Genomic DNA, 111,906 nt, shown 5'->3' with positions numbered 1-111,906 from the left:
GGTGTGTGGGGAGGGAGAGGGGGAACCCTCAGAAAGGTTCAGGAGCTGTGCTCCTGTGAGCTCCTGCTGAATCTGAGGCCTGCATACATATTTTCTAAATGCACCAAAAAACATTGCTGTAGCCTTCCTTGAGCACTTTTGGGTGAATATGTCTAGTCAGTGTCCCAAATAAACCAATAATGGTAATTAGGGCGTATATTTGCATGATTGTGTGCCTCCGTGTCGCCTTTTTGCCCAGGTTTGTGTGTTCAGCCACCATCTCCTGAAGTGTATTGAATCTGGCCAGGATCTCTAATGCTGGGCTCAGAGGGAAGATATGTTTGGACCCTGCTCTGGCTTTACAGCTGACCAGCTTCAAAAGGGCCCCCAGGTGCCTCGGAATGTGTCTGTGCCAGGGATTCTGGGTTGCCTGGCAACCATCACCAGTGGACAGGTCGGAGCAAGGGGCTCCGCTCTCACTGACGATCAGCTGGTATAGCTGAAGGTAGTCTTGGCTGAGTATGCTGGCATGTTTTCCTTCAAACCTGGGAGGACACCGCTTACTCAACACAAGACCAGTACAGGTGAGGTAGCCCCAACAACCATGGCCATATAAGTGATGGAGAACAATACCACCCGTATTGAAAAAGAAATCCAAGAAAAACTGGATCTAGGACTGATAACACCATTCAGGGGTGGAATTCTAGCAAAAGCTCCTTTGCATATTAGGCCAGACACCCCTGTTGTAGCCAGTCCTCCAAGAACATACAAAAAGGAGCCTCATAAGCTCTTGGAGAATTGTCTACATCAGGGGGTGTGTGGCCTAATATGCAAAGGAGCTCCTGCTAGAATTCCAAGCTCTTGGAAGATTGGCTACATCAGGGCTGTGTGGCCTAATATGCAAAGGAGCTCCTGATAGAATTCCAAGCTCTTGGAGGATTGGCTACATCAGGGGTGTGTGGCCTAATATGCAAAGGAGCCCCTGCTAGAATTCCAAGCTCTTGGAGGATTGGCTACATCAGGGGTGTGTGGCCTAATATGCAAAGGAGCCCCTGCTAGAATTCCAAGCTCTTGGAGGATTGGCTACATCAGGGGTGTGTGGCCTAATATGCAAAGGAGCTCCTGCTAGAATTCCAAGCTCTTGGAAGATTGGCTACATCAGGGGGGTGTGGCCTAACATGCAAAGGAGCTCCTGCTAGAATTCCACCCCTAGAAAAAGCCCACAGGCTACCCCACTAGTCCTGGTGCAGAAGCCTGATCAAACCATCAGATTCTGCAACAAACTACTCCAAGAATGAAATCAGAAGAGTGATTCAACCAAGGATTAAACAAACAATTGAAGAAAAACAGTCTCCCACAATAAAAAGGTGTTCTGCCATATATCACTGATCAGATGGGAAAACCTATGAAGAAACACAACCTACAAAGTGTTCAGACCCACCAGAAAAATACAGCAGATGCTACGGTCAGCAAAAAACCAGAAAAGACCCCCTCACTTCTGCAGGAGTATACTGCATACCCTGCAGTTGTGGACAGGTTTACATCGGGACCACACAACGTAACATCCAGACAAGAATAGAAGAACATGACAGACACGGCAGACTTGGCCAACCTGAAAAATCAAAAATGGCTGAACATAGCCTAACAGGGCTTTTTAAAATAGAAAAAGCCCAGCAGAAGCTCATTTGCATATCAGGCCACACACCCTTACACCAAATTACTTGTCACAACCTTGTTCCTGGCTCCACATCCAAAGTCCCCAGATATTTCTTTGAATCATAGAATCACAGAGTTGGAAGGGACCTCCAGGGTCATCTACTCCAACCCCCTGCACAATGCAGGAAACTCACAAACACCTCCCCCTAAATTCACAGGATCTTTATCACTGTCAGATGGCCATCTAGCCTCTGTTTAAAAACCTCCAAGGAAGGAGAGCCCACCACCTCCCAAGGAGGAAGCCTATTCCACTGAGGAACCGCTCGAACGGTCAGGAAGTTCTTTCTAATGTTGAGCCGGAAACTCTTTTGATTTAATTTCAATCCATTGGTTCTGGTCCTACCTTCCAGAGGCCACAGAAAACAATTCCACACCCTCCTCTCTAGGACAGCCCTTCAAGGACTTGAAGATGGTGATCCTATCACCTCTCAGCTGCCTCCTCTCCAGGTTAAACATCCCCAGCTCCTTCAACCTTTCCTCATAGGACTTGGTCTTCTTGAATTGGACCTTACAACCTTAACAGCAGGGGTTGAACAAAGAAAAAGAAAAGCCCATCGAGGTGTTTGGAAAGCCCAGGAGGGTGGGGTGGAGCTGGGCCTGAGGACCCAAACAGGACCGTTTGGCCACCAGAACCATTTCAATAACCTTAATCCGCCTGAACGTCTCTTCTCCTATTCACACTGCAGGAAGATTTTGACAGGAATGCCTCCTCCCTTATATTTTCTGCAGAATATTCTGCTTACTAACTGCCCTCTCATTCCAGGAAGCTAAATGTAGAAAATGTGTTCCCGACAATATCCTTTTGATGACCTTCCAGTGAGCTTTCCACAGAAAAAGCTGTTCACCAGACTGGCCTGGTACTCCTTTTACTTCCTTTAATCTGTTCTAAATGTATCGCTCATAGATTTCAGAATGACCGAGAGTTCCTGTATTGTGAAACAGGGAGTGAAGTACTTCCTTCTCTACCTCCCATGCATAATTTTGTAAACCTCTATCATGTCACCCCTCAATCATCATTTCTCCAAGCTAAAGGGCCTTAACCTCTAACTTTTCTTCATAGAGGAGATGTGCCATCCCCTTAATCGTTTTAGTTGCCCCTATCTGCACTTGACCCAATGCTGTAATATCTTTCTTTGAGTTACAGTGACCAGAACTGTACATAGTATTTAAACTGAGGCCGCATCACAGATTTATACGGGCTGGTTGGTTAGTTAGTTTGCTTTTTAAATCAAAGCTAATAGAGGAAGAAGAAGAAGACATTGGATTTATATTCTGCCCTCCACTCAGTCTCAGAGCGGCTCACAATCTCCTTTATCTCCCTCCCCCACAACAGACACCTTGTGAGGTGGGTGGGGCTGGAGAGGGCTCTCACAGCAGCTGCTCTTTCAAGGACAACCTCTGCCAGAGCTATGGATGACCCAAGGCCATTCCAGCAGGTGCAAGTGGAGGAGTGGGGAATCAAACCCGGTTCTCCCAGAGAAGAGTCCGCACACTTCACCACTACACCAAACTGGCTCTATTTATAGGAGCTAATCATAGAAAGAAAAAAACTTTCTCATTTGTCTGTATATCGATCAGCATGGTAGAACCCCAGGTCCAATCTTTTTGAAACTTGGGGGGGGGGGGGGTTAGGAGAGGCACCAGATTCTGTGCTGAACATTTGGTGCCTCTAGCTCAAAAAACAGCTCCTCTCAGAGCCCCAGATATGCGTGGATCAATGCTCCATTATACTCTATGGGGAACAGGTCTCCATAAGGGATAATAGAGCGTTCAGCGGACATTTCCCTCCCCCTCTTCGCTTTCTGATAACCCTGAAGTGCTGATAACCCTGAAGAAGCCTCCAAATCAGGGGATCCCCTGTCCCCACCTGGAGATTGGTAACCCTAAGCCTGAGCCATCCAGACCAGGGCATGAGAACCAAGTCAATAACCTTAATCCACATACCTACAACCCACACACACGCTGCAGGAAGATCTTGGCAGGAACACCTCTTGCCTGGTATTCCTCTTGGATGCCACCATCTTACATTTTTCTGCAGAATTCTCTGTTTACTTACTGCCCTCTCATTCCGGTAAGCGGTCTGCAAAAAGAAAACGTTTTCCTGATTGCATTCCATCAATGGCCCACCTGTGAACTTTCTGCAAATAAAGCTGCTTACCTCACATTTCTCGGACTTGCCGCTCCTTTTCCTCCCTTTGAGCTGGTCTAAGCTTATGGCTCATTATATTCAGGGAGTTATTTTATGTTATACCTCCTTCCCCCACCCCGTCCCGGAATCTCTCTCCTGACTCGTTACCACCAGTTTGGGCGCCATCAATGCATACGTCTAGTTAGAATTTTGTAGCTCCAGTGCGCATTCCTTTGCATTTGCCAGCGTTGAGCCTCATTTGCCAAGAAGCCCGTTTGCCCAGTCACAACAGATCCCTCTGGATGACCTCACAGTCCTCCCTGGTTCTCACTTAAGGTTGCCAAGTCCAATTCAAGAAATATCTGGGGACTTTGGGGGTGGAGCCAGGAGACTTTGGGAGTGGAGCCAGGAGACATTGGGGGCGGAGCCAGGAACAAGGGTGTGACAAGCATAAATGAACTCCAAGGGAGTTCCGGCCATTACATTTAAAGGGACAGCACACCTTTTTAAATGTCTTCCTTCCATAGAAAATAATGAAGGATAGGGGCACCTTCTTTTGGGGCTCATAGAATTGGACCCCCTGGTCCAATCATTTTGAAACTTGGGGGGTACTTTGCATGCACCAGGGGATTGGCCACCCTAGCCCAGCCACCCACAGCCAATGCTGCAGCCCGCAGACACCTTCTCAAAAGCCCCTTTTACTACACTGCAGGGGAGACGCAGAGAGAGGCAAACTTGGCAACAACACTAGCAGCAGCCGCACCAGGCAAGTCAGGTAAAGAGCAGCTCAGTTGCTGATTTTCACGATGGGTTATGTACCTTTGATATTTTTGGCCTTTTGCCGTGTTACTCTCTGTGTGTTGTATAATCCCCAGGTGGGGACAGGGGATCCCCTGGTTTGGAGGCCCTCCCCCCCGCTTCAGAGTCATCAGAAAGCAGGGGGAGGGGAGGGAAATGTCTGCTGGGAACTCTATTATTCTCTATGGAGTCTTATTCCCATAGGAAAGAATGGAGAATTGATCTGTGGGTATCTGGGGCTCTGGGGGGGGGGTTGTGTTTTGAGGTAGATACACCTAACTTTCAGTATAGCATGCAGTCCCTCTCCCCAAATCACCCCCCAAGTTTCAAAAAGATTGGACCAGGGGGTCCAATTCTATGAACCACAAAAGAAGGTGCCCCTGTCCATTATTTCCAGTGGAGGGAAGGCATTTAAAAGGTGTGCAGTCCTTTTAAATGCGATAGCCAGAACTGAACTCCCTTTGGAGTTCAATTATGGTTGTCACACCCTTACTCCTGGCTCCACTCCCAATGTCTCCTGGCTCCGCCCCCAAAGTCCCCTGGCTCCACCCCCAAAGTCCCCAGATATTTCTTGAATTGGACTTGGCAACCCTAGGCTGGGCAGGTGCTCTGATGCAGGAATTTGCAAGGGGCCCCCTGAGATTTTGACTTTCTAGGGGCCTCCGCAGGGTTTAATCCGGCACTGGACTCAGCCGTGACCATTCCACTTTGAGTGACTCTGTTTTATGTATATGTTGTGTATACATATACAGGGTTCCTGCCTGGCTCATTGGAGCCTTTAGGCCGGAGCTCGGGGCCTCAGGAACAATGCGTAGTAGGATCCAAATTCCTGCTGCCCTGATCCAATCACGGCCCCTCTGCTGGTTTGAATGATCCAATGGCATCCTAGCGCTGGGTATAGTTGGCCCCATTGATCAGTCTTAGAGTTCAGCTGTGACTATGTTGTACTCAATAACGGAGCTATGATCACTGCTACCTCAACTCCTCCTTGCTTTGAACCCACAATATTATAGTACATTTTGCTTTTAAGCAATCAAGCTCTGGGTTTTTTTTATGCTTATAATGCAACTGTTTTGCCTTCTCTACTCCATCGAATTTAATTTCATTTCATTTGCGATTTCTACCCCGCTCTTTCAGTTGCTGCAAGCAGCAGGCCTTCTAGAAGTGGGCCATATTGACAAAAGACTTAGTTCTCGTCTAATTTTCATAGAATCATAGAGCTGGAAGGGACCTCCAGGGCCGTCTAGTCCAACCTCCTGCACAATGCAGGAAACCCACAAACGCCTCCCCCTAAATTCATAGGATTTTCATTGCTGTCAGATGGCCATCTAGTCTCTGTTTAAAAACCTCCAAGGAAGGAGAGCCCACCACCTCCCGAGGAAGCCTATTCCACTGAGGAACCGCTCTCGCTGTCTGGAAGTTAATCATAGAATCAGAGTTGGAAGGGACCTCCAGGGTTATCTAGTCCAACCCCCTGCACCATGCAGGAAACTCACAAACACCTCCCCTTAAATTCACAGGATCTTCATTGCTGTCAGATGGCCATCTAGCCTCTGTTTAAAAACCTCCAAGGAAGGAGAGCCCACCACCTCCTGAGGAAGCCTGCTCCACTGAGGAACTGCTTGAATGGTCAGGAAGTTAATCATAGAATCAGAGATGGAAGGGACCTCCAGGGTCATCTAGACCAACCCCCTGCACCTTGCAGGAAACTCACAAAGACCTCCCCCTAAATTCATACGATCTTCATTGCTGTCAGATGGCCATCTAGCCTCTGTTTAAAAACCTCCAAGGAAGGAGAGCCCGCCACCTCCCAAGGAAGCCTGTTCCACTGTGGAATCGCTCTAACGGTCAGGAAGTTCTTCCTAATGTTGAGCCGGAAACATTTAATTTCAACCTACCTTCCGGGGCCACAGAAAACAATTTCACCTCATCCTCTATAGGACAGCCAAGTGCTTGAAGATTTTGCTTTTCAAAACAACCTCTTCCACCCTTGAATATGGAAAGGACACTATATTGTTGTGGGTGGCCCATTCGTGTGGCATCAGAGGTGGGAAGGGGGGGTCTCTCCTCCAGATGTGGTAAGGACAGGCCTGTATCCTTTTGCCCCAGCATCTACTTCCACTCCTCCTGCAGTCCCCAGTTCTTGGACTGCCCAAGGCTGAAATCTGACCTCTCCTCCCAAGAATGGAAGCCCACAATGCCAGCTGGAACTCTGCCCACTCTCCCTGCCAGGGATAAAGTTACCTCTGCAGAGGTGGGGCATTCTTGCTGGGAAAGGGTTATAAATCCTAACAGGAGGCAGGTTTCACAGTGTCTGGAAATCCCTCCAGTTACCTCTCCTGCTTCCAATCATTCAAGAGAAGAAATAGCCTTGGCCGCCATCTGACCTGCAGCATGGCTCCCTATATAGCTCGTGTCTCTACCGGCACCTACGTGGGCTCAGAGACGAAAGACTGGATTTCACTCACCTTGGTGGGCACCAAGGGCAGCAGCCCCCCAAACTTGCCTTGACAATTTTGGACCGGACTTCTACTATGGAGCGGTAAGTCATGAGCAATGTTCCCTCTAAGCTACAGAGTCTTGTGAGCAAAAATTCTACTTTGTGAGCGACTGGCATGAAAGTTGTGAGCTGCTGCATCAGTGAGTGTGCTCGGGGGCCGTCCTTCCTGAGCTAAGGCAAAAAGGTGTGAGCTGGAGGCTAAAAATCTGTGAGCTCGCTCACACTAACTCAGCTTAGAGGGAAAACTTGTCATGAGTGGTCAGGGATCACAGCGCAGCTGAAGCTCTTGAGTTTTATGGGATGAAGTGCATTTAGCAAAGAATTCATTATTGGCTGTATGAGCAGTCAAACGGAAAACTGCCAGCAGCTGCCCTTTTATTTCAGTTTGGAGTTGGGGTTCCAAAAGCAAAGTGGGCAACTGTTTTTCTGTGGCCTGAGAGAGTTTGGTCCTGTGTTTCCGCTTGCAGCTGCTGGAATGGCCTTGGGTCAGCCATAGCTCTTGCAGGAGTTGTCCTTGAAAGGGCAGCTTCTGGGAAAGCTCTCTCAGCCCCACCTCCCTCACAGGGTGTCTGTTGTAGGGGAGGAAGGTAAAGGGGATTGTGACCACTCTGAGATTCAGAGTGAAGGGCAGGATATAAATCCAATATCATCTTCTTCCTCTTCCTTTTCTCTTCTTCCTCTTCTTCTTCCTCCTCCTCCTCTTCTTCCTCCTCCTTTTCCTCCTCTCCTTCTCCTCCTCCTTCTCCTCCTCTTCTTCTTCTTCTTCTTCTTCTTCTTCTTCTTCTTCTTCTTCTTCTTCTTCTTCTTCTTCTTCTTCTTCTTCTTCTTCTTCTTCTCTTCTTCTTCTTCTTCTTCTTCTTCTTCTTCTTCTTCTTCTTCTTCTTCTTCTTCTTCTTCTTCTTCTCTTCTTCTTCTTCTTCTTCTTCTTCTTCTTCTTCTTCTCCTTCTTCTTCTTCTTCTCCTCCTCCTCCTCCTCCTCCTCCTCCTCCTCCTCCTCCTCCTCCTCCTCCTCCTCCTCCTCCTCCTCCTCCTCCTCCTCCTCCTCCTCCTCCTCCTCCTCCTCCTCCTCCTCCTCCTCCTCCTCCTCCTCCTCCTCCTCCTCCTCCTCCTCCTCCTCCTCCTCCTCCTCCTCCTCCTCCTCCTCCTCCTCCTCCTCCTCCTCCTCCTCCTCCATCTAGGCTTTATGTCAAACTATTTCTGCACCCACCAGGACTTTCAAAAGCAGTGTTTGAGGTGGGTAAGGGAACTCTTTGGTTCAAAGGAGAAAATGCAAAACCCAGTGAAGCTAGTGAAAGCCCTTCGATACACGAAAGAGGCAGCGTTATTAGCTTGCTTGTTTATTTATATACCATTTCCTCCCCAATGGGAACCCAAAGTGGTTTACAATATTTTAAAAAAACACCCAGAGACATGGGGGAGGCTTCTGAGTGAGAAGCAGGTCTCTCTTGCTCTCTCCTTGCAGGTCTTCCCCCCAACTCAAGGCTAAAAATCCCCTGGTACACAGCTCTGGGCACCTCTAGTTTAGTGTAGTGGTTAAGTGTGCAGACTCTTACCTGGCAGAACCGGGTACGATTCCCCACTCCTCCACTTGCACCTGCTGGAATGGCCTTGGGTCAGCCATAGCTCTCGCAGGAGTTGTCCTTGAAAGTTGTCCTCTCTCACTGATGTGAGAGCCCTCTCAGGCCCACCCACCTAACAGGGTGTCTGTTGTGGGGGGAGAAGATATAGGAGATTGTAAGCCGCTCTGAGTCTCTGTCCTTGAAAGGGCAGCTGCTGTGAGAGCCCTATCAGCCCCACCCACCTCACAGGGTGTCTGTTGTGAGGGGAGAAGATATAGGAGATTGTAAGCCGCTCTGAGCCTCCGATTCAAAGAGAAGGGTGGGGTATAAATCTGCAGTCTTCTTCTTCTTCTTTGCCTTAAGCACCTGTAAGCAGAAGAGAAACAATCTCAACCAGACCCCAGTCAGATGATGCTAGCCATAGTGTGCAGGGTAACAAACTTTGATGAGCTTCAGATAATCATCCCCAGAATGAGCGGCAGGAATCGGAGCTGAGCAATTCACGTTTTGAATTTCCTCTGCTTTGTTCTGATGCCACAGGAACATAACTTCTTACCATGCCCCTACCCCATCCCATTTCAGGACAGCAAGTACAAAATTGCCTGCCACCAAGACCTGGGAGATATTTTGCTCATCAAGATCACCAAAAAACCTTTGCTGTGCTTTCAAAACAGCTGGTACTGCAACTTTGTCAAGGTGAAATCCCCACAGGGTAAGACCTACAATTTCCCAGTCTACCAGTGGATCGAAGGCAGCAACACCGTGGAGTTCAGAGAGGGGAAAGGTAAGGAGATTTGCTCCAAGGTCATCCCCCCATCCTTAAAAAAGTTGGTCAGTGTGTCCCTCTTGTAGGATTTCACTGCTTTACGCAACCAGAAATGACACAAAGTGTAGCTAGTAGAGGCAAAATTTGGCCTTGAATTAAGGGTTCTTTTGTATCAGTCTAGGTCTCCCCAAAGAGTAGACCACATTACCCTTGGTTATTAGATGTATGCATAATGTAACTCTTAAGCTGAAAATATACACCAAAAATCACTGTTCATATTATTAGTTCGGGTTTCCAGAATTAAGACCCTGGGATTCTTATTAAAATGAAACTACCTTCCATTCAAACCTGCATTGTTTTGAGTTTGCATGATCACCAAGCCAGAAGAACCAAGCACATGCACTCTCTGTGTTGTTCTTTGATTCTGCTTGTTTTCCCAGGCAATGGCATTCTTCCTTCCGACTGTATCCTAGCAAAGGTCCACAGTTCCCAGTCAATCATTTTTGCAGACAAGCTGCACGGACAGAATGTGTAGCATGTAGGCGTGCCTGTTTTCCTGTGATTCTGTTCATTTCCCAAGCAATGGCAACATTCCTTCCAATTGGATCTTGGCATGGGAGGTGCAACGAGCCCTTCTGGCCAATCACCTTTGCAGACAAAGTGCCTAGAGGGAATTTTTAAAGCAGCTGCTGGCAATGACCATTTTCCATTTGCAGTGCACATGTGCAAATGAGTTACTTATGGATGACTCAGTAAAACAGAGTTGGCTCAGATTCAGGGGGTCTTGAGAAGCGGTAGGGGGACAGTGTTCCATGCAATTTTGGTGGTGTTATGTGTCATGTGTAGATGACTGGGGAAGGCAATGGCAAACCACCCTGTAAAGTCTGCCGTGAAAACGCTGTGAAAGCAATGTCACCCCAGCGTCGGAAACGACTGGTGCTTGCACAGGGGACCTTTCCTTTAAGACCCCCATGATACAGAGTGTTAAAGCTGCAGTACTGAAGTCCTAAGCTCTGCTCACGACCTGAGTTCAATCCCCGGCGGAACTGAGTTTTTAGGTAGCCGGCTCAAGGTTGACTCAGTCTTCCATTCTTCCGAGGTCGGTAAAATGAGTACCCAGCTTGCTGGGGGGAAAGCGTAGATGACTGGGGAAGGCAATGGCAAACCACCCCGTAAAAAGTCTGCTGTGAAAACGTTGTGAAAGCAACATCACCCCAGAGGCAGAAAGGAGTGGTGCTTGCACAGGGGACCTTTCCTTTCCTTTTCCCTATGTGTCATGACTGTTGAGCAGGAGACCCTCAAACTGGCTGTTCAATGACAAGAACAGTGTCTGCAGTTAGATCAAGATGGGTCACCGTGTGAATCTGTCTGTAGCTGCGGGAAAAGAGCAAGAGTCTGGAAGGACCTAAAAGACGACCTAAACCTTGCTCTTTTCTTCTGCTACAGACAGATTAATACAGTGACCCGCCTTGCTCTACCTCCGTGAAAGGCTCTAGGTTAGCTGTACAGAATGGAAATCCACCCACCTTATGAAGAAACTTGCATGGGTGTCTGTGGGTTACATGCAAAAAAAACCGGGCCCAAAAATCTAGAACATGGAAACGCGGCATCCATACATAAGAACATAAGAGAAGCCGTTCCTCAAGGGATGAAAGCTCTGGCAGAAAGTATAAAGTACAGCTTTTTTATCAGTAAAGGGGGTGAACTCAGAGGCCATTTTGATATTCCTGCTTCAGTCTCAGCTATCAGAACAAGGCGTACAAGAGGGACTAACGGCATTCTTTTCTGTCTGGGGCAGTTTCCCTCTGTGTTGCTGCCAAGGAACAGTCTCATTGCATTTGCAAGTAAGCCAGGGCTTTTTTGGTAGAAAAAGCCCAGCGGGAACTTGTTTGCATCTTAGGCCACCCACCCCTGATGTAGCCAATCCTCCAAGAGCTTGGAATTCTAGCAGGGGCTTCTTTGCATATTAGGCCACCCACCCCTGATGTAGCCAATCCTCCAAGAGCTTGGAATTCTAGCAGGGGCTTCTTTGCATATTAGGCCACACACCCCTGATGTAGCCAATCCTCCAAGAGCTTGGAATTCTAGCAGGGGCTCCTTTGCATATTAGGCCACACACCCCTTGATGTAGCCAATCCTCCAAGAGCTTGGAATTCTAGCAGGAGCTCCTTTGCATATTAGGCCACACGCCCCTGATGTAGCCAATCCTCCAAGAGCTTGGAATTCTAGCAGGGGCTCCTTTGCATATTAGGCCACACGCCCCTGATGTAGCCAATCCTCCAAGAGCTTGGAATTCTAGCAGGGGCTCCTTTGCATATTAGGCCACACGCCCCTGATGTAGCCAATCCTCCAAGAGCTTGGAATTCTAGCAGGGGCTCCTTTGCATATTAGGCCACACACCCCTGATGTAGCCAATCCTCCAAGAGCTTGGAATTCTAGCAGGGGCTCCTTTGCATATTAGGCCACACGCCCCTGATGTAGCCAATCCTCCAAGAGCTTGGAATTCTAGCAGGAGCTCCTTTGCATATTAGGCCACACACCCCTGATGTAGCCAATCCTCCAAGAGCTTGGAATTCTAGCAGGAGCTCCTTTGCATATTAGGCCACACACCCCTGATGTAGCCAATCCTCCAAGAGCTTGGAATTCTAGCAGGGGCTCCTTTGCATATTAGGCCACACGCCCCTGATGTAGCCAATCCTCCTAGAGCTTGGAATTCTAGCATGGGCTCCTTTGCATATTAGGCCACACACCCCTGATGTAGCCAATCCTCCAAGAGCTTACAAGGCATTTTTTGGAGAGAGTTTCCGGGGGGGGGGGAGGAGGTATAACAAATAAATGGTAGATAACTCCCTGAATATATGAGCAATAAGCTTTGACTGGATCAAAGGAAGTAAAAGGAGCAACAGGTCAGGGGAATGTCAGATAAGCAGCTTTTTTCTGCAGAAAGTTCACAGGTGAGCCAGAAACAGAATACAGTCAGAAACACATATTTTTTTTTTACAGACCATTTCCTGGAATGAGAGGTCAGTAAGTAAACAGAGGATTCTGCAGAAAAACGAAAGGGAAAGGCATCCAAGAGGAATAATAGGCATGAGATGTTCCTGCCAAAATCTTCCTGCAGTGTGTGTGTGGGTTGTAGGTGTGTGGATTAAGGTCATTGCAATGGTTCTCGTGAACATAAGAACATAAGAGAAGTCATGTTGGATCAACAATACGCTGTGGCTAATAGCCACTAATGGACCTCTGCCATTAACTCTACCAGTAATGCTTCACCCAAAATGAAGCAATCATGGTAAATCTGGGGCCTCTACCTCCAAAAGTAGGGCTCCTGTGAGCCCCAGATATCCACAGCTCGGTTCTCCATTATACTCTATGCAGACTGGTCTCCATAGAGTATAATGGAGAACCCAACAAACATCCCCCTCCCTGCTTTCCGATAGCCCTGAAGTAGAGGGAGGGGTTCCAAACTTGATGATCCCCCCACCCCCAACTGAGAACTGGCAACGCTAGTCCCATAGCACCTTAAAGACTAACTGGAGTCCTGCTCTTTTCTACTGCTACAGCCCAACTAACATGGCGACCTATCTTGATCTATCTCTGTGGAATTGACTGGATTTAGCCCTACAGAACAGAAATCCACCAACCTTGTGAAGAAACTTGCATAGGTGTCTGCTGATCACTTGCACAAAGAAGAGTCCCAAAAATCTAGAGCAGGGGTGGCCAATGGTAGCTGTCCAGATGTTTTTTGCCTACAACTCCCATCAGCCCCAGCCAGCATGGCTGATGGCTGGGGCTGATGTGAGTTGTAGGCAAAAAACAACTGGAGAGCTACCATTGGCCACCCCTGATCTAGAGCATGAAACCACAGCATGGGTTTTTATCCCGTACCAGTAATGTCCTTTTGAGCAGACTTCAGAGGATGGTAGAAGACAAGAGGGCCTGGCGTAACTTTGTCCTTGGGGTTGCAAAGAGTCGGACTCAACTGTGTGGCTGAACGACAACAAAGTAATGTCCTAGCTGAAATGAAGCCCAGATCCAAAACTGCAATACATTTCTATCAATTTACACCTCTGGTGGTCATGGCTGTAGCCCGGGTGGGGGAATGGGCTGCAGCTCCTGTCCTGGAATACTGACTCACTCCAGAGATTATTTTCATTCCAAAGCCCCTGATCTCCCCTGGCCCCTTCTCCCCCTGTAGGGCTAACTGCTCCTGAAGACCCCCTCTCACAACACCGGAAGAAAGAACTGGAAGAGAAGCAGGAATGCTACAAGTGAGTATTGCTGCTTGAGGGCTCCAAAGAGTTTCCCCTCACTCCATGCTTGCAAGGACAGACACGACTCCTGGATTCACCATCCAAAGAAAATGAAAGTATCTGAGTGCAGATTTCCTAACGGTACTTATTGGCCTCTTCTGTGCAGGTGGAAAGAGTACGCCCCCGGAATGCCTCACTGTCTGGATGTCGACTCGACTTGTGACCTGGACACCAACTCCAAATTTGCTTTCACCAAATGCACTCTTTTTTTCTCACGTGCCACAATAACGTAAGTCGCACAAAGAAAGTACAAATGTGGTGACAGCACGTAAAGGGGGTACTATCTTCAAACCCATTACTGGGGTTATGGCGGTGTCAAGCACTGTCCACAGTCTCTGTGGAGCAGAGTGGCTAACAGAGGGTCCAGGAGCACTTTCCAGACCAACAGGAATTTCAGGGATTGAGTTTTCAAGACTCAAAGAGACTGATGAAAGGCGCTTTGACTCAAAAGCTCACGCCCTGAAAATGTTGTTGGTTTCTGTGGCTCACCTGGACTCATATCTAGATGTTCTACGGCAGACCAAACTGCATTAAGCAGAGCAGGAGTTACCCCAGCCTAAAGGTTAGTTGGCTCCCTAAGTGCTTTCTTCACTGTAGAAGCAGAAATTATTATGTATAGCAGGGGTGGCCAACGGTAGCTCTCCAGATGTTTTCACCTACAACTCCCATCAGCCCCAGCCAACATGGCTGATGGCTGGGGCTGATGGGAGTTATTGGCAAAAAACATCTGGAGAGATACTGTTGGCCATCCCTAATGTATACAATCCCTCTTCCTCGGAGAAAAAGTCAGGGAGCATTCCTTTTCATTTTGACTGTTGACCTCCCTGAGAGCCAGTTTAGTGTAGTGGTTAAGTCTGCGGAATCTTTATCTGGGAGAACTGGGTTTGATTCCCCACTCCTCCACTTGCAGCTGCTGTTATGTCCTTGGGTCAGCCATAGCTTTCGCAGGAGTTGTCCTTGAAAGGTCAGCTTTTGTGAGAGCCCTCTCAGCCCCACCCATCTCACAGGGTGTCTGTTGTGGGGGGAGAAGATATAGGAGATTGTAAGCTGCTCTGAGTCTCTGTGATAGTTCCCAGACCCGACAGTGTTTTATTGGGATTTTTAAAATACTTGTCTTCCAAACTTTGTTCCTTCTTGTCTTCTTTAGGGTGGTGGAACAGAGACTGAGAGGATACTCTACCAGCAAAAAGTCTTGGGAATCCTTGGATGACATCAAGAAGGTCTTCTGTTTCCACAGGAATGACATGATAGGTAAGACTAGAGGGGGATTCTATTAGAATGTCATTGGTGGCAGCACCCAGTCATGGCTCAACTTCCAGATTCAATAACATCTGGAACATGCTAGAATAGGGAAACTGTCTTAGGGAGCCCTAACTGGTTCCCAGCTCATCTTTGCTCTCTAATAGGAAACCCAATGGGAATAAGAGGCCCTGAGCCTGCTTCAGTAGGGAGGGCGGGATATAAAGGCTGAGAAAAGACGGGCATTCTGGGGCGACTCGGAAGCATCCCAAATAGGGTCAGCTCAAAATGAGCTGTCTCAACGCCTCCACACACTCACCCACTTGCTGCCCCCATCCCGTCTGTGCAGCAGCTCAGCACCGCCACACGGGAAGGCGCCCCAGAAGCTGGATTACATTTGTTTCCCTCAGCGGGCAAGCGCTCATGCACACAAGCACTCCAGCGCTCTAAATGGATTCATTAAAAAAACATCCTGGGCAAAGCTTGGGGTGTCTTGGCAGTTCCACACCGCCAAGACGCCTTGCTTGCGCATTTCCCTGTCCAGATGGTGGGGAGGCGACTGACGGCCAGTCAAAGATTAGCTACCTGTAGTGTATCGTGCTCCAGTTAAGCACCGCGCACCATGCTGGCAGAGGCGACTTGGGGGAATCCCCTGGTCACTCGACACAGCGCGCAAATGTACCCCGCCAATCAAGACCTGTGGCGGGAAGTTTGACTGGTCAGGATTGGTCTAGGCCAGCGAAGGGGCCGTTCCGGGTAGTGTGTATATAAAGCGGGTCCCGGCCCACGTTGCCCCATCTTGTTGTAATGTACCAGTTAATAAAGCATGCTGTCTTCAACACATCTCATCTCCGAGTACATTACACTGGCAACGAAGGTGGGATCTAGCTAGGAAGGCATCCTCCAGGGAACCTGACCTAGCCGAAGACGGGGAAGATGCAGAACTGCAAGAACCGAGATGCCCGCTGCCACCATGGCAAACACTAGTGTAACGACGGGCCATCTTGCCGAGTTCAACCCAGACCACCCGAGAGGTGGGAGACGTACACCGAGCGAGTTGACTGCTACTTGCGGGCCAACTTAATTACGAATGACAACCGGATGAGGGACGTCCTGTTGAGCGTTTGCGGTGAGGCAACCTTCGAGATCGCCCAAGGTCTCTCTGCACCAGCGAAACTCACCGAGAGGACATACGGGGAGGTCGTCAGACTCCTCACAGGGCATTTCGCACCTCAACCATCCATCGTGGCCCGCAGATTCCTCTTCCATAAGAGGGATCAGAAGTCCAGAGAGACGGCGGTGGTCTACCTGGCCGCTCTCCGACAAATCGCAGGAAACTGCGAGTTCGAGAAACGGGAGGAAGCAACGGGAGGAAGCACCCGGTTCGTCTGGGGCCTCCGAGATGAAAGGCTGCAGCAGAAGCTTTTCGCCAAGGACGAGCTCACGCTTCAACAAGCCTTCAACGAGGCAACGGCCTTCGAGAGGGCCTCCAGAGCGTACAGCCACCCATGTGGAGAGGCAGTCCACCAAGAAGAAATGGCGCCGGGGGACCGAGATGAGGAAGAAGCTTTCCAACTCCGGCGGCCACAAAGAACGGACCCAAGAGCCCCCACGAGGCAACGAGTGACGGAGAGGGCCCCCACCACCAAGTGCGCCAGCTGCGGCGACCCCCATGAGAGAAGGGACTGTCCATACCGCAACATGGACTGTCGCAGCTGTGGAAAGACAGGCCACATCGCTCGGGCTTGCCGGGCCAAGAACAGTCGCCGGCAACCGTCAGCGCATCACGACTCTACAGAGGCTCACACGACGGCGTCCACCAGCCTGCAGGTATTAAACTTGCCCCTCTCAGCCCCTGACAAGGTCAAAATGTCAGTCCTCATCGAGGGCAACCCCTGCGTAATGGAAGTGGACTCGGGTTCCTCCATCTCCATTATCGCAGAGGAAACCCTAAAGAGACTGTGTCCCCGCCGCCGCCTCCAAATGAGGCCGGCGAACTTCGTACTGAGGGACTTTCAAAAGAACCCGGTACACATTGTGGGCTGGGCCCAGGTGCGAGTAGAAAGAGGGAACTTCAGGGGACCCCTAGATATTCTGGTGATCAAGCGTCAACTTACCACCCTATTGGGGCTGGCCTGGTTCCAACCACTGGGGATCCAGTTGGTGGGGGTGGAGCACGTGCAGGCCAGTGATTTCGAAGATGTCTGCCGGGAGTTCCCAGTGGTTTTTGACGGGTCCCTGGGAAGTTACAAAGATCCGCCCATCACCCTACCGATCGATCCCATGGTCCGGCCGATCCGGCTCAGGCGAGGCGCGTCCCGTTCACTTTAAAACCCAAGATAGAGGTGGAACTGGACCGCCTCACAGCCCAGGGCATCTTAGAACCAGTGGCGTATGCTGCATGGGAGACCCCCATAGTAACGCCGGTTAAACCCAACGGGGACGTGAGAATCTGCGCTGACTACAAGTGCACGATAAACAAAGCACTCCGGGACAACCCATACCCAGTCCCGGTGGTCAGCCACGTCCTAGCAGCCCTTGCAGGGTCCCGGGTGTTTGGGAAGCTGGACTTAGCTCAAGCATACCAGCAACTACCGGTCGACGCTAAGACAGCGGAGGTTCAGATGATTGTGACCCACAGGGGGGCATTTAGGGTCAAACGGTTGCAGTTCGGGGTTAGCGTAGCTCCGGGGATCTTCCAGAGCATAATGGACTCTGTTTTTAAAGGGATCCCCGGAGTACAGCCCTTCTTCGACGATGTTTTAATCGCCGCCCCCGATGCAGGAGAGTTCAGCTGCCGCCTGCGAGAGGTCCTCCGTCGCTTCCAAGCGGCAGGGCTGAAAGTTAAAAAGGAGAAATGCTTGATAGGAGTTCCGCGGGTGGAGTTCCTGGGCTTCGCCGTGGACACGGCGGGAATTCACCCGACAGCTGACAAGACCAGGGCCATTGTCCAGGCCCTGGTACCCACATGCAAGGCGGAGCTACAGAGTTTTTTGGGCTTGTTGAACTTTTATCATTCGTTCCTGCCCCACAAAGCTGCTGTAGCGGAACCGCTACACAGGTTGCTGGACAAACAAGCCCCGTGGGTTTGGGGCAAGTGCCAAGCCGCGGCGTTCCAAGCGGTAAAGGACCTCCTTGTCTCAAATGCGGTGCTCCACCACTTTGATGAAGCCCTGCCGCTGGTCCTGGCGTGCGACGCCTCCCCCTATGGGGTGGGTGCAGTCCTGGGGCACCAACTCCCAGACAGGAGGGAGGTGCCGGTCGCATACTACTCAAGGACTCTAACCCCGGTGGAGCGGAACTACGCTCAAATTGATAAGGAGGCCTTGGCAATCGTGGTGGGGGTACACAAATTCAATGATTACTTGTATGGCAGGCGCTTCACCATAGCAACGGGCCATAAGCCACTCCTGGGCCTCCTTGCCCCCGACCACCAGACCCCACAAATCTTGTCCCAGCGGGTGTTGAGGTGGAACCAATTCCTCAACTCTTACTCCTACACCCTGGTGCACCGCCCAGGCAAGGCCATGGGACACACTGATGCCCTCAGCCGCCTGCCGCTCCCCTCAATGGATCCGGATCCCGCCCCGGCACAGCAGGTGATGCTCATTGAGTCCCTACCCGAGCAACCGCTCCATGCTGCCGAGGTGGCTCGGGCCACAGGCAGGGACCGCATCCTCGCCAGGGTTCGGGACTGGGTGGGAAGGGGGTTGCCTGCAGGCAGGGTAGACACTGAGTTCAGGCCATTCGCGGCACGCAGGGACGAACTATCCATGCACAAGGGTTGCTTACTCTGGGGCAGCAGGGTGGTGGTCCCCCCCCCCCCCCATGCGCAAGCAAGTTTTAAACACCCTACACGAAACCCACCCCGGAATTGTGAGAATGAAAGCCCTGGCCCGCAGCTACGTATGGTGGCCAGGCATGGACGAGGAGATCGAGGGGTGGGTGAGAAGGTGCCAACCGTGCCAGGAGTCCCGGCCCGATCCGCCTAGCGCACCTGCCCACCGCTGGGAGTCCAACCGGCGGCCGTGGTCCCACCTACATTTAGATTTTGCCAGGCCATACCAGGGCCAAATATTCTTTGTCCTGGTTGATGCCTACACTAAATGGTTGGAGGTGATCCCCGTGGCATCTACATCCACTGCAGCGGCAGTCAGGGCTTTGCGGAGGGTTTTTTGTACACACGGGATCCCAGACACCTTAGTCACTGATAACGGGACAGCGTTCACGTCCCGGGAATTCCGGGAGTTTACCAGGTCACTCGACACAGCGCACAAATGTGCCCCGCCAATCAAGACCTGTGGCGGGAAGTTTGACTGGCCAGGATTGGTCTGGGACAGCAAAGGGGCTGTTCCGGGTAGTGTGTATATAAAGCGGGTGTCGGCCCGCATTGCCCCATCTTGTTGTAATGTACCAGTTAATAAAGCATGCTGTCTTCAACACATCTCGTCTCCGAGTACATTACACTACCACTTTGGAAGTGGTAGCTTTTTGAGCTGGTCTCAGGCACCTGGAGGACAGGGTGAGGACAGAAAGAGGACAGTCGGCAGATGTTGCTGTCTGTACAGATTTTTGGGGTAGACTTCAGAGGCGTCTCTGAGTCGACCCAAAGTGCCGGTTTGTAATCAGCCAAATAGAACTAGCTAACTAAATAAAAATAAAATAAATAAAGCTTAGGAATCCAGTTTGCTACTCTCCCTCTTATAACATACTAGAAATCACTTTGATCCCTGCCAAATCCAGAAGTCTTGATTCCCTGTCCTCTTAACACTGATCAAGAGAGTCCTTTGTGACTTCACATGATTCCTTTGTCCTGTACTCCCTAAAAGGATTCTGTCCAGTTGAATCCACCGTGGATCTTTTGTCTTCCAGATTATGTCACAGAACACTGGAAGGAAGACGCCTTCTTTGGCTACCAGTTCCTGAATGGACTGAATCCAAACGTCATCCGGAAATGCACAAAGATCCCACCTAATTTCCCCGTTACTCAAGAGATGGTGGTCAGGTCCCTGGGCAAGGGCACCACTTTAGCGGAAGAGCTGAAGGTAAGAAATTTGGAATTGTGGCCCATGTGGGTGGGTGTGTTTGTGTGCATTCTGGAAAGATACATTTGTGCACTGCACAATTTTCCCCAGTGGCTTTCCGGAAAATCCAATATGGCTGCTCCCCGGCAGCAACATAGAGGCAGCTGCCTCACTTGGGGGGAAATGCCTTCTTAGTCTCTCTTGCCTGCCTCGCTCTGCTGCCTGATGCTGAAACAGGATGCTGAATGGCTTACAAGCCACTCTCTCTTCCCAGGGAGTTCTTGTCTCCATGGTTTCCCGCAGGAGCCCTGAGCTTCCACTTGCGGGGGAGAGGGGGCCATCTGAACATTCAGCACTGATCCTTCCTCGGAGGGGACATTAGTGTGTAATTCAACAACCTGGCTTTGAGCCCCACCGGAAGTGCCTGGAGTTATAGAAAGAGGGATGAGAAGAAAGGAGCAGCCTCACAGGAGAACGCTCTAATTTGTCAGCAGAGTTCGGGTGCAGCAGAGCGACCAAGTTTTTGCAAGACTGTGGACCAGTCACAGGACTTTAAACATCTATCCTCTAATTAATTGTTGTATTCTTTTTGCTAAGAAACCTGAAAGGTTAATATGCAATTAAAGGGCCAAACATTAAAAACAAACTGTAAAATAAATCATATGCCAAAATGCATGTATTTATTGTAGAAAGCTAAAACCATTTAAGGGCCCATCATTTATTTATTTATTTATGTATTACATTTGATTTATATCCCGCCCTCTCCGCAAGCGGACTCAGGGCGGCTCACAGTATCTACACAATTAAACCAGTACAATATATAAAACCATAATTTAACATTTTCAGTTTAAAAAACATTACAATTAAAATTATTAAAACCATTTTAAAGTGCTGAATCCCTACATTATAGCGGCATTAGAATTCCAAACAGTGATCACCGGCGTTCTGTGTGATGTCCGGTGGAAGCCATCTTCGTCAAGCATTGAAGGCCTGCTTGAACAACTCGGTCTTACAGGCCCTGCGGAACGCAGACAGATCCCGCAGGGCCCGTATGGCTTCTGGAAGTGCATTCCAGAGTTCTGGTGCTGCCACCGAAAAAGCCCTAGATCTTGTCACGCATAGCCTGGCTTCTTTTGGTCCGGGGACCGAGAGTAGGTTTTTTGCCCCTGAACGCAGTGCTCTCTGGGGGATATGCGGAGAAAGGCGGTCCCGTAGATATGCAGGTCCCTGACCATAAAGGGCTTTAAAGGTCAATACCAACACCTTGAAGCGAACTCGGAACACAACAGGTAGCCAGTGCAGCTCTTTCAGCACTGGCTGAATGTGCTCCCATCGTGGCAGCCTCATCAGCAGCCATGCCGCAGCATTCTGCACTAGCTGTAGTCTCCGGGTTTGCGTCAAGGGTAGCCCCATGTAGAGAGCATTACAGTAATCTATTCTTGAGGTGACCGTAGCATGGATTACCATCGCTAAATCGTTGTGCTCCAGAAAAGGAGCCAGCTGCCGTGCCCGCCGAAGATGAAAAAAGGCAGATCTAACAGTGGCTGCTACCTGGGCCTCCATTGTAAGGGAGGACTCAAGGAGCACGCCTAAACTCCTGGCCTTAGGGACCGGTGTTAATGGCACCCCGTCAAGAGTCGGCAGATGGATCTCTCCCCTTGGACCTCTATCCTATGATAGGACCTCTATCCTATCATAAGCCTCTATCCTATGTACAATCATAAAACCACAATGAGAACCCACTCAACTTGACCTGATGTGTGTTGGCATGTAACTCTTGGCACATAGGCTCTGACCTTACACCTACCTTGATCAATTCTGGACCATGTGGCATACAATAAGACGCTGGATGCAATATGTATGCCCTTGATTAGGACATAAAGCTGTAGAATAAGAGGCCTCAAGAATATCTTTAAGCCTTTGTCACTTCATTAAATTTCCTTGAGTTCCAGCATTGTTCTATTGTTTTATAGTATTATTTATTATGAGCCAATATGTGTACTTACCTTTCTGACCTCTGAAGAAGACCAGTTTAGGTTGAAACGTATCAGATCAAGTTGAGTGGGTTCCCACTGTGGTTTTATGATTGTACAAAGGATAGAGGCTTATGACGGGCCCTTAAATGGTTTTAGCTTTCTACAATAAATACACGTATGTTGGTATATGATTTATTTTACAGTTTGTTTTTAATGTTTGGCCCTTTAATTGCATATTAACCTTTCCGGTTTCTTTCTCCAGTTTTTGGGTTAAGTTTCTTTCCCCTCTTTGTTTTTCCTTTATTCTTTATGCTGCCGTGGGAATTTGATGGGAAGGAGGGATACAAATGTTTCTGACAAATAACATCAGGATCGTATTGTGAGGAAGCCTATTCCCACCCCACGCAAGTTTCCCCTTCCACCCCTCTCCTCTGCAGAAAGGGACCATCTACATTGCCGACTACAAAATTCTGGATGGGATCACGGCTGGCCAGAATAACAAGCTCCAGCAGTACATCGCGGCTCCCCTCTGCCTGCTGCACCTCACACCGCAGGAGGAACTCCTTCCCCTGGCCATCCAGGTAAGGGGCCAGAACTGTATGAGACTCTCGGGGGCCCTGGTTTGAGAGCTCGTTCAGTCGGCAGTGATCTTTCCGAGTGTTTCCAGGGAAGGGGTCTGAAACCACATGGGAAAGGCAGACTGTATGAACCTCCACAGGAGGAAACTGCTTTGCAAGGGTCACCAAACTTTTAGAGTCCTTTGAGAAACTGAACAAGCATGTAGACAATGGTCACCCCAGTAGAAATTATTACATTGGACTTTCGAGAGACTTTTGACAAGGTACCTCACCAAAGTATCTTATTTATTTATTTATTTATTTATTTAATCGAATTTATATCCCGCCCTCCCCTAACAGGCTCAGGGTGGCTAACAACAGTTAAAAACTACATAGAATATTAAAAAGCAATATACAAAAAATCTATTCCACACATTTTTAACCATAAAATCCAAGATGCACGTCGATGTTTCTGAATATCTGTATTTGTCCAATGGGATTGTCAGTGCTGTTGGGCATTTGCTACCTCCCCGTTGAAGGCAAGCTTAAATAGTTTGGACTTGCAATCCCAGCGGAACTCTATAAGCTGGTTGTTATTTCACAGCACTTAAGTATTATTTATTTATTTATGTATCAGATTTATATCCCGCCTCCCCCGACAGGCTCAGAGCGGCTAACAACAGTTTAAAAACATTAGCAATTTACAAACATATTAAAATATAAAAAAACATTTCCATACATATTAAAAATCCAAGATGGCAGTCTTCTGATTTCCATTATATTAGTTCAGTGAGATTGTCGGTGCTGAAGGTAATAGCCACCTCCCCCTAACCATTAAAGGTGAGTTTAAATAGTTCGGTCTTACAGGCCCTGCGGAACTGTGGCAGGTCCCGCAAGGCCCTGATGTTTTCAGGGAGGGCTTTCCACAAAGTAGGGGCTATTGCAGAGAACGTTCTGGCTCTAGTGCTGGTCAATTGAGCTTCTTTCGGTCCAGGGATCTTAAGGAGATTTTGCGACCCTGGACATAGTGCCCTCTGGGGTACGTATGTGGTACGTATTATTATACTTTACCCACCTTGTCCAATATTAGCAGTCAAGGGATAAGAAGAAGGAAGCAAAGAGCAGGAATAAATGGACAGTTCTCACAATGGAAGGTTAGGTGTTTAATTTATCCATAAATGATCTGGAATGAGGGGTGGGGTGTATACCGGGGACTATGCTGACATGATGCAAACCTGCTTCAATTCTGCAAGAGCCTTCAGATCACCTTCCTTGATTAGCTAAGTCACCAGTTTTGTGCCATTAGTCTACTGGTGGCCTCCCAGAGTCCAATCAAACCCTGATAAACTGAAATGTTGGTTGCTGTCAGACCTCAGACTGCTGACACTCCGTTGATGTTTTTAATTGCAAAGGGGAGGGGGAACAGCACTCTCCCGCCTTTCACTGGGAAAAAAAAGATTCCATTCCAATGCCTATAAAGAAGATAACTCAGATAAGAGTTTTCACAACAGTCACAAGGAAGGGTGTCAGAAGCAGAGTTTTCAACACAAACATAAGACATTTTTATCCTTGGTTGGCACTCATTCACTGTAGCAGTAGGAGAAGAAAATAAATGAAAGAAGGATTTGTTTTAAATGTCAAACTGCCAACCATTGTCTGTCATTTCCCTGCCACAGCAGTCTATGCAGAGGTACACATATTCAGAAAAGAACTACTTTTTGGAGACCTGGTAAAAGAGAACCACTTTGCTACATGGGCTTGAGATTCAGAGGAGTTGGAGAGGAGAGGGAGGAGGAGGAATGTTTTCCACTTGATTTTGCTGGTGTCATGTTTAATGACTGCTGCCTGTAAAGCCCTTGAATTGGCTGTACATGGAAAAGAATGGTGCCTGCAATGCAGGTGTCCACAAAAGGGTCCTGAACCTCTAGAATTAGGGGTGGGCATGAGCTGAACCACAAAGCAAAATTCGTCACAAATTTGCCCTGCTCATGGTTCATGAACCAAAATCCATGACAGGTGTACCATCATGAACTTCCACGACTTTTAAAACTGTTCGTGGTGGTTCACAGACTGAGCAGAAAGCAGGTGTCAAGCCCCGATATTCCAAATAATGAGATCCTTTGTTATTTCAAATAGATGCATTTATTAGAAATCAGGTAGTGCTTCACTGACATGGTCAGTGAAAATACTAACAAAGTACCAGCTACACATTCACTTTATAGGATAACATAAACTGTTAGTAAATGGTGGCAACATTCAAATCTAAAGTTTACCAGGTTAACATAACAGAATAAGTCCACACTACAAAGCATTCTACCAGGGACCTGTGAATAGATAAGAACTCTGAGAACTATGGAGGGTGACCTCTCCCATTCCACAGCAGACACAATAGGAACCATCTTGGGAAATAAACAAGAGCATGTCAGGTTGCCAGGCCAGCTAAGCAGTAAATAACAAAAGGCCTTGAGCAGTAAATAAGAAGAAAAATGGAGGGGCTTGACAGCAGGGTTTAAAGGGACTCTGAGTCCCTTTAAACCCCTGCTTTCTGCTCCCTGCCACTCAGTTGTTGCTTACTTGTGTAGACTGCTCCCTGCCATTGAGCTCTATTCGGGCTTTCTACTGTATTTGGGGTTTCTACAAACCTTGTTGATTTATTTTTTAAAATTAAAAATTTATTGAATTTCATTTATATGGAAAGGGGAAGGGAAGGTTTTACAGGGGATTTGGGAAAAACAGGGTTGGAGTATGCGGACAGAAAACCTTTCTTAATTACATTTTCTTTCTCATTTCATCTGATTCAAACATCACTCAGTCTATATATCATTTACAATTGGTATTTTCTGTTTTGTCTCTTATAACATTTCTACTCTCTAGAATTCTTACTTTGACTTACAACTACGCATTTCCTGAAATTGCTTCATCTTATTCAGTACTCATTCCTTATTTTATGCATTCTTTATGTACAAACATGTTATTTCTTAGGGTCACAATTTCCACACATATACTGCACCCAACCAATCATACAATGGGTGCCAAATCTTATTGTTGTCTTGTATATTTCCTTCTTGTAATTTTGCAGAGAACAAGTCTATTTCAGCTGTTTCTAAGCGTTGTTTAGGTATTTTTTGTGTTTTCCACCGTTTTGCATATATTATTCTTGCTGCAGTTACAGCATGGATCAAGAATATAATTATCAGTTTGGGAAGCGAATCTTGGCAAATATTTAACAAGTACATCTCAGATTTATGCTGAATTAGACCATTGGTCCATCAAGGTTCAAGGGTTTGGAATATTTTCCTGTGAAGAAAGGCTGAAACGCTTGGGGCTCTTTAGCTTGGGTCTCATTTGGAATACTGTGTGCAATTCTGATCACTGCACCCCAAAAAGGATATTATAACATTGGAAAAAGTCCAGAAAAGGGCAACTAGAATGATTAAAGGTTTGGAACACTTTCCTATGAAGAAAGGTTAAAACGCTTGGGGCTCTTTAGCTTGGAGAAACGTCAACTGCGGGGTGACATGATAGAGATTTACAAGATTATGCATGGGATGGAGAAAGTAGAGAAAGAAGTACTTTTCTCTCTTTCTCACAATACAAGAACTCGTAGGCATTCAATGAAATTGCTGAGCAGTCGGGTTAGAAAGGATAAAAGGAGGTACTTCTTCACCCAAAGGGTGATTAACATGTGGAATTCACTGCCACAGGAGGTGGTGGCGGTTACAAGCATAGCCAGCTTCAAGAGGGGGTTAGATAAAAATTTGGAGCAGAGGTCCATCAGTGGCTATTAGCCACAATGTGTATATATATATATAAAATTTTTGGCCACTGTGTGACACAGAGTGTTGGACTGGATGGGCCATTGGCCTGATCCAACATGGCTTCTCTTATGTTCTTATGTTATGTAAATTAGCCTTTAAAAATTTTTGTAGACAACTTTGAATTTGTTTCCAATAACTTTTCGCTTACATGAATAGCGAAATTTCCAATAACTTTTTGCTAACTTTTAGCAAAAAGTTACAAAGCCTGTTTAAACGGACTGCAGTCCTTTTAAACAGATTTACTGGTGGCCATAAACCACAAGCCTGTTTGGTTCAAATGGAAGCCTCCTGTTATGTTCATGTTTTGGCCAGAAACCATTAATTGAAATATGCCCATTCCTATCCAGAACACAAAAACATGGCACATTTCTAACATGAACCACTAATGTATTATGTGGCATGAAGCAATCACAGTAACCCCCCCAAAACCAAGATTCAAAATTGTAACAAAATTTTATTGGTGCTCTATTCATCCAAATATATTTGTTTTTTGTTGCAATTATTTTACCAAGTTCTCATTTGGGTTGCCTCCTGTTCCCACAGCTCAGTCAGACCCCAGGCCCAGAGACCCCCATCTTCCTGCCCAGTGACTCTGAATGGGACTGGATCCTGGCCAAGACCTGGGTGCGCAACTCCCACTTCCATGTACACCAGGCTGTGGCCCACCTGCTCCGGACACACCTGTTGGCAGAAGTCTTTGCCCTGGCAACCCTCCGCCACTTGCCCGGGTGCCACCCGCTCTACAAGGTGAGACTGAGGCAAGGGAGGAGTTGTGCTTCTAACCTCAAAAAGGAAAAAATACAGAAGGCAAAATCAGCCAAGAATTTCCAGTGAATTGGTGAACACATGAAGCTGCCTTATACTGAATTAGACCATTGGTCCATCAAGGTCAATATATTGTCTACTACTACTGGTAGGAGCTCTACAGTGACTCCAGCAGATCTGGGGATTGAATTTGGGACCTTCTGCATGCACACAAGATGCTCTACCACTGAGCCATGGCCCTTTTCAAATTAATTTAGGTGGGGTAAAACCAGACAGATCCCATACTTCTCACATTTCATGGCACTTTAGACCTTGTTGCTTGCTGATTCTGTAGTAGAGCATCTGTTTAACACACAGATAGATAGCCCCAGGTTCAATCCCACCTCCACTTAAAGGGAAGGTTGTAGGCTTGCCAATCCCCAGGTCTCAGCGGGGGTTCTTCTGCTTTCCCAGGCTCCCTCCCGCCCCCAGTCAGCTGGCCGGCGGGGGGGAAGCCCTGCCCCCAAAGCCACCTTGTGACTTTCCCCCTCCAGAGGCTTCAGTCTCTGATTGAAAGGCTTCCTCTTGGGAAGGGGTCTCTGTGTTACTTGGAAGAAGTTGGCTGCAACTCGTGAATAGAGAGGCCAATCCCTCACTTCAGAGTCGCCAGAAAAGGCGGGGGGACGTCTGCTGAGCACTTCATTATTCCCTATGTGGAGATCGAGTCTCATGGGGTATAATGCGAAATTGATCTTGAGGTTTCGAGGGCTCTGGGGAAGCTGTTTTTTGAGGTAGAGGCACCTAATCTTCAATATAGTATCTAGTGCCTCTCCCCAAAGGACCCCCCCCAAGTTTCAAAACGATTGGACCAGGGGGTCCAATTCTATGAGCCCCAAAAGAAGGTGCCCCTATCCTTCATTATTTCCTATGGAAGGAAGACATTTAAAAAGGTGTGCTGTCCCTTTAAATGGGTTGGCCAGAACTCCCTTGGAGTTCAATTATGCTAGTCACACCCTTGTTCCTGGCTCCACCCCCAAAGTCCCCAGATATTTCCTGAATTGGACTTGGCAACCCTAGAAGGTTGGACTGATATTCTGATTCAGTGTCACGCAGTTTCATATATTCATGTTACCTCAGTAGATTCCAGCACCCAGAGGTTTATGTTGCAACAAAACCCAGTTAATCCGCTGGATGACACATGACTCCTGTTTAATTGATAGTACATTTTCCAGCTTTGCCCTCAATATTTGTCTTTGTTTTTCTATTCAACCCGCCCCCCCCTTATTTTTTGGTAGAGGTTCTAAATTCAATAATGGGGTACCTACCTGCTATACATTGCTTTAGGTATTGTGTATGTTATTTAATTGCATCTTGACACCCAGGCTTCTCTACTGACTTTGGAAAGTTGCACTGTCAAAAGCGTAACAATTGACACTGCATAACATTTGACATCTGACAAAGTGAAGCCCGCTATTTTAGTCAGAAAGATAACCCTGAACAGTTCTGGTTGCAGCAGGAAAGCCAAAGAGCATCAGAGGACTTCGACGGTGAGAAACCCTCTAAGCTCTAAGCTGAGGTAGCATGAGCTAGCTGACAGATTTTTAGCCTCCAGTTCACACATTTTGTCTTAGCTCAGGAAAAATGGCCCCAGAGCACAATAATTTATGCAGTAGCTCACAACCTTACTGCCAGTAGCTCACAAAGTAGAATTTTTACTCACAAGACTCTGCAGCTTAGAAGGAACAGTGGTGGGAAGTCTTCATTTTGCTCAGCTTTCGGCTCCTCGCCATCTTGGCAGAAAGAGAATCAATGCAGACTAATCAGACATGAAATGGTGAACTGGCCGTACCTTATTATCTTCATATACAGACTTGTATTTTGCATGACAGATATATAGGTTAGAATGGACAGTCCAAGCTGAGAACCTCCACACACACACAGAGACCAAACCCTTCACAGTATTTGTTTGGGCTGCTTTTTGCAGCAGTTTTCTGCTAACTGCTCTTGCTTGGAGCCATATCCTTGTCTCTACACTTCTCTGAGTGATCCCAGTCAACCAAGGGTCATATAATAAATATAATTATACCATATTGCCATATAGGCAATCAGTTCTGGCTACACTGCCTCATTATGAACCTGATTCAGAGTGAAGGCAGAATGTCAGCAAAGGGGTTCATTGAAGTTCCAAAATGATCAGACTTGTCTTTGTTGAAAAGAAAGTTTCATTTATTGATTACAACAATGTTGCTCTCTACAAGGACTAATTGAAACTGATAACGGCTAGCTGGGATCAGTTGGCATTTATGGGTATACATCAAAGAATAGGGGGTTTAAATCACTTCTCATAATAAAACCTACAAGTTGCTTTCTCTGTAACATTTTCACACGCCTGGCTTATCTCTCTTATAAACAGACTGCATCCTCCTCTCGATGGTGTCCTCGTCCTGCCAGCAGGCACCTGAGAAACGGGCCGTGCATTCCGCCCTTCAAAGACCTTGCTGGCCCTTTGGCGCTATAATCACCTCTCTCACCCCTTCCCTGGATTCTATGCATTTTATCATGACACTGGGGTTAGTAGAGCAGGAATTTACTAGGGTTAGTTAGCAGTAAATAAACATTTCAAAAACAGTGTTTACTTCAATGGAACACAATGCTGACATACTGCCCCCCCGCCCCCTAAGCTCTTGCTCTGGTTTTGTCTGGGTGCAGTAGGTAAAATTGCTTAAGGAATAGAGGAGCGTTTAGGTCCGAAGATTTCACCCATTCATCGCAGCTGGGTGGGAAGTGCCGCCAGCGGACCAGATAGTATAGCACTCCCCCTTGGAATGTAGCATCGAGGATCTCCTTCACCTCATGGTGTTTCTGACCCCTCACCAGAATAGGTTCCGGTTCGGGGCCCCGAGGATGCCACCTCGAACCACCCAGATCCCGACGGATAAGGCTGCAATGGAAAACAGGGTGTATTTTACTGAGCAGCTTGGGCAGTTCCAGTTCTACAGTCACTTTGTTAATCACTCTTTTAATTTTGAAAGGACCCAGGAACCGGTACGCCAATTTCCGGGACGTCTGTGGCAAAGGGAAATTCTTGGTAGACAAAAATACAGTATCTCCCTCCTTGAAGTCCCAGCCTGGGCTATGCTTTTTATCAAATTGTAATTTGTAGTCCTTTTTTGCTTCCTCTAGGTTTTCCTGGATGATCTTCCAGGATTTTTGTAATTTCCCCCACCACTGCGTGCAGTCGGGGGACAGGGAGCTGTCCCCGCCTCCAGGGAGGGAGGGGAACAGCTTCCCTTCGTAACCATGCACTGCCTGAAATGGGGACATTTTGGTAGAGCTGTGCAGGCTATTATTGTATCCATATTCGGCAAAAGGTAATAGTTCCACCCAATTAGACTGCTGAAAGTTTATATAGCACCTCAAGCACTGCTCCAAAAGTCCATTCACCCACTCACTTTGTCCGTCCATTTGCGGGTGATAGGCGGAGCTCAATCCCTGCTCCATGCCCGTCAGTTTACAGAACTCCTGCCAGAAGTTGGCAACGAACTGTGGGCCCCTGTCGCTAATGACCTTGTCAGGGAACGAGTGGGCCCGAACCACGTGCATGAAGAACAGATAGGCTAGTTCTTTTGCGGTGGGGAGCTTGCGGCAGGGGATGAAGTGGGCTTGTTTGGAAAACGTGTCTACTACCACCAGAATCACCGTCCGACCCTTAGATGGTGGTAGTTCTACTATAAAGTCCATCGTTACTACTGACCAGGGCCGTTCTGCCATAGGGAGGGGTTGTAAGAGGCCCAGCACCTTCCCCTTCGCTTGGCCATGAGGCAAGTCGGACACGTCTGCACAAATTCTGAAATGTCCCTTTTCATTTGGGGCCACCAAAACTGCCGGTGTACTAGATGGAGGGTTTTCACATAACCAAAGTGCCTGGCCAGTTTATTGGTGTGGCAGAGTTGTAGGACCTCCACCCTCAGGGACTTGGGGACATACAATTTTCCCTCGTGATACCAGAAGCCCCCTTCTCCCTTTTTCACACCCTCAGGGCGGGCCTCTCTTTCCGCCTCAGCTTCAGTTATCAATTTGTTCCCCCCCCCCACAGGGAGCCTTTTGCTGGGCAGCCGTTTTCGAACGGGTTTGGACTGCTCCAGCCACTGCTTCTGGGGGGATCAGGGAGTCTATTGTGTGCTCCCCCCACTGTATGTCCGGCTGGTGCCGAGCCAGCCACCCCACCCCTAGTACAATGTCAAAAGAGCAGGAAGGGGCGACCACAAACACCTCCACACAATGCTGACACAGGGAACATTGCCCACACTCTGAATAGACATTGGAGAGGGAGCCATCTTTACTATCTTCCTCACACCAAAACAGGTTGTTTGCAGGCTCTTTAGCAGTTTAGAAATGATAATATGGTTTTATAAATTAAGTGTAAATATAAATCAATAAATTAATGCAATTCTCTCATTTTGACATCTGCCCCTCTTTCAGCTCTTAATTCCTCACATGCGCTACACCTTTAACATCAACACTTTGGCCCGGCAACTCCTCATCAGTAAAGATGGTGTCTTTGACAAGGTGAGTTATACATAACCTCCTTTGGCAAAAACTGGTAACCTAGCTGTTCATGAACTTGCCGAAGAGTGATCTGAAGGCTCTTGCAGAATTGGAACAGGTTTGCTTCATGCTATGAGAGAGCCAGTTTGGTGTAGTGGTTAAGTGCACGGACTCTTATATGGGAGAACCAGGTTTGATTCTCCACTCCTCCACTTGCAGCTGCTGCAATGGCCTTGGGTCAGCCACAGCTCTTGCAGAAAGGGCAGCTTCCGGGAGAGCTCTCTCAGCCCCACCTACCTCACGGTGTGTCTGTTGTGGGAGAATAAAGTAAAGGAGATTGTGAGCTGTTCTGTGACTCTGAGATTCTGAGTGGACGGCAGGGTGTAAATCCAGCATCTTCTTCTCTTTACACCATCTTGGCTTGCTCTGGTGGAAGGAAGGCAAGATAGAAATGGATAAAGAAATAAAATGATTAAAAAATCCTTGCAAATTAATGATATGTGAAAAACCCCCTGACTTTTATCTGTCTGTTGCTCTGGGTTCTGCAATAACCAGGAGTAACAAGAGTCACTGGTGGATCTAGTGTGAAGTCATGGAAGAAATGGCTCTTGTGTCAGGTGCATCTCCCATTTCTCCCTTTTCTCCAGGCAACTGGTCTTGGGCGAGACGGCTTGGTCCAGCTATGCCAGAGGGGCCTGGAAGCCTTGACTTACTCCTCTCTCTGCCTCCCGGAAGATTTAGAGGACCGCGATGTGTCTTCCTTGCCCAATTACTACTACAGGGATGATGGTTTGGAGATCTGGGCAGCCGTAGAAAGGTCAGGAAGGCAATGAGGTGGACTCATTTGGGGGAGGGATAAAGGGACAGTGTGTCCTCCAGGGAGTTCTCCACCACTTTTCTGAGGTGCAGAGGATTTCAGAAGCACCCCTCCCTCCACTCCACTAGATCCAAGCACGTCTTTATCAGAAACCATGCCCAGAGAGGGGTCACAGTTAGAAAGCTACAAGCAAGGACAATAGAAACCATTCCAGTGCACTGTAAAACTAGAAAATTTTAGTACATTGAGCACTCACAGTGTTTCTATACAATGAAGTCTCTTCCTCAAATAATTAATCACCTAAGAACAAACTTTAGTTTTTATAACCATTTCGTACACTCATTAAATACGTTTTGTACAAACCTCAGATGTAATTAATACATTCCTGGGCTGTGCTGAAGCACCAGTCGAGATACAACAAAAGCAGATTCAAGTGGGTGTAATATTAATTATAATCCATTAAAATTATGCTCTTGTCTGTTGTCCAAATGAACAGTGTCGATGAAGACTCCATATTGCTGCTTTGTTTAGAGGGTCCTGTCAAGCATCGATATTTCTAAATAATCAAACTTTTGTTCTTTAATCAAAAGTTGCTTTATGGTAAAACTCAATAGCCTGCCCAAGGACGGACTCCTTGGAAGTAATGGCATACATAGCATTGGATAGTAACTTATAGGCACACTTCAAAAGGATAGGTTACAGATAACTTCAAAAGAATAACATGAAGATGCAAATTGAGTTGAGGGTTCAAAGGCTACTCACTAGTATCTCTTTTATGACGAAGGAATGTCAGCTAATAAAAACATCTCCCTTAGATGTTTCTCTAGAACATCTCCCTTAAATCACCATTAGAAACAGCATATAGAAATAGCATGCTTGAAAGGTCCTCTTCCACTTACGGAGTGCAATGAATTTATAAAGACTTAATCTGTTGGATGCCACATGCTGGTCTGTATTTAACTTCTTTTATCAACTGTACTGCAACTTATTATGATCCTTACATAGTTGATTACTTATTATTTTCTGTTTTAGTGGACTCAATCCTCCCTCTGTAGTAAATCAACTGAGCGTATCAACACTGGTGTTTCAGTACAGCTGAAGAATGTATTAATTGCATCTGAGGATTGTACAAAGTATATTTGATCCATATAGGAAATGGTTATAAATACTAAAGTTTATTCTTAGAAGATTAATTATTTAAGGAAGAGACTTCATTGCTTACCAGAAACCAGCCACCTCCTGGTTCACAGAAAGGTTAAAATGAAAACTAGCACAGGTGGAAGAATGCTGGGTAGAACTTTTATCCCTGATGCACTGATTTTCTGTTTTCAGGTGGGTTCCTTTTTTTAACATAGGGGAGCATTCCAAAATGGTATTCTGTACCTACAATCTGAAGCGGTACAGTACAGTCTAGACCCCTAGAACTCAATCATGTTATTCTGCTGTCTTTGTCTCTTTTTTCTTAATCTAGAGAGCCGTGCTTTCTTCCTAGATTAGGTTCAGAGATGTAAACTTCCAGTGGAAATTCAGGAAGAGAATTTTCCTCTCCTCAGACAGGCCTCCAAAGATCCGGACTGAATCCACATCAATAAGAACTCGATATTCCGGCTTGTACTGAATCCTTTGGACAAACCCACTCTTTGTTCCACCCTGGGTGTCAGAGGGATCTTTCTAGGATACAACAATAAGAGAACATAACAGATCAGGCCAATGGCCCATCCAGTCTAACACTCTGTGTCACACAGTGGCAAAAAAAACAACAACTAAATACCATCAGGAGGTTCACAAGTGGGGCTAGAAGCCCTTCCACTTTGCCTCCCCGCCAAGCACCAAGAATATAGAGCATCACTACCCCAGACAGTTCCAACAATATGCTGTGGCTAATAGCCACTGATGGACCTCTGCTCCTTATTTTTATCCAATCCCCTCTTGAAGCTGGCTATGCTTGTAGATCAGATGTGTCCCAGCTCTGCAAGCTGACTTGCTTTCTGCTTCTCTCTTTCCTCCTTCAGTTTTGTCTCCAACATTGTTGACTTCTACTATTCAAAGGATGAATCTGTGCAGGAAGATTATGAACTACAGAAATGGATAAAAGAGATCTTTACGGAAGGTTTCCTGAGTCTAAAGTCTTCTGGTAAATGTCTTCTTCCCTCCGTGGTTGGGATCCCCCATAGCAAAGCATGCAACCTTTGGTTACAGAAGGAACCACTTTGTGCCATTCAATTTGGCTTGCTGTTCAAGCTCCATAGCTTGGAAATTAGAAATACAGATCCCAAAGTAGTTGTGGGACGTGACTCGGAAACCTGCATTTCACTTTTGTGACTTCCATCTTTCTCCCCTATGTAACTTTTGTCGGATTTTAGATTGACAGCTCTTCAGTGCAAGGACTGGTGTGCTTGTTCTTTGTAACACACCACCCACCTCCAAAACACTGTATGAATCAAAACAACGCATGTCCTGCTCTCTCAAAAGTGATCAATGCCACTATGAGAACTGAGTTCATGTTAATTGAATATTTCTTAACTTCAGCTATTGAAAATGTGATGGGTGAGTTCTGTAGGCATGCAGCAAACCTGATTGTGTAGAATACATTATTATTACCTTCCCCAGACACATGTCTTTTGTTCACAGGGATCCCATCCTCATTTGATACAGTGGCAGAGCTCAAGAAGTTCCTGACAATGGTGATATTTACCGTCTCCGCTCAGCATGCTGCTGTCAATAATGGGCAGGTAGGAGCAAATCTTCTCTTGGCACTGCTGGCTAAATCTTTATAGTCTTTTCATGGACCCCGTTTTCTTTTACTACAGAGGGAAACTTCTAACTGCGGAATATCATGCATTGAACCAAAAATATAACTTTAGGACAACTGATCCCCTCCCCCCACAGCTCCCCTTAATACTGCAAATGTTTTCCTTTTTCATTCTTGTTTCATACGATCTACTCTCCCCGGCTGCCACCCATTTATGAGGCTGGGCGTTTTGCCCTTTTGTGGGAGATCTCAGCCAATCAGAGACCACATAGAGAATAAAAAGATTCGTACCTGACAAGATTTGGCTCTGTGATAATGTATCTTGAGACCGGCAGAGCCAGTTGAGAGTGAGGGCAATGCTTGTTTGGTCAGAACTGTTATCCATCAGAGTTGACTTCATTTTCCCTCAATGATGCCATCTTACAAGACAACCTTCATGGGTCAGCATTCTTTTCACTCTGAACAGGCTTACACTTTTACCCTTTATCACAGCCTCCCTTTCCCAACAAATCACAGAGATGCACGGCTACATTTTAACTGATTTTGATATTTCAAGGTAAATCACAACAGGCTGGCAAAGGCAAACCGTGCATTTGGCCGACTGCACAAAAGAGTATGGAGCAACAAGCATCTGAAAAAAGGCACAAAGATCAATGTTTACAAAGCGGTTGTGTTGACAACCCTCATCTACGGCTCCGAATCGTGGGTTTTATACCGTCATCACCTGCTACTCCTGGAGCGCTTTCATCAGCACTGCCTTCGCACCATCCTCAACATCCACTGGAGTGACTTTGTGACTAACACTGAAGTCCTCAAGAGGGCGGAGGTTACAAGCATCGAAGCACTGCTGTTGAAGACGCAGCTGCGCTGGGCAGGGCATATTTCTAGGATGGAAAACCACCGCCTTCCCAAGATTGCTCTGTATGGCGAACTTTCCACCGGCCATCGAAATAGAGGGGCACCAAAGAAGAGGTACAAGGACTCCTTGAAGAAATCCCTTGGCACCTGTCGCATCAACCATCACCAGTGGTCTGACCTAGCCTCAGATCGCAAAGCATGGAGGCACACCATCCACCAGGCTGTCTCTTCCTTTGAGAATGCACGCATAGCTGGTCTTGAGGACAAAAGGAGATTGAGGAAGAATCGCACTGCTACAGCACCAACCCCAAATCAGACTTTTCCCTGCAGCCACTGTGGCCGGATCTGCCTGTCCCGCATTGGTCTTGTCAGCCACCAGCGAGCCTGCAGCAGACGTGGACTACTGCACCCTTCTTAAATCTTCGTTCGCGAAGTCAAGCCGAGAGAGAGAGAGACCCCTCCCTTCTGTGTACCCCTATATTTAGGACTGAAAGGGAAGGCGGCATAGTATACCTTGGTCTCGTCAGTTCTCAGAAGCTAAGCAGAGTTTCTACTTGGATGGGAGACCACCAAGAAAGGTTTCCTCTGCTTCCCACTTGTCTTCAAAGCCTTCCGCTGGGGTGGCCATAAGTTTGTTCTAACTTGATGGCACTAATATTTGGGACCAATTAGATAGATCCAAGTGGGCAGCCGTGGTGTTCTGAAGCAATAGCACAAAGCAGTAGACAAGTTGCACTTAATATGCAATTAGGATATTAATAAGAGGTGGTAGGCCCCAATATATGAGATGTAGGTACCTACTAGGGCTGTATATATACAGTATAATTGCAGGATTCTGTAGGGGAAAATACTTGGAATTATGTGTTAAGGAAGAATAATTCCTTGTCACCATATACTAATATGGTTGGAGGGAGGGGTTACTATAGTCCTGGGAGAAGAGCTAATTTTGGTGTAGTGGTTAAGTGAGCAGACTATTATCTGGGAGAACGAGGTTTGATTCCCCACTCCTCCACTTGCACCTGCTAGCATGGCCTTGGGTCAGCCATAGTCTCTTGCAGGAGTTGTCCTTGAAAGGGCAGCTGCTGGGAGAGCCCTCTCCAGCCCCACCCACCTCACAGGGTGTCTGTTGTGGGGGAGGCAGGTAACGGAGATTGTGAGCCGCTCTAAGACTCTTCGGAGTGGACAGCGGGATATAAATCCAATATCTTCTTCTTCTAATATTTGTTTTTTGATCACAGTATGGAAATGGTGCCTGGATGCCCAACTTCCCCTCCTCCATGAGGAAGCCCCCACCTCGATCCAAAGGCATGACACACCTGGAAGACTACCTGGAGACTCTGCCCGCCATCAACACCACCTGCGAGATCATTAGCACCCTCTACCTGCTCAGCGCCCCATCAGGAGACTCGGTGAGTGCTTTGAACCCACAGAGGCCAAGTGAATGGGTGGCAAAGCTGGGGGTAGAAGGGCCCTGCAGACCTGTTTCCCCTGGGAGATTATAGCAGGTCTCACACTCACTGTGCTGTATCACCATCCAAACTAGGCTTGCCAATCCCCAGGTCCCAGCGGGAGTTCTTCCGTTTTCCCAGGCTCCTTCCCACCCCTAGTCAGCTGGCCAACAGGGGGGAGGGAAAGCCCCGCCCCCACAGCCACCATGTGCCTTTCCACCTCCGGAGGCTTCAGTCTCCGATTGAAAGGCTTCCTCTTTGGATGGTGTGTCTGTGTTACTTTGAAGAATTTGGCAGCAACTCATGAGTAGGGAGGCCAACCCCTCGCTTCAGACTTGCCAGAAATTGGGGGGGGGGGGGTCGTCTGCTGAGCACTTCATTATTCCCTATGTGGAGATCAATTCTCATAGGGTATATTGGGGAATTGATCTGGAGGTTTCGGGGGCTCTGAGGGACAGGTTTTTTGAGGTCGAGGCACCAAATTTTTAGTATAGTATTTAGTGCCTCTCCCCAAAGTACCCCCCAAGTTTCAAAAGGATTGGACCAGGGGGTCCAATTCTATGAGCCCCGAAAGAAGGTGCCCTTATCCTTCATTATTTCCAATGGAAGGAAGGCATTGAAAAGGTGTGCCGTCCCTTTAAATGTGATGGCCAGAACTCCCTTGGAGTTCAATGATGCTTGTCACACCCTTGTTCCTGGCTCCACCCCTAATGCCTCCCGGCTTCATCCCCAAAGTCTCCCGGCTCCACCCCCAAAGTCCCCAGATATTTCTTCAGTTGGACTTGGCAACCCTATGTCTTGTGGAGGCGATTAGTATTGGATTGTGGAACCAGTCAAAGCAATCCCTGGAGAGCAATGCTGCGCCTGACATATCTTCTGCTTGGAGGGGCTGCCACTGTCTCCATCCAGGCACTGGAGGACACAGGATCAGGTGGTCAACCAGGCATGAACACACAGGCGTAGGATCAGTGTCGTAGTGAAGATGAGTAGTTGAGACACCCAGCCAGAAAACAAGCCTTTTGTTTAGAAGCAGGGCTTTTTTTGTAGCAGGAACTCCTTTGCCTATTAGGCCACACACCTCTAATGTAGCCAATCCTGGGCCCTGTACTAAAAGCCCTGTAAAGCTCTTGGAGGATTGGATACATCAGGAGGGGGGTGGCCTAATAGGCAAAGAGTTCCTGCTACCAAAAAAAGAAGAAGCCCTGTTTAGAAGTAGTTTGAGCAGGGGTCGTTTTGTAGAAACGTAAGTGGTGAAGCTCATCCAGGGATTGTGATGCAGCTGCACCTACTATTCAATGGACAAGGAGGTGGAACTCTCAGAAGGAGGAGCTGGAACTCTCAGAAAGGTTCAGGAGCTGCGCTCCTGTGAGCTCCCACTGAATCCGAGGCCTGAGTTTGACCCCCTCACCCCTGGGGTTGCCATGCTTTCCATGATGTTTTGGAAAGAGAGTGGTATGTCAAGGGCTGATTTCTCTTCTTCTTGCTCTTGTGAACAGGTCACTCTCGGGAACTACCCCAATGAGCAGTTCACAGAGAAGGAGCCGCAGGAATTCATTCAAGACTTCCAGGACCGTTTGAACAAGATCTCCAAGAAAATTGAGGAGAGGAACGGCTCTCTTCCCATTGGCTACTGTTATCTGAACCCTCCTGAGACAGAGAACAGTGTCTCCATCTGAGTAGGCGCAATCTGGATGGTGGCCTTGCAAGTTTATGAATAACAATGCCAGTTTTTGATTGCCACATTTTTTACTCTTCCCATGGAATGCCTGTTGCAGCTTCTAGTTTCTTCTGTAAATATGCACAATTCTCTCCTTCCGCCTTAGCAGTGCCCACTTGCATCCTGATTGAAATGCTTCGCAAGCACAATCCTTTTTTTTAAATTTCATTTTTAACTTTTTATAGGGATACGGAATAAGCATATCAATAAGAGAAGAAAAATTAAGCCTTGGCAAACTATTAATGAAGTGGGGGTGCTTCTAACCACACTTGTGAACCTCCTTTTTTTTTTGCCCACTGTGTGACACAGAGTGGTGGACTGGATGGGCCTTTGGCCTGATCCAACATGGCTTCTCTTATGTTCTTATGTGACACAGATTGTTGGACTGGATGGGCCTTTGGCCTGATCCAACATGGCTTCTCTTATGTTCTTACGTGACACAGAGTGTTGGACTTGATGGGCCATTGGCCTAATCCAACATGGCTTCTCTTATGTTCTTATATGACACAGAGTGTTGAACTGGATGGGCCATTGGCCTGATCCAACATGGCGTCTCTTATGTTCTTATGTGACACAGATTGTTGGACGGGATGGGCCATTGGCCTGATCCAACCTGGCTTCTCTTATGTTCTTATGTGACACAGAGTGTTGAACTGGATGGGCCTTTGGCCTGGTCCAACATGACTTCTCTTATGTTCTTACATCTGGGGCAGCGATGCTCTGTATTGGTATCGTGCTTGGTGGGGGGGCAACCGTGGGAGGGCTTCTAGTGTCCTGGCCCCACTGGTGAACTTCCTGATGGCACCTGGATTTTTTTGGCTACTGTGTGACACAGAGTGTTGGACTGGATGGGCCATTGGCCTGGTCCAACATGGCTTCTCTTATGTTCTTATGACAATGTCTTCGACTTTCATTGAGACTTAAAGAAGTTATGCGTGTAGAAGGAGACAGATTAAGACATTTTGACTGAATTTGAAAAGTTAATATTGATCAACCTTTAGGACACTTTTACAAACTTTTATTACAACATGACATGAAAACAGAACAAGTTAAGACACGCATGGTGAAATGATCACAAGCATGATCCTGATTTGCCTCCTACTCTCTTGGGAGAGGCGGCATGCTGTATATCTTTTCTAAATGTGCAAATAAATGTTGAGAACATGGCTACCCAACATCCCAAATAAACCAATAATGGAAATCAGGGTGTACATTTGCATTATTGTGTGCCTGTGTGGCACCTTCCGCTTTTTGCTCAGCTTTGTGTGTTCAGCCACCATTTCCTGAAAGGTCATTTAATCTGGCTAAGATCTCTTATGCTGGACTCAGAGGGTAGAGATGTTTGGTCCCTGCTCCAGATTTATATCTGCCCAACTTCAACATGGCCACTGACCCACATTGGGCCAGAGGGAACCTGCAAGAGACGATGTTGCACACCGGCCACTCGAGGCGTTTCTGGGAAAACTCTATGGTTTTCCATGGACGCTCTAGTAATTTGTGTTTTAACAATTTATTAATAACACATGGTTACAATATTTAATTAACTTTTCTTATACTAAACCATATGCTATTTCACCCCCCCTCCCTCCAATATTGACTTCCCCGAAGTTATAAATTTCCAGTCAATTCTAAATGTACCATTAATCTATCAAAATATAATACTTTTGATTAATACTAAAAAATTGTCCAATGTTTTTTTACGTTCCACTCTTTCTCCATATATCCTAGTAATTTGTGAAGTAAAACTTTATGGTACAATAAGGAGCATTTTAAAGATTAACGCTATTTGCGGCAGAGGAAGCTCTCCTTTTTGGAGAGTTTTCTCCATTTGAAGAAGGATTGTGCTTGGCACAATTGTGCTTGGTCTGTTGTGGAGGGGGAAAGGAAAGGAGATTGTGAGCCGCTCTGAGAGTCTTCAGAGTGGAGGGCGGGATATAAATCCAGTATCTTCATCTACCTCACAGGGTGTCTGTTGTGGGGAAAGGTAAAGGAGATTGTGAGCCGCTCTGAGACTCTTCGGAGTGGAGGGTGGGATATAAATCCAGTATCTTCATCTACCTCACAGGGTGTCTGTTGTGGGGGAAGGTAAAGGAGATTGTGAGCCGCTCTGAGACTCTTCGGAGTGGAGGGTGGGATATAAATCCAGTATCTTCATCTACCTCACAGGGTGTCTGTTGTGGGGGAAGGTAAAGGAGATTGTGAGCCGCTCTGAGACTCTTCGGAGTGGAGGGCGGGATATAAATCCAATATCTTCATCTACCTCACAGGGTGTCTGTTGTGGGGGAGGAAGGTAAAGGAGATTGTGAGCCGCTCTGAGACTCTTTGGAGTGGAGGGCGGGATATAAATCCAATATCTTCATCTACCTCACAGGGTGTCTGTTGTGGGGGAGGAAGGTAAAGGAGATTGTGAGCCGCTCTGAGACTCTTCAGAGTGGAAGGCGGGATATAAATCCAATATCTTCTTCTTCTTCTTCTTCTGCTGGGCTCAGAGGGTACATCTGCCCAGCTTCAACATGGCCACTGACCCACATTGGACCAGCATAGGGAACGTGCAAGAGATGTCATTGCGCTGGCGATGTTGCACACCAGCATGCCAAAAACAAATATTAGAAGAAGAAGATATTGGATTCATATCCCGCCCTCCACTCCGAAGAGTCTCAGAGCGGCTCACAATCTCCTTTACCTTCCTCCCCCACAACAGACACCCTGTGAGGTGGGTGGGGCTGGAGAGGGCTCTCACAGCAGCTGCCCTTTCAAGGATAACCTCTGCCAGAGCTATGGCTGCCCAAGGCCATTCCAGCAGCTGCAAGTGGAGGAGTGGAGAATCAAACCCAGTTCTCCCAGATAAGAGTCTGTGCACTTAACCACTGCACCAACTGGCTCTCTGAGTTATGCTAATGAGCTTCACCACCTATTTTTTTTCTACAAAAAGACCCCTGCTTGTAGCCCAGTTAATTGGAGAAGGCCCTCTGGGAGGCTCATCCAATGGGATATTGACTGGTGGGCAGCTGTCTTAGAACGACATTTTTACTTGTATAGATCAAACTGCTTGGGTTCCTAGTGACTAAGACATGTCTGTTATCATCTGGAGCAGGACTTTTTCTCTGGAAAAAGGTGCCAGAACTCTCAAGAAGGAAATGAAGGAGAAGCACACGGGTGCCGCTCGTGAACCTCTAAACGTTTTCTGAGAATGATGTTTCTCCAGAAATTCCCCAAGCTGCAGCCGGTAGCATAACCTCTGCATTTCTATTCGGGGTACTGTGCAGTCTAGTGGTCTGAATGACCGACTGAACTTGTCATCTTTTATCTGACTTCTTTGTAACTCCTTGAAGAGGGTAGGATTGTTAAAGGAACATGAGTCAGCAGTCGTGTTACAGCAGCGACCTTGCGTTGATAGAGAAACCTGGTTTTTTGGGGGGAAAGATTCTTTAATAGATAGAGTTTATTACCTTATAACCAATTAGATTAATTAATAATATGGGACGCTTGTTTAAGAGGGTATGCACTGCCGGGGAGTGGGTGGGGTGGTGAAAAAGTTATATATGTGTACTAACATTTAATGATAAATGATATGTGGATACAATATATTACATTACAACAAATTGTTTAAAACACAAAAGAGAGAGAAACCTGCCTGCTCGAGAGAAACTGATTCATCATCTGATTGGTAATTATGTGACTTTCTAGCTTGATACTTGGGTTTTTTTGGTGAGTCTGGTCATGCTGAGTATAGCGTGGCTTAAATGGTATTTAAGTTCATTTGCAATTTAGTTTTAGTTGCATTTAATTTAATTTGTTTTGAAGGGTATGGACAGTAGTTTCCTGGAAAGCATTTAAGCGGCTTAATTCAAAGAATTCTGGGAGGCTTAATTCAAAGAAGAGAGGGGCATGCTTTTCATCCAAAGGGAAGTTTCTCTGAAGAACATCTTGCCGGCTGCTGTGATACATGTTATTCCTAAAATTTTCAACTTTTTGATTCACAGCTCTCTGCACAATGGTCCTGCTGAGTTTGTCTTGTGCATCTTTCTTGTTCTTGATTGCTCAGGAGTCGCCACTGGATCTTCCTGTTCCCAGTATTAGAACAAAGTTGAAGTCCAGTAGCACCTTTAAGACAACCAAGGTTTATTGAGAGTGTCAGCTTTCGTGTGCTAGAAGCACACTGAATCAGACGATGAAACGGGGCACACTGAGCACTGCTACGTATAGCTCGTGGGTCATGCTTAAGCATGCAAAATAGTACAAAGTTAGAATCCAGTGGCAAAATAATGAAATTAACGAATTGAAAGGATAACAGTTTGGTCTGCCCCGTGGTGCAGAGTGATAAAGCAGCAGTACTGCAGTACTGTGAACTCTCTGCTCATGACCTCAGTTCGATTCCGGCGAAAGCTGGTTCAGGTAGCCAGCCCAAGGTTGACTCAGCCTTCCATCCTTCCAAGGTCGGTCAAAGGAATACCCAGCTTGCTGGGGGAGGGGAGTGTAAAACGACTGGGGAAAGCAATGGCAAACCACCCCGTAAAAAGGTCTGCCGTGAAAACATTGTGAAAGCAATGTTACCCCAAAGTTAGAAAGGATTCTCTTACACATTTATCCCCTACCTTGACATATCTATTGCTTAAACGGTTGTTCCCACTTAATTAAATTCATACGGCTGTTAACCCTATACACCAGGGGTGGCCAACGGTAGCTCTCCAGATGGTTTTTGCCTACAGCTCCCATCAGCCCCAGCCAGCATGGCTGTAGGCAAAAAAACTTCTGGAGAGCTACCGTTGGCCACCCCGCTATACACTTAAGCTGTTGTTCCTGATTTGCCTCCACGTATCTTCATCATGTTCCATGCTGTTCATCCTCAGTCGGTAAGTTTGAATGGTTTTCTTAAATTTCATTATATCTGAAGAAGCGTGCATTCACACAAAATCTCATGCCTTGAATTTAAAAAAACGCATCCCCAGTGCCCCCTGCTCCATGCCCAGAAGATGGCAAACCCCCTCCAGGATCCCTGGCCAAGCTGGCCTGGAGAAAAATCGCTAACTGAACCCAAAGTGTCAATCAGCATTTCTCTGGAAGTGTAAGAAAGGGCCACAAGAACTAAGCACTGATGCAACCCTTCCTTCTCATAAATTGCCTCATTCGCAGAATCCAGGAAAAGAGAACCACAGAAGGAAGAGTAATAGCCCAATAACAAACGGTGGTCAAATTACTAGTATTTCTCTATTCTCGTAATATATTGCATACAGAAACACAGAAACCACATTGATGATCCTTGAACTTAAACAGCCACATTGTTATTTGAACTGATTTCTTATGTATGTTTCACATAGGGCAGGGGTGGCCAACGGTAGCTCTCCAGATGCTTTTTGCCTACAACTCCCATCAGCCCCAGCCAGCATGGCCAATGGCTGGGGCTGATGGGAGCTGTAGGCAAAAAACATCTGGAAAGCTACCGTCGGCCACCCCAGGGTATGGAAATGTTTTTGTATACAATATATTACTGGAATAGAGAAATATTAGTACTTTGACCACCGTTTGTTATAGGGCTATTGTAATTCACAGAATCAGCATTGCTGTCAGATCACCGTCTAACCTCTGTTTAAAAACCCTCCAAGGAAGGAGAGCCCACCACCTCCCAAGGAGGAAGTGTCAGACCTTGGAACGTCAAATAAGAACAAATCATTCTTTTCAAAATTAATCCATTTAATTGAGAACAAGCGGTCTTGGGCAGAAGCAGATTGAGTTTGATACATTTCAAGGCCACTCGGGCCTTTTTGTAGATACATGTAACATAACAATAAAATCATTCTCACACTCAGAGAGACAGTTGTCTGTTCCCATACTCCCTTATCTAATTCCCAGGAAGGCTCCCTGCTGGTTACCTTGAGGTATGCCATCTTCAAAGGCTTTAAGGCGCCTGAGAATTCCAAGTGGGAAATTCCTCCCATGAGTTTTACAACGGTCTCTTTCTGTTTGAAATGCACATCTCTTAATCCCAGGGTTAGTAATAGCAAACAAAATGGCGTTAGTCATGTCAAGAGAATATATTTAAAACTATACCATCTACACAGTCACAAGGTCTGACAGGAAGCCTCTTCCACTGAGGAACCGCTCTGTCAGGAAGTTTTTCCTAATGTTGAGCCGGAAACTCTTCTGATTTAATTTCAACCTGTTGGTTCTGGTCTGACCTTCTGGGGCAACAGAAAACAATTCTGCACCATCTTCTATACGACCTCTCAGTCACCTCCTCTCCAAGCTAAACATCCCCAGCTCCTTCAACCTTTCCCCATAGGGTGGTCTCCAGACCCCTCACTATCTTCGTCGTCCTTCTCTGGACCCCTTCCAGTTTGTCTATATCCTGCTTAAATTGTGTTGCTCCAAACTGAACACAATACTCAGGTGAGGTCTAACCAGAGCAAAGCGATACCATCACTTCACATGATCTGGACACTAGACTTCTGCTGATACAGCCCAAGATCGAATTTGCCTTTTTAGCCACTGCATCACACTGCTGACAAGGGTTGCCAAGTCCAATTCAAGAAATATCTGGGAACTTTGGAGGTGGAGCCAGGAGACTTTGGGGGTGAAGCCAGGAGCAAGGGTGTGACAAGTGTGACTGAACTCCAGAGGGAGTTCTGGCCATCACATATAAAGGGACTGCACTCCTTTTAACTGCCTTCCCTCCGTTTGGAATAATGAAGTATAGCGGCACCTTCTTTGGGGTCTTGAGGTAGTGGTGGCCAAGGAGAGCCCCAGGCAAGTGAGGCCTGCTTGGGCTGGCTGGATCTCTAGGCAGCCCAAACAGGCCTCGCTCACCCACAGGTCTTCTTTCTAATGAGCTAATGCTAATGAGCTATGCTAGTGAGCTATGCCACCTATTTTTCTACAAAACGACCCCTGGGTACAATAATTTTCTTAAGGTGAGATCCCCACAAAACCAAACCTAAACAAAACAAAAGATGTCTTCCCTTAAAGACTGGCTAGAGCTTGTTTCTGGGGTCGTTTTGTAGAAAAAAAAATAGGTGGTGGAGCTCATTAGCATAACTCAGAGAGCCAGTATGGTGTAGTAATAATAATAATAATAATAAATTTTAATTTATATCCTGCCCTCCCCACCGAAGCAGGCTCAGGGTGGCTCACATGACATAGTACATTGTACCATGATACAACAATAAAATTCAAAGCAATTTGCAATTAAAATACAATTACGTAAAATCAACATTTAAATTAATAATTTAAATTGCAATATAACATAAAATGGTGCTACAGTCTTAATATGCTTATGAACACGGTTTTTGTGGTGATGGTGCAATGGCTCCACCTTAAAAGGCCAGCTGAAAGAGGATGGTTTTACAAGCCCGACGGAACTGATTAAGGCTCCGTAGGGCCCGTACCTCCTCTGGTAGCTGGTTCCACCATTGGGGTGCTGTTATCGAGAAGGCCCGCTCCCTTGTCGCTTTTAGTTTGGCCTCCTTTGGCCCAGGGGTTTTCAGCAGATTTTGTGAGCTAGATCTCAGTACTCTTTGGGGAACATATAGGGAGAGACTGTCTCAAAGGTAGGCAGGTCCTCGGCCATATAGGGCTTTAAAGGTGATAACCAGCACCTTGTAACGAACTCGGTACACAATAGGCAGCCAATGCAGTTCCCGCAGCACAGGCTGCACATGTTCCCGCCTAGGGAGTCCCATTAACAGCCTGGCTGCCGCGTTCTGCACTAGCTGCAGTTTCCGAGTTCGGCACAGGGGCAGCCCCATGTAGAGGGCATTACAGTAGTCTAACCTCGAGGTGACCGTTGCATGTATCACTGTTGCCAGGTCGTCACGCTCCAGGAAGGGAGCCAGCTGCCTCGCCCGCCTAAGATGAAAAAAGGCAGATTTAGCAGCGGCTGCTATCTGGGCTTCCATTGTCAGAGAAGACTCCAGTAGCTCCCCCAAGCTCTTGACCCTGCAAACTGCTTCCAGTGGCGTACCATCAAAAGCTGGTAGGGGAATTTCCCCTCCCAGACCGCCACGGCCCAGGCAAAGGACCTCTGTCTTCGCTGGATTTAACTTCAACCCACTCAGCCTAAGCCAGCCTGCCACGGCTTGCAACGCCAGGTCCAGATTTTTAGGGACATCGTCAGTCCGGCCGTCCATCAATAGATAGAGCTGGGTATCATCAGCGTATTGGTGACAACCCAGCCCATATCTCTGGGCAATCTGGGCAAGGGGGCACATGTAGATGTTAAACAACATCGGGGAGAGGACCACTCCCTGAGGCACCCCACAATTAAGTAGGTGTCTCTGGGATAAGAACATAAGAACATAAGAGAAGCCATGTTGGATCAGGCCAACGGCCCATCAAGTCCAACACTCTGTGTCACACAGTGGCAAAAAATGTTATATACACACATACACTGTGGCTAATAGCCACTGATGGACCTGTGCTCCATATTTTTATCTAAACCCCTCTTGAAGGTGGCTATACTTGTGGCCGCCACCACCTCCTGTGGCAGTGAATTCCACATGTTAATCACCCTTTCGGTGAAGAAGTACAAATACATAATCACATATGAAGCTGTCTTATACTGAATCAGACCCTTGGTCCATCAAAGTCAGTATTGTCTTCTCAGACTGGCAGCGGCTCTCCAGGGTCTCCAGCTGAGGTTTTTCACACCTACTTGCCTGGACCCTTTTTTTTTTGGAGATGCCGGGGATTGAACCTGGGACCTTCTGCTTCCCAAGCAGATGCTCTACCACTGAGCCACTGTCCCTCCCCAATAGTTCTCCCCCAATCGCCACCCTTTGTCCCCGACCCTCAAGGAAAGAGGAAAGCCACTGCAAGGCCAGCCCCTGAATCCCTGCGTCGGCGAGGTGGCAGGTCAGCAACTGGTGGTCGACCATATCGAATGCGGTCGATAGGTCTAACAACAACAATACCGCCGAACCACCTCGATCCAGATGCCGCTGGAGATCATCCATGAGGGCGACAAGCACTGTCTCCGTCCCATGGCCCGGGCAGAAGCCGGACTGGAATGGATCTAGTGGTTAAGTGCGTGGACTCTTATCTGGGAGAACCGGGTTTGATTCCCCACTCCTCCAAGTGCAGTTGCTGGAATGGCCTTGGGTCAGTCATAGCTCTTGCTAAGTGGTTAAGTGCACGAATTCTTATCTGGGAGAACCAGGTTTGATTCCCCACTCCTCCACTTGCGCCTGTTGGAATGGCCTTGGGTCAGCCAGAGCTCTTGCTAAGTGGTTAAGTGCGCAGACTCTTATCTGGGAGAACTGGGTTTGATTCCCCACTCCTCCACTTGCAGCTGCTGGAATGGCCTGGGGTCAGCCAGAGCTCTCGTAGGAGTTGTCTCTCGAAAGGGCAGCTGCTGTGAGAGCTCTCTCAGCCCCAGCCACCTCACAGGGTGTCTGTTGGGGGGGGGGGAGAAGATATAGGAGATTGTAAGCTGCTCTGAGTGTCTGATTCAGAGAACAGGGTGGGGTATAAATCTGCAGTCTTCTTATTATTATTATTAGCATATGCCGCCCCCCACCAGTCAAAAGCTTGTCGGCCGCTGCCCAAAATCACATAAGAAGTGGAGAAAGGGTGGGGTGCGGGCTTTTCCAGGGGTTAAAGAGGGCTGCTGGGGGCGTGGCAAGGCCCCTGGTGGCTGGCTGCCTGCCTGCTTTCCTAATCCAGGGGTTGTTATGCAGCTGCACCTACTATTCATCGGACAAGGTCGGTGGGAAGGAGGAGGGGGAACCCTCCGAAAGGTTCAGGAGCTGTGCTCCGGTGAGCTTCTGCTGAATCCAAGGCCTGACTACAAGCCTCTTAACATCTACAGATGAGACCAGAGGCCAGGGTAGCAAATGTTCCACACTAACAGACATACAAGTCACCCTAGCAGGCTCTGCAGAATAAAATGCAGAAAAATGATCCTTCCAGATACGAACAGGGATTTTGCTGGAAAGTTTCGGTCCCTCTGACTGAAAGCCTCCTGATACTAATTTCCGAAAGGGGGCCCACCCACAACTACAAGGCTATCATTTAATTTTTATAAGAAATAAGTAAAACTTTCAAAAAAATACGTCAGCGGGGAAAAAGTACAATGAAAACTTTTGCGAAATAAATGCAAATATATGTTTTAGGAAATGCAGTGTACATATGTTATACATTTTACTGGCAGTCTGCAATAAATTGCACTTTCTCCAGGGGAGCTGATCTCTGCCAGCTGGAGGTCAGTTGTAAAAGCGGGAGATCCCCAGGCCCCACCTGGAGGCTGGCAACCCTAAATACCACGTAGATTTTAGTTGCATTGCAGTAATAATATTGGAACTTCTATTATATTTTCAAGCGACTAAAAGGACATTAACATTTTAAGCATATTGTCTAATGATTAAGGGGGTCCACTTCGTCAGGGTGCAGCCCACTTGCCATTGGGCAAGCTGCTTGTAGCCCACTTGCCATTGGGCAAGCTGACACCTTGGCTAGTCTGGCCCTCTCATGGAGAGGTGGGGAAAGTTGGCTCCTTTCCGGGTCTCTGTATCCTTGTGCCCCACCATTGATTTCCACTGCTCCTGCAGTCCCTGGCTCTTTACATCCCTAAGACAAACACGCAGCCTCTTCTCTGCCGGTGGATGTCCACAAAGCCAGCTGGAACTCTGCCTACCAATGTTCCCTCTAAGCTGCAGAGTCTTGTGAGCAAAAATTCTACTTTGTGAGCAACTGGCATTGACGTGGTGAGCAACTCCATCAATCAGTGTGCTCTCAGAGAGATTTTTGACAACAGTTGAATGCTAGTGGAATAGTAAATGGGCAATAGTTATAGTCAAAAATGAGACTGATCATACCTTTCTTAATTTATGTTGATAAGGATTATAGTTTAAAACGAGACTAAGGGAATATGTATCTCTTGCATCCTATTTTTATGATTTAAGGACAAAAGGATTATAACGAAGATGGAAGATAAATATAGCAAATGGGTTTTTTTCCCCTATACTTTATTGTATTATAGTTATAAGACTTTTGATGAAGATTCTTAAAACGTTAAAATTACCTTTTATTTCTTTTTAGTATTCTAAAATGCACCGGTGGAGGTCACGAAAAGGGGGGAGAGGGAGGTGGAAATGTAATGTATTGGTATTAAGCTTTTGATAATGGTTGAACAGTGTTACAATATATTGCAGAATAATAAAAAAATGTTTTTTACAAAAAAAAAATTGTGCTCTCAGGTCATCCTTCCTGAGCGAAGACGAAAGTGTGTGAGCTGGAGGCTAAAAACCTGTGAGCTAGTTCATGCGAACTCAATTTAGAGGGAACTCTGCTGCCTATTCTCCCTGGCAGGGGGAAGTTGTCTCACCACAAAAGGGGTGAGGTTTACTTGCCGGCAGCAGGATATAAAGCCTGCCCTAGAAAGGATAGACATGAGAGAGCATCCAGGACTCCTTCTGGTTAGCTTTCCTAACTCCAATCCGTCAAGATAAGAAATATTCTCTGCAGACGCCTCCCTGAGCTGCAACATGGTTGTCTATACAGCTCGTGTGTCTACCGGCACCTGCCTGGGCTCAGAGACTAGGAACCATATTTCACTCACCTTGGTGGGCACCAACGGCAACAGCCCTCAAACTTGGCTTAACCACTGGGGACTGAACTTCTACTACGGAGCGGTAAGTCCTGCGTGGTAGGACAGATCCGAGCCCAGCCGAAGGTCTCAGGTTTTATGGGACAGAATGCATTTTGCAAATAAGACCTCGCTTCTTGCATGATCATTATTTGCCGTAAGGACTGCTGTACTGCAAACTACCCGCAGTGGCCATTTTATTCCAGGTTATAGTGGGGATTCGAAAGGCAAAGCAGGCAACTCATTTTCTGTGACCTGAGAGAATTGAGTCCTGGGCTTCCTTCCCACGGGGCTTTGTGGCAAACTATTTCTGCGCCCACCACCAGGTCTTTCAAAAGTAGGTGAGGGAGGGGTGAGAGGGCTCTACTGCTCAAAGGAGAAAAAGCAAAATCCAGTGGAGATAGTGAAAGCCCTTGGACATGCAGGGGTTTTTTTGAAGCAGGAATGCAGAGGAACGCAGTTCTGGCTGCGTTCTTGGTGTCAGGGGGTGTGGCCTAAGTGTGCAGACTCTTGGTGTAGTGGTTAAGTGTGTAGTGGTTAAGTGTGGTGTAGCGGTTAAGTGTGCGGACTCTTATCTGGGAGAACCGGGTTTGATTCCCCACTCCTCCACTTGCAGCTGCTGGAATGACCTTGGGTCAGCTATAGTTCTCACAGAGCTGTCCTAGAAAGGGCAGTTTCTGCCAGAGCTCTCTCAGCCCCAACTACCTCATCGGGCGTCTGTTGTGGAGGGGAAAAGATAAAGGCGATTACAAGGCGCTCTGAGACTCTGATTCAGAGAGGAGGGTGGGGTATAAATCTGTGGTCACCTTCTTCTTCTAATATGCAAATGAGTTCCTGCTGGGCTTTATCTGCAAAAAAGCCTTGTGTGAAACGAGGGTGACATCAGGGGGTGAAACAAGGGTGACAGTTCAGTTTGCACGTGATTATCCCAGATGGTGTGGCCTAATATGCTAATGAGTGTGTGACCTAATATGCTAATATTAGGGGATGTGGTTTAATATGCTACTGAGTTCCTGCTGGGCTTTTACCTAGGGCGGCAGGCCAGGTGCGTGTGTATGTGTGTGGGCCAGATTAGGCTCTTCCCACATGACTTCAAATAGAAAAACAATTATTTGCATTAATTTTGGTGGCCTGAACCATTCTTCCTCAGTGGAGAACTATCTTTTAAGTTGATAATTTTTTACGGCCCCTGAATGATGTTATAAATTTCCATATGGCCCTTGGCAGAAAAAAGGTTCCCCACCCCTGATTTAAAAGGAAACCTTTTTTTAAGAAACAAAATTGCCCAAAACGAAAATCAAACCATAACCTTGCTATTAATAGCACTGTGTCTTAAGCAACCAAGCTAACCAGCTATTCCTGCAAGCGAGTCAGACACAGGCAATTACTTTCCTAATTTCCTATTTCAAAAGACCCCTCTAGTGCGAAACTGATCAATAAGGTGAGACCAACTGGCCTGTGAGGGGAGGGGGGAAGAAAAGTCTGAGGAAATGGGGATGCTTTTAAAGGCATGGAAGTAAACTAAAAGGAGGAGAGGGAAATACTCCTCTGAAAAAAACACTCTTGGAAACTACAGAGATTCAGCAGAGGGACAGTGGAATGCTGGAGAAAGGATGTGGAAGGAATTTTAAAAATCCTATGGGAGAGTGAGGTGAGAGCATGAGAGAACAGAGAAGCAAATTATTGAAGGAAGAGACGTTTGCGGAGAGAGCCATGGTAAACACAAATGCAGAAAAGGCCTAAGTTGGAACATCTTCTGATCATGGTTCCCCCCACTCCATTTCAGGACAGCAAATACAAAATTACCTGCCCCCAAGACCTGGGAGATATTTTGCTCATCAAGATTACCAAAAAAAAATTGCTCATCCAAGACAGTTGGTACTGCAACTTTGTCAAGGTGAAATCCCCACAGGGCAAGACCTACAATTTCCCAGTCTACCGGTGGATCGAAAGCTCCAACACCATAGAATTCAGAGAGGGGAAAGGTAAGAAGACCTATTGCAAGGATGCCCAAACTTACTCTTGGTCTGCATGTCCCCAGGGACAACGCATGGGAGTAGGCGAGGTAGGCAGCCAGCTAGGGCTCCCCCTCCCCACAGGGGCACCTCCCCCTCATCCCCGCTCACACTGACTCTGATCTTCCATGCCATTCTTTCTCGGCCAAATGATCGGAGCTGAGAAAGAGCAATGCGTCCCATGCCCAGTTCTCTCTGAAGCCAAAGAAGGCTGGGCAGGGGGCATGCTGAGCATTCTTTCTCGGCTCTGAACAATCGGAGCCGAGAAGGAACACTTGCGAAAAGCGTTCCGTTGCGATGACATCCCTTCCAAAAATCTAGAACACAAAAACACTTCGTTTATCCTGAAATGAAACAATCATGGTAAATGTTTAACTCTCAAAGCCCAAATCCAAAACTCTAATAACTTTATCTCAATGTCCACTCCTTCTGGTCGTGGCTATAGCCAGGGTGGGGCAATTCTCTGCAGCTCCTGTCCTGAAATACTGACTCTCTCCAGAGATTATTTTCTTTCCAAAGCCCCTGATCTCCCCTGACCCCTTCTCCCCCGTAGGGTTAACTGCTCCTGAAGACCCCCTCTCAGAATACCGGAAGAAAGAACTGGAAGAGAAGCGGGAATGCTACAAGTGAGTATTGATGCTTGAGGGCTCCAAAGAATCTCCCCTCACTCCATGCTTGCAAGGACAGACCCGACTCCTGGATTCACCATCCAAAGAAAATGAAAGTATTTCAGTGCCGATTTCCTAACAGTACTTATTGGCCTCTTCTGTGCAGGTGGAAGGAGTACGCCCCCGGAATGCCTCACTGTCTGGATGTCGACTCGACTTGTGACCTGGACACCAACTCCAAATTTGCTTTCACCAAATGCACTCTTTTTCTCACACGTGCCACAGTAACGTAAGTCGCACAAAGAAAGAACAAATGTGGTGACAGCACGTAAAGGGGGTACTATCTTCAAACCCATTACTGGGGTTATGGCAGTGTCAAGTACTGTCCACAGTCTCTGTGGAGCAGAGTGGCTAACAAAGGGTCCAGGAGCACTTTCCAGACCAACAGGAATTTCAGGGATTGAGTTTTCAAGACTCAAAGAGACTGATGAAAGGCGTTTTGACTCAAAAGCTCATGCCCTGAAAATGTTGTTGGTTTCTGTGGCTCACCTGGACTTGTATCTAGGTGTTCTACGGTAGACCAAACTGCATTAAGCAGAGCAGGAGTTACCCCAGCCTAAAGGTTAGTTGGCTCCCTAAGTGCGTTCTTCACTGTCGAAGCAGAAATTATTATGTGGCCAACGGTAGCTCTCCAGATGCTTTTTGCCTACAACTCCCATCAGCCCCAGCCAACATGGCTGATGGCTGGGGCTGATGGGAGTTGTTGGCAAAAAATACCTGGAGACCTACTGTTGGCCACCCCTAATGTATAGGATCCCTCTTCCTCGGAGAAAAAGTCAGGGAGCATTCCTTTTCATTTTGACTGCTGACCTCTCTGAGAGCCAGTTTGGTGTAGTGGTTAAGTCTGGGAGAACTGGGTTTGATTCCCCACTCCTCTACTTGCAGCTGCTAGAATGGCCTTGGGTCAGCCATAGCTTTTGCAGGGGTTGTTCTTGAAAGGGCAGCTGTTGTTAGAGCCCTCTCAGCCCCACCCTCCACACAGGGTGTCTGTTGTGGGGGGAGAAGATATAGGAGATTGTAAGCTGCTCTGAGTCTCTGTGATAGTTCCCAGACCTGACAGTGTTTTATTGGGATTTTTAAAATACTCGTCTTCCAAACTTTGTTCCTTCTTGTCTTCTTTAGGGTGGTGGAACAGAGACTGAAAGGATACTCTACCAGCAAAAAGTCTTGGGGATCCTTGGATGACATCAAGAAGGTCTTCTGTTTCCACAGGAATGACATGATAGGTAAGACTAGAGGGGGATTCTATTAGAATGTCATTGGTGGCCGCACCCAGTCGTGGCTCAACCTCCAGATTCAATAACATCTGGAACATGCTAGAAGAGGGAAACTGTCTTAAGGAGTCCTAACTGGTTCCCAGCTCATCCTTGCTCACTAATAGGAAACCTAATGGGAATAAGAGGCCCTGAGCCTGCTTCAGTAGGGAGGGCGGGATATGAAGGCTGAGAAAAGACGGGCATTCTGGGGCGACTCGGAAGCATCCCAAATAGGGACAGCTCAAAATGAGCTGTCTCAATGCCTCCACACACTCACCCGCTTGCTGCCCCCATCCCGTCTGTGCAGCAGCTCAGCACCGCCACACGGGAAGGCGCCCCAGAAGCCTGTATACAGGGGGATGATGACTGCAATGCCAATCCCCAAGCTCTGAATGGATTCATTAAAAAAAAATCCTGGGCAAAGCTTGGGGCGTCTTGGCAGTTCCACACCGCCAAGTCGCCTTGCTTGCGCATTTCCCTGTCCAGATGGTGGGGAGGCGACTGACGGCCAGTCAAAGATTAGCTACCACTTTGGAAGTGGTAGCTTTTGAGCCGGTCTCAGGTGCCTGGAGGACAGGGTGTGGACAGGAAGAGGACAGTCGGCAGATGTTGCTGTCTGTACAGATTTTTGGGGGTAGACTTCAGAGGCTTCTCTGAGTCGACCCAAAGTGCCGGTTTGTAATCAGCCAAATAGAATTAGTTAACTAAATAAAAATAAAATAAATAAAGCTTAGGAATCCAGTTTGCTACTCTCCCTCTTATAACATACTAGAAATCACTTTGATCCCTGCCAAATCCAGAAGTCTTGATTCCCTGCCCTCTTAACACTGATCAAGAGAGTCCTTTGTGACATCACATGATTCCTTTGTCCCGCACTCCATAAAAGGATTCTGCCCAGTTGAATCCACCGTGGATCTTTTGTCTTCCAGATTATGTCACAGAACACTGGAAGGAAGACGCCTTCTTTGGCTACCAGTTCCTGAATGGACTGAATCCAAACGTCATCCGGAAATGCACAGAGATCCCACCTTATTTCCCCGTTACTCAAGAGATGGTGGTCAGGTCCCTGGGCAAGGGCACCACTTTAGCGGAAGAGCTGAAGGTAAGAAATTTGGAATTGTGGCCCATGTGGGTGGGTGTGTTTGTGTGCGTTCTGGAAAGATACATTTGTGCACTGCACAATTTTCCTCAGTGGCTTTCTGGAAAATCCAATATGGCTGCTCCCCGGCAGCAACATAGAGGCAGCTGCCTCACTTGGGGGGAAATGCCTTCTTAGTCTCTCTTGCCTGCCTCGCTCTGCTGCCTGATGCTGAAACAGGATGCTGAATGGCTTACAAGCCACTCTCTCTTCCCAGGGAGTTCTTGTCTCCGTGGTTTCCCACAGGAGCCCTGAGCTTCCACTTAGGGGGAGAGGGGGCCACCTGAACATTCAGCACTGATCCTTCCTCGGAGGGGACATTGGTGTGTAATTCAACAACCTGGCTGGGAGCCCCTCCGGAAGTGCCTGGAGTTACAGAAAGAGGGATGAGAAGAAAGGAGCAGCCTCAAAGGAGAATGCTCTAATTTGTCAGCAGAGTTCGGGTGCAGCAGAGCGACCAAGTTTTTGCAAGACTGTGGACCAGTCACAGGACTTTATACATTTATCCTCTAATTAATTGTTAAAAACAAACTGTAAAATAAATCATATGCCAACATGCCTGTATTTATTGTAGAAAGCTAAAACCATTTAAGGGCCCATCATAAGCCTCTATCCTATGTACAATCATAAAACCACAATGAGAACCCACTCAACTTGACCTGATGCGTGTTGGCATGTAACTCTTGGCACATAGGCTCTGACCTTACACCTACCTTGATCAATTCTGGACCATGTGGCATACAATAAGACACTGGATGCAATATGTATGCCCTTGATTAGGACATAAGGCTGTAGAATAAGAGGCCTCAAGAATATCTTTAAGCCTTTGTCACTTCATTAAATTTCCTTGAGTTCCAGCATTGTTCTATTGTTTTATTGTATTATGTATTATGAGCCAATATGTGTACTCACCTTTCTGACCTCTGAAGACCAGTCTAGGTTGAAACGCGTCAGGTCAAGTTGAGTGGGTTCCCATTGTGGTTTTATGATTGTACAAAGGATAGAGGCTTATGACGGGCCCTTAAATGGTTTTAGCTTTCTACAATAAATACACGTATGTTGGTATATGATTTATTTTACAGTTTGTTTTTAATGTTTGGCCCTTTAATTGCATATTAACCTTTCAGGTTTCTTACTCCAGTTTTGGGGTTAAGTTTCTTTCCCTTCTTTGTTTTTCCTTTATTCTTTATGCTGCCGTGGGAATTTGATGGGAAGGAGGGATACAAATATTTCTGACAAATAACATCAGGATCGTATTGTGAGGAAGCCTATTCCCACCCCACGCAAATTTCCCCTTCCACCCCTCTCCTCTGCAGAAAGGGACCATCTACATTGCCGACTACAAAATTCTGGATGGGATCCCGGCTGGCCGGAATAACAAGCTCCAGCAGTACATCGCGGCCCCCCTCTGCCTGCTGCACCTCACACCGCAGGAGGAACTCCTTCCTCTGGCCATCCAGGTAACAGGCCAGAACTGTATGAGACTCTCGTGGGCCCTGGTTTGGGGGCTTGTTCAGTCGGCGGTGATCTTTCCGAGTGTTTCCAGGGAAGGGGTCTGAAACCACAGAGCATGGGAAAGACAGACTGTATGACTGTATGGAATTCACTGCCACAGGAGGTGGTGGCGGCCACAAGCATAGCCACCTTCAAGAGGGGTTTAGATAAAAATATGGAGCAGAGGTCCATCAGTGGCTATTAGCCACAGTGTGTGTGTATATATAAAAATTTTTTGCCACTGCGTGACACAGAGTGTTGGACTGGATGGGCCATTGGCCTGATCCAACATGGCTTCTCTTATGTTCTTATGTAACCTCCACGGGAGGAAACTGCTTGCAAGGGTCAACAAACTTTTAGAGTCCTTTGAGAAAATGAACAAGCATGCAGACAAAGGTGACCTTAGTAGACATTATTACATTGGACTTTCGAGAGACTTTTGACAAGGTACCTCACCAAAGTATCTTATTTATTTATTTATTTATTTAATCGAATTTATATCCCGCCCTCCCCTAACGGGCTCGGGGTGGCTAACAGCAGTTAAAAACCACATAGAATATTAAAAACAATATACAAAAAATAAATTCCACACATTTTTAACCACAAAATCCAAGATGCACGTCGATGTTTCTGAATATCTGTATTTGTCCAATGGGATTGTCAGTGCTGTGGGGCATTTGCTACCTCCCCTTAACCGTTGAAGGCAAGCTTAAATAGTTTGGTCTTACAGGCATGGCGGAACTCTGTAAGTTGGTTGTTATTTGACAGCACTTAAGTATTATTTATTTATTTATCTATCAGATTTATATCCCACCCTCCCCCGACAGGCTCAGAGCGGCTAACAACAGTTTAAAAACATTAGCAATTTACAAACATATTAAAATTAAATATATAAAAAAACATTTCCATACATATTAAAAATCCAAGATGGCAATCTTCTGATTTCCATTATATTAGTTCAGTGAGATTGTCGGTGCTGAAGGTAATAGCCACCTCCCGCTAACCATTAAAGGCCAGAATTTACCCCACATATTCTAACAAATGTTGGAAGTGCCAAGAAGTCAAAGGCTCGCTGTTTCATATATGGTGGCAATGTAAACGTGCTAGAAAATACTGGGCCCAAGTTAATACTTGGGCACAAAAAATCTTGAAAATACAAATTAACCATGTACCAGACTTATACCTTTTAAATATTTGCAGACAAAACCTTCCTATGACAAAGTTGAAACTCTTATTGTATATAGTTACTATCGCTAGAATACTCTATGCCAAGTATTGGAAGAATGACAGAACCCCCCATAGAGACGAATTTATCAATAAGCTGCTGGATGTCGCAGAATCTGATTTAATGTCCACAAGATTAAGAGACGGTAATGGGCAAAAATGTCAGGAGGAATGGGACCCTATTTACGAATGGGCTAAAAGTAAAGGTTTTGGTATGGAGTAATAATACTGTTTTCTTTCTTTCTAAAATCCTCTTCATCTCCCTGTGTGTATGGTGGGTGGTTGTAGTAGGGGTCACGGTTGTATCTTGTTGTACCTCGTACAGATCTGTTTAGAATGTATTGTGATTTCTGGAATGTATTATGTGCGAGGGCTTGGGACTGTATTTGGTAAGTTTGTGGGTTTGAGTGTATTTGTTTTTGTTTGTGTTTGTTGGTAATTGTTTTCTAATAAAAAAACTTTCTATAAAAAAAAAAAGGTGAGTTTAAATAGTTTGGTCTCACAGGCCCTGTGGAACTGTGGCAGGTTCTGCAGGGCCCTGATGTTTTCAGGGAGGGCATTCCACAAAGTAGGGGCTATTACTGAGAACTTTCTGGCTCTAGTGCTGGTCAATTGAGCTTCTTTCGGTCCAGGGATCTTAAGGAGATTTTGCGACCCTGAACGTAGTGCCCTCTGAGGTACGTATGCGGTACGTATTATTATACTTTACCCACCTTGTCCAATATTAGCAGTCAAGGGATAAGAAGAAGGAAGCAAAGAGCAGGAATAAATGGAAAGTTCTCACAATGGAAGGTTAGGTGTTTAATTTATCCATAAATGATCTGGAATGAGTGGTGGGGTGTATACCGGGGGCTATGCTGACATGATGCAAACCTGCTTCAATTCTGCAAGAGCCTTCAGATCACCTTCCTTGATTAGCTAAGTCACCAGTTTTGTGCCATTGGCCTGCTGGTGGCCTCCCAGAGCCAAATCAAACCCTGATACTGTGAAATGTTGGTTGCTTTCGGACCTCAGACTGCTGACTCTCCCTTGATGTTTTTAATTGCAAGGGGGAGGGGGAGCAGCACTCTCCTGCCTTTCACTGGGAAAAGAAAAATTCCATTCCAATGCCTATAAAGAAGATAACTCAGAGAAGAGTTTTCACAACAGCCACAAGGAAGGGTGTCAGAAGCAGAGTTTTCAACACAAACATAAGACCTTTTTATCCTTGGTTAGCACTCATTCGCTGTAGCAGTAGGAGAAGAAAATGAATGTAAGAAGGATTTGTTTTAAATGCCAAACTGGCAACCATTGTCCATTATTTCCCTGCCACAGCAGTCTATGCAGAGGTGCACATATGCAGAAAAGAACTACTTTTTGGAGGCCTGGTAAAAGAGAACCACTTTGCTACATGGGCTTGAGATTCAGAGGAGCTGGAGAGGAGAGGGAGGAGAGGAATGTTTTCCACTTGATTTTGCTGGTGTCATTTTAATGACTGCTGCCTGTAAAGCGCTCAAATTGGCTGAGCATGGAAAAGAATGGTGCCTGCAATGCAGGTGTCCACAAAAGGGTCCTGAACCTCTAGAATTAGGGGTGGGCATGAGCTGAACCACAAAGCAAAATTCGTCACAAATTTGCCCTGCTCATGGTTCATGAACCAGAATTCATGACAGGTGTACCATCATGAACCTCCACGACTTTTAAAACAGTTCATGGTGGTTCACAGATTGAGCAGAAAGCAGGTATCAAGCCCCGATATTCCAAATAATGAGATCCTTTGTTATTTCAAATAGATGCATTTATTAGAAATCAGGTAGTGCTTCACTGACATGGTCAGTGAAAATACTGACAAAGTACCAGCTACACAATCACTATATAGGATAACATAAACTGTTAGTAAATGGTGGCAACATTCAAATCTAAAGGTTACCAGGTTAACATAACAGAATAAGTCCACACTACAAAGCATTCTACCAGGGACCTGTGAATAGATAAGAACTCTGAGAACTATGGAGGGTGACCTCTCACATTCCACAGCAGACACAATAGGAACCATCCTGGGAAATAAACAAGAGCATGTCAGGTTGCCAGGCCAGCTAAGCAGTAAATAACAAAAGGCCTTGAGCAGTAAATAAGAAGAAAAATGGAGGGGCTTGACAGCAGGGTTTAAAGGGACTCTGAGTCCCTTTAAACCCCTGCTTTCTGCTCCCTGCCACTTAGTTGTTGCTTGCTTATGTAGACTGCTCCCTGCCATTGAGCTCTATTCGGGCTTTCTACAAACCCTGTTTAAAGGCTTTCTACTGTATATGGGCTTTCTACAAACCTTGTTTATTTATTGTTTTAAATTAAAAGTTTTATTGAATTTCAGTTATATGGAAAGGGGAATGGAAGGTTTTACAGGGGATTTGGGAAAAACAGGGTTGGAGGATGAGGACAGAAAAAGTTTCTTAATTACATTTTCTTTCTCATTACATATACATCTGATTCAAACATCACTCAGTCTATATATCATTTACAATTCGTATTTTCTATTTTGTCTCATAACATTTCTACTCTCTAAAATTCTTACTTTGACTTACAACTATACATTTCCTGAAATTGCTTCATCTTGTTCAGTATATTAAACAGTACTCACTCCTTATTTTATGCATTCTTTATGTATAAGCATGTTATTTCTTAGTGTCACAATTTTCACACCTATACTGCACCCAACCAATCATACAATGGTTGCCAAATCTTCTTGTTGTCTTGTATATTTCCTTCTCATAATTTTGCAGAGAGCAAGTCCATTTCAGCTGTTTCTAAGAGTTTTAAAACAAAGTCCTCTTGTTTAGGTATTTTTTGTGTTTCCCACTGTTTTGCATATATTATTCTTGCTGCAGTTACAGCATAGATCAAGAATTTAATTACCGGTTTGGGAAGCAAATCTTGGCAAATATTTAACAAGTACATCTCAGGTTTATGCTGTAAATAAGTTTTTAAAAATTTTTGTAGACAGCTATGAATTTGTTTCCAGTAACTTTTCACTAACATGAATAGCGAAATTTCCAATAACTTTTTGCTAACTTTTAGTGAAAAGTTACAAAGCCTGTTTAAACGGACTGCAGTCCCTTTAAATAGATTTGCTGGTGGTCATGAACCACAAACCTGTTTGGTTCAACTAGAAGCCTCCTGTTCGTTTCATGTTTTGGCCAGAAACCATCAACTGAAATGTACCCATCCCTATCCAGAACACAAAAACATGGCACACATTTCTAACACGAACCACTAATGTACTATATGACACAAAGCAATCAAAGTAACCCCCCCAAAGCCAAGATTCAAAACTGTAACAAAAATTTTATTGGTGCTCCATTCATCCAAATAGATTTTTTGTTGTTGCAATTGTTTTACCGAGTTCTCATGTGGGTTGCTTCCTTTTCCCACAGCTCAGCCAGACCCCAGGCCCAGAGACCCCAATCTTCCTGCCCAGTGACTCTGAATGGGACTGGATCCTGGCCAAGACCTGGGTGCGAAACTCCCACTTCCATGTACACCAGGCTGTGGCCCACCTGCTCCACACACACCTGCTGGCAGAAGTCTTTGCCCTGGCGACCCTCCGCCACTTGCCCGGGTGCCACCCGCTTTACAAGGTGAGACTGAGGCAAGGGAGGCGTTATGCTTCTAACCTCATTAAGGAAAAAATACAGAAGGCAAAATCAGCCAAGAATTTCCAGTGAATTGGTGAACACATGAAGCTGCCTTATACTGAATTAGACCATTGGTCCATCAAGGTCAATATATTGTCTACTCCTACTGGTAGGAGCTCTACAGTGACTCCGGCAGATCTGGGGATTGAATATGTGGACCTTCTGCATGCACACAAGATGCTCTACCACTGAGCCATGGCCCTTTCCAAATTAATTTAGCTTGGGTAAAACCAGACAGATCCCATACTTCTCACATTTCATGGCACTTTAAACCTTGTTGCTTGCTGATTCTGTAGTAGAGCATCTGTTTATCACACAGATAGATAGCCCCAGGTTCAATCCCACCTCCATTTAAAGGGAAGGTTGGACTGATATTCTGATTCAGTGTCATGCAGTTTCATATATTCATGTTACCTCCGTAGATTCCAGCACCCAAAGGTTTATGTTGCAACGAAATCAAGTTAGTCCGCTGGATGACACATGACTCCTGTTTAATTGATAGTACATTTCCAGCTTTGACCTCAATATTTGTCTTTGTTTTTCTATTCAACTCCCCACCTTATTTTCTGGTAGAGGTTCTAAATTCAATAATGGGGTACCTACCTGCTGTACATTGCTTTAGGTATTGTGTATGTTATTTAATTGCATCTTGAAACCCAGGCTTCTCTACTGACTTTGAAAAGTTGCACCGTCAAAAGCATAACAATTGACAAAGTGAAGCCCGTTACAGGACCTTTCAGTCAGAAAGATAACCCTGAAAAGTTCTGGCTGCGGCAGGAAAGCCAAAGAGCATCAGAGGACTTTGACGGTGAGAAACAGTGTTCCCTCTAAGCTGAAGTAGTGTGAGCTAGCTCACAGATTTTTAGCCTCCAGTTCACACATTTTGTCTTAGCTCAGGAAAAATGGCCCCAGAGCACAATAATTTATGCAGTAGCTCACAACCTTACTGCCAGTAGCTCACAAAGTAGAATTTTTACTCACAAGACTCTGCAGCTTAGAAGGAACATTGGTGTGAAGTCTTCATTTTGCTCAGCTTTCGGCTCCTCGCCATCTTGGCAGAAAGAGAATCAATGATGCAGACTAATCAGACATGAAATGGTGAACTGGGCGTACCTTATTATCTTCATATACAGACTTGTATTTTGCATGACAGATAGATACGTTAGAATGGATGGTCCAAGCTGAGAACCTCCACACACAGACAGAGACCAAACCCTTCACAGTATTTGTTTGGGCTGCTTTTTGCAGCAGTTTTCTGCTAACTGCTCTTGCTTGGAGCCATATCCTTGTCTCTACACTTCCCTGAATGATCCCAGTCAACCAAGGGTCATGTAATAAATATAATTATACCGTAATGCCATATAGGCAATCAGTTCTGGCTACACTGCCTCATTATGAACCTGATTCAGAGTGAAGGCAGGGAACATTGCCCTCACTCTGAACAGGCATTGGAGAGGGAGCCATCTTTACTATCTACCTCACACCAAAAGAGGTTGTTTGCAGGCTCTTTAGCAGTTTAGAAATGTTAATATGATTGTATAAATTAAGTGTAAAATATAAATCAATAAATTAATGCAATTCTCTCATTTTGACATCTGCCCCTCTTTCAGCTCTTAATTCATCACATGCGCTACACCTTTAACATCAACACTTTGGCCCGGCAACTCCTCATCAGTAAAGATGGTGTCTTTGACAAGGTGAGTTATACATAACCTCCTTTGGCAAAAACTGGTAACCTAGCTGTTCATGAACTTGCCGAAGAGTGATCTGAAGGCTCTTGCAGAATTGGAACAGGTTTGCTTCATGTTATGACAGAGCCAGTTTGGTGTAGTGGCTAAGTGCGCGGACTCTTACCTGGGAGAACCAGGCTTGATTCCCCACTCCTCCACTTGCAGCTGGTGGGATGGCCTTGGGTCAGCCACAGCTCTTGCAGAAAGGGCAGCTTCCGGGAGAGCTCTCTCAGCCCCACCTACCTCACAGTGTGTCTGTTGTGGGAGAATAAAGTAAAGGAGATTGTGAGCTGTTCTGTGACTCTGAGATTCTGAGTGGACGGCAGGGTGTAAATCCAGCATCTTCTTCTCTTTACACCATTTTGGCTTGCTCTGGTGGAAGGAAGGCAAGATAGAAATGGATTTGGCAATAAAGAAATAAAATGATTAAAAATTCTTATCAATTTAATGATATGTGAAACCAACCCCCCACCCCCAACTTTTATCTGTCTGTTGCTCTGGGTTCTGCAATAAGCAGGACTAGCAAGAGTCACTGGTGGATCTGGTGTGAAGTCATGGAAGAAATGGCTCTTGTGTCAGGTGTATCTCCCATTTCTCCCTTTTCTCCAGGCAACTGGTCTTGGGCGAGACGGCTTGGTCCAGCTATGCCAGAGGGGCCTGGAAGCCTTGACTTACTCCTCCCTCTGTCTCCCGGAAGATTTAGAGGACCGCGATGTGTCTTCCTTGCCCAATTACTACTACAGGGATGATGGTTTGGAGATCTGGGCAGCCATAGAAAGGTCAGGAAGGCAATGAGGTAGACTCATTTGGGGGAGGGATAAAGGGACAGTGTGTCCTCCAGGGAGTTCTCCACCACTTTCCTGAGGTGCAGAGGATTTCAGAAGCACCCCTCCCTCCACTAGATCCAAGCACGTCTTTATCAGAAACCACGCCCAGAGAGGGGTCACAGTTAGAAAGCTACAAGCAAGGACAATAGAAACCATTCCAGTGCCCTGTAAAACTAGAAAATTTTAGTACATTAAGCACTCACAGTGTTCCTATACAATGAAGTCTCTTCCTCAAATAAATAATCACCTAAGAACAAACTTTAGTTTTTATAACCATTTCGTGCACTCATCAAATACGTTTTGTACAATCCTCAGATGTAATTAATACATTCCTGGGCTGTGCTGAAGCACCAGTTGAGATACAACAAAAGCACATTCAAGTGGGTGTAATATTAATTATAGTCCATTATGCTCTTGTCTGTTGTCCAAATGAACTGCGTCGATGAAGACTCCAGATTTCTGCTTTGTTTTGAGGGTCCTCTTCCACTTACGGACTGCAATTGATTTTTAAAGATTTAATCTGTTGGATGCCACATGCTGGACTGTATTTAACTTCTTTTATCAACTGTACTGCAACTTATTATGATCCTTACATAGTTGATTACTTATTATTTTCTGTTTTAGTTGACTCAATCCTCCCTTTGTAGTAAATCAACTGAGCATATCAACACTGGTGTTTCAGTACAGCAGAGGAACGCATTAATTGCATCTGAGGATTGTACAAAGTATATTTGATCCGTGTAGGAAAAGGTTATAAATACTAAAGTTTATTCTTAGAAGATTAATTGTTTAAGGAAGAGACTTCATTGCTTACCAGAAACCAGCCAGCTCCTGGTTCACATAAAGGTTTAAATGAAAACTAGCACAGGTGGAAGAATGCTGGGTAGAACTTTTATCCCTGATGCACTGATTTTCTGTTTTCAGGTGGGTTCCTTCAGGAGGTTCACAAGTGGGGCTAGAAGCCCTTCCACTTTGCCTCCCCCCCAAGCACCAAGAATACAGAGCATCACTACCCCAGACAGTTCCAACAATATGCTGTGGCTAATAGCCACTGATGGACCTCTGCTCCATATTTTTATCCAATCCCCTCTTGAAGCTGGCTGTGCTTGTAGATCAGATGTGCCCCAGCTCTGCAGGCTGACTTGCTTTCTGCTTCTCTCTTTCTTCCTTCAGTTTTGTCTCCAACGTTGTTGACTTCTACTATTCAAAGGATGAATCTGTGCAGGAAGATTATGAACTACAGGAATGGATAAAAGAGATCTTTACGGAAGGTTTCCTGAGTCGAAAGTCTTCGGGTAAATGTCTTCTTCCCTCCGTGGATGGGAACCCCCATAGCAAAGCATGCAACCCTGGGTTACAGAAGGAACCACTTTGTGCCATTCAATTTGGCTTGCTGTTCAAGCTCCATAGCTTGGAAATAAGAAATACAGATCCCAAAGTAGTTGTGGGACGTGACTCGGAAACCTCGGAGTGCATTTCACTTTCGGGACTTCTATCTTTCTCCCCTGTGTAACTTTTGTTGGATTTTAGATTGACAGCTCTTCAGTGCAAGGACTGGTGTGCTTGTTCTTTGTAACACACCACCCACCTCCAAAACACTGTATGAATCGAAACAACGCACGTCCTGCTCTCTCAAAAGTGATCGATGCCACTATGAGAACTGAGTTCATGCTAATTGAATTTTTCTTAACTTCAGCTATTGAAAATGTGATGGGCGAGTTCTGTAGGCATGCAGCAAACCTGCTTGTGTAGAATACATTTTTATTACCTTCCCCAGACACATGTCCTTTGTTCACAGGGATCCCATCCTCATTTGATACGGTGGCAGAGCTCAAGAAGTTCCTGACAATGGTGATATTTACTGTCTCCGCTCAGCATGCTGCTGTCAATAATGGGCAGGTAGGAGCAAATCTTCTCTTGGCACTGCTGGCTAAATCTTTATAGTCTTTTCATGGACCCCGTTTTCTTTTACTACAGAGGGAAACTTCTGATTGCAGAATATCATGCATTGAACCAAAAATATCACTTTAGGACAATTGATCCCCTCCCCCCACAGCTCCCCATAATACTGCAAATGTTTTCTTTTCTCATTCTTGTTTCATACGGTCTACTCTCCGCTGCCGCCACCCATTTATGAGGCTGGGTGTTTTGCCCTTTTGTGGGAGATCTCAGCCAATCAGAGACCACATCGAGAATAAAAAGATTTGTACCTGACAAGATTTGGCTCTGTTATAATGTATCTTGAGACCGGCAGAGCCAGTTGAGAGTGAGGGCAATTCTTGTTTGGTCAGAACTGTTATCAGAATTGACTTCATTTTCCCTCAATGATGCCATCTTACAAGACAACCTTCATGGGTCAGCATTCTTTTCACTCTCACCAGGCTTCCACTTTTACCCTTTATCACATCCTCCCTTTCCCCACAAATCACAGAGATGCATGGCTACTTTTTTACTTTAACTATAGTCCTGGGAGAAGAGCTAAGTTTGGTGTAGTGGTTAAGTATAGAGCCAATTTGGTGTAGTAGTTAAGTGGGAGGAAGGGAAGGTGATTGTAAGAGAGCTTGTTTAGTGTAGTGTTGAAGTGTGCGGACTCTTATCTGGGAGAACCGGGTTTGATTCCCCACTCCTCCACTTGCACCTGCTAGCATGGCCTTGGGTCAGCCATAGCTCTGGCAGAGGTTGTCCTTGAAAGGGCAGCTGCTGGGAGAGCCCTCTCTAGCTCCACCCACCTCACAGGGTGTCTGTTATAGGGGAGGAAGGGAAAGGAGATTGTGAGCCGCTCTGAGACTCTTCAGAGTGGAGGGTGGGATATAAATCCAATATCTTCATCTACATCACAGGGTGTCTGTTGTGGGGGAGGAAGGGAAAGGAGATTGTGAGTTGCTCTGAGACTCTTTGGAGTGGAGGGTGGGATATAAATCCAATATCTTCATCTACCTCACAGGGTGTCTGTCGTGGGGGTGGAAGGGAAAGGAGATTGTGAGCCGCTCTGAGACTCTTCAGAGTGGAGGGTAGGATATAAATCCAGTATCTTCATCTACCTCACAGGGTGTCTGTTGTGGGGGAGGAAGGGAAAGGAGATTGTGAGCCGCTCTGAGACTCTTCAGAGTGGAGGGTGGGATATAAATCCAATATCTTCATCCACCTCACAGGGTGTCTGTTGTGGGGGAGGAAGGTAACGGAGATTGTGAGCCGCTCTAAGACTCTTTGGAGTGGACAGCGGGATATAAATCCAATATCTTCTTCTTCTAATATTTGTATTTTGATCACAGTATGGAAATGGTGCCTGGATGCCCAACTTCCCCTCCTCCATGAGGAAGCCCCCACCTCGATCCAAAGGCATGACACACCTAGAAGACTACCTGGAGACTCTGCCCGCCATCAACACCACCTGCGATATCATTGGCACCCTCTACCTGCTCAGCGCCCCATCAGGAGACTCGGTGAGTGCTTTGAACCCACAGAGGCCCAGTGAATAGGTGGCAAAGCTGGGGGTGGAAGGGCCCTGCAGAGATGTTTCCCCTGGGAGATTATAGCAGGCCTCACACTCACTGTGCTGAATCACCATCCAAACTAGGCTTGCCAATCCCCAGGTCCCAGCGGGAGTTCTTCCGTTTTCCCAGGCTCCTTCCCACCCCTAGTCAGCTGGCCAACAGGGGGGAGGGAAAGCCCCGCCCCCACAGCCACCATGTGCCTTTCCACCTCCGGAGGCTTCAGTCTCCGATTGAAAGGCTTCCTCTTTGGATGGTGTGTCTGTGTTACTTTGAAGAAGTTGGCAGCAACTCATGAGTACAGAGGCCAATCCCTTGCTTCAGATTTGCCAGAAACGGGGGGGGGGGGGGGGGAAGGGAAATGTTTGCTGAGCACTTCATTATTCCCTATGTGGAGATCAATTCTCATAGGGTATAATGGGGAATTGATCTGGAGGTTTCGGGGGCTCTGGGGGACAGGTTTTTTGAGGTAGAGGCACCACATTTTTAGTATAGCATCTAGTGCCTCTCCCCAAAGTACCCCCCAAGTTTCAAAACGATTGGACCAGGGGGTCCAATTCTATGAGCCCCGAAAGAAGGTTCCCCTATCCTTCATTATTTCCTATGGAAGGAAGGCATTTTAAAAAGGTGTGCCGTCCCTTTAAATGTGATGGCCAGAACTCCCTTGGAGTTCAATTATGCTTGTCACAGCCTTGATCTTGGCTCCACCCCCAAAGTCTCCTGGCTCCACCCCCAAAGTCCCCAGATATTTCTTGAATTGGACTTTGCAACCCTATGTCTTGTGGAGGCGATTAGTATTGGATTGTGGAACCAGACGAAGCAATCCCTGGAGAGCAATGCTGCGCCTGACATATCTTCTGTTGGAGGGGCTGCCACTTCCCTGTCCAGGTACTGGAGGACGCAGGACAGGTGGTCAACCAGGCAAGAACACACAGGCATAGGATCAGTGTCGTAGTGAAGATGAGTAGTTGAGACACCCAGCCAGAAAACAAGCCTTTTGTTTAGAAGCAGGGCTTTTTTTGTAGCAGGAACTCCTTTGCCTATTAGGCCACACACCTCTAATGTAGCCAATCCTGGGCCCTGTACTAAAAGCCCTGTAAAGCTCTTGGAGGATTGGATACATCAGGAGGGGGGTGGCCTAATATGCAAAGGAGTTCCTGCTACCAAAAAAAGAAGAAGCCCTGTTTAGAAGTAGTTTGACTAGGGGTCGTTTTGTAGAAACATAAGTGGTGGAGCTCATCCAGGGATTGTGATGCAGCTGCAATACTATTCAATGGACAAGGAAGTGGAACTCTCAGAAGGAGGAGGTGGAACTCTCAGGAAGGTTCTGGAGCTGTGCTCCTGTGAGCTCCCAGGAGGCCTGAGTTCGACCCCCTCACCCCTGGGGTTGCCCTGCTTTCCATGATGTTTTGGAAAGAGAGCGGTATGTCAAGGGCTGATTTCTCTTCTTCTTGCTCTTGTGAACAGGTCACTCTCGGGAACTACCCCAATGAGCAGTTCACAGAGAAGGAGACGCAAGAATTCATTCAAGACTTCCAGGACCTCTTGAACAAGATCTCCAAGAAAATTGAGAAGAGGAACAGCTCTCTTCCCATTGGCTACCGTTTTCTGAACCCTCCTGAGATAGAGAACAGTGTTTCCATCTGAGTAGACACAATCTGGATGGTGGCCTTGCAAAGCTATGAGGAACAATGCCAGTTTTTGACTTCCAGATTTTTTACTCTTCCCGTGGAATGCCTGTGGCAGCTTCTAGTTTCTTCCACAAATTTACACAATTTTCTCCTTCCGCCTTAGCAGTGCTCACTTGTGTCCTGACTGAAATGCTTTGCAAGAACAATCTTTTTTTTTAATTTCATTTTAAACTTTTTATAGGGATACGGAATAAGCATATCGATAAGCGAAGGAAAATTAAATCTTGGCAAACTATTAATGGGGGGGGGGCGGGACAATGTCTTCAACCTTCATTGAGACTCAAAGAAGCTATGAGTGTAGAAGGAGACAGACTAAGACATTTGACTGAATTTGAAAAGTTAATATTGATCAACTTTTAGGACACTTTTACAAACTTTTATTACTGATTTCTAATAAATGCATCTATGTGAAATAACAAAGGATCTCATTATTTGGAATATCGGGGCTTGACACCGGCTTTCTGCTCAGTCTGTGAACCACCATGAACTGTTTTAAAAGTCGTGGAAGTTCATGATGGTACACCTGTCATGAATTTTGGTTCATGAACCATGAGCAGGGCAAATCGATTCTCATAGGATATAATGGGGAATTGATCTGGAAGTTGCGAGGGCTCCGGGGGGGCTGTTTTTTGAGGTAAAGGCACCAAATTTTCAGTATAGTATCTAATGCTTCTCCTTAAAGTACCCCCCAAGTTTCAAAACAATTTGACCAAGGGGTCCAATTCTATGAGCCCTATTTCCTATGGAAGGAAGAAATTTAAAAAGATGTGCTGTCCCTTTAAATGTGATGGCCAGAACTCCCTTGGAGTTCAATTATGCTTGTCACACCCTTGTTCCTGGCTCTGCCCCCAATGTTTCCTGGGCCACCCCCAAAGTCCCTAGTTAATTCTTGAATTGGACTTGGCAACCCTACTTAAAGGCCGACTGATGCTCTGATTCAGTATCATGTTTCATATATTCATGCTACCTCATGCGTCTGACAAAGTAGGTTCTAGCACCTAGAGGTTTATGTTGCAATGAAACCAAGTTAGTCCTGTGGATGCCACAAGACTCCTGTTTAATTGGATGCATCTTTCCAGCTTTGCCCTCAGTATTTGTCCTTGTTTTTTATTCAAACCTCTCCCCCTTTTTGGTGAGATTCTAAATTCAGTAATGAGATACCTACCTGCTGTACATTGCTTTAGGTATTTTGTATTCTATTTACTTGCACCATGAACCACAGACTTGTGTACTGCATTTACACTTGCCTCTTCACAAACCAACAGTTGACACTAGGGTTGGGCAAAGTGAAGTCCACTATAGGACCTTTTAGTCAGAGAGATAACCCTGAAAAGATCATGCTCTGGCAGGCAAGCCAATGGGCGTCGGAGTTTGGAAGTCCTCATTTTGCCCAGCTTTCAGCTCCTCTCCACCCTGATAGGAAGAGATTAAATTATGATGACTAATCAGACATGAAATGGTGAATTGGGTGTATCTTATTATCTCAATATGCAGACTTGTATTTTGCATAGCAGATATGTTGGAATGGGTGGTCCAAGCTCAGAATCTCTACACACACACTCACACATGGACCAAACCCTTCACAATATTTGCTTGGGCTGCTTTTGGCAGCAGTCTTCTACTCTCTGCTCTTGCCTGGAGCCATTTCCGTGACTCTACACTTTCCTGAGTGATCCCAGTCAACCAGGGATCATGTTAGGGTTGCCAATCCCCAGGTGGGGGCAGGGGATCCCCTGGTTTGGAGGCCCTCCCCCCGCTTTAGGGTCGTCAGAAAGCGGGGGGATGGGAAGGAAATGTCTGCTGGGAACTCTATTATTCCCTAGGGAGATTTATTCCCATAGAAGATAATGGAGAATTGATCTGCGGGTATCTGGGGCTCTGGGGGGGGCTGTTTTTTGAGGTAGAGGCACCAAATTTTCAGAATAGCATCTAGTGCCTCTCCCCAAAATACTCCCCAAGTTTCAAAATGATTTGGACCAGCCCCAAAAGAAGGTGCCCCTATCCTTCATTATTTCCTACGGAAGGAAGGCATTGAAAAGGTGTGCCGTCCCTTTAAATGTGATGGCCAGAACACCCTTTGGAGTTCAATTATGCTTGTCACAGCCTTGATCTTGGCTCAACCCCTTATGTCTCCTGGCTCCATCCCCAAAGTCTGCTGGCTCCATCCCCAAAGTCCCCAGATATTTCTTAAATTGGACTTGGCAACCCTAGATCATGTAATAAAAATAAGTGTATCACAAAGCCATGAATCCAATTCAGAGTGAAGGCAGGGAACATTGCCCTCACTCTGAATGGGCATTGGAGAGGGGAACTTCTTTGTTACACACGTCCCCGCCCCCCCACCCCCCAAAAAAACCCCAATATCTTTGCAGGCTCTTTGAAAGGAAAGATCCCCTGTGCAAGCACCAGTCATTTCCAACTCTGGGGTGACGTTGCTTTCACAATGTTTTCAGATTCACGGCTTTGTGATACACTTATTTTTATTACATGATCCCTGGTTGATTGGGATCACTCAGGGAAGTGTAGAGTCATGGAAATGGCTCCAGGTAAGAGCAACTTTAGCAGCTTCGAAATGGTATATGATTTCATAAATCCAGTGTAAATATCAATCAATTAATATAATTCTCTCATTTTGACATCTGCCTCTCTCTCCGCTCTTAATCCCTCATATCTGCTACACCTTTAACATCAACACTTTGACCTGGGAACTCTTTGGCCAGGTGAGTTCTACATTCCCTCCTTTGGCACAAACTGGTAACCTAGCCAATCAAGGACATGCCAGAGGATGATCTGAAGGCTCTTGCAGAATTGAAGCAGGCGTGCTTCATTTTTGAGAGTCTCTGTGCGCCATCTTGGCTTGCTGCGGTGGAAGGAAGGCAAGATAGGAATGGAGTTAAGCAATAGAGAAATAAAACGATTTAAAAATTCCGTGCAATTTAATGATATATTTAAAACCTGGACAAATTAAACACAGGCACCAAATGTCTTGTCTCATGTAATATGTTAACGCTCAAGTTTGAAAAGCTGATCTTTTAGAAAGGTCACTGGATGCACCTTTTGAGACACCAGTTCCTCCACCACTACATTAGAGGAAGCTTTGTAAAACATGAGCTGCCTGGTGCAAGAAATGGGTCTCCTGTCAGGTGCATCTCCCATATATCCCTTTTATTTTCCGGGCAACTGGCCTTGGGCATGAGGGCTTGGTCCAGCTATGCCAGAGGGGCCTGGAAGCCTTGACCTATTCCTCCCTGTGCCTTGCCGGATGATTTAGAGCAGCGGTCCCCAACCTTTTTGGCAGCAGGGACTGATTTTGTGGAATACAATTTTTCCACGGACCTGGGGGGGGGGGGGTGGACGGGGTAATGGTTTTGGGATGATACAATTGTGCACTTTATTTTTACCAGTTTGGTGTAGTGGTGAAGTGTGCAGACTCTTATCTGGGAGAACCGGGTTTGATTCCCCACTCCTCCACTTGCAGCTGCTGGGATGGCCTTGGGTCAGCCATAGCTCTCGCAGAGTCGTCCTTGAAAGAGCAGCTTCTGTCAGAGCTCTCTCGCCTACCTTACAGGGTGTCTGAGATTCAGAGTGGAGGATGGATATAAATCTAATATCATCATAATTTTCTTCTTCTGACATTGCAATATATAATAAAATGATTATACAACTCACGGCCCGGTTGCTAACAGGCCATGCACCGATACTGGTCCACAGACCGGGGGTTGGGGACCTCTGATTTAGAGGACTGTGATGTGTCTTCATTGCCCAATTACTACTATAGGGATGATGGTCTGGAGATTTGGGCAGCCATAGAAAGGTCAAGAAGGTAGCAAAAATATGCCTCCGTTCCTGAGGACTGGAAGGTAGCAAATGTCACCCTCATCTTTAAAAAGGGTTCCAGAGAGATCTGGGAGATTACAGGCCAGTCAGTCTGACTTCAATACTGGGAAAGTTGGTAGAACCCATTATCCAGGACAGAATTAGTAGGCACACTGATGAACACAAGTTATTGAGGAAGACTCAGCATGGATTCTGTAAGGGAAGATCTTGCCTCACTAACCTGTTACAGTTCTTTGAGGGGGTGAACAAACATGTGGATAAAGGAGACCCAATAGATGTTGTTTACCTTGACTTCCAGAAAGCTTTTGATAAAGTTCCTCATCAAAAGCTCCTTAGTAAGCTCGAGAGTCATGGAGTAAAAGAACAGGTCCTCTTGTGGATCAAAAACTGACTAATTAATAGGAAGCAGAGAGTGAGTATAAATGGGCAGTCTTCACAGTGGAAGATGGTAAGCAGTGGGGTGCCGCATGGCTCAGCACTGGGTCCCATGCTCTTTAATTTGTTCATTAATGATCTGGAGTTGGGAGTGAGCAGTGAAGTGGCCAGGTTTGCAAATGACACTAAATTGTTCAGGGTGGTGAGAACTAGAGAAAATTGTGAGGCACTCCAAAGGGATCTGTTGAGGCTGGGTGAGTGGGTGTCAATGTGGCAGATGAGGTTCGTGTGGTCAAGTGCAAAGTAATGCACATTGGGGCCAAGAATCCCAGCTGCAAATACAAGTTGATGGGGTGTGAACTGGCAGAGACTGACCAAGAGAGAGATCTGCCTCCGTTCCTGAGGACTGGAAGGTAGCAAATGTCACCCCCATCTTTAAAAAGGGATGGTGGCTCAGTGGTAGAGCATCTGCTTGGGAAGCAGAAGGTCCCAGGTTCAATCCCTGGCATCTCCAAAAAAGGGTCCAGGCAAATAGATGTGAAAAACCTCAGCTTGAGACCCTGGAGAGCCGCTGCCAGTCTGAGAAGACAATACTGACTTTGATGGACCAAGAATGTGATTCAGTATAAGGCAGCTTCATATATTCATACGTTCATCTTTGGATCGTGGTAGATAACTCACTGAAAATGTCAAGTGTGCAATTGCAATAAAAAAAGACCAACCCCATGCTGGGAATTATTAGGAAGGAAATTGAAAACAAATCAGCCAGTATAATAATGCCCCTGTATAAATCAATGGTGCGTTCTCATTTGGAATACTGTGTACAATTCTGGTCACTGCACCTCAAAAAGGATATTATAGTAGTAGTAGTAATAATAATAATAATAATAATAATAATAATAATACATTTATTTTTATATCCCCCTGCCAGAGGCAGGCTCAGGGCGGCTAACACGACATGGTAAATACCATTATTACAGTAAAATACAATATTGTTACAAACAATTAGACAATTAAAACAAATAAATTACATTCATAAATTAAGTTAAAATTAAATAAACAGTTAACCCATTATGAATTTTAAGTTTCAGTGCTGGTATTGGAAAAAGTGCAGAAAAGAGCAACTAGAATGATTAAAGGTTTAGAACACTTTCCTATGAAGAAAGGTTAAAACACTTGGGGCTCTTTAGCTTGGAGAAATGTCAACTGCGGGGTGACATGATAGAGGTTTACAAGATTATGTTTGGGATGGAGAAAGTAGAGAAAGAAGTACTTTTCTCCCTTTCTCACAATACAAGAACTCGTGGGCATTTGATGAAATTGCTGAGCAGACAGGTTAAAACAGATAAAAGGAAGTACTTCTTCACCCAAAGGGTGATTAACATGTGGAATTCACTGCCACAGCAGGTGGTGGCAGCTACAAGCATAGACAGCTTCAAGAGGGGGGGGGGGGGGGTTAGATAAAAATATGGAGCAGAGGGCCATCAGTGGCTATTAGCCACAGTGTGTATATAAATTTTTTTTGGCCACTGTGTGACACAGAATGTTGGACTGGATGGGCCATTGGCCTGATCCAACATAGCTTCTCTTATGTTCTTATTGGAATCCAGGACTGCAGTCTGAACTTTCCTTATGGGCCCATTCTATTTTAGGGGCCCATAGCACAGAATGGACTCCATGCCCAATTTGGTGGCGCCCGGGGCAAGTGCCCCCTCTGCTCCCCCCTAAATCCGTGCCAGCATCGATTTCTGCTCCTCCTACAGTCCCTGGCTCTTTACCTCCCTAAGGCAAAAATGCAGCCTCTTCTCTGCCAGTGGATGCCCACAAAGCCAGCTGGAACCCTGCCTACCCTCCCTGGCAGGGGTGAAGTTGCCACCACCACAAGAGGGGCGTGGTTTTCTTGCTGTCAGCAGCTTATAAAGCTTGCCCGACAGAAGACAGGCATGAGAGAGTATCTAGTACTCCTTCTGGTTAGTTTTCCTGACTCAAATCCATCAAGAGAAGAAATATTTTCTGCAGATCATCACCCCACCCCCTGAGCTGCAGCATGGTTGTCTATACAGCTCGTGTGTATACTGGCACCTACCAGTTCTCAGAGACTTTAGACAGGATTTATCTCACCTTGGTGGGCACCAAGGGCACCAGCCCTGAGACTCCGCTTGTCAAATGGGGGCCGAACTTCTACATCGGAGCAGTAAGTTATAAGTGTTAAGGGAACAAAGTCTAGATGAAGCTCTCAGATTTTAGGGAATGAAGTGCATTTGGCAAATTTCTTGCACGCTCTCTATTTGCTGTATGAACAGCTATATTGCAAACTATCTGAAGTTGGCGTCTTATTCCAGATTATAGTGGGGGTTCAAAGATTATATGTTTTGTTCCAGATTATACTGGGGGTGGCGCAGAGTGTTAAAGCTGCAGTCTTAAACTATGCTAACGACCTGAGTTCAATCCCTGGCGAAAGCTGGGTTTTCAGGTAGCCGGCTCGAGGTTGACTCAGCCTTCCATCCTTCCGAGGTCGGTCAAATGAGTGCCCAGCTTGCTGGGGGGAAAGTGTTGATGACTGGGGAAGGCCATGGCAAACCACCCCGTAAAAAGTCTGCCGTGAAAACGTTGTGAAAGCAACGTCACCCCAGAGTCGGAAACGACCGGTGCTTGCACAGGGGACGTTTCCTTACAAGGAGCCAAATGGGCAATTCGTGTTCTGTGACTTGAGAGAATTTAGTCCTGGGGTTCCCTCCCACGGGGCGTTATGGCAAACTATTTCTGCCTTTCAAAAGCAAGTAAAGGGTGAGTAAGGGGAGTCCACTGTTCAAAGGAGAAAATACAAAATCCATTGGAGACGGTGAAAGCCTTTGAACATGCCAAAGTGGGCATTGTTATTTGCTTGCTTGGCTGTTTATAGCCCACTTTTCTCCCCAGTGGGAATCCAAATTGATTCACAATACAATAAAAGGGGGGGGGGCTTCTGAGTGAGGTCTTCCCCCAACTCAAAGCTAAAAGTCTCCTGGTACACAGCTCTGGGCACCTCTATGCCTTAAGCACCTGTAAGCAGAAGAGAAACAACCTCACCCAGACCCCCATCAGATGATGCTAGCCATAGTGTGCAGAGTTAATATATTTAAGGATTACAGCATATAGAACATGAGCTGTATTAGCATCTCAATAAATTCTATAACCCAGGGGTGGCTCTCCAGATGTTTTTTGCCTACAACTCCCATTAGCCCCTGCCATTGGCCATGCTGGCTGGGGCTGATGGGAGTTGTAGGGGAAAACATCTGGAGAGCTACCGTTGGCCACCCCTGCTATAACCCGCCTTAGTATGTGTGCATTTTTGTTAACTATTTTACATAGAATATTCAACAGGCATGCAACAATACAAAGGCAATTCAGAATATTGTCTCAAGGGCAGAAGAATAACTTCCATATTAAAAAGGTAAAGGTAGTCCCCTGAGCAAACGCCAGTTGTTTCCAACTCTGGGGTGACGTCACATCACGACGTTTTCACAGCAGACTTTTTACGGGGTGGTTTGCCATTGCCTTCTCCAGTCCTCTCCGCTTTCCCCCCAGCAAGCTGGGGACTCATTTGACCGACCTCAGAAAGATGGAAGGCTGAGTCAACCTGGAGCCAGCAATTGAACCCAGCTTCCTCCGGGATAGAACTCAGGTCGTGAGCAGAAAGTTCAGGCTGCAGTACTGCAGCTGTGGATGGTGCCTTGCTAGAAATTTTTTTTTTTCAATCAAAGTTATTGGGGCATTGTAGAAAATTGTCACTCCTTACTAGGGACCACTTTCATCATCATAGTGGGTTCACTGAAGAAGAGTATTCACAACGAGATGTATATCTAAAATTCTCATATGAGCCTTGGCGTGAATATGGAGCACTGCATTGAATACACTGATTGTTATTGAATACGAAATATTGAATTGAATATGGTGTATGATAATCTTAGCATATACCTTGTATGAAAATTCTATACTGCCACTATGGAAGTTATTTTTGTGCCCTTGAGGCAATATTCTGAATTGTCTTTGTATTGATGCATGCTTGTTGAATATTCTATGTAGAATAGTTAACAAAAAACATATATTATAGTCATAAGAACATAAGAGAAGCCATGTTGGATCAGGCCCATCCAGTCCGACACTCTATGTCACAGAGTGGCAAAAAAAAAAGAATTTTTATATATATACACACACATACATACACACACATATATATACACACTGTGGCTAATAGCCACTGATGGACCTCTGCTCCATATTTTTATCTAAACCCCTCTTGAAGCTGGCTATGCTTGTAGCCGCCGCCACCTCCTGTGGCAGTGAATTCCACATGCTAATCACCCTTTGGGTGAAGAAGGATTTCCTTTTATCCGTTTTAACCTGACTGCTCAGCAATTTCATCAAATGCCCACGAGTTCTTGTATTGTGAGAAAGGGAGAAAAGGACTTCTTTCTCTACTTTCTCCATCCCATGCATAATCTTGTAAACCTCTATCTGTAAACTGTGTGCAGTTCTGGTCGCCGCACCTCAAAAAGGATATTATAGCATTGGAGAAAGTTCAGAAAAGGGCAACTAAAATGATTAAAGGGCTGGAACACCTTCCCTATGAAGAAAGGTTGAAACGCTTGGGGCTCTTTAGCTTGGAGAAACGTCGACTGAGGGGTGACATGATAGAAGTTTACAAGATAATGCATGGGATGGAGAAAGTAGAGAAAGAAGTACTTTTCTCCCTTTCTCACAATACAAGAACTCGTGAGCATTCGATGAAATTGCTGAGCAGACAGGTTAAAACGGATAAAAGGAAGTACTTCTTCACCCAAAGGGTGATTAACATGTGGAATTCACTGCCACAGGAGGTGGTGGCGTCCACAAGCATAGCCACCTTCAAGAAGGGGTTAGATAAAAATATGGAGCAGAGGTCCATCAGTGGCTATTAGCCACAGTGTGTGTGTGTGTGTGTGTGTGTGTGTGTGTGTATATATATATATATATATATATATATATATATATATATATATATATTTGGCCGCTGTGTGACACAGAATGTTGGACTGGATGGGCCATTGGCCTGATCTAACATGGCTTCTCTTATGTTCTTATGTTCTTATGTTCTTATGTCACCCCGCAGTCGACGTTTTTCCGGGCTAAAGAGCCCCAAGCGTTTTAACCTTTCTTCATAGGGAAAGTGTTCCAACCCTTTAATCATTCTAGTTGCCTTTTTCTGGACTTTTTCCCAATGCTATAATATCTTTTTTGAGGTGCGGTGATCAGAATTGCACACAGTATTCCAAATGAGACGGCACCATCGATTTATACAGGGGCATTATAATGAGTCAATCAATCTTTATTGCATTAGCAGCAAAATGTCATAGCAGCCAACAACCATATAGTGTGCAGGGTAACAACCTCTGATGAGAACCAGAAAACCAGGTCCTGGGATGAGGGGCAGAAACTGGAGCTGAGCAATTGAGGTTCTGAATATAAGAACATAAGAACATAAGAGAAGCCATGTTGGATCAGGCCAACGGCCCATCAAGTCCAACACTCTGTGTCACACAGTGGCAAAAATGTTATATACACACATACACTGTGGCTAATAGCCACTGATGGACCTGTGCTCCATATTTTTATCTAAACCCCTCTTGAAGGTGGCTATACTTGTGGCCGCCACCACCTCCTGTGGCAGTGAATTCCACATGTTAATCACCCTTTGGGTGAAGAAGTACTTCCTTTTATCCGTCTTAACCTGTCTGCTCAGCAATTTCATCGAATGCCCACGAGTTCTTGTATTGTGAGAAAGGGAGAAAAGTACTTCTTTCTCTACTTTCTCCATTCCATGCATTATCTTGTAAACCTCTATCATGTCACCCCGCAGTCGACGTTTCTCCAAGCTAAAGAGTCCCAAGCGTTTCAACCTTTCTTCATAGGGAAAGTGCTCCAGCCCTTTAATCATTCTAGTTGCCCTTCTCTGCACCTTCTCTAAAGCTATAATATCCTTTTTGAGGTGCGGCGACCAGAACTGCACACAGTACTCCAAATGAGACCGCACCATCGATTTATACAGGGGCATTATGATACTGGCTGATTTGTTTTCAATTCCCTTCCTAATAATTCCCAGCATGGCATTGGCCTTTTTTATTGCAAACGCACACTGTCTTGACACTTTCAGTGAGTTATCTATCATGACCCCAAGATCTCTCTCTTGATCAGTCTCTGCCAGTTCACACCCCATCAACTTGTATTTGTAGCTGGGATTCTTAGCCCCAATGTGCATTACTTTGCACTTGGCCACATTGAACCGCATCTGCCACGTTGACGCCCACTCACCCAGCCTCAACAGATCCCTTTGGAGTTCCTCACAATCCTCTCTGGTTCTCACCACCCTGAACAATTTAGTGTCATCCGCAAACTTGGCCACTTCACTGCTCACTCCGAACTCTAAATCATTTATGAACAAGTTAAAAAGCATGGGACCCAGTACCGAGCCCTGCGGCACCCCACTGCTTACCGTCCTCCACTGCGAAGACTGCCCATTTATACTCACTCTCTGCTTCCTATTACTCAGCCAGTTTTTGATCCACAAGAGGACCTGTCCTTTTACTCCATGATTCTCAAGCTTTCTAAGGAGCCTTTGATGAGGAACTTTATCAAAAGCTTTCTGGAAGTCAAGGTAAACAACATCTATCGGGTCTCCTTTGTCCACATGTTTGTTCACCCCCTCAAAGAAATGTAACAGGTTAGTGAGGCAAGATCTTCCCTTGCAGAACCCATGCTGAGTCTTCCTCAATAACCCGTGTTCATCAATGTGCCTACTCATTCTGTCCTTGATAATGGTTTCTACCAACTTTCCCGGTATTGAAGTCAGACTGACTGGCCTGTAGTTTCCCGGATCTCCTCTGGAACCTTTTTTAAAGATGGGGGTGACATTTGCTACCTTCCAGTCCTCAGGAATGGAGGCAGATTTCAATGAAAGATTACAGATTTTTGTTAGAAGATCCACAAGTTCAACTTTGAGTTCCTTCAGAACTCTCGGATGTATGCCATCCGGACCCGGTGACTTATTAGTTTTTAATTTGTCTATCAGTTGTAGGACCTCCTCATTTGTCACCTCAATCTGACTCAGGTCTTTCAACACCCCTTCCAAAATTAGTGGTTCTGGGGCGGGCAAAAAGTTCTCGTCTTCTACAGTGAAGACGGAGGCAAAAAATTCATTTAGCTTTTCAGCCATTTCCCTATCCTCCTTCAGTAATCCTTTTACCCCATGGTCATCCAAGGGCCCCACTGCCTCCCTGGCTGGTTTCCTACTTCTAATATATTTGAAGAAAGTTTTATTGTTGGTCTTTATGTTTTTTGCAATATGCTCCTCATAGTCCCTTTTTGCCTGCCTGATCACAGTCTTGCATTTGATTTGCCACAGCCTGTGTTCCCTTTTACTAATCTCACTTGGACTGGTTTTCCACCGCTTAAAGGAGTCCTTCTTACCTTTTACAGCTTCCATTACTTTATTTGTTAACCACGCAGGCCTTTTCTTATGCCTGTTTGTGCCTTTCCTAACTTGTGGTATGTATTTTATCTGAGCTTCTAGGATTATAGTTTTAAATAGCGTCCAAGCTTTCTCAAGGGTTTTGACCGTATGTACCTTTCCTTTCAGTTTCTTCCTCACATGCCTCCTCATCTCAGTGTATTTACCCCTTTTAAAGTTAAACGTGGTTGTGGTGGTCTTTTTGGACAACTCCCTATTTATACAAACGGTGAAATCAATAACATTATGGTCACTGCTCCCAAGCGGCGCAATCACTTTTACATCTCTCACCAAGTCTTGGGCATTACTTAGGACCAAATCCAGGATCGCCCCACCCCTGGTAGGTTCTGAGACCATCTGCTCCATAGCACAGTCATTGAGAGCATCAAGAAACTCAATCTCTTTCTCTCGACCAGAACACATATTGACCCAATCAATCTGCGGGTAGTTAAAATCACCTATTACAACACAGTTTTTACGTTTAGCCGCTATCTTTAAGCCTTCCATCATATTATAATCGTCCTCTCTCTTTTGATTTGGTGGGCGATAACAAACTCCCATAGTTAAATTTCCTTTTGGGCCCTCTATTTCAACCCAAAGCATTTCTAAAAGTGAATCTAATTCTCTGATCTCAGCCTTACTGGACCGTATATCCTCTCTGACATACAGAGCCACCCCACCTCCAACCCTTCCCTCCCTATCCTTCCGATATAGCTTATATCCAGGAATCACCGTGTCCCACTGATTCTCCTCATTCCACCACGTTTCTGAAATTCCCACAATGTCTATGTTTTCTCCCAGCACTAAACATTCCAGCACTAAATATCCTCTGCTTTGTTCTGATGCCTCCTGAACTTGGAACATCTTCTTATCATGGTTCCCCCCACTTCATGGGGGGGATGGAGGCTCAGTGGTAGAGCATCTGCTTGGGAAGCAGAAGGTCCCAGGTTCAATCCTCGGCATCTCCAACTAAAAAGGGTCCAGGCAAGTAGGCGTGAAAAACCTCAGCTTGAGTCCCTGGAGAGCCACTGCTGGTCAGGGGAGGGACGGTTGCTCAGTGGTAGAGCAACTGCTTGGGAAGCAGAAGGTCCCAGGTTCAATCCCCGGCATCTCCAACTAAAAAGGGTCCAGGCAAGGAGGCGTGAAAAACCTCAACTTGAGACCCTGGAGAGCCATGAATGGGGCTGTGGCTGAGTGGTAGAGCATCTGCTTAGTAAACAGAATGTCCCAGGTTCAGTCCCTGGCATCTCCAACTAAAAAGGGTCCAGGCAAGGAGGCATGAAAAACCTCAGCTGGAGACCCTGAAGAGCTGCTGTCAGTCTGAGTAGACAAGACTGACAAGGGAAGGGATGGTGGCTCTGTGGTAGAGCATCTGCTTGGGAAGCAGAAGGTCCCAGGTTCAATCCCTGGCATCTCCAACTAAAAGGGTCCAAGCAAATAGGTGTGAAAAACTTCAGCTTGAGACCCTGGGGAGCCACTGCCAGTCTGAGTAGACAAGACTGACTTTGATGGACCGAGGGTCTGATTCAGTATAAGGCAGCTTCATATGTCCATTTCAGGTCAGCGAGTATCCAATTACCTGCTCCCAAGACCTGGGAGATATTTCGCTCATCCAGATCACCAAAAAATATATCCTCACCCAAGACAGCTGGTACTGCAACTTTGTCAAGGTGACATCCCCACAAGGCAAGACCTACAATTTCCCAGTCTACCAATGGATCGAAAGCTCCAACACCATGGAATTCAGAGAGGGGAAAGGTAAGAAGACCTGCTCCAAGGGTGGCCCCACCAACCTATCCTTTAAAAAGTTACTCTTGGTCTGCGTGTCCTTCTTTAGGATTTCACTACCTTACTAAACCAGAAGTGACACAAAGGGTAGTTTGTGCTGGAGGCAAAGTTTGCCCTTAAATTCTGGGTTCTTACGTCTCAATCCAAGTCACTTATGTATCAATCCAATGTATCGATCAAAGTCACTTTTGCAGGGAAACCCCAGAGACAGCATGTTTAGCATGCAGGCATGCCTGTTTTCCTGTGATTCCATTCATTTCTCAAGGAACAGCATCCTTCCTGCCAATTGGATCCCGAGAGGGGAACCGCAAAGAGCCCTTCCACCAATCACTTTTGCAGACAAGGCACAAAGAGGGGAGTTTTAAAGACAGCTGCCGGCACTGACTGTAAAGAAGACCGCCACTCCCGATCCTCCCAGACAGGGTTCTTCCACCCGGCTATGGATGGAAGAAGAGAGCCAGTTTGGTGTAGTGGTTAAGTGTGCAGACTCTTATCTGGGAGGACCGAGTTTGATTCCCCACTCCTCCACTTGCACCTGCTAGCATGGCCTTGGGTTAGCCATAGCTCTGGCAGAGGTTGTCCTTGAAAGGGCAGCTGCTGTGAGAGCCCTCTCCAGCCCCACCCACCTCACAGAGTGTTTGTTGTGGGGGAGGAAGGGGAGGAGATTGTGAGCCGCTCTGAGACTCTTCGAAGTGGAGGGTGGGATATAAATCCAATATCTTCATCTACCTTACAGGGTGTCTGTTGTGGGGGAGGAAGGGAAAGGAGATTGTGAGCTGCTCTGAGACTCTTTGGAGTGGAGGGCGGGATATAAATCCAATATCTTCATCTACCTCACAGGGTGTCTGTTGTGGGGGAGGAAGGGAAAGGAGATTGTGAGCTGCTCTGAGACTCTTTGGAGTGGAGGGTGGGATATAAATCCAATATCTTCATCTACCTTACAGGGTGTCTGTTGTGGGGGAGGAAGGGAAAGGAGATTGTGAGCTGCTCTGAGACTCTTTGGAGTGGAGGGTGGGATATAAATCCAATATCTTCATCTACCTTACAGGGTGTCTGTTGTGGGGGAGGAAGGGAAAGGAGATTGTGAGCTGCTCTGAGACTCTTTGGAGTGGAGGGCGGGATATAAATCCAATATCTTCATCTACCTCACAGGGTGTCTGTTGTGGGGGAGGAAAGGAAAGGAGATTGTGAGCCGCTCTGAGACTCTTCAGAGTGGAGGGTGGGATATAAATCCAATATCTTCATCTACCTCACAGGGTGTCTGTTGTGGGGGAGGAAGATAAAGGAGATTGTGAGCCGCTCTGAGACTCTTCGGAGTGGAAGGCGGGATATAAATCCAATATCTTCATCTACCTCACAGGGTGTCTGTTGTGGGGGAGGAAGGGGAGGAGATTGTGAGTCGCTCTGAGACTCTTCGGAGTGCCGGGTGGGATATAAATCTAATTTCTTCTTCTTCTTCTATGGGCTGCACCAGGAAGGGAACTCCTGAGCCAATTGGTACAGTTTGTTTTTATTGGATCAATTCACAGGACCAAAAGAGAGGGAGGAAGGAAAGCAAAAGGGCGCCACAAGGATATTCAGTCCAAGTAAATTCCACAATAGTTACCACTTGTAACAATTCCAAGCCGTTAGCAGATTCCTCGCTCTGGCTTCCGAGGAGGGTTGTTTTCGACAACAAAATGAAACCAATTGCAGGTATCTTCCAGGCGCCGAATGCAACAAAAAACGTTATCGCCACTTCCCAAATTCTACTCCCACTCTGTGGGCTTGGGGCGCCTGTTAGAATTAAAAGTCCCGGCTTAATTTACTGCAGCTGTCAACTCCACCTTACAAGGATAGAGATTAACCACTGCAGGCTCAGAGAGGAGGAATCTTAAAAGGCTTGTATAATATAGTGGGTTCTATGCATGAAGGTGTCCCCAGTGGGCGATAGGGTTGCCAATCCCCAGGTGGGGGCAGGGGATCCCCCAGTTTGGAGGCCCTCCCCCCGCTTCAGGGTCGTCAGAAAGCGGGGGGAGGGAAGGGAAATGTCTGCTGGGAACTCTATTATTCCCTATGGAGATTTATTCCCATAGAAAATCATGGAGAATTGATCCGCGAGTATCTGGGGCTCTGGGGGGGCTGTTTTGGGGGGTAGAGGCACAAAATTTTCAGTATAGCATCTAGTGCCTCTCCCCAAAATACCCCCCAAGTTTCAAAAAGATTGGACCAGGGGGCCCTATTCTATGAGCCCCAAAAGAAGGTGTCCCTATCCTTCATTATTTCCTATGGAAGGAAGGCATTGAAAAGGTGTGCCGTCCCTTTCAATGTGAGGGCCAGAACTCCCTTTGGAGTTCAATAATGCTTGTCACAGCCTTGATCTTGGCTCCACCCCTAATATCTCCTGGCTCCACCCCCAAAGTCCCCAGATATTTCTTGAATTGGACTTGGCAACCCTAGAGGGCGATCACAAGCTCTTTAATAGACATGATATAGGATAGGGCTACATTACAAGGCTGAGGATGGGTTAGCGTTAGGGTCCAACTTATATACAACTCTGGATTCCCGCACTAGCACATCATTGGGTCGTTCAAACTGGTGGAGGTTTGTGATTGGTCTAGGGCTGCAGAGATTTGGATCCTGCAGCCCTTTGTTTCCAAGTCCCCCAGCTCAGTCCGTATGGCTCCAATGAGCCTGGCAGACACACCCAAAGTCTTCACTTGAGTCCACATACATAACAGCTTGCAACTGCTAATTACACCATTCTTTGTTCTTTCCACTGACCATCTTCCATTTGCAGTGCACCTGTGCACAAACGAGCTGCTTATGGATGGCTCACTAGAACAGATCTGGCTCAGATTCAGGGGGTCTTGAGAAGAGGGGGGGGGGAACAGTGTTCCATGCAATTTTGGGGGTGTTATGTGTCATGACAGTGGAGCAGGAGACCCTCAAGCTGGCTGTGCAATGTCAAGAATAGCGCCTGCAGTGGGCAGGAATGAAAAATAGTCCTCATAGAACACAGAGCACGGATTTTTTATCCCGAAATTAAAGCAATCATGGTAAATTTTTGCTTCCTAAAGCCCAAATCCCAAACTGCAATACATTTCTCTCAATTTACACCTCTGGTGGTCATGGCTGTAGCCCGGGTGGGGCAAAGGGTTGCAGCTCCCGTCCTGGAATTCTGACTCACTCCAGTGATTATTTTAATTTAAAAAAAAAACAGTGATCTCCCCTGGCCCCTTCTCCCCCTGTAGGGCTAACTGCTCCTGAAGACCCCCTCTCAGACCACCGGAAGAAAGAACTGGAAGAAAGACAGGAATCCTACAAGTGAGTATTGATGCTTGAGGGCTCCAAAGAGTTCTGGATTCAGCATCCAAAAACATGAAAATATTTGGGTGCTGTGGGGCTTTTCTTGTAGCAGGAACTCCTTTGCATATTAGGCCACACACACACCTGATGTAGCCAATCCTCCAAGAGCTTCCAGGGCTCTACTTCCAGGGCCTACTGTAAGCTCCAAGAGGATTGACTACATCAGGAGGGGATGTGGCTGAATATGCAAAAGAGCTTCTGCTAGAATTCCACCCCTGGGCCACACACCCCTGATGTGGCCAATCCTCCAAGAGCTTAGAGGGCTCTTAGTACAGGGCCTACTGTAAGCTCCAGGAGGATTGGCTACATCAGGGGTGTGTGGCTTAATATGCAAAGGAGCTTCTGCTAGAATCCCACCCCTGGGCCACACACCCCTGATGTGGCCAATCCTCCAAGAGCTTAGAGGGCTCTTCGTACAGGGCCTACTGTAAGCTCCAGGAGGATTGGCTACATCGGGGGGGGGGGTGCGGCTTAATATGCAAAGGAGCTTCTGCTAGAATTCCACCCCTGGGCCACACACCCCTGATGTGGCCAATCCTTCAAGAGCTTAGAGGGCTCTTAGTACAGGGCCTACTGTAAGCTCCAGGAGGATTGGCTACATCAGGGGGAGGTGTGGCTTAATATGCAAAGGAGCTTCTGCTAGAATTCCACCCCTGGGCCACATACCCCTGATGTGGCCAATTCTTCAAGAGCTTAGAGGGCTCTTAGTACAGGGCCTACTGTAAGCTCCAGTAGGATTGGTTACATTGGGGGTGTGGCCTAATATGCAAAGATGTTCCTGCTACAAAAAGAGCCCTGGGGGATGCAGATTTCTTAATGGTAATTATTGGCCTCTTCTGTGCAGGTGGAAGGAGTACGCCCCCGGAATGCCTCACTGTCTGGATGTCAACTCAGTTCTTGATCTGGACACCAACTCCCAGTTTTCTTCCACCAAAGGCACTCTTTTTTTCACACGTGCCATAGTGATGTAAGTTGTGCCAAGAAAACACAAATGTGGTTATTTATTTATTCGACTTCTAACCCGCCTTCCCCACTGAAGCAGGCTCAGGGTGGCTCACAGCATGGCTAAGCCAAAGCATAACAAATATAAAATACATCATAAATAAAACATACAAAACATATCACAAAACAATGTCAGGTGCTATTATGAGCTAAAAACGGTATATATGAATGTGTTCGTAATGGCGGGCAGCTACCATTTCCGTCGGTGTTAAGTTTATTCAGTCGATGTTATTTAGCTATTGCTGCTTTGTTGTTGTTGTTCCATCGCACAGTCGAGTCCGACTCTTTGTGACCCCACAAACAAAGTCACGCCAGGCCCTCCTGTCTTCCACCATCCTCTGAAGTCTGCTCAAATTTGTGTTTGTTACATAAATAACACTGTCCAGCCATCTCCTCTTTTGCCGTTCCCTTCTTCTTTTGCCTTATGTCTTTCCTAGCATCAGGATTTTCTCCAGTGAGTGCTCCCTTCTCATTGGGTGGCCAAAGTATTTGAGCTTCATCTTCAGCATCTGACCTTCCAGGGAACAGTCTGGGTTGATTTCCCTTAGGACTGACTGATTGGATCTTCTTGCTACTAGGTGTCCTATTAAGAAAAAGGTCCCAGGTCCCAGTAGAATATTTGACGTGGGCCAAATGATGTCTGTTTCTTATTGGGTCAGATGGTTAATATCTGCTTTTTCTGTTGTCATAGATTTTAATTCAAAAATGCCTGGTGGAAGAGCACGGTTTTGCAGGCCCTGCGGAACTGTGAGAGCTCTCACAGGACCCTAACCTCCTCCAGAAGCTCATTCCACTAGCCAGGGGCCACATCACAAAAGGCCCGGGCTCTGGTCATCTTACTTACTTATTTATTTATTTATTTATTTAATTCGATTTATATCCTGCCCTACCCCATCGAGGTGGGCTCAGGGTGGCTTACAACATAAAAAGCTAACAAAGATCAGTTTAAAATACATTAATAATTATACAATAAAATACATAAAAATACATAAAATTCACATCAATATGTACTATGCTACCTTTCCTTAAATCAATTCTTCAAATATTCCAGTATTCAATAATCTGATGTTCAAGATTTAAATATTCAGGCATTCCGATAACAATTAATTATGTGCCAGCCGGAAGAGGGTTGTCTTACAGGCCCTGTGGAACTGTCTGAGATTCCGCAGGGCCCTCACCTCCTCCGGGAGCTGATTCCACCAACATGCAAGACTAAGCACTTACCATGTTACCGTATGTTAAGAAATCATTTTTGTTTCTCATATATTTATCATACTCAGCTTCTATTGGGAACTTAAGCAGAGAATCTGAAGGGCACAGTAAATTTCAGCATGTCAACTGTATTCTCAAAAGTCAATCTCTGATTGTGTGGCTTCGTTCTTGTGTTATAATTGTTTTGGTTGTTTTCTTAATCTATAAATAATTGCACAAGCTTTCTTCCAGATTACTCTTTTTTCATGCTCCATCCCAAGAAAATATGCCAAATATCTGCTGAGTTTATTCAGATGTTCAAAATGCCTTTGTTTTAAAAAGTATTGGAGAAAGCTTGGAGAAACGTCGACTGCGGGGTGACATGACAGAGCTTTACAAGATAATGCAAGGGATGGAGAAAGTAGAGAAAGAAGCACTTTTCTCCCTTTCTCACAATACAAGAACTCGTGGGCATTCGATGAAATTGCTGAGCAGACAGGTTAAAACGGATAAAAGGAAGTACTTCTTCACCCAAAGGGTGATTAACATGTGGAATTCACTGCCACAGGAGGTGGCGGCGGCCACAAGCATAGCCACCTTCAAGAGGGGTTTAGATAAAAATATGGAGCAGAGGTCCATCAGTGCCTATTAGCCACAGTGTGTGTGTGTGTGTGTGTGTGTGTGTGTGTATAAATTTTGCCACTGTGTGACACAGAGTGTTGTACTGTATGGGCCATTGGCCTGATCTAACATGGCTTCTCTTATGTTCTTATGTTCTTATTTTTTCTGTGTCTCTTCCATTTCTACCATGTCTAATTGGTTTTTTGATAGTCTGATCTCTGCTAGCATGTCTTTATTGGGATTTTTATTTTTTTTGCTCTGCTCCTTCTTGGCTTCTTTAGAGCAGTGGAACAGAGATTGAAGGGATTCTCTACTAGTGAAACATCTTGGAAATCCCTGGACAACATCAAGAATATCTTCAGTTTCCACAGGAAAGACAGGATAGGTAAGGAGGTGACTCTGTTGGAATGTCATTGGCGGCAGCACCCAATCGCAGCTGGACCTTCAGTTTCAGTCGCATCTGGAACGAGCTAGAGCTGGAGAACGGTCTTCAGGAGTCCCAACTGGTTCCCAGCTCATCCTTGCTCACTAATAAGAAACTCACTGGCAGCAAAGTCTGGGAATCTGGTTGGTTACCCTCCCTCTTATAACCTACTAGAAACAGGACTGACACTCCCGCTAGGCATATAGAGGATGGTGTGGAATTGTTTTCTGTGGCCCCGGAAGGTCGAACCAGAACCATTGGGTTGAAATTAAATCAAAAGAGTTTCCGGCTCAACATTAGGAGGAACTCCCTGACCGTTCGAGCGATTCCTTAGTGGAAAAGGCTTCCTCCTTGGGAGGTGGTGGGCTCTCCTTCCTTGGAGGTTTTTAAACAGAGGCTAGATGGCCATCTGACAGCAATGAGAATCCTGTGAATTTAAGGGGAACTGGAATGGGTCCATAGGAGGGTGACGAAGATGGTTAGGGGTCTGGAGACCAAGTCCTATGAGGAAAGGTTGAAGGAGCTGGGGTGTTTAGCCTGGAGAGGAGGCAGCTGAGAGGTGATACGGTCACCATCTTCAAGGACTTGAAGTGCTGTCCTATAGAGGATGGTGTGGATTTGTTTTCTGTGGCCCCGGAAGGTAGGACCGGAGCCAATGAGTTGAAATTAAATCAAAAGAGTTTCCAGCTCAACATTAGGAAGAACTCCGTGACCGTTAGAGTGATTCCTCAGTGGAGCAGGCTTCCTCGGGAGGTGGTGGGCTCTCCTTCCTTGGAGGTTTTTAAACAGAGGCTGGATGGCCATCTGACAGCGATGACGATCCTGTAAATTTACGGGGAGGTATCTGTGGGTTTCCTGTATTGTGCAGGGGGTTGGACTAGATGACCCTGGAGGTACCTCCCAACTCTAGGATTCTATGATTCTAGGCAAACTAGGCATTTGCCTAGAGTGCCGGGCTGGGGAGGATGCCAAATTGGGCCCTCCTGGCCCAGCGCCATATGCAAATGCCCAAGTTTTTCCAGCATGCAGTCTCTGTATAGCTCCCTGAGCGATCTTCTGCCCGGAGGACATTCAAGGAGCAATTCAAGGACTGTGCACCGCCAGGAGCCTTTCCCTCCCTTCTCTGAACATCAAAGAGGGGCAGAGGAGGGCTTCTGGCTAGTGCGCAGTCTCTGTAGTGCTCCCTGAGTGTCTTCTGCCTGGAGGATGCTCAGAGAGTGCTACAGGCGGTGGCAGGAGGTGCAGCGCGGCAGCAAAGGTAAATAGAGAGGGGAGGATTGGAGCATGGTGCTGCGTTGCGGCACCGAGGATAAAGATAGGGGAGGGGGCAGCCTGGGGGGCGACGCCAGGCAAGTCTGCCTGAGGCGCCGCGCACCTTAGGGCCACCCCTGACTAGAAATCACTTTGATCCCTACTGAATCCAGAAGTCTTAATTCCTTGCTTGCTTAACACTGATCAATAAATTCCTCCGTCCCACAACCCACAAATGGATTCTGCCCGGCTGAATCCACCACTGATCCTGTGTTTTCCAGAGTATGTCATAAACCACTGGAAGGAAGACGCCTTCTTTGGCTACCAGTTCTTGAATGGATTGAATCCAACCGTCATCCAGAAATGCACAAAGATCCCACCTAATTTCTCTGTCACCCAAGATATGGTGGCCAGTTCCCTGGGCAGAGGCACAACCTTAGCGGAAGAGCTGACAGTAAGAAATTTTGGGTTGTGGAACGTCTGGATGTGTGCATTTGTGTGTATTCAAGATAGATGTATCTTTACACTACAGCAGGGATGGCCAACGGTAGCTCTCCAGATGTCTTTTGCCTACAACTCCCATCAGCCCCAGCCATTGGCCATGCTGGCTGGGGCTGTTGGGAGTTGTAGACAAAAAAAATCTGGAGAGCTACCGTTGACCACCCCTGCACTACAGGATTTCCCCAGTGGCTGCTTTCAATATGGCTGCTCCCCGGCAACAACAAAAAGGGCAGCTGCCTCACTTGGGGGGGAGATGCCTTAGCCCCTCTTCCTCACCTTGTTCTGCTGGCTGATGCTGAGGCAGAATGACTGAAAAGGCTTCTGAGTTCACCCCCTTTGCTGATATAAAGTTCTGCTTTGCCATTTCTGTCACATCTCTCTTCCCTTAGGGAATGGGTGGGAATCCTCTGGGCTTTTACACAGGAATTTTCTCTATTGTGCTTTGTAAGCCCTCTTGTGAGCCACCAGGAAAGGCGGGATATAAATATTTTAATAAATATATGTGATGTATCCAGTCGTTTATCCCCATGGAGAGTCAACAGCTTGGCCATAAAGACCATGTCTGAGGCAGGGCCAAGAGAGAAGCACGACAACTATTGGGCATGTCAGAGAGGTTGAACAGCCGCTCTCTCTTCCCAGGGAGTTCTTGTCCTAGTGGTTTTCTCACAGGGGCTCTGATCTTCCACTTGGAGGTGGGCAGCTGAACATTCAGCACTGATCACTCCTCAGAGAGGACATTGGTGCGTAATTCAACAACCTGGCTGGAAGCCCCTCAGGAAGGGCCTGGAGGCATAGAAAGAGGGATGAGAAGAAGGGAGCAACCTCGCAGGGGAATGCTCTAATTTAACAGCAGAGTTTGGGTGGAGCAGAATGGCCAAACTTTGCAAGACTATGTACAGGTCACAGGACTTTCCCCCTTTATCTGCTAGGAGCCAGTTTGATGTAGTGGTTAAGTGTGCGGACTCTTATCTAGGAGGCCGGGTTTGATTCCCCTCTCCTCCACTTGCAGCTGCTGGAATGGCCTTGGGTCAGCCATAGCTATTGCAGGAGTTGTTCTTGAAAGGGCAGCTACTGTGAGAGTCCTCTCACTCCCACCCACCTCACATGGTGTCTGTTGTGGGAGAGGAAGATAAAGGAGATTGTGAGAAGAAGAAGAAGAAGATATTGGATTTATATCCCGCCCTCCACTCCGAAGAGTCTCAGAGCGGCTCACAATCTCCTTTACCTTCCTCCCCCACAACAGACACCCTGTGAGGTGGGTGGGGCTGGAGAGGGCTCTCACAGCAGCTGCCCTTTCAAGGACAACTTCTGCCAGAGCTATGGCTGACCCAAGGCCATGCCAGCAGGTGCAAGTGGAGGAGTGGGGAATCAAACCCGGTTCTCCCAGATAAGAGTCCGCACAGTTAACCACTACACCAAACTGGCTCCTAGCAGATAAAGGGGGAAAGTCCTGTGACCTGAGTCTCTAAGTCTCTGAGATTTGAGCCACTCTGAGTCTCTGAGATTTGGAGTGGCGGGCGGGATATAAATTCAATATCTTCTATCTTCTTCTTCTTTATTCCTTAACTAATTATTTTCTTCTATTTTGCTGCCTTGGGAATTTGAAGGAAAGGAGTCCCCTGTGCAGGCACCAGTCGTTTCCGACTCTGGGGTGACATTGCTTTCACAATGTTTTCACGGCAGACTTTTTACGGGGTTGTTTGCTATTGCCTTCCCCAGTCTTTTTACACTTTCCCCCCAGCAAGCTGGGGACTCATTTGACCGACCTCGGAAGGATGGAAGGCTGAGTCAATCTTGGGCCAGCTACCTGAATCCAGCTTCCACAGGAATCGAACTCAGGTCGTGAGCAGAGAGTTCCAATCACAGTACTGCAGTACTGCTGCTTTACCGTTCTGTGCCACGGGGCTGCAAATATTTCTGACAGAGTCATAATTCTAAAAGCTGAGGCCTTTTCCCAGCCCACATACAAGTTTCCCCTTCCACCCCTCTCTTCTGCAGAAAGGTAACATCTACATTGCCGACTACCAAATTCTGGATGGAATCACCAATAACAAGCCCCAGCAGTACATCGCAGCCCCCCTCTGCCTGCTGCATCTCACACCTGAGGAAGAGCTCATGCCCCTTGCCATCCAGGTAATGGGTTAGAACCATTTGACATTGTTGTACGCCCTAGTTTGGGAGCTCTTTTGGTAGCGGGGCAGGGCAGGGCAGGGCCCTCAATGGCTGTGGGTGATCTTTCCGAGTGTTTCCAGGGAAGGCGTCTGAAGTCATCAAACATGGGGGAAACAGTTTGCATGCAAAGCAGTTTCCACAGGAGGAAACTGCTTTGCAATGTTAGGGTTTGTAGAATCTTTCGGGCTCAAGTGCCATGTTCTACTGGAGAAAGTTTTTCTTCCAGACGTTTCGTTCTCGGCTACGGAGAACATCCTCAGTGGCGTTGCAGTCGGACCTTCTTGGCTGCTGTGCATTGAGTGAGGCCGGGGCTGCTGGAGAGCTGCTATTTCTAGGCTGGAGGGGGTGTGGTGAAAAGGCTTGTGGATGTGCCCATTGTTTGGTGGGGTTTCCTGGAAGGGTAGTGATAAGGAAACTGGCTGTTGAATGTGACCATTGTTCTGTGTTAATTGCTGGGAGGGTTGGAAGGGGTGTGAAGAAAAGGCAGGTGGTTGTTGACTGTGCTGATTGTTCTGTTGAATGTGCTGGTTGTTCTGTGAATTTCTGCAATTTATAGTCAGTAGGGTGTTTTGCAGAGCTGGGTACCAAGATTGGTGGATGGAAATGCCGTCTTCCTTTCTGTTAAAGTTGTGCTGGTGTTTGTAAATCTCAATAGCTTCTCTGTTTAGGCGGGCATGATAATGAGAGGCTGTAGAAAGGACTTCAGTTCTTTCGAAGTGGATGACGTGGTCTCCTTCTTGAAGTGCATGTTTAGCTACAGAAACAGTTTGCGTGAACCTCCACAGGAGGAAACTGCTTTGCAACGGTCACCAAGCTTTTTGCATATAGACAACAGTGACCCGGTAGACATTATATCCTCAGACATTCAAAAGGCTTTCGACCAGCTCTCTCAGCAAAGACTCCTGAGTCAACTTAGCAATCATGGAATAAGAGGAAGAGTTCTCGTATGGATTAAAAACTGGCTAAATATCAGGAAGCAAAGAGTAGGAAACAGGGGACAGTTCTCACAGCGGGGGGAAGTGAGCAGTGGGGTCCCACAAGGATCAGTTTTGGGGCTGATGCTATTTCATTTATTCACTAACGATCTGGAACTAGGGTTAAGCGAGTGTAGCGAACAGGTTTGCAGATGACACAACCCGGTTCAGGGACAGGGACTGCCCTAATACGACGCAAACCTGCTTCGATTCTGCAACAGCCTTCAGATCACCTTCCTTAATTGGCCGGGTTACCAGTTAGCTGCCCATTGCCTGGTGGGCGCTTCCCTCAGCCCAGTCAAACCATAAGGAACTGTGAAATGTCGGCTGCTGGTGCCTCAGACGGGTAGGGTTGCCAAGTCCAATTTAAGAAATATCTGGGGACTTTGGGGGTGGAGCCAGGAGACTTTGGGGGTGGAGCCAGGAGACATTGGGGGTGGAGCCAAGATCAAGGCTGTGACAAGCATCATTGAACTCCAAAGGGAGTTCTGGCCATCACATTTAAAGGGATGGCACACCTTTTCAATGGCTTCCTTCCATAGGAAATAATGAAGGATAGGGGCACCTTCTTTCGGGGCTCATAAAATTGGACCCCCTGGTCCAATCATTTTGAAACTTGGGGATATTTTGGGGAGAGGGACTACATGCTGTACTAAAAATTTGGTGCCTCTACCTCAAAAAACAGCCCCCCCTAGAGCCCCAGATACCCATGGATCAATTCTCCATTATTTTCTATGGGAATAAATCTCCATAGGGGATAACAGAGTTCCCAGCAGACATTTCCCTCCCCTCCCCCCGCTTTCTGACGACCCTGAAGCGGGGAGAGGGTCTCCAAACCGGGGGATCCCCTGCCCCCACCTGGGGATTGGCAACCCTACAGACGGGTGACTCTCCCTTGATGTTTCTAATTCCAAGGAGGAGGGGGAACAGCCCTCTCCCACCTTTCACTGGGGAAAGAAAGACTCCATCCCAAAGTCTATAAAGAAGATAACTCGGGGATGAGTCTTCGCAGCAACCGCGAGGAAGGGAGACAGAAGCAGAGTTTTCAACACAAAACCAAGCAGTTTGAATCCTTGGCATTCATTCACTGTAGCGGTAGGAGAAGAAAATGAATGTAAGCAGGGCTCTTTTACTAACAGGAGCTCCTCTGCATATTAGGCCATGCCCCCCTGATGTAGCCAATCCTCTTGGAGCTTATAGTAGGCCCTGTGCGAAGAGCCCTCTAAGCTCTTAGAGGATTGGCTACATCAGGGGGCGTGGCCTAATATGCAGAGGAGCTCCTGCTAGAAAAAGAGCCCTGAATGTAAAAAGGATTTGTTTTAAGTGCCAAGCCAGCCACCACTGTCCGTCATTCCCCTTTTATGGACGCGAGCGTGTGCAGAAAAGAGCTACTTTTTGGAAGCCTGGTAAAAGAAAGCCGCTTTGCTACATGAACTTGAGATTCAGAGGAGCTGGAGAGGAGAGGGAAGAGGAGGTGTGTGTTTCGTGTGATTTTGCTAGGGCTGCCAAGCTCACAGGCCAGGTTAGGCCCCCGCCCTGGAGGTTCCCAACGCACTGACTCTAAGAGCTTCCGGGGAAAATCTATGGTTTTCCTGGATGCTCTAGCAATTTGGGAGGGAAAACTCTATGGTATCTCTATGGTATCTCAATTTGGTTTCCCTCCCAAATTGCTAGAGTGTATGATTTTCCCGGATGCTCTAGCAATTTGGGAGGGGAAACTCTATAGTATCTCTTGGTATCTCAATTTGGTTTCCCTCCCAGATTGCTAGAGTGTATGATTTTCCCGGATGCTCTAGCAATTTGGGAGGGGAAACTCTATGGTATCTCTTGGTATCTCAATTTGGTTTCCCTCCCAAATTGCTAGAGTGTATGATTTTCCCGGATGCACCAGCAATTTGGGAGGGGAAACTCTATGGTATCTCTATGGTATCTCAATATGGTTTCCCTCCCAAATTGCTAGAGTGTCTGGGAAAACCATAGCGTTTTCCCAGAAGCTCCTAGAGCAGCCAGCACGGGGCATCGCCGGCACCATGACGTCACTAGTGAGTGATGTCATTGTGCCGGCAACATCAGGGAAGGATCCCTCCCACCGGCCAAAAGAATGTAAGGAGGTCGGAGGCCACAGGGGACTTGCCAGCCCTACATTCTGCTGGTGTCAAATTGGCTGTACATGAAAAAGAAACGTGCCCGCAGGGCAGGCGCACAAAAAATGGTCCTGAAAACCCAGAACTAGGGATTGGCACCAACTGAACCACAAATTTGTTATTAATTTTGCCCTGTTCAGAGTTCAGGGTCTATAGTCTGCGGATAGGGCAGAAAGCAGCAGTTGAAGGGGACATTGAGCCATTTTGGTGTAGTGGTGAAGTGCGCGGACTCTTATCTGAGAGAACCGAGTTTGATTCCCCACTCCTCCACTTGCAGCTGCTGGAGCGACCTTGGGTAAGCCAGAGCTCTCTTATCTGGGAGAACCGAGTTCGATTCCCCACTCCTCCACTTGCAGCTGCTGGAGCGGCCTTGGGTAAGCCAGAGCTCTCTTATCTGGGAGAACCGAGTTCGATTCCCCACTCCTCCACTTGCAGCTGCTGGAGCGGCCTTGGGTAAGCCAGAGCTCTCTTATCTGGGAGAACCGAGTTCGATTAACACTCCTTCGCTTGCAGCTGCTGGAGCTGCCTTGGGTCAGCCAGAGCTCTCTTATCTGGAAGAACCGGGTTTGATTCCCCACTCCTCCACTTGCAGCTGCTGGAATGGCCTTGGGTCAGCCAGAGCTCTCATAGGAATTGTTCTTGAAATGGCAGCCTCTGTGAGAGTCCTCTCAGCCCGCCCACCTCACAGGGTGCCTGTTGGGGGCGGGGGAGGTAAAGGCGATTGAGACGGGTCTGAGATTCTGAGGCTGTGATCATGCACACTAAAGAATGCACTTTCAATGCACTTTCCAACTGGATTTTGCCAGTTCACACAGAGCATTTAGACATTAAAACAGCATTCCTTGCCTCCTGAGCATGCAGGTACTAACAGCCAGTTTGGTGTAGTGGTGAAGTGTGCGGACTCTTATCTGGAAGAAACGAGTTTGATTCCCCACTCCTCCACTTGCACCTGCTAGCATGGCCTTGGGTCAGCCATAACTATCACAGGAGTTGTCCTTGAAAGGGCTGCTGCTGTGGAGTCCTCTCAGCCCCACCCACCTCACAGGGTGTCTGTTGTGGTGGAGGAAGATAAAGAAGATTATGAGCCACTCAGAAATTCAGAGTGGAGGGTGAGATATAAATCCAATATCTTCTTCATCTTCTTCTTCTTAAACCCTTGCTTTGTGATCCCCACCGCTCAGATGTTCTTTGGGCTTACTTCTGCATCCCCTTTACAGAGACTGCACAAGAAAGCCCGAAAAAGCTGAGTGATGGGAAGCAGGCTGCTCTCTGCCACTCAGCTGTTTTTCTTTGGTTTGGGAGGGGGGGTTATGGTTTTTTTGGGGGGGTTATGTTTTTTTACGGTTTATGCAAACCGTATTTAAAGGGAATACAGTCCCATTCAACAGGTTTGCTGGGGCCACAAAACACGAGCCTGTTTGGTTCACCTGGAAGCCTCCAGTTTTGTTCGGTTTGTGTTTCAGCAAGAAACCGGAAATGTGCCCGTCCCTATCCAGAACATGAAAACATGGCACACATTTCTAACATGAGCCAGTAACACCCTACTTGACACGAAACAATCAGAGTAAAAACCCCTCCCCCCCCCCAAAGCTGAGATCCCAAACTAACAAGATTTTTCCCAGTGCACTTTTCATCCAAATAAATGTGGGTTTTGCTGTCATTATTTCACCAAGTTCTCATGTCGGTTGTCTCCTCTTCCCACAGCTCAGCCAGACTCCAGGCCCAGAGACCCCCATCTTCCTGCCTAGTGACTCTGAATGGGACTGGATCCTGGCCAAGACCTGGGTGCGAAACTCCCACTTCCATGTGCACCAGGCCGTGGCCCACCTGCTCCGGACACACCTGCTGGCAGAAGTCATTGCTCTGGCAACCCTCCGCCACTTCCCCATATGCCACCCGCTCTTCAAGGTGAGATTGAAGCAGGGGGGGGGGGTTGTGCTTCTAACCTCAATAAGGAAAAAATACAGGGGGCAAGTCACAGCAGTTAAAATGCTAGTTGTTCCCATGCAGTAGATGGGTGGCTAAGTTTTCGAGAGGGTTTCTCAAAGCAAGTTACTAATCCAAGTGCTAAGAAGTGCCCCCTGGTCCCATTCGCACCAAGGAGTTCGTTGATGATCTAGCATTGCCTTGATTACCTACGAACACACGAAACTGCCTTATACCAAGGGCTTTTTTTGAGCAGGAACGCAGTTCCGGCTAGTTTGGCATCAGGGGTTGTGGCCTAATATTCAAATGAGTTCCTGCTGGGCTTTTCCTACAAAAAAGCCCTCAGTGAAACAATGGTGATGTCAGGGGGTGTGGCCTAATATGCAAATGAGTTCCGGCTGGGCTTTTCCTACAAAAAAGTCCTCAGTGAAACGATTGTTGTGTCAAGGGGTGTGGCCTAATATGCAAATAAGTTCCTGCTGGGCTTTCCCTACAAAAAACTTCAGTGAAACAATGGTGATGTCAGGGGGTGTGGCCTAATTTGCAAATGAGTTCCTGCTGGGCTTTCCCTACAAAAAAGCCCTCAGTGAAACAATGGTGATGTCAGGGGGTGTGGCCTAATCTGCAAATGAGTTCCTGCTGGGCTTTCCCTACAAAAAAGCCCTCAGTGAAACAATGGTGATGCCAAGGGGTGTGGCCTAATATGCAAATGAGTTCCTGCTGGGCTTTCCCTTAAAAAAACCTCAGTGAAACAATGGCGATGCCGGGGTGTGGCCTAATATGCAAATAAGTTCCTGCTGGGCTTTTCCTACAAAAAAAACCCCTTGGTAAAATAACGGTGATATCAGGGGGTGTGGCCTAATACGCAAATAAGTTCCTGCTGGGCTTTTCCTACAAAAAAGCCCTCTATGAAACAATGGTGATCAGGGGGTGTGGCCTAATATGCAAATGAGTTCCTGCTGGACTTTTTCTACAAAAAAGCCCTGCCTATACTGAATTAGACCATTGGTCCATCAAGGTCTTCTCCAACTGGTAGCAGCTCTACAGGATTTCAGGTAGAAATTTTCCACATCACCTACTGGCACATCCTTTACCTGGAGATACTGCGGAATTGAACTTGGGACCTTCTGCATGCAAACAAGAGGCTCTACCACTGAGCCACAGCCCCTTCCGAAATTAATTTATCCTAGCTGAAACCACACAGATCCTGTACTTCTCACATTTCATGGCACTATAGGCCTTGTTGCATAAAGGTTTTGGTTTCTGCATGTAAGTCCACCTACTGAAGACCTAAGAACATAAGAGAAGCCATGCTGGATCAGGCCAAGGGCCCATCCAGTCCAATACTCTGTGTCACATAAGAACATAAGAGGAGCCATGTTGGATCAGGCCAATGGTCCATCCAGTCCAACACTCTGTACATAAGAACATAAGAGGAGCCATGCTGGATCAGGCCAATGGCCCATCCAGTCCAACACTCTGTGTCACACAGTGGCCAAAAAACCCAGGTCCCATCAGGAGGTGAGACTATGGCTCAGTAGCAGAGCATCTGTTTGGCGTGCAGATAGTCCCAGGTCTAACCCCATCGCCACTTAAAGCAAAGATTGACTGATGTTCTGATTCAGTATCATGCAGTATTATGCAGCATCACGTGTCCATGTTTCCTCACACATCTTGCAAAGTAGATTCGGATGTTTGTGCTCGAATGAAAACAAGTTAGTCCTGTAGATGTCACAAGACTCCAGTTTAATTAGATGCATCTTTCCAGTTTTGCCCTCAGAATTTGTTCTTTTTTTTAATGCAATGTGTTCTTGTTTTTTAGTGTAACCCCCCCCCCCCTTTTTAGTGGAGGTTCTAAATTCAATGTGGCGCAGAGTACTGCAGTCAGAGCTCTCTGCTCACAACCTGAGTTCTATCCCAGCAGAAGCTGATTCAGGTAGCCAGCTCCAGGTTGGCTCAGCCTTCCATCCTTCCGAGGTCGGTAAAATGAGTACCCAGGTTGCTGGGGTGAAAGTGTAGATGACTGGGGAAGGCAATGGCAAACCACCCCATAAAAAGTCTGCCGTGGAAACGTTGTGAAAGCAATGTCACCCCAGAGTCGAAAGCAATGTCACCCCAGAGTCGAAAACGACTGGTGCTTTTTTAAATTCAATAATGGAGTACCTACCTGCTGTATATTGCTTTAGGTGTTCTGGATGTTATTTAATTGCATCTTGAAACTTTACTTTATTTGATTTTATTTGAAACACAGACTTGTGTACTGTATTTGGCTTGCTGCATCTTCAAAAACTAACATTAGACACTAGGGCTGGGCAAAGTGAAGTCCACTACAGCACCTTTTAGTCAGAGAGCATTGAAAAGACCTGGGTGCAGCAGGAAAGCCAAAGAGCATCAGAAGACTTTGATGGAAGTCCTCAATTTGCCCAGCTTTTGGCTCCTCGCTGGCAGAAAGAGAATAAATGATGCAAACTAATCAGACATTAAATGGTGATCTGGGCGTATCTTATTATCGTAATATGCAGGCTTGTATTTTGCATGATAGGGTGGGTGGTCCAAGCTCACAATCTACACACACACACCCCAAACCCTTCATGGTATTTGTTTGGGCTGCTTTTTGCACCAGTTTTTTGCCCTCTGCCATTTCCATGACTCTACACTTCCCTGAATGAGCCCAGACAATCAGGGATCACGGAATAAATATAATTGTCTCACAAAGCCATGAATCCAATTCAGAGTGAAGGCAGGAAACATTGCCCTCGTTCCGAACGGGCATTGGAGAGGGAACCTTCTTTGCTACCCACCTCCCTGCGGAAACGATACCTTTGCAACCTCTTTAGCAGCTTAAACAATGATAGCATGATTTTATAAATCCAGCGCGAGTATAAATAAATTAATTCAATTCTCTCGTTTTGACATCTGCCCCTCTTTCAGCTCTTGATCCCTCACATTCGCTACACCTTTAAAATCAACACCTTGGCTCGGGAAACGCTCATCAATAAAGGTGGTGTCTTTGACCTGGTGAGTTCTACATTCCCTCTTTTGGCACAAACTCGTAGCTTAGCCTATCAAGGACTTGCCAGAGGGTGATCTGAAGGCTCTTGCAGAATTGAAGCAGGTATGCTTCATTTTTGAGAGTCTCTGTACGCCATCTTGGCTTGATGTGGTGGAAGGAAGGAGTTAGCAATAGGAATAGGAGTTAGGAATGGAGTTAGCAATAAAGATAGGAATGGAGTTAGCAATAAAGAAATAAAATGATTATAAATTCCTTGCAATGATATATGGCAGGGGTGGCCAACGGTAGCTCTCCAGACGTTTTTTTTTTGCCTACAACTCTCATCAGCCCCAGCCATCAGCCATGCTGGCTGGGGCTGATGGGAGTTGTAGGCAAAAAACATCTGGAGAGCTACCGTTGGCCACCCCTGATATATGGGGTGAAAATGACTTTTATCTGTCTGTTGTTCTGGGGTCTGTAATAACCAGGACTAACAACAGTCAAAAGCTCACTATACCTATAGATTATCACTGGTCAAATTAAACACAGGGATCAGACGTCCTGACTCATGGGATACATTAATGTTCAAGCTTGGAAAGTAGATATTTTGGAAAGGTCACTCAATTTACCTTTTGAGACTTCAGATCCTCCACCAGTCCATTAGAGCAGCAGTTCCCAACCTTTTTGGCACCAGGGACTGGTTTTGTGGAAGGCAATTTTCCCATGGATTGCGGGGGAGGGGATGGTTTGGGGATTATACAATTGTGCACTTTATTTTTGGTGCGGTGGTTAAGTGTGCAGACTCTTATTGGGGAGAACGGGGTTTGATTCCCCACTCCTCCCCTTGCAACTGCTGGAATGGCCTTGCATCAGCCATAGCTCTTGCAAAGTTGTCCTTAAAAGGGCACCTTCTGGGAGAGCTCTTTCAGCTGCACCTACCTCACAGGGTGTCTGTTGTTGGGGAAGAAGATAAAGAAGATTGTGAGATTGTTGCTCAGAGATTCGGAGTCGAGGGCAAGATATAAATCCAATGTCTTATTATTATTATTATTATTATTATTATTATTATTATTATTATTATTATTATTATTATTATTATTATTATTACTACATTGTAATATTTAATGAAATACTTATACAACTCACGGCCCGGCTGCTAACAGGTCACGGACCAGTACTGGTCCACGGCCCAGGGGTTGGGGACCCCTGCATTAGAGGAATCTTTGTGAAACATGAGCTGCCAGCTCAAGAAATGGTTCTTGTATCAGGAGCATCTCCCCTTTTTTCCCAAGGCAACTGGTCTTGGGCATGACGGCTTGGTCCAACTGTGCCAGAGGGGCCTGCAAGCCCTCACCTATTCCTCCCTCTGCCTCCCAGAAGATTTAGAAGAGCGCGATGTGTCTTCGTTGCCCAATTACTATTACAGGGATGATGGTCTGGAGATCTGGGCAGCTGTTGAAAGGTCAGGAAGGCGACAAGGTGGATCCATTGGGAGGAGGGATAAGGGGAGGGTGTGTCCTCCAAGTAGTTCTCCACTATTTTCCGGAGGTGCAGAGGATTTCAGAAGCAGCCCTCCCTCCACTCCACTCCCCAGACCATGCCAGTATCAGAAACCAGCTAGCTGCTGCTTCAAAGAAAGGTTAAACAGAAAACTAGCACAGGTAGGAGAATGCTGCGTAGAATCTTTATCCCAGATGCACTGATTTTCTGTTTTCAGAAAGGCTCCTTTTTGAACATAGGGGAGCTTTCCAAAATGGCATTCTGTACCCGTGCAGTCTGGACCCCCTAGAACTCCCCCCCTCCCCCGTCATTCTGCTTTCTCTGTTTTTCTTAATCTTGAGAGCCATGCTTTCCCCCTAGATTAGGTTTAGAGACAGCATCTCCCAGAGGCAATTCAGAGAGAGAGCTTTCCTCTGCTCATTCTCCAGAGCTCCGGACTGCCCCCGTACCGATAAGAACTCAATATTCCAGCTCATACTGAATCCTTTGGACAAGCCCACCCTTTGTTCCACCCCGGGGGTCAGAGGGATCTTTCTGGGATACTACCGGGAGGGGATTCTCTTGGGAGACCAGCCGTACCCCACCTCTGCAGGCTGACTCGCTTTCTGCTTCTCTCTTGCCTCCTTCAGTTTCGTCTCCAGCATTGTCGACTTCTACTATTCAAAGGACGAATCTGTGCAGGAGGATTACGAACTGCAGGGCTGGATACAAGAGATCTTTGCAGAAGGTTTCCTGAGTCAAGAGTCTTCTGGTAAACGTCCTCTTCCCCAGAGGCACAGACTTTCCCATTTCCTGGGGGGGGGGAATGTGGCCAGGGTTTGGCCAGAGGCATTGCTGTGATAGGTCTTTAAAAGAACTGGAATCCAACGACATCATAGGGAGGAGCCACTGTCATCACAGGGAGAGGCCTCCTTTCTTACTACCTAAGGAGGTGGGACCATGGGGGATTTAGGGAGAAGCTCTGTTTCACCTGTATCCAGGCCTGATGATGGGGTTTCCAGCACCCCAGGCCGAAATCCGCCCCCCACCGCTGGCTCTGAGCGCACTTGCTCCCCACCCCACCCCCCACACCCTGACTTCACTGAAGCTTTAGCGAGGTCAAAGACAGTGGGCGCACTCAGAGTAGGCTTGCCAATCCCCAGGTCCCAGCGGGGGTTCTTCCGCTTTCCCGGGCTCCTTCCCACCCCCAGTCAGCTGGTCGACGGGGGGGGGGAAGCCTGGCCCCCGCAGCTACCACGTGCCTTTCCACCTCCAGAGGCTTCAATCTCCTATTGGAAAGGCTTCCTCTTGGGATGGGGTGTCTGTGTTACTTTGAAGAAGTTGGCAGCAACTCGTGAGTAGAGAGGCCAATCCCTCGCTTCAGAGTCACCAGAAATGAGGGGGGAGGGAAACGCCTGCTGAGCACTTCATTATTCCCTAAGTGGAGATCAATTCTCATAGGGTATAATGGGGAATTCGGAGGCTGGGGGAGCTGTTTTTTGAGGTAGAGGCACCAAGTCTTCAGTATAGTATCTAGTGCCTCTCCCCAAACCCCCCAAGTTTCAAAACGATTGGACCAGGGGGTCCAATTCTATGAGCCCCAAAAGAAGGTGCCCCTAGTCTTCATTATTTCATATTGAAGGATGACATTGAAAAGGTGTGCCGTCCCTTCAAATGTGATAGCCAGAACTCCCTTTGGAGTTCAATTATGCTTGTCACAGCCTTGATCTTGGCTCCACCCCCAAAGTCCCCAGATATTTCTTGAATTGGACTCGGCAACCCTAGTCAGAAAGTTAGCGGCACCAGACATGGCAGGAGAGGGGGTGCCTTTTGGCACCCCAAGCCTGTGGCACCCCTAGGAAGCTGCCTAGTTGGCCTGCTCCCATGCGCCAGCCCTGCCTGTATCTGATGAAGTGTGCTTGCACACAAAAGCTTATACCCAGAATAAAACTTCGTTGGTCTTGAAGCTGCAGCTGGACTCACACTTTATTCCTTCAGAACAACACAGCTACCCACTTGGATCTAAATAAAACAGTGTGCCTGCACACGAAAGCTTCAACCTAGAATTATCTAGGTGTATCGTGGACATTCAATGAAGTTGCTGAGCCGTTGGGTTAGAACAGATCAAAGGAAGTCCTTCTTCACCCAATGGGGGATTAACGTGTGGAATTCACTGCCACAGGAGGTGGTGGCAGCTGCAAGCGTAGACAGCTTCAAGAGAGGAATGGAGAAGCATATGGAGCAGAGGTCCATCAGTGGCTCTCTGTCTGGGGCAGTGATGCTCTGTATTCCGGGTGCTTGGGGGGCACAGTGGGAGGGCTTCTAATGTCCTGGCCCCACTGGTGGACCTCCTGATAGCTTCTGGTGTTTTTTGCCCACTGTGTGACACAGAGTGTTGGACTGGATGGGCTATTGGCCTGATCCAACATGTCTTCTCTTATGTTCTTATGTGACACAGAGTGTTGGACTGGAGGGGCCTTTGGCCTGATCCATCATGGCTTCTCTAATGTTCTTATGTGACACAGAGTGTTGGACTGGATGGGCCTTTGGCCTGATCCAACAGGGCTTCTCTTATGTTCTTATGTGACACAGAGTGTTGGACTGGATGGACCATTGGCCTGATTCAACGTGGCTTCTCTTATGTTTTTATGTCTGTGGCAGTGATGCTCTGTATTCTGGGTGCTTGGGAGTGCACAGTGGGAGGGCTTCTAGTGTCCTGGTCCCACTGGTGGACCTCCTGATAGCTCCTGGTGTTTTTTGCCCACTGTGTGACATAGAGTGTTGGACTGAATGGGCCACTGGCCTGTTCCAATGCTGCTTCTCTTATGTTCTTAAGGGTGGTGCAGGCTTCTCCAGGGGTTCATGTGGGCTGCTGGGGGTGTGGCAAAGCCCCTGGTGGCTGGCTGGCTGCCCGCTCTCCTAATCCAGGGATTGTTATGCAGCTGCACCTACTATTCAATGGACAAGGTAGGTGAGGATGAAGGGGGGGGAACCCTCAGAAAGGTTCAGGAACTGCGCTCCTGTGAGCTCCTGCTGAATTCAAGTCCCGGATCTCAAAGTAGTCTTGGTGCAGCCCTGTCCTGGATAGCCCAAGCAAGCCCAGTCTCATCAGATCTCAGAGGTTAAGCAGGGTGACCATGGCAAGTACTTGGATTGGAGACCCCCTTGGAATACCAGCAGGCGGGAGGCAGGGTAGACTTTATTCAGCCACCTCCCTGAATATCCTCCATACCACCGGTAGGGGGTAGTCGCCAGAAGTCACCATGACTTCCAGATGTACACGAGCATGTGCGCATGCACACACACACACACACATGAACACTGAATATACAAAAATACCAAAAAGAAAGAAAGGAGTCATGGGACATGACTTGGAAACCTTGGAGTGCATTTCACTTTCGGGACGTCCATCTTTCTCCCCTATGTAAGTTTTGTCAGATTCTAGATTGCCAGCTCTTCAGTGCAAGGAGCGGTGTTGCTTGTTCTTTGTAACACACCTCCCACCCCGAAAACATTCTTGTGAACTGAAACAATGCGCGTCCTCCTCTTTCAAAGGTGATCCAGGCCACCATGACAGCTGAGTTCTTGTCAACCTTGAGCTTGGGTTTTTCGTAACTTCAACTATTGTGTTTTAACAATTTATTAATAACACAGGGTTACAATATTTAATTATCTTTTTTCTTATACTAAACCATATGATATTTCACCCCCCCTCCCTCCAATATTGACTTCCCCGAAGTTATAAATTTGCATTTAATTCTAAAGGTACCACTAATCTATCAAAATATAATACTTTTGATTAATACTAAAAAATTGTCCAATATCTTTTTACGTTCCACTCTTTCTCCATATATCCTTTGAACTTCTTCCACTCCTTTTCAAAAAGGAGTCGTAACTTCAGCTATTGAAAATTTGATGGGGGAGATGTGTAGGCATGCAGCAAACTTGCCTGTGTAGAATATATTTACCCCATTATTCCCTGCCCCAGACAAATATCTTCTGTTCGCAGGAATCCCATCTTCATTTGGTACGGTGATGGAGCTCAAGAAATTCCTGACAATGGTGATATTTACCGTTTCTGCTCAGCACGCTGCTGTCAATAATGGGCAGGTAGGAGCAAATCTTCCTTTGACCCCGCTGGCTGACCCTTCATTGCCTTTGCATGGACCCCTTCTTCTTTTACTACAGAGGGCAACTTCTGATTACAGAATACCATACATTGAACCCAAAATATCACTTTCAGGAGGGCTGACGTGTGTCTGTGTATAAGTTAGCAGAGTTGTGACTGCCTGTGTCTGCCTCTGCCAGTTCACTCGATGAGGAATAGTTTAACACAGCCCACACCACACTGTGCTCTTAAACTATATACAAGGTTTATTATATACATATATACAGCTCTCCGTCATAATGCTCAGCCAGACAATCATATAATAGTGAGAGGATAGTTGGTACATCATCCATCTGGCCAGAACCAGTTCCCATCTGCCAGACGGATGATGTAATCAGGTGAGGAGTGCAGAACGACTCAGAATGACGCAGCACTGTTTCCTCATTGGTGCAGCAATTAGCAGCAACTGTATAATAATGGATCTATGCTGTACCAACTATCCTCTCACTATTATATGATTGTCTGGCTGAGCATTATGATGGAGAGCTGTATATATGTATATAATAAACCTTGTATATAGTTTAAGAGCACAGTCTGGTGTTGGCTGTGTTAAACTATTACTCATCGAGTGAACTGGCAGAGTGAGCTGCTAATTTATACACCGACAACGTGGTCCTACCAAACTCCCCTCAATAAGGCAAATGTTTGCCTCTCTCATTCACGTTTCATGCAGTCTACCCCTTGGACTGCAAGAAGATCAAATCAGTCAGTCTTAAGGGGAATCAACCCTGACTGTTCCCTGGAAGGTCAGATGCTGAAGCTCAAATACTTTAGCCACCTAATGAGAAGGGAGCACTCCCTGGAGAAGACTCTTGAGAGTCCCTTGGACAGCAAGAAGATCCAATCAGTCAGTCCTAAGGGGAATCAACCCTGACTGTTCCCTGGAAGGTCAGAGGCTGAAGCTGAATCTCGTAACTTTCAACTTGGCCTCCTTCGGCCCAGGGATTGTCAGCGGATTTTGTGAGCCAGATCTCAGTACTCTCTGGGAACATGTGGGGAGAGACGGTCCCTAAGGTAGACTGGTCCTCGGCCATCTAGGGCTTTAAAGGTAATAACCAGCACCTTGTAACGAACCCGGTCCACAATTCAAAGCGGCACCACATTCACTGATAACTCAAGGCCTTTGAATTTTTCATTGGCCGTTTTCCCACTGACCTTACTCCGGAGCAACGTCCCTCTTCACCGCGCAGCGTCTGCGCGGATTTCCCACCAACTGCTGCGCACAACCAGGAAGAGCCGCGGCTTTTGCGTCGCAGATGTAAACTGGTTTTTAGCGGTTTACATCTGCGACGCAAAAGCCGCAGCACTTCCTGGTTGTGCGCAGCAGTTGGTGGGAAATCCGCGCAGACGCTGCGCGGTGAAGAGGGACGTCGTTCCGGAGTAAGGTCAGTGGGAAAACGGCCATTGTTTGTGGAATATTACATAGTTATTTGGTCACTATAACTGACTGTTGTTTATATCATTGCATCTGGAGTGACTTCTCTCCCTGTCGTTATGTTTTCAGGACAGGGCAGGATATCAGCCTAACAAAATAAAATAAATAAAATGCATGGGCGAGAGGGGCTTTGCTATAGACCAGGAAGGGAGACAAATATTTGGCTTTCGATCACAGTATGGACACGGCGCCTGGATGCCCAACTTCCCCTCCTCCATGAGGAAGCCCCCACCTCGATCCAAAGGCACGACACACCTGGAGAACTACCTGGAGACTTTGCCCAACATCAACGCCACCTGCCAGATCATTGGCACCCTCTTTCTGCTTAGTTCCCCATCAGGAGACTCGGTGAGCGCTTCGAACCACAGAGGCCCAGAGAATGGGTGGCAAAACAGGTGGTGGAAGGGCAGAGATGTTTCCCCTGGGAGATTATAGCAAGCCTCACACTCACTGTGTGTTGTGTCACCATCCAAGCTGATTAGAGAGGTGGTACTGCTGCTGAAATTGGTGGCACTGTTTGAGGGGACATCCCCCCCCAAAAAAAAATATAAAAATCAACATCAAAATATAAAAAGTAAAAGTAAAATTTTCCAGTTTTTCACTGTCTGCTTGGAAGGAGAGGCATGGCGTGAGGTGGCCATTGGTATTCGATTGTGGGACCAGACGAAGCAATCCCTAGGGAGCAATGCTGTGTCTGGCATACCTTCTGCTTAGAGGGGCTGCCGATTCCCCGTCCAGGCATCGGGGGGGGGGGGGATGCAGGAACAGGTGGTCACAGTCATGAACACGAAGGCATACCATCAGTGCTGTAATGAAGCGAACTGGTTGAGACAGACTGCCGGAAAACAAGCTTCGAAGCAGCAGAAGAGTTTGACACACGCAAACACACACCGGACTTGCCTGGATTTCCATGACTTTTGGGAACAAGAGTGGCATGTCAAGGGCCGATGTTGGTTGCCATCCTCCAGTTGGGAGACTTGCAGTTTCCCCAGAATTACAGCAGATCTCCGGACCACAGAGTTCAGTTCCCTTGGAGAAAATGGCCGCTTTGGAGGGTGGTGGAATGTACAGCACCCTCAGCCTTGGAGCTCCCTCCCCACCTCAAACTCCTCCCTCCTCAAATCGCTGGGAAGTTCTCAATTTAAGAGTTGCCAACCAGTTTGGTGTAGTGGTTAAGTGCGCGGACTCTTATCTGGGAGAACCGGGTTTGATTCCCCACTCCTCCACTTGCACCTGCTGGGATGGCCTTGGGTCAGCCATAGCTCTGGCAGAGGTTGTCCTTGAAAGGGCAGCTGCTGTGAAAGCCCTCTCAGCTCCACCCACCTCACGGGGTGTCTGTTGTGGGGGAGGAAGGTAAAGGAGATTGTGAGCCGCTCTGAGACTCTTCGGAGTGGAGAGCGGGATATAAATCCAATATCTTCATCTACCTCACAGGGTGTCTGTTGTGGGGGAAGGTAAAGGAGATTGTGAGCCGCTCTGAGACTCTTCGGAGTGGAGGGCGGGATATAAATCCAATATCTTCATCTACCTCACAGGGTGTCTGTTGTGGGGGAGGAAGGTAAAGGAGATTGTGAGCCGCTCTGAGACTCTTCGGAGTGGAGGGCGGGATAGAAATCCAGTATCTTCATCTACCTCACAGGGTGTCCGTTGTGGGGGAGGAAGATAAAGGAGATTGTGAGCCGCTCTGAGACTCTTCGGAGTAGAGGGCGGGATATAAATCCAATATCTTCATCTACCTCACAGGGTGTCCGTTGTGGGGGAGGAAGATAAAGGAGATTGTGAGCCGCTCTGAGACTCTTCGGAGTGGAGGGCGGGATATAAATCCAATATCATCTTCTTCTTCTTCAAGTCTCAGTGCTAGACAAAGGGTCTCTTACCGGGGTGTTGAAATGTACACTGTTGCGACTCATATTTCTTGTTCTTGCTCTTCACAGATCGCTCTGGGGGATTACCCCAATGAGCTGTTCACAGAGGAGGAGCCGCAACAATTCATTCAAGACTTCCAGGACTGCTTGAACAGGATCTCCAAGAAAATTGAGAAGAGGAACAGCTCTCTCCCCATTAGCTACCATTATCTGAACCCTCCCGAGATAGAGAATAGTGTTGCCATCTGAGTAGGTTCTGCCTGGAAGGTGGCCCCACAAGGCTATGGCAGTTTTTGACAGCCAGATTGTTAACTTTTCCCATGCAACACCCACTGCAGATTCTAGTTGCCTCCGTGACATTGCACAGTTCTCTCCTCCCGCCTTAGCGGTGCCCACCTGCGTTCTGGCTGAAATGCTTCACAAGCATAGTCCTGATGTCAAGCCTGATATTTCTATGTGCTGAGTTAACCATACAATTATTATCTTTGCTCCCTTCCCCCCATCCCCTTCCTTCTTTCCTCTTAACCATCTGTAACTGCATAATAAAGTTGCCTGCTTTCTGAATGTGTAAGTAACCTTGTAATCGCCATGTAAAATACCTCTCCCTAAGTGTTGGACTGGATTGACCATTGGTTTGATCCAGCATGGCTTCTCTTCTGTTCTTATGTGACACAGAGTGGTGAACTGGATGGGCCATTGGCCTGATCCAACATGGCATCTCTTATGTGCCACAGACTGTTGAACTGGATGGGCCATTGGCCTAATCCAATATGGCTTCTCTTATGTTCTTATGTGACTCAGAGTGTTGGACTGGATGGGCCTTTGGCCTGATCCAACATGGCTTGTCTTCT

General features: G+C 46.7%; 3 protein-coding genes across 3 annotated transcripts; all 3 read left to right on the top strand.

Moving 5' to 3' along the window:
* The first annotated feature begins 6,969 nt into the window (after positions 1-6,969).
* LOC132584883 (polyunsaturated fatty acid lipoxygenase ALOX15B-like) lies at positions 6,970-39,254 on the top strand. Its single transcript, XM_060256844.1, is given in 15 exon segments — positions 6,970-7,114; positions 7,116-7,163; positions 9,263-9,464; positions 13,645-13,717; positions 13,866-13,988; positions 14,907-15,010; positions 19,871-20,043; positions 22,436-22,579; positions 26,917-27,120; positions 31,600-31,686; positions 32,313-32,482; positions 34,495-34,616; positions 35,114-35,214; positions 37,331-37,501; positions 39,037-39,254. Coding segments are annotated over 15 exon segments (2,001 nt in total). The 5' UTR covers positions 6,970-7,015; the 3' UTR covers positions 39,217-39,254.
* An 11,384-nt stretch (positions 39,255-50,638) lies between these two features.
* On the top strand, positions 50,639-70,031 carry LOC132584884 (polyunsaturated fatty acid lipoxygenase ALOX15B-like). Its single transcript, XM_060256845.1, has 14 exons — positions 50,639-50,881; positions 52,622-52,820; positions 53,404-53,476; positions 53,625-53,747; positions 54,641-54,744; positions 55,704-55,876; positions 57,229-57,372; positions 62,038-62,241; positions 63,909-63,995; positions 64,638-64,807; positions 66,029-66,150; positions 66,654-66,754; positions 68,128-68,298; positions 69,814-70,031. The coding sequence occupies exons 1-14, from the start codon at positions 50,735-50,737 to the stop codon at positions 69,991-69,993; spliced, it is 1,998 nt and encodes a 665-aa protein (XP_060112828.1). The 5' UTR covers positions 50,639-50,734; the 3' UTR covers positions 69,994-70,031.
* A 6,265-nt stretch (positions 70,032-76,296) lies between these two features.
* LOC132584594 (polyunsaturated fatty acid lipoxygenase ALOX15B-like) lies at positions 76,297-111,335 on the top strand. Its single transcript, XM_060256496.1, has 15 exons — positions 76,297-76,443; positions 83,334-83,538; positions 85,527-85,559; positions 86,826-86,868; positions 87,755-87,877; positions 90,006-90,109; positions 91,681-91,853; positions 93,899-94,033; positions 98,895-99,098; positions 102,048-102,134; positions 103,401-103,570; positions 104,238-104,359; positions 107,597-107,697; positions 109,368-109,538; positions 111,125-111,335. The coding sequence occupies exons 1-15, from the start codon at positions 76,297-76,299 to the stop codon at positions 111,302-111,304; spliced, it is 1,998 nt and encodes a 665-aa protein (XP_060112479.1). The 3' UTR covers positions 111,305-111,335.
* Positions 111,336-111,906: the final 571 nt, after the last annotated feature.

Source organism: Heteronotia binoei, chromosome 15 (assembly GCF_032191835.1).
Source record: "Heteronotia binoei isolate CCM8104 ecotype False Entrance Well chromosome 15, APGP_CSIRO_Hbin_v1, whole genome shotgun sequence".
Taxonomy (NCBI): Eukaryota; Metazoa; Chordata; class Lepidosauria; order Squamata; family Gekkonidae; genus Heteronotia; species Heteronotia binoei.
This window is presented reverse-complemented; position numbering and strand designations above follow the sequence as displayed.

Coding starts and splice junctions, on each gene's coding strand:
- LOC132584884 (XM_060256845.1), top strand. CDS start 50,735: ATGGTTGTCTATACAGCTCGTGTGTCTACCGGCACCTGCCTGGGCTCA. Junction 50,882..52,621: donor TGAACTTCTACTACGGAGCG/GTAAGTCCTGCG, acceptor ACTCCATTTCAG/GACAGCAAATACAAAATTAC. Junction 53,748..54,640: donor CTCACACGTGCCACAGTAAC/GTAAGTCGCACA, acceptor TGTCTTCTTTAG/GGTGGTGGAACAGAGACTGA.
- LOC132584594 (XM_060256496.1), top strand. CDS start 76,297: ATGGTTGTCTATACAGCTCGTGTGTATACTGGCACCTACCAGTTCTCA. Junction 99,099..102,047: donor TATGCCACCCGCTCTTCAAG/GTGAGATTGAAG, acceptor CCCCTCTTTCAG/CTCTTGATCCCTCACATTCG. Junction 109,539..111,124: donor GTTCCCCATCAGGAGACTCG/GTGAGCGCTTCG, acceptor TGCTCTTCACAG/ATCGCTCTGGGGGATTACCC.